Below are 128,531 nucleotides of genomic sequence, written 5' to 3' on the forward strand. Positions count from 1 at the left end.
GCATGAGAATTATGAGCAAGACAGCTCTTACTGCACTTTGGCCTCCAAAGAGGAGTTACCTGGTTACGTGAGAAGGTAAAGGCATGCTGTTGCCGTAAATCACTATTAAAATTCACATTAACAAAATTGCATTTAAAAAATTAGATGAGAAGAGGAAAAACTAATTGGATTCTGGTGTAGTCAAACTAATCAGTATTCTTTTCATAGTCAGAAGGTAGGATTTATACAGTAAAGCCACTGACACATTGATGGCCATTGGTGGACAGTACCAAGCGGTTTGGTGAAACTGCTAGAGATAAGTCAGCATCTTCATTCAACCTCCTAGACCTGAACCAAGAAAGATTATCTCCCAAGACACTAGCCAGAGTCTGGCCTTAACATAGCTCTAGGTTCCAAGCAAAAGAATTGAACATCTGTGAGCCTCAAACCACGGGTGGGTAGCCTAGGATGGAAATCCAATGACAGCATGTGAGTTGTTTGGGAGAAGTAACATATGGGTTCGGGGTATGAAAAGCAACTTCTATACTTGCAGGAAAATAAAAAACTAATCCTTCCTCTCCTTCTCCCCTAATCTGTCCCCATCGACACCAGAGTTTCTCTTTTATCCCTGTCCACTGTAGAGAAAGAAGAATAAATGTTTGGCATGTTACTTCAGCAAGCTTGCTGATGTCCACTCAAGATGTTTGCCTGGAGGCCTGGCTGGTTGTGGCTCAGGCGGTTGGAGGATCATCCTGTACAATGAAAGGCTGTAGGTTCAATTCCTGGTCAGGGCACATACCTAGGTTGCAGGTTCAGTCCCCAGTTGGGGTGCATGCAAGAGGCAACGGATTGATATTTCTCTCCACCATTGATTTTTTTTTCTCTCTCCCCCCATTCCTTTCTCTCTGTATAGTAATGAAAAAACAAAACAAAACAATATCCTTGGGTGAGGATAAAATATATCTCTCTCTCTCTCTCTCTCTCTCTCTCTATATATATATATATATATATATTTATTTGTTTGTTTGTTTATTTATTTATTTATTTATTTCAAAGATGTTTTACCTGGAGACTGGACTCCTGTTTCTAGCCAAAATTACACTCCCTCTTGGAACAAAAAAAAAACCTTAAAAATTTTTTTTTGTTTAAAAAGAAACAATGGTGTTCAAGACACTGATTAGAGAGCAAGAAAGGATAGTGAGCTATGTGAGATAGGAAAAAACCAAACTGAGTCCTGCAATTGTCCCAACTCACTGCCTTGAGGTCATTGATAGGCACAGAGCAGGGATGGGAAACCCAGAGCAAGTCCTGAGTTGACGAGATAGAGTTGAAAGATGGAAGAGACCAAGACCACTAGACTTCTCAGGACAGAATCTGGGGAGGAGAGAGAGCAATTCACAGAGAGAAAACTCCAGTGAGTAAGTATTTAGCTGATACGTATAAGTATGTGAGGACCTACTGGAGGCCAGAGAAAAAACCACGGACAGAAGAAGAGGTGACAATGTTCGGCTGCCACGTAAAGCCAGAAATCATGCCTCTGTTCACATTATAGTATGAACAACGCTACCATGATTCATGGGGACTGGGGTAGGGAACCTAGGTGACCCTTGCTTCAGTAGTGGGAAATAATGAGCCCTAATTATTGAACACAGAACACGGTTTCATTCCCACCTAGCAAAACTGAAAAGCATATCCAAAACGATCAAACTGTTTCTAAGTAACTTAACTCTGTTCCAAAATAAACTGTAAAATGTTTATAGGAATACAAGATATTCAGCATGCAACAAGGTATAAAATTCACATGTTTGGCATCCAATAAAAAAGTACCAAGAAGTAGGAAAATATGAGAAAAAAAAACAATCAGTTGGAATTGACACAGGTGTTAGAATCACAGCAAAGGACATTGAAGCAGTTACCGTAATTCTGTTATGTTCTAAAAGTTAAGCAAAGGTATGGAAGATATAATAAAGATCCAAATTTAACTTTTAAAGATGAAAGTATAATGTCTGAGATGAAAAATGCATGAGATTAGACTAATAGCTGATTAAACATTTTTAGAAGAAAACATTAATGAACTTGCAGACTTAGCAAAAGAAATGATCCAAAATGAAGTACAGAGAGAAAAATGAATTTAGAACATCGTAAACAGAGCATCAGAGCACTATGACAACATTAAGTAACCTTATACACATGTAACTGCAGTTGCCAAAGGAGGAGTGGAAGTGGCAGGCAGCCTCTAAGATGTCACACTCCAGCCATGATCCTTGGCTCCTGGTGTTTGTGATCTCCTTAAACCCCCACCTTGTGAATGTGGATGGAATCTATTGACTCACCTGTGAAGAAGAAAATATGGCTGGAGTGATGGGCTATAACCTCCCATATTAGATTACAGAAGGACTCTTCTTTCTATTTTGGGTGCTGTCTCTCTCACCCACAGCTCTCTTTTCTCTGGGGAAGCCGGATGCCATGCCACAAGGCAGTTCTATAGAGAGGTCTACCTGGCAAGGAACCACGTTTGCCAGCAAGCATGTGAGTCTATTGGAAATGGATCTTCTGAAATCTACCTGTAGCTATTGGCCAACACCTGAATTACTGACCCAGAGAAAGTGTGATATAATACACCTTTATTATTGTTCAGCCGCCAAGTTTTGGAGAAGTTTCGTGCATGGCCACAAATAACTAATACAGAAAGAATAGTTATAGAAAAAATGGGCAAAAGGTTTCCAAATTTGATGAGAACTATAAACCACAGATTCAAGAAATTCAAGGAACTCTAAGCACAGAAAATGATGAAAATCACAGTTAAAGCATATCATTCTCCAGTTGCTCTAAACAAGTGACAGTGAGAATACTGTATACGCAATGAGTAAGAAAAGCTTCACCCCCCAAAATACAGATGACGTCAAATTTCTTGTTAGAAAAATATATATAAGCAAGAAGACAGTGGAACAATACCTTAAAGTTCTGAAGGATAAAAGCTGCCAACAGCAAAACTGTGTTTCAAAGCAAAGGGGAAGTTAAGACGTTTTCAGACAGAAGACCAGAACGTCACTACAAGAGTGCTAACTCAAGTCCTCAAGGCAGCAGGAAAATGACACCAGATGGAAATGTGCATCTGCACAGAGAAGTGAAGAAAACTGCAAATTGTAACTACATGGGCAAAATTTCAAGATATTAAGAAATATTTAAATCATATAAAAAGATAATTTGCTATTTACACAAAAAATAACCTTTTAGTGTGAGGTTTATGATGTATGTAAAAGTAAAATGCATGACAACAAAAGCACAAGGGACAGGAGGGGAGAAATAAACTATTCAGGAAGTGGTATATATCTTTAGATTGGATTGTGAAAAATTAAAGATGCATACTATAAACCCTGAGGCAACCACTAAAATGAGAAAAATGTTAGCTGTTTGGCCAACAAGGGCGATAAGATGGAATAAAATGAAATGATAAAAAATACTCAATTCAAAAGAAGGCAGAATAAGGGGAAGGAAAAGCAAAGAGCAGATGGGACAAATAGAAAACAAATAATAACATGAATTATTTAAACCCATAAATATCAGTAATGGTATAAAATATAAATGGTCTAAACCCCTCGATTAAAAAGCAGAGATTATCAGATTGCATAAAAAATAAGATTTAACTATTTGTCATCTATAAGAAACCCACTTTAAATAGAAAATCACAAATTGATCAAAAGTAAAAGAATGGAGAAAGATATACCATGTCAATGTTAATCAAAAGGAAGCTGGGGTGAATATATTAATATCAGATGAAGCAGAATTAAAGCTAAGAATAGTACCTGGGACAGGGAGGGTCATTTCATAAATACGAAGATTCACCAAGAATATAACAATCCTAAAATTTTCTGCACCTAGTAAGTGAGCATCAAAATCCACGAAGCAAAAACTGATAGAAACACAAAGAGAAATAGATAAGTCCATAATTAGCAAAGACTTCAGTATCACTCTCTTAATAATTGTTAAAACAAGTAGACAGAAGACTCCAGGAAGACATGAATAACTCCATCAACCAACTTGCCCTAATTGTTATTTATAGAACACTCCAACTGACAACAGGACACACATTTTCTTAAGTGTACACAGAGCATTTACCCAAGATAGACCATATTCTGGGCCAAGAAACAAGTCACAGTATAATCGTGTATATTCTATGACCATAAACCCTGGCTGGTTTGGCTCAGTGGATTGAGCGTCGGCCTGCGAGCTAAGTGTCGCTGGTTCGATCTTCCAGTCAGGGCACATCAGAGAAGGAAAACTCTGATTCCAAAAAACCTCCGCTGCCTTGCGGTATACCTCTTCAGGGGAAAGGCTAAGGGAGTAAACCCCGACAGAAAATCCGGAGCCGGAGTCCCTAAGGCGGTTTGACGTTGTAGTCAACACCGGCAACTCCTGCGGCGCACCTGAAGCCAAGCTGTATTGACTCCGTCTTTCCCTTGGACCCTTCAGCTGCGAAGAGAGGGGGGGTCTGCTGCATGGGCAACAGCAGACCCTCCATATCACCCTGCCCAGGCTCTGTAGCTTCAGCTTCACTGGAGAGGACACTCCAGCGTCATCGCAAGATGTCGATTCAACACGGGAGGAGACAGATACCGTGTCACTCCCGAGTCGGACTGCACAGCCATTCTCAGCGGTGCAGATAGACTCTTAAGAAGCTACACCATCGTCTCTCGAGACGGACGGCTGCCGACGACGATCTATGACCATATTGGAATTAAATTAGTTTAAATTAAAAGTTAATAATAGAACACCTTGAAAGTTCCCCAGATATTTGGAAACTATATAACACATATCTAAATAACATATGGACAAAGAAGAAATCAAAAACATTAGAAAGTATTCATAAGTGAAAAACATTTTGAAATAGCTTATCAAAATATATGGAATACTACCTGTAAAACAGTACTTAGAGGATTTGTTATAGCACAAAAATCACCTGTATTAGAAGGAAAGAAAGGTTTCAAATCAATGCTGTCTTCTTCCATCTGAGACACTAGAAAAAGAAGAGCAAAATAAACCCCAAACCAAAATAACCTTGAAAAGGAACAAAATTGGAGAACTATCAGCTGATTTCAAGACTTGGTATAAGGCTTCAGTAATCAAGAGTATGGTGTTAGTGTAAAGATAGACCCACAGGTCAATGGAGTAGACTAGGAAATCTGAAATAGACCCTCAGCTCTATGGGCAAATGATTTTGGACAAAGGTAAAAAAGCAATTCACTAGAGAAAGGCCAGTCTTTTCAACAAATGGTATTGGAACAATGGGATAGTCATATGCAAAAAACAGTTTAATTATTGTAATCCATACCCCATACCACATACCAATGGATCAGAGACCTAAATAAAAAGACAAAACAATAACACTTCTCTAAGAAAATGTAGGAGAAATTCTTCATAAGCTTGGGTTTGGCATATTTCTTAGATACAACTCCAAAGCCATGATCAACAAAAGAAAAGATTGATACCTCAGACTTCATCAAAATTAAGAATTTCTCTTCTTCAAAAGATACTGTTAAGAGAATGAAAAGATAAGCCATAGACTTGGAGAAAATACTTATAAAGCATGTATCTGACTTGTATCCAGAATACGTGAAGAACTTTAAAGACTAAGTAAAAATGGTTGTACAAATATGTGTCCTTAGGGGTAGTTTATGAGAGTTCCTATTGCTCCACATTCTTACTAATACTTACAACACTAACACTTTGCAATTTCACATCGCAATTTCAGTGTTCATATCCCTAAATATTAATAAAATTAAGCAATCTTCCATAGGCTATTTAGTACTTGAATATCTTCTTTTGTAAAGTACCTGATAAAGTTTTTGCCCATTTTTCTTATTAGTCTGCTTTTAAAAAATTTATGTGTAGGCAGTTAAAAAAATATTCTAGCTATAAGTTGCATATATGCATAGTAAATGTCTTTTTCCAAATTAAAAAAGATTACCACCATAGAATTAGCTAACACCTCCTCCAGGTCACATAACTACCATTTCTTTTTTGGTGGTGAAAACATTCTAGTCTCTTCTCAACTTTCAAATCTCTCATGCAGTACTGTTAAGTAGAGTCACCATGTTGTATATCAGATTCCCAGAACATATTCATCGTCTATTTGGAAATGGGTGCCTTTGACCAATATCACCCCATTTTTCCCACCTCTGAGCTCTTGATAACCACCATTGTCCACTCTGTTTACACGAGTTCGGCTTTTTTGGATTCTGCACGTAAGTGATGTCATACAGTGTTTGCCTTTTTTCCATCTAACTCATTTCACTTAGCATAATATCCTACCTGCTGGCCTGTTTCCTGACATCGAGCAATTGAATTTGTATGCGTGCCTGCTACTTATAGACGGGGCCACGGGTGAAAGAAAAGATGCCATTTTCCATCTCCTCCCTTCTCAGAAGAGGTACCAGAACCACAAACCTGTAAACGCTCCTCTCAATGGAGGCCCTGAAGTTCATGTGTGTAGATCAAAGTCAGGACCAAACCAGTTTCACCAGTTTCTAGGGCCGCAGGGTTGGCACTGGCACAAGACAGGCTCAAGTCCAGTTCCTTGTATCGATCTGAGGTCATGTCTCCTGGTGATAATCCTGTTGGATCCTCAGGTACTTTAAAAATCACGCATCTGTCACCTCTGGGATTCAGGAGTGTGAGGGTCCGACTGTTACTCTCCTTGCTAAAACGTCATAAAGGCTAAGAATACCTATGTTTGAAGTTCATGTACAAGCACATGTCTGTATGTTTGAACCCAGGAAATTAATTTTTCTTTTTATGGATAGAATCTTAACTGTGCTTTATAGATGTGTGTAGAGAAACAAGCATGAGCGGTGATAGGAAAGTGGTCCAGGGACTCTGAAGACTGTTAACAAAATATGAGAAAATTCTGATTTTTTTAACAGATCTTTTTGGCCTCAGTTTGTAATGCGGGTGTCCTCAGTGTTCAAATTAGCCAGGTACGTAGCAAGTCTCCCTTCCCTTAGTGTCTACCAAGGAGCAACATTACATGTGTATTTGATCAAGTTTGGCCTTGACTTTCAGGATTTCCTTTCATCTGTGTGGAAGAACTATGCCATTTGAGCTAAGGAGATATTTCTTGTGTCTGGTTTGGTTTGTTTGGATATTTTTGGCAGTGACACTTGCATTTGTTTGCATGTTTATTAAGAGTCCTTTATTTCACCCTGTGTGAATTTGACCTTTCCCTTTTAATATAAATAAATTGCAAATAAAACGGTAGTCATTTAACCCTATGCCAACAAGGGCAGTTAAATACAAAACCCAAAAGTCTGGAAGCTTTCACAAAAGCAGACATGCCTGCTTTTGCTAGAATGACAACCTTCTTGGTTCACAATGACAGTCATCAAGCCACTTTGACGTCTTGGCTTTAAGTGAGCTTAATGATAGCAGCCCAAATGTTTCTGGTTCTGATGAATACGTGGGCAGTGACTTCTGGGCTCTTCTCTTCCTCCCTCTTTAGGACATAAATGTACTACTACCTGCGTGTGTGGTGCAAATAACCTTTTTGAGACTTGCTTTCACCTGTGAAATGTTGGTAATAATATTTCTCTCCCAGAGTTGTTCTGAAGATAAAATGAACTGTGAATGAGTTGCTCGTTGTCTGGAATATGATACGTGAGGACCCTGCCCCGGAGGTTTCTTCTGTCCCCGGGGCTGAGTTCATGGTGTGTGACCTGTGGAACCAAATTGGGCCCCCTGTTTTAAAGGGTCCTGGTTCTTGGTTTTATGCTTTGCTCTCATTATCTTGACATTTTTAATACTTTGTGAACCAGAGGCCCACCCCCATTTTCATTTTGCCCCAAGCCCTGCAAATTATACAGCCAGTCTGCCTATTCTTTTTTTAACTCTTTTTGACCTTTTTCAAAATTGTTGGGTTTGGAGAACTAAAGAAACTTAGTTGCCTGAGTGGTCCATTCTGTTGGTTGCCCGCAGGGTATTCTCATGGCCAGAGTGTTGCCCATGGCTCAGTTCTGCTTTCCTGGCCTTGACCTAGGCCTTGCCCTTCTCCCTTGCAGAGTGGCACCCATCTTCTTCGTAAGGCCCCTGTGAAGAGGCCAGGAAGTAGCTCTGAACAGGAAAGCTTTTCTTCAAAGAATATGTTTGCCCACAACTTCTAGTGGACCCAACTCAGGGGTAGCCTAAAAAGGCCTATCAGCAGCCACATTGTTAGGTCACTGGTGGTTTTTACTTGTATGTTCTGTTCCTTAATCTTCACCCCGGGAGGGCAGAGACAGATTTTGTGAGGCCTGAACTTATGGCATTTGGAGTCTCTCTAGAAAAAAAAAAAAAAGTACTAAACTACAAATCCACGATCATATCCAGGGCCTTGTAAGCGGCCTGCGCTAGAGAAGGAGGCTGCGGCTTACGTTTCCTTGGCATCCCAGAGCTCTGCCCCACCGCCTCCCCTGCGTATCAAGGCTGCCGTGGACGAATCTCGTTCACACCATGTCGGTTTGTACACAGGGGATACGGAGCTGTTAAAGGGACCTGGAACATAGCACGCTGTTCAGCTCCTGTGAATGTTACCCCCCTCAGGACAGGGCCCCCTCTCTTTTTAGTTCCAGGAGTGGCTTCATCTCTTCCTATCCTTGAATACCATGCAGTCACCAGAAGCTCGTTTAAGCTTGTGTGTGCAGGGGCTGTCTTGTCCCCTTCATATGTGTCCTCTCTTTTCCTCGCTCCCCACATCCACTACAATCTAAAATAAACCTCACATTCAGCCTTTCATTTTCTTTTTTTTTGCCTGTCCGCTGCCACCAGCCTGGGCACGTAACCTCAATCTCTCAGATGGTCTCCCCATAACCCCAAGTGTTCTGCACCAATACAGTCCCTGTTTACCACCCAGAGTAATTCTCTAGAACTTAAATAGATCATTGTCATCCCCAATTTAATATCCTTCATAGGCTTCTCGTTGGGTTTTGAATAAAATTCTTTATCATGGCCCACCAAGCCTGACCTGTCTCCAGCCTCACCTCCGCCACTCTCCTCTTTAACCGCAGCACCCAATTTAGGTCCCCAGACAGACCCCTCCCGCCCATTCCTGCCTCCCAGCCTTAGCCCATGCTGTGCCCCTGGCCGGGAGGGTAGGGGGGCGGGGCTCTCACCTCTGCTCTTTGCATGATGGGCTCTTCTGTTCTTCAGGTCTCAGCTGAGACACCGGAGAGACCTTCAAGAGTGTGGTCCCACCCCTTCCGTTCTCACTGTGCACCGTGTGTTTCCCTTCTAGAACTTAGTGTCTTTGGAAGTTCCCCACTGTTTTTGTTACTTGTCCACTTGTTTATTGTCTACTCTTCCGTTAATCTGCAGGTTACATAAAGTTAGAGACAGTGTCCATTTTTTCCCCTGTTTACTACACAATTTGGATAATGACCGGAGGAAATAAGCTCTAAATACATATTTGTTAAATGAATGAATGAATGAGCTCTCGCTGAGGTATTGAACAGGCCCTATTGTTGTCCATTTATCACAGTGTACTATAATTTAATTATTCCCATGTATCTTCCCCTGCTTGACTATAAACTATATATGCAAGTTATAAATAATAGTCACTCTCTGTATTGCCAGCATTTAACACAATGCTTGAGATGCACGTAACCTACCGAGTACTCAATCAACGCGTATTTAATTAAATTAGCTATCAAATTATTGATGACCACCAGCCCTCAAATTATTTAGAAACATTCCATGGAACACAGCAAAGGAGAGCCTCTCAGCTGGGGGTGCCAGTGAAAGGGAGGGAACATTAGAATTGCCCAAGAATAAGATAAACCAATGTTATTTCCATAGCAGTAAGTCAGGTACCTGAAAGCTACCTGAGATAGTAGGGACACCATGCTACCAACTGAAGTGTTAATGCAGTGTTTTACTGGAGCTTATGTGAGTGGAGAAAAGTCACAACTTTTCCCTAAACATATCAGTGCTATTTGTGATACTCGTTAGTTAGGATTTAATTCGTGCACTAGGTGTTCCATCAATGTTCACTGATTTAATGAAATACCAGTTGGCACTTCTGAATATTTGTATCTGACATAACTGTATCTCTCTCACTAAATTATAATCTTATTGATAGTAAAACCATGGAAATACTATTACTATTTCTTTGAATTCTCCATAGCAATGCCCCACATTTTTTGTTGAGAGTACTCTGTACGGTTTTGTTGATTGATATGTAGCGTGTTTCCACACTGAAAGCCAAGGCAATAACCCAGGCACTCGATTGTTATTTTAGGGTTGTCAAACTGGTAATCTGCCATTTTGCTAATTCAAACTTGTAATGATTTTACATATCACCTGGCGACGCCATAACACTCCCAACAAGCAGACAGTCTGGAGAAACTAAGTGACTTGCTGAAGTGGTACCAGGGCATGAACTAGACTCAGGCTCCTCAACTTGGGGTCCCGTGTTTACTCTGCTATAGAATGCTAAGTGCGTGGCTTCAGAAGAATTAAAAACAAAACAGGAAACAGAAATTTGATAGGATTTACTTCAGTTACGGATTATTTAATGAGATTCTTGAGCATTGAGAAGTATTTTTATTTTATCAGTTTCATTAGGGAAAGCAGAGTGATGATCCCAAGGTTAATGCTGGATTAATTTGTCTTATAAAGACTCCATTGTATCAAAACAGGAAGAATTAGACTGGTCATATTTCATAGAGACAACGTTTGTGATTTATGATACTATCTTATTTTTCATAAACCACAATTCATCTCAAAGCTTTAGTTTAGGGTTACTTTTTCTTTCTACAAGAGGATAAAAACATTTTTCCCCATGACAAATAAATAGCTAGCAGACAGTGCTTAATTAGGAAGATAAATTTTAACCTTTGATTTACCCTCATTTCATGATTTTAATAAATATTTAAAATTAGTGTAAGCCCCAGTTTGAGATATAGAGAGACTGAACAAAGACGCTCCAAAAATCTGAATTTTCCCAGATGACCCAGGCTGACCACACAGTTAGGAGACTTGCCTCCTCCTGGAAGGTTGGATGCCCTGCAGTACGACAGGGTCCCAGGTATAATTTCCTGCAGGTCTCTGGGCAGCTCAGATCTGCCCCGAGTGAACAGGGTGCCAGTCCTGGGCCTTAGTATCTCTGGCTGTGCAGAGTTATTATCTCGGGAGTTTCTAAAACATATCACCCGAACCCTGTCGCAGACCAATTTAATTTGAATTCGAAGTATCCGTATTCTAAATATTTGAAGTGGCATGAACGTGATGTGCAGTCAGGGTTGGAGCCACTGGTCTGGAAACCTTCTCTGCCCAGATGGAGCCCCTGCCCAGCCCCTGGCCGGCAGGAGAATGGCCTGCACAGGGAATGGGAAGGCTGGGTCTACAAGCTCCTGTTATTTCCTCCAGTCCTGAGCTGGAGAACAGACTTTGTTTTGTTTTTGTCTTTCTGCCGAAAGCACAAGAAGGGAATAAAGGCTCCCACTATTTCCTGCAGCCGGGTGTTTCTACCTCGGCTCTATTGGCATTTAGGGCTGGCTACTTCTTTGTTGTGAGGGGCTGTCCTGTCCAACGCAGGATGTTGGGCGGCGGCGCTGGCCTTTGCCTGCTAGATACTAACAGCACTACCCTCCACCCCCAGACGTGACACCCCAAAATTTTTTCCAGACATTGTGAAAGGGCCCCTGAGGGGAGCAAAATTGCCCAGGTGACATATCCTAGAGAGAGCAGCAGAAGTCCCGCAGGGGAGTTTGGTGGTGACCGGGACAGGTGGTCTTTGTAAATATATTGGCAAAGGAAGGCAAGTATGCCTGTGAAGGTGAAGACGCTGGTGGAGATGAGGACCTGGGACAAGGGAGCAAGCAGAACCCTCCCTGTGGTCCCAGTGACGAGCGCGGTGCGATGGGACGGACCTCCACTGGCTACTCTAAGGCTCCGGGTTAAGGGAGTGGTGTCAGGCAGCCAGGAGGTGGGAGCGGCTGCAGACTCCTCAGAAGAGGGACGGTGTCTCTTGAACCCGGACTGGGGCTCAGAGAAAGAAGAGGCATGTCGAAGGGTTTGGAGGGGACTGGAATGCCACTTTTGGAAGGCGAAAGTGTCACATTTGGATTGGACTGTTGAGGACAGCCAAGGAAAAGAAGCTCTGCTTAATAGGGTGGGACTCCTGGAGAGTGAGTTGATAGAGTGAAAAGAAGAATGGACTTTGCTTCGAGGTCTCCAAGATTTATTTAACACGGCAATTCATGTTTCATTAGCCATAAGCATTCCGTTAGGACTTTAAAAGGCGTATTTACCTACCTCACTCTCCCTCCTGAGGTCAAAGAGGAAGGGGGAGTTAGAGAGGATGAGAGGGAGTAATTTTCAGAGCCGAAGAGATTAGTTCTAACTTCACAATTTAAATTCTACCATCGACATTTGGAAGGGACCATCATTTCAAGTGCTTTTCTATGATGTCTCATACAGAAAGGTCACCAGTTCCGTCTACGCTGACCAAAGGAAGATGGCTTTGGCAAACAACGTGTAATGCAATGCCTTTTTTTTTTTTTTTTACAATTCAGAAATACTTTCCGGAGCTAGTTACGTAATTCACCAGGTTTTCCAGGTTTAGAGAACAAATGACTTGCTTTTATAGAGAATTATAAATTTTAAAGCAGAAAGTGATGTTAGTGGTTATCTGGTCCACGAAATATCAATCTTAATAAAAACTATAGACTGTTAGAACATTGTATTAAGCAATTCTAATCTTAAAAATGCATTTGGCTAAATGCAAGAATGTTAAATGGTGCCTACGTTTCAAAGTTTAAAAAAAAAAATCCATTAGCTCTCTAGCTCCCCTCTGATGTCTATAACTACCATTTTATCACTGCTTACTCACTAGTTTAGGAAATGTACTGTTGATTCAACATCTCTGAGTGTGTCGATGGAAATAAACCAATTGCCACTTGGAAAAAGTGTTGAAACGTGTTTAGAGAACCATACACCGGAGTTTAGCTGGTGGCAATCCAGGTCCCATATCATGTTGCAAACAGGCTGCTTTTAGACGAGCTCAGCTTGGGCTTACTTTAAAAAAAAAAAAAAAAAAAAAATAAGGTCATGGAAGCTGAAAGTTGAAGAAGCAAATGTGGGGGGAAAAAAGCAACACCCACATTTTTTTAAACTTAGAGATAAGCAGAGAACCCAAAGAACATGTTCTTAACAATAAGGCCTCAGTGACAATACTGAACAGAAATTCCACCAAGTGGCTCAGAGGGAAGCCCAGGCAGACATCCAGGGGACACTTGTGTGAGCTTCTGAGTCTCTCCTGGGCCTCCTTTTCCTCATCTGCACGTTGGGGGATATAAGCAAGGAAGCCTATAACACTGGGCAAGTCTCATCTCATTTGTATGTATATTTCAAATGTCTATAAATGCATAACTCATTTCTGAAAGAAACATCCTCTAGGGAGAGCGCTGTAGAGTTAATGCACAGTAAACAAGAAGATAAATACAAGCAGTCTCTGCATTTGTTTTTGAAATGCTGCCCAAGGTTTCGGGAATGGAGAAGGTGAAGGAGGAAAGAGGCTTGCTTTTTATGGTAGACTGTGAAAAATAAAAGGGCCATGTGCAAATGTAGCTCTTCTAATAAAAAATACTAATTAGTTCCAGACATATAGGTGGGCTAGAACATGAATTGTGTGATTTAAGGAGTTTATGAACCGCTTCCTGACCAGAGAGTCATGGAAGTACTGGGTAGCCTCACACCCAAACACCCCGTGGGAGAAAGTGTCACTTGGTGAGAAGGGCTTGGGATTTGGGGGTGAACCAGGCATGAATTTGAGGGCTGGCTCCATCACCTAAGTGGAGTTGCCCTGAGCAGGTCCACCTCTGAGCCTGTTTCCTCTAAAAACATGAAAATAATACCCACTTTGTAGGTTGTCAGGGCGATGGAATCAGACAACAGAAGTACTAGCTTTTACGCCTGCTTTTCACAGCAGGTGCGGGCACTGCAGATCATTTGCACTCTCTGGCCATGATCCATTGCCTTGTCTGGATCTGCCCCAACCTAGAAACTAATATTGATTGATTTTACAAACACATATAGCACTTGCTTGCAACATGCCAGGCCCTCTTCTCAGTCCCACATGTATTGTAACTCATTTCATCCTCATAAGAATCCAAGGAGGTAAGTGCTATGATTATTATCCCCACTTTACAGATGAGAAAAATGGAAGCACAGCGAGGTTACGTAATTTGTCCAAAGTCACAGAGGCAGCAAGTGGTGAAGCCAGGATGCCAGTCCAGGCACTGGCCACCCCGCTAACCCGAAACCCCTGTACGGCATCGCCTCTGTGCAAAGCTGGAAATAGAATTTGGTTTTTTTAAAACAACTGGCCTTCCTTGAGGGGTATGTGCAGGATATCAAAGTCAGAGATGCTCATGGGCCCTCTTCTTCCATCCGTGGGGGTGGGCATTAAGTAGGAACAAGTGAATTCACTGTCTTCTGGGTGGAAGGAAGGAAAAACATCTGCTCCCCTCAGCCTCAGGAGTTGCAGAAAATGCCCCCTAGGGCTTCGACCTCGACACTCTGGAGCTTAGGCTCAGTATCATCAGCCATCTTGTTTGTACTGCTACTGCCTCAATGCAAATAAGGGACAGGACATTATTCCTGCATTTGATAAACATTTGCTTGGTGCTGTGTTCTTGGGACTTGCAGAGTCCATGGGAGAATGAGGGTCTGCCTTGGGGAAGCCCAGAGTGTTGTAATTGGAGACCACCAGGCCATACACAGGAAAACATCAACAATAGGATAATAGATGCAAGGCCTTGAGGGAGTTGAGTTGAGGGGTGGGATTCAGCCTGAGGCGGGCCAGTTCATCGCTGAGTCTGACCACAGAAATGAATATGAGACCCGAACATCCTGGAAGGCTTGACTTTCTCTACATAGAACTCATCTGATGTTCACATTTAATCCTGAAGTTCAGGCTCTGGAAGTATTAGGGTACCGGAGAGTCTCCCTCCTGGGATTGAATTGCTGGCTACCCTAGTGTGAGTGATGGGGATCACTTCCTGCAGAAGTGCCGCCGCCCCTGAGGCAGGGCTAGCCCCCTCGCTGTTCCCCCAGGACGCCCTGCGCACATCCCCACTGGGGCCCTTTGCACGTGTGTTGTAAGGATCTGCTAAGGCTCTTCTAAGGGTCTTCCCCTGCCTGGAGGTTTGGAAAGGCTGAGTAAAACCAGGTCAGACGGGCTCCTGCCGAAAGACTTCCCTGAGTTCATCTGTATTGTCAGCCGACAGCTTTCCTCAAATATATTCAGACCATAGATTCTCATGTGAGAAATACCTTTTTAACAACTCTTGGGGCTAGAACTCCAAACATCACATCATTTTATAAGTGTTGTGCTAGCCGCAGAGGAGGGAGCAATCCTGAGGCAAGGCTCTGCCCTCCAGGACTTCAGATTTTAGGGGGGGGAGGTAAAAGCATAAACAAAAAGGAATTATAATTCAGTCCACTACGTGCTAGATTACAGGTATGTGTGCACAAGGGATGAGGTAGTGGAAAGGTCTAGGGGAAAAAAAACACAAGAAAATGTCAGAGAAGGCTTCAAAGAGAAGCTGATAAGGGACTGAATTTTCAGCAATGAGTTGGCCTTTGTTTCCATGGCTTGGCTATTGTAAATAATGCTACAGTGAACACAAAGTTGCATTAGGGTTTTGGATTTCTTTGGATAAATACCCAGAAGTGGGATTGCTTGGCCATATGATAGTTTTGTTTTTTTTTTAAATTTTTTGAGGACCCTCCATACTGCTTTCCACAGTGGCTGCACCAGTCTGCGTTCCCATCAATAGTGCAGTAGGGTTCCCCTTTCTCCACATCCTCACCAGCACTTGTTCTTTGTTGATTTGTTGACGATGGCCATTCTGAAAGGTGTGAGGTGATATCTTATTGTGGTTTTGATTTCCATTTCTCTCATAATTAATGATGTTGAGCATTGTTTCATATGTCTATTGGCCATTTGTGTGTCCGTCTTTGGAGAAATATATTTTCAAGTGTTCTGTCCATTTATTAATTAGTTTATTTTTTATTTTTTTAGTGTTAAGTTGTATGAGTTTTTTATATATTTTGATATTAACCCCTTATTGGATATATCATTGGCAAATATCTTCAATTCAGTAGGTTGTCTTTTTATTCTGTTGATGGTTTCCTTTGCCCTGTAATTTTTATTTTAGTTTGATGTAGTCCCATTTCTATTTTTTCCTTTTGTTTCCTTTGCCAAAGAGACATATCCAAAAAATACCTGAAATCCGTATATTGAATGTCAACTGTAATTTTTAAAAAATTTTTTAAAGAAGTAACTACCTTTAAAGTCCACAGTAAAAAATGTATTGTGCTTAAACAATGTCAGAAAAGAAAAGAAAGGGCATCCCAGCTGTGGGGACCCCTGCGCAGAGGCAGGGGTCAGGGGAGCTCAGCTGTCTGGGAGGGCGCCCCTGGCGGTGGATGAAGCAGGGGGCAGCCCTGGGAGAACGGCTGTAACTAAGCCCAGACGGAGGAGGGCGAATCAGGCAGGAGACTCTGTGCCAGGGATTGTGTTTAAATTTTATGTGAGGGTAGGCGATGAAAAGTCATTGAACCGTGGGGTAAGATCATCAACTTCCCACTTTTAAAAGAAAACTATAGAGAGGCCTGGACGGTGGTTTGGGGGCTTATAAAACTAGACACAAGTGCCTGGCTAGGAAGCTGCTGACCCAGCCAGGTGATGGGGTAACCGAGAAACTGGTAGTGGAGAAGGAAAAGCGAGACCAAGTGGCCAAATGACTGAGGCCCAGCTGACCTATGGAGGGAGGGAGATGAGTCATAGAAGGACCCCCAGTTTCTGGCTTGGAAGACCAAGCGGCTGCTTGTATCACTCTCGGGAGGAAAACTGCAGGCAGAGGAGCAGAGTCCGCCTGGAGGAGAAGGGGCTGGCTTCAGTTGGGGGAAGGCTGATGCTGAGCTTTCGGTGGAGTCTGCAGGTAGAGCTACAGGTCTGGAGTTTAGGCTGGAGCTATCTTCTGGGGAGCTGTCAACCTAAAAATAGCATCTCAAGTCATGGGAGTGGATGCAATCACCCAGCAAAGGGAAAAGGGAAATGAAACGAAGCTAGCCAAGCATCCAACATGGAGAACAGACGCCAGGTGAACGCGGAGAAAGCAGAGAGGAGGGCCCCATGGAGTGATGTGGCGAAGCCTCATGGAAGGGCGGTATGGAAACCTGTACTCGCATGTCGTTCCGGATCTCACGAGGAGGACACTAACCCGCAGAAGGGCTGGGCCCTGACCAGAACTCAGGGTCCCCGAGGGAAACCTTGAAGTGACCTCAGACCTGCTTGTACCTTGTGTCTCTCCCTCTTCCTATTTTTACCCCAGTCCTTCAAGTTTGTGTCCTGGTTGACTGCCCCACCCCCACCCCCTGGTACCCCCTCCCGGCCTTGTTCCCTGCTCTACCTCTGTTTTTGTCCACCCCATCAGACCAGTGTTGGCTTCCAGCATCCACCCTGGGCTGCTGGCCGCGTTGCGAGAAGCTGCACTCAGCTCTGTCTCTCAATCCCAGAGGACCAGGCCCTGAGTGATCAGAAAACACACAGGGCTCGAGTCTTACATTTGGAGGTCGCTGTCACAGAAGCCACGAGCAAGATTGTCAAGGCAGAGTGTGAAAAAAAGAGGAGAGAGACGAAAAAATAAAAGTGAGCCGTAATCTGCTTTCAGGGACCCAAGAGAGGAACAGGGCTAGTAAGGGCGGCTGAAGAGTAACAATCAAGAAGATTAAAAAACAAAAACAGGAAAATAAAGTAATATGGAAACCATGGGAGGTAACTGGGAAATGAAGGAGGGGCGTCCACAATGCTAAACCCTGCAGAGTTTGCAGGAGACTGGAGACTAAGCCAACGGATTTGACAGTGCGGAAGTGAGGCTGTTTGCTACAGAGACGTTCCAGTCCCGTGATGGTAGCAAAACTCAAATAGTTGAAAGTAAAGGGAGGCAAAAAGAAGGCTCTTTCCTGACATTTAATGATGGAGAAACCCTTTAATTCATTCACTTAATAGGCTTAATTCTTAAGCATGTACTCTGTTCAAACCACTAAAATGATTTTTTTTTTAAATTTTTAAGAGTCTACAGCTGCCCCTTACACCAAGAAAGCTTCAATAGAATTGGGAACAAGAGTGACCATAAATACAAGACGCTGGGGAATTGTTTGCCATTCCCCACGCTCAGCCCTCTTCTCACCCTTTGTAATTTCGTTCACCCCCAGAGCTTCAAAGACCACCTGTGAGCGTGGCCAGGGTGGCTTGGTTGGTTGGGCATCATCCTACAGACCGAAAGTTCGCAGATTTGATTCCTGGTCAGGGCACACGCAGGTTTGGTCCCAGTCAGGGCGCATGCAGGAGGCAACCAATCGGTGTTTCTCTCTCACATCAATGCTTCTCTCCCTCTCCTTCTCCCTCCCTTCCCCTCTCTCTGGAGTCAATTAAATATATATATTTTAAATATTACTTGTGACTAAGCCCTCTATACTGTGCCTTAGGTTCCAGCCTGCCCTCCAATCTCCAGATTCGTACTTCCGCTTGCAAACTGAGGGCTTCTGTCTCCACTAGTATTCTTACACCCCATGGATTTAGGAACGGGGCTGCTGACCCTTAGTATTGGTGCCAGAAGACTGAAAGTCCAATCTGGGGCCACTTTACAAAAATGCTTATCTTAGCATTAGGACTTTGAGGCAGTGGTTTCAGGCATGGCCCCTGGTTTATCTGTTAGAAAGGAGAGAGGAAAGGTCTTGTATTTGTAAAAACTTTTAGCCCTGACTCACTTTGTGTCCTTACTCTGTTTCCTTTTTTTCTGTGCCCCATTTCTAAGTAAGGCTGTTTCACCAGGAGGCCTGCTCATTCTCTCTTTCCTGGGTGAAGTTTAGGACCCAGAAGGGCTCTTGTAGGGGGCTGTTCTGTGCAAGGTATGGTGCTAGGCAGCATCCCCAGCCTCTGCCCCTAGAGGCAAGGAGCGCCTTCCTCCCCAGCTGTGACAACCAAAATGTTTCCAGGCATTGCCAGTGTCCCTTGACTGAGAACCACTTCCTTCATGCTTTCGCTGCTTGCTGGGTCTTCTGCTCCTGCACAGCAATATTTGCAGTGACGGTGACTAATTTTTCAGCCCAGGAGAGACAGCATCCCTGGGTCAGAAGGACCAGGAAGGGGAAGCCCTTGGCCCTTGCTTTGTAATCCTGTCGCCCTACAAACTGCTTCTCCATCTTTTCTTTATGCAACGCTGAACTCTCCAGCTCAGACCTCCAGGTCGTCCCTCGCTGATAATCTCATTACAACTAATCCTGTTTACAGCCGTTCTCTTGGCAGAACAATCTCGTCAGGCCTGATGGCTCTCGCGGCTCCATTGTTCCTGGGGACTGTGGCCTGGCCCCGTGTAAGCTCTCATTGATAGGGCTTATCCTGTTTACTGGGCATCTGCAGAAGGGCCTCGTCAAATACTTCCATCCCTTCCTTTAATAAATGGTTCTCTTTGATCTGTGCAAGGCAAAGTAGTGTTTATCAGAAGCTGGGCTTCCTTTAGCTAATGATGGGCACATCCTGTCCCAGAAAGCTCCCCAAAATAACACTTTCTGAATTTCAGACTATTTTCAGGTTTCTCTCTCTTTGTAAGCATTTCTTGCAGGGAATCTCCGTAAGGCAAGTGAAGAAAGGGGCTGATTTTAGTTTTTGAAGGTCAAGGTAACACAGAGTTGAGTGGTTTTCTGCCGGTCACCACCAAACGGGAGAAAAGGACAGGACTGATGATAATATAAACATTTGGAACCAGGACAAAATGCAAGACTAGGGCTGGCCAGGCAAGATCCCTGTTCATATTGCCAATTCAAAGCTCCAAGTTATTTAACCAGGTGAAAAAAAGGTCACGGGTGTTAGTCATCCGAATAACAGGGTGGTAGAAGGTAGTTCAATCCTGCAGATGAATGGGAAAGGGAATTTTAAATTTCTTGGCTTTTTAGAAACTTCCAGGTCAAGAGAGTCTCTGTCTGCAGCAGTGGTTCTCAAACGAGGGTTCCTGAGTCCAGCAGCCTCACCGGGGAACCTGTGACAAATGTACATAAACACATAGGCCCCACCCCAGACACGGAGTTGGCACCTCTGGAGGTGGGGCCAGCGGTCGGTGTGCCAAGAGGCCCTCCAGCTGTTCTGACACTCGCTGGAGTTTAAGAACCACTGATGTACATCAACACCCTCCAGACTGCAAGGTGCACAGAGAAACACTTAGAATGCTCATTGAAATGCAGATGTCTGATCCCGTCTCTAAAGACACAGATCAGAGATCGCTTGGTCTAGGGTGGGCCTGGAAGTCTGTCTGTTTTTTTGTCTGTGTTTTTGTTAAAATAGTTGACAGTTGAGAACAATATTGTATTCATTCATTTCAGGGTTTTTTTGTTTATTGAAGTATAATTGACAGCTGACAACAATATTATATTAGTTTCAGGTGTAAAACATAACGACTCTACATTTATATACCGTCCAACGTGACCTCCATGTCTAATCACTGTTCCCATACAAAGCTATTATGGAATTATTGGCCACATTCCTTCTGCTGGACATTATATCCCTGTTCCTCATTGATTTTTGCACCTCTTAATTGTCTTCACCTCTTCACCGCCCTCCCCTCTGGCAACAATCAGTTTGTTCTCTGTTTCTATTTCTATATTGAGTCTGTTTCTCTTTTGCTTGTTTGTATGTTTTTTTTGAGATTCCACATATAAATGAAATCATACGGTATTTGTCTTTCTCTGACTCATTTCACTTAGCAAATACCCTCTTAGGCTCGTCCGTGTTGTTACAAATGGCAGAACTGCATTTATTTTTATTGCTGAACAATATTCCATTGTATCCCACCTCTTCTTTATCCACTCGTCTAGCAATGGACACTGAGGCTGTTTCCGTATCTTGACTATTATAAATAATGCTGCAATGAACATAGGGGTGCAGATGTCTTTTTGATTGAGTGTTTATGTGTTCTTTGGATAAATGCCCTAAAGTGGAATTGCTGGGTCATGTGGCAGTGCTATTTTTAACGTTTTGTGGAACCGCCATACTTTTTTTCATAGAGGCTGCACCGATTTACAATCCGTCAACAGCATGTAAAAGGGTTGTCCTATCCTCACACCGTCACCAACACTTGTTATTTACTGACTTCTTGAGAGTAGCCATCCTGACAGGTGTGAGTTGATACCTCATTGTGGTTTTCATTTGCATTTCTCTGATGATAATGAGGCTGAGCATCTTTTCACACGTCCATGGGTCCTCTTTGAAGAAATGTCTATTCAGATGCTCTGCCCATTTTTTAATTGAACTGTGCTTTTTTAGTTTTGAGTTGTGTGAATTCTTTATATATTTTCAATATTAACCCCTTGTCAAATATGCCATTTGCAAATATCTGCTCCCGTTCAGTAGGTTGTCTTTTCATTTTATTAATGGTTTCCTTTACTGTGCTAAAGTTTTTAGGCTGATGTAGTCCCATTTCTTTAGTTTTGTTTTTGTTGCCATTGCCCAGGGAGACATATTTTATATATATATATATATATATATATATATATAAGACTGATGTCAAAGCATTTATTGCTTGCTTTCTTTTGGGCATTTTGTGGTTTCAAGTTCTATAGATAAGTCGTCGTCGTCGGCAGCCGTCCGTCTCGAGATATAGATAAGTGTTTAATCTATTTTGAGTATATTTTTTACATGGTATAAGAAAATAGTCACTATTTTTTTTTTTTTTTGCCTATATCTCTTCAGTCTTCCCAACGATACTTATCAAAGACACTGTCATTCCTCCCATTTCACATTCTTGCCACCTTTGTCATAGATTAATTGGCTACATAAAATGGCTTTATTTCTGGGCTTTTTTTCTGGTCCATTGACCTATGTATCTGTTTTTGTCTGGGTACCATACTGTTTTGATTACTATAGCTTTGCAATATAGTTTGAAATCAGGGGGGCATAATAACTCCAGCTTTGCTCTTCTTTCTAAAGACTGTTTTGCTGATGTGGGGTGTTTTGTGGTTCCATATGCATTTTAGGATTCTTTGCCTATTTCTGTGAAAAATGCCATTGGTATTTTCATAGGGATTGCATTAAATCTGTAGGTTGCTTTGGGTAGTATGAACATTTAAACAATGTTAATCCTTCCAACCCATAAGCACGGTATATCCTTTCAGTTATTGGTGTCATCTTTAATTTTTTTCATCAACGTCTTATCGTTTTCAGAATACAGGTTCTTCACCTCCTTGGTTAAATTTATTCCTATGTATTTTTTATTTTATTTTATTATGCAATTGGGATAATTTTCTTAATTTGTTTTCCCTGAAGATTCTGGAGTGGTCCTGCAGTTTCCCATTCATTTGGCAGTTGCCTTGGGATCGTACGGAATTTTTTTTTTCAAGTCCAGTCTTTATTTACTTTTTTCAAAGAACATAAGTTTATGTCTTTTAAAAAATATTTGTATTGTTCTATTACAATTGTCCCAATCCCCCCCCCCCCCATTGCTCTCACTGTGCTGTATAGCAGGCTTGTATGTCCCACAAGCCCCTCAGTGATATCCCTCCCACGGCAGGTCATCCCTTGGAAGGCGGGGTTCCCACAATTATTCTCTCTCTGCCTCTCCTGATCATTTTCTAAGTGGTCTGTCTCTTGTTGGTCGTGCCAAAGCTGTTCACTCAGCTCTCAATTGTTCTCAGGAGGAATTACTCCATACGAAAGTCTAGATTTGGGGTGTCCATGCAAGAGGTGAGTTCAGGGACTACCTTGTCACCGCCTTGGACAGGCCTCTGCCTTGTTCATAAGCATCCCAGGCTGATTTGGATGCAGGGGCCCGGGGAAACACTGACCTACGTACCCCAGGGCAGTAAACATTTTCCACAGGGCTCCCAGGCCTTCTGAAGAGATTCTCCGCTGGCTAAGAATGAGCAGGTATCACATTTCCGCTCTCCTCCCAGTCCTTCTGAAGCTGGCTGCTAGGATTGGTTACCTATTGTGGCGGTGGTTCTTGTCAGGCTTACTCTAATTCCAGGTTAGACTGGCCCTATCAGCTGCTTTCCTGCTGACATCTGAAGCACCTCGCTAACTCCTAACCTGGGCTGGGCTCTCACTGCTGGCCTGGAAGAAAAGCTTTTCATCCCATTACCAGTTCCTTGAACCAAAATCCGAGACACAGCTTGGTTTTCCCGGGACTTTTGTTTTGCACAGCTGATGCATCGCAGTCATTGTGGAGATGACGTTTCCTTCTCCTCCTTCCGTTGTCGGCCCCAACCCCTGGGGCTTTGTGATTTGTGCATATATAGCCTCCTGGTGGGAACATCCCCAAATCCTAACCCCATCTACCAAAAGCTGTCTCCCCCACCAGGGACTCAGCCCTCACTCTGCAGAACTGCGCTCAGCAAGACCACCACCACTTCCAAATCCCAGCTCAGCACGGAGGCTGTGCGGCTCCGATGTCAGCTTGCAGGCACAGTATTGCTGGGGTGGCCTCCCGCCCGCCTGGCCTTGTCTCCAGTCTCCCTTCATACTTCTCACCACCCCACCTTAATGTCAGCTCTGAGGGACTGTTGGGGGCTCTATCCTTAGTTCTCCAGTAATGAAAATAGCACTTCTCCTAAGGTTGACTGTGATCTGTTCTTAACGACTCTTTCTCCAATCGGTCCTTTGTACCCTACTGAGACGGCCATGCTTTGTCCCCAGCTGTATAACCGCACCAGCCCCTGTTGGGAGCCCCAGGGTAGTAATGAGTGGGGTTCCCGTAGTGCCCACCATATACACTCATACAGTCGGGCACTTGCACAGAGTCTTCTGAGGACAGGAACGAGTGTGGCCTAAAGTCCAGCTCCCGCTCCGCTCCCCGGGATGAGCGCCTGGCCCTGTGCTGTGGATACCTGGAGGGAGGTGCCTGGCTTATTTTACATGACAAATATTTATATACATAATTGCATTAGATTATCAGCTGAGACTAAATTCACGTTTTCTTGTCATCTCATTGTTTGCATGAAAGTGAAGGCTTTAGAGCCCTTGAAAATATTTAATGGGAAATAGTTAACTCATAGATTCTACTTAGACCACTTTTAGCTTTACAGATAAACTGAGCAGAAAGTACAGAGGGTCCCCGTGTACCCATACCCACCTCCTCCCACCACACCTCCACGTCCCCTGATTATTAACACCTTGCAAAAGGGTGGTGCATGTGTTACAGTTGATGAACCAGTACTGACAACACTATTATAAACTGATGTCCATGATCTAGATTAAGATACTCTCTTGTTTGTACATCCTGTAGCTTTTGACGCTATGATGGCGTGTAGTCACCATTTTTGGATCATACAGAATAGTTTCACTGCTCTGACATCTCCTGGGTTTCACCTCTTCACCCCTCCAGCCCTCTCCTTCCCTCCCCAGGCCCTGGAAGCCACTGGGCTTTTCACCATTTCACAGTTTTGCAGAAGGTACACTTCTTTTCTTTGAACAAAGGAATATGTGCCATCCCAAACCACAGGGACGTTTCTGCCCAGAGGCGCATCATTTTTAAAATTTAGCAAATGCCCAGAATCTAAGATCAAACCCAATCCAGGCTCTTCCCCTGGGTCACCTCTGTGTAGCCCATCTCCCTGTTTCTCTTCATCTGACACGCCCTCTTCTTGGCAAACATTTCGTCCTGCGCCCCCTTCTCCCGCCCGTCCACCCCTCCTCTCCTCCGATGCATCCTCTATGGCAGCGCCGTCCCAAAGAGCTCCCTGCAGTGGCAAACTCGCTCAACACCTGTGCGGCTGCTCTACAGTAGCCACCAGCTTCACGTGGCCGATGAGCACCTGAGATGCAGCTACTGTGATGGAGAGACTGAATTGTAAAATTCTATTTCGTTTTAATAATTTCAGCTTAGCCCCATGTGACTAGTGGCTGTCGTATTGGACTACACAGGCTTAGGTGTGTACCTAGCCCAGATCACTCACTCTGACAGCATTCATAAGCCCCCCCCCCTTACCTTCACACTTGAACTTCTTCCCTTCCTCCTGAGCCTTCCCCAACTAGTTAGAAAAGACACAGAATTCTGTCCGACCCCATTGCAGGAACACACAGCTCCCGTCTCTGTCACGTTTATCACCATCAAATGTGAACACACACGTTCTGCCACACATACGTTAAGATGTCTTGTAAAAGTTTTTTCACAAATGAGGTTCTTCCACGTTCCTTTTCTATCCGTTGTTACGTCTTCCTCTGTAACATGTTTTCTGTCCAAAACGCTATATTCCTAGAAAACACAGTAGAATGACATGACCAGTGCTTTCGCTGGCAATGAGGACAAGTACTTGTCCACAGGTTAATGACGCCACCAAAGCGGGTTAAGTGGCACACCATGGAAGGCGTGAAAAAGCACAAAGAGCAGAGACAGCACCATCAGAAGAAAGAAAGCGTTTCCATCCAGAAGTCAGCATGGGGTATAAGGAGCTGGGGACTGTGGCTCTCAGGAGGCCAGAGCTCTGAGCACGTTTGTCCCGCCGATCAGCAGGCCCACGACATGGGTCCTGTTACTTAATCGCTCCGCAGCTCAGCTTCCTCCTTCGTACAAGGCCAGGTTTTGACCAGATACTCCAATGGAAGGGATCTCTTAGATTAAAGTGCTCCTCGTGTCAAATGTAGCCTGGGAATAATTGGGGAAGTTGAAACAAAGTTTTGTCACCCAGCATGTTTCACACAACCCCACCCCCAGGGCCCCTTCCCCAACGTGCAGTGTTTGTGACGAACCCATCAACTTTGCTAAGGACAAGACCAAAACAGTATTTTAAGAGCCAACAGAACCCAGTGCAGAGTGAGTCATGGGTCCCACTATAGTGGCTAAACTTGACCACACCAGTTTATGAGTTGTCTATATGGTCTCCTTAAAACATCTGCACAAACCTTTTATTTCCAGTGCTTTGGACGGAAATAAACACAGTCATTAAGCCAAATCCAAATGCTACATTCCACCCAACAGATGGAAAGTTAGAGTATAAGTGTGGGCTCTCCGGCTGAGCATTTCTTGCATGCGTGCCCATATGCGTGAACAGTTAAATGCCTGGTCTCCGTTATGTAAGCAGTAGTAAATTTTTGCATAGAAAAACAGGGTGAGCTGGTGCTAGAGTAAAATCCATGGCCTGGAACTCCTAATGTGCTCATAATTACCACTTAGGCTTCCAAGCTAACTGACTTGCTAATGGCTACTAAAGTGTGACATGACGCAGAGTGAAATAATTGATTCATAACTTGGGAGGGTCTGACTAGACTGTCCGCAGCCAAGTGCCTAAGTATTTTCTCTGTCTCTCCTGAAACCTTGCTTCTGCTGCCTCGTGTGCGGGACACAAGCTGTGGCACCGTGGTGACTAAATGGAACTAGGGCACTGCATCGCGCACCCTTCCTTCAGAGTCTTTGGCACTGTGGCAGTTAGGCGTTTGTTGGCATCACCACTTGACTACTGTCTCCTAGACTGTAAGTTTCAGGAGGGCAGGGAGCATGTCAACTTTCGCTCAGAGCATGCAGTGGCAAGTCAACAGCCATCTTTTGAATGAAACATGTGAGCCATCAGCAGTCACTGGGGCCACATCTCCGAGTCTGGATCCTGTGTTGTTAGACAAGCAGCTGTCCTGCCTGTGTCTTACTTTCCTCTTTTGTGAGGATTCGAACAGTATCTGCTCGACTGAATAAGTTTGAAAATTAAGAGATAATGCATGCAAAGAGCTTAGAACAGTGGCACATGGGGAGGACTCAGTGAGTGTTAATGTTTTGGGACGATGTTGATGATGATGATGATGATGATGATGAAGAAAGTTAATGTGTAAGAAACTTTATAAATGACAGTTCATTTACATATACTATCATTATTGAAAGAGTATTTGCCCTTTGAAGTATGGGTATATGGCACTCCTCAGTTCCAAGCACTGTAATAGGACTTCTGCTTTCCCTTTATTTGCTATCTTAGGCTTAGAGGCAGAGACACTGTGTCACAGGAGATACCACAAAGATGTTTACAAGGTACATGGGTCTCTAGGGTCCAAGGAAAACTTACAACTGTTTTCCCACCTTCCTACATTCATCTCTCTCTTACCTCCTGGTACCCTCCTCTCGTCTCCGTTTGGCCAATTCTCCCAGAAAGTCCCCAGTTTGCAAATCAGCAACCCCTATAGAATCTGTCTCTACCATCACAGTTAAAGGATGCTTTTCAGCAACCTGCTCTCTTGTGGAAATAAGTTATTGCCAGAAGATAAGTGATAGAAGCCTATATTATTATATTTAGGCCAAGAAGGAAAAATAGCAGACTTAAGACCAATTCTAGATCCTGTGTTTACTAACTGAGTCACCTCTGGTAAGTTATTTGATCAACTGAGTCCAGAATAATATCAGTTAGGTGGGAATAATCAATGTGTGGGCTTATGAAAATTAAATGAGATAAATATGTAAAAGGACCTAGTTTCAGTTAAGATTAGAGGGTTTTTAACTTGTGATAAGTAGAAATTTTGCCACTTCCCACCCTTCTGACTCCAGCCATTCTGAGTTTCCAAACTGATCTAGGAGATTTAGGTAAGGGCTTTTTTCCTTTCTCAAGAGACTTTATTTTTAGTGGTGGGGCTACTTCCTATCTGAGGACACAGTGGTTCAGGAGGAAGGACACACACATGCACACATCCACGCAAGCACACTTTCTTCTTTGCCTTCTGACTCTTCTCTAATGGGTAAATGAAATTTGAATAATACTGTACTTCCATTCCCGTATTTTTCCTATACTGTTCTTCGATGGAATAAGGTTATCAAATCTTGTCCTCACCTTTCTCCTTCAATTTCCTGGACTTAATGACCAGATTTGAATTCTATCACATTTTCAGGAACCAGATTTTGTTCATATTTGGGATTTCATTTCATTTCATTGAGAACTAACAGTTGTTAAAATCAAATTATTTTTTAAAAGCAAAATCACACTGATTCACTTTATTTTCTTTTTTTCACACTTTAATATCCATTGGAATACGCATTATTAGTTCTTGATTTCACATTATCTGGCAAGATCAATCGTTACTTTATTCTTTAATGGGGGGTGGGGTTAGCACAACACTGAAAGAAGGCAGTATCCCAAAGAATATAATTGTGAAAAATGAGAACAGTATCATAAATCTCTTCTACATAAAAGTATAATAAATGCCAAGAAATACACGTGTAATCTGATCCATTTTACTCTGATGGGCGGAATACCTGAAAACATTGCTAACGTTGTAGACATCGCAATGGATGGTTTCCACAGGTGAGTGGGTAGATGAGCTGGGAAAGCAGAGCCTGCTTGGCTGTGTAGCTCTGTGAGTTTTATTTCCCAGAGAACAGAGGCTCATCTCCTAGTTCTGGAACATTCTACCTGTGCCACTTGAATGGTGGCTTAACCTTCTGAACCTCGGTCCCCTCATCTGTGACAGGGTTGCTGTCTTAATTGAGTCAGACAGGAGGGATTTCACTAGGAGGGAAATGGTTTTTCTCACAGCCGCCTGTCCCACTTACATTCTCTCTTTGATAAAATGTTACTCTCTGTCACAGATAAAGTGGGCCTTGGGATATTTGTAAATGGATGGGGTCAGAATACAGATTCCAAATTCTCCTGTAGCCACCAAGAAGGGACAGAAGGCAGGGCATAGGTCCTGGCCAGGGTCTTTGAATCCCTACACCTAACGTGGGCCCAGGTGCACAGTAAGCACTAAACACATGTGCTTTTAAATGGTCTTTTGGTGCATCTGATAGAGATCAGGTGCCCTGACTAGAATGAAACTGGAAAAACTAGAAGACATTAGAGAACAATGCGTTAAGAGCAAAGGGTGGGAGTCAAGCACCCTGGGCTCAAATTCCAGCTTTAGAATGGCTTTGGACAAAAGTGTTTAATTTCTTGGAATCTCAGCTTAAATCTGATCATTAGTTTCTCTGTCCACCCTCCTGCAACACACACACACACACACACACACACACACACACACACACACAAGCCCCAGTGACAACATCTATCACTTTGAATGCTGCCCTGAGGATGAAGCCCCAACCAGGACCACAAGACCTGGCCCCTGGCCATCTTTTCATTCTCTCTCCCATTCTATCCCGGTTCTCTTAGCTCCAGCAGCGGGGCCTTGTTTGCAGGCGCTCAGAAGTGCTCTTTGGCACTTTCTTGCCCCTCTGATATTAAACAACATCTTGTCTCTTCAGCCTGGAATGCTTTTCACCCTCAGCATCAGTATCTCTTCACTGATTACATGAATAACCACAAATATCTAGGCTTAAATATATCTCAGAAAGTTGTTCCCTCCCATCTGCATCTAGGCGAGAGCCCCTGTTGTAAGCTCCTTAGTTACCTCTTTCTCTACACGCCCTGCACTGTGAGTCTGTTTTCCACTTAGACTCCGATATCCGTGTATGTGTGGAGGGCACAGCCGGGGGGCAGGGGGCAGAGCATCGGGTCCACTTTTGTTACTGCGGCAGTCCTGTGTCTAGCCTAGTAGCTGCTCATAGTACTCACTGACGAGATGCACAAGGGGCCTAGCAGCAGGAGACTCATATCGACCCATGGACAGGTGAGGGCTGAGGGAGATGACGTATGTATAGATTTCAGTACCGCTCTGGGCGCACGGCCAATGGCTCTGTCAACGGTGAGTTCTGCCATCAATGAGAATGTTTAAGGGATGAATTGGTTTCATTTCTTTGGTGGGCACTTCTCCCCATGGGAGAGTTAAGGAAAGATAGGCACTCTGCCTTTTGGCATCCATTCTTTCAAATACCATTTGAGAGTTTTAGAGCAGAATGAGAGGAGACCATGGGCCCAACCGAAAACTGGAGCAGGACAGAAACTGGCTTTGCTATGATAGCTCTAGTGTTTTGCATGTTTGTATGGGTGTTGGGTCTGGCTATGCCCCAGGTGCAAACATCCATACCCAGTCCAGCAACCAGATGATACCAATTTGGGGAGTTATTGTTGTTTGGAAAGAAAAAGAGAAATATGACCTATACTTATAGAAACCTACATGTTAGTACTCAGAAAATGACTGCAGTGAATAGTGTATGAAAGCACAGTTTGCAAAAGGTAATTAGGGAATCCACCTGAATGTCAATACCTGAGTCTTATACCTGAGTCATAAAAGGTAAATACTGTATCTACAGCTGGAATTTTAAGGTAGGATTTTCATAATGGAGACCATATTATATAAAACTTGATGTGACAGAGTTGCATCTTCTTTGATTAAAAGATTATGAATAAGCGGGAGACTTCTTTTAATTTCAATTGACCAGGTCTCTTATATTACGAATTTTGCTGAAAATCAAATATGGGCAAGATAGAGGCTAATGATTCTAACTGTTGTAAGAAACGTCATGATTCAAAGGCATGAAGTCATAATGTTGGCTTGTCAAGTATCAGGACTGATGTTATAAAATGGGAACTCTAATTCCATCTTCTTCTCCTAAGACTGGCGCAAATTGCACAAGAAGGCAGGGGGGGGGTGGATATGAGGGGACATTTAGAGAAAGGAAGGAACACCTGACTAGCTTCTACCTCTTCTAAACTAGAATTCCTCCACTACTAGTAGCCCGAGACTAGCTTTTCTCTGAGCATCCCCGAATGAGCTTCTGTTAACAGACTCAGCGTATCAGTTAGGAATATATTTGGCTGCAGGTAACAGGAAACCCAAACAAGAGTGGTGTCTATGAATAGACGATTATTTTCCACACATTACTTAAATCCAGAGCTAGGTGGCTGCTGGCATTGTTTGTACCTCAGAAAGACCCTGGTCAATCTCTCTCTCTGCTCTGCTATCCTTAGACCCTCATGTTCTACGATGTTTGCTGCCCTCGTTCACATCTACTTTGAAAACAGGAAAAGAGTGATGTCTGTTTCCTTTTAATAAGAAATTAAAGGCTTTATCAGAATTCTCAGGCAAACATCTACTTGTGTTTGGTTGGCCGCAAAAAATGAGCATTTAGTCAGACAAGTGTTTTAGTGAGGAAGAGATGGAAGCGGATATTGGATAAATAGTCATCAGTGATACGACCCTTGGCCTAGTCTTCGTACTCTAGCGGTTGCCACCGGCTGGTGGGGATGGGGATCAACCAGCCTGGGTGATCAGTCACTCTCCTTGGTAGAGAGCGAGTGAGTAAGTGAAGATCTGACAGGCCGTTTCTGGTGGCTTGCAAAGCCAGAAGAGCTCAGCTCCCAAGGGACCTCCCTAATAGTATTTTGCTGTTAACTTACACTTTAAAAACGATGATGTCATTTAGAATAAGGTGGGGAGCCATTCTGAGCTGAGTTAGCTGCTTTGCCACACAGGAAAGAAGTGACTAAGTCATCATCCACAATGGCTCAGAGGTGACTCTGTATGACTGTGGGTCCCTGTGCTTTAGAAATGGCTGTGACTTTCTGATGTCCAGATTGGCACATAGCCTTTGTGCCAAGTTGGAAAGAGATCTGAAATTTCCCCCTCCATTCCATTTGCAAAAGCCACTGCAGCAATTCTTCTGACCCTAATGGGAAGCACATGGAGATCATTGAACGTTGGGAGCCCTTCGATGCTCAAATTCTGTTTTTCAAGCAAGGGCTGTGATAAACTAACCTCCAAACATGACCCTGGCAAAAGTCAGTAGCCTTGCTTATCCTGGCCACGTTCCTGGTGCAATCCAGGGTTCTGGGAAGATTCACTTTAATTACAACCTCTTTCGTCCTCTTTCTCTCTCCCCTACACTCATAATCCCTTACATAACATGTGTTACATGATCCTAAAACTGAACATTTCCTTCTTGAACTAATTAAGTGGATGTAATTTGCATTTAGCTGCTTTTCTTTTGGAAGATCTGGTCAAATTAACATGTTGTACTGTTTGTTTTTTCAAGGCCCACATAAATTAACTTTGTTTCATTTTTATGTCTTAGAGAAACTTTCATTTTTTTGTTTGACTTTTATATCTTAGTGAGACTTTCGTTTTTGTTTTCTGTGGCAAAGATAATTAATAAACAGACTTATGGTATCTTCTAAATTTTCTTTGGCTATATGATATCTTATGAAGACTATTTCTTCTAAAGAATTTATTTTTCTTTGTATACGAGTCCATTTTCAAGAGAACTGGCTCATTTACAAAGTGTGTTGCATGGTGCTTATGTATGAAAGTTAAAATGCACATTAATAAACTCAAAACATATTGGTTAATACTAGAAACACTACGTTCTCCATAAATCATGAAAATATTAGCTTATGTCAAAACACCAGATCAAAAAGCATTTTCAATTGTTTCATGTCACCACAAAACGCATGAGTCATATTTCTTTCTTCAGTTCAGCAGCGACCCAATGTAACAAACATTAATTGAGTGTCTTAAGTATGCACAAAGGCACTTTGCTCTGAGTACAGAGAGGAATTGGGCTTACCAGTACCTGCTCTCAAAAGGCTCTTAATCCATTAAGAGGAGACAAACATGAAAACAAGCAACTACAGTGCAACGCGATAAAACAACAGCAAGAACTTACAGAGCAGCAGGACTTAACTCTGGTCAAGGATGGTGGACAGAGGGCATTGGAGAGCATTCAGGAAGGAAGGCCATGCCTGATGAGACGTTCTTGACTGAAGGGCGGCTGAGAGTGGCAGGAGGGCATCCTGGGCAGAGCACAACCCCCGGGGGCTGTGCAGTCAAGGACAGGCGGGGCGTGAGGAGGACGTGAACTGAGCGCCGGTGGGGAGGTGACGAGGCTTTGCTACACTCAGGAGGTTAAGCTGAATGCCTCTGCAATTGGATTTAGAATCTCCTGAAAAGTCTACCATCCATGATACTTACTCATGGTTCATTAAGATGATTTTGCTGGTATCGTCTTTTCAACAGATAACCTGATTTGAGGCAAAGTTTTGACAAATACTACCTGGGCATAATCTGTCTTCATGTGAGTATTCAATTGTTTGTAAGTGCCCAAGGCTATACCCATAAACAGTATCTTTTCAAGTCATTTGTTCTGGGTACCTAGCAGTGGACAGAACAAAATAAGAAAGTGATTTCTGTATTTGGTGGGTGTGGAGAAAAAACCAAGCAGGCTTTCTCGCTGGTCTCGGAGTCTCCATTCTGCCTGCATGAAGGCATTGCTTGGCCACCTACCACTGTGTTTAGGCAGAGAAGGTTTCCCCACCTTCGCTAATAAGTGGCGAAGCAACAGACCACCACACTCATTCATTTTGTTGACGTGTTCTGCGTACTAGAATGCTTGGCACTGGGGATACACAGTCAAAAAATTGTAGTCCTTCGAGCCAAGTGTCGCTGGTTCGATTCCCAGTCAGGGCACATGACTAGGTTGCACGTCAGGTCCCCAGTTAGGGGCACGTGAGAGGCAACCACACAGTGATCTTTCTCTCCCTCTCTTTCTCCTTTCCCCTCTCTCTAAAAATAAGTAAATAAACAAATAAATTATTTTTAAAAAAATTGTAGTCCTTGCCCATGAGGCAAACAGAGATGTAAATAGATACTCTTCTTAGAAGTGGGGCCAGAGTCCTTAGGGAATGCAGAGAAGTGAGCTAAAACTTCACAAAAGGGATGATGTTAGAACTTTGAAGATTCTGAGGAATGGGGACAAAGGAGAGCATGCGGTAGAATTGCAAGTATAGGGAAACGGAGGGGATACTATTGTTTCCGATTATTTGCTCGATCTCCCTGTGAGAGGTTGATATTTCCCTGCCCCGGTTCCAACGTTACCGTTTTTCTCTGCCACATGGAAAAAAAAGTTTTTATAAAGGGGTTTCTCAGGGTAAAGAAGACTCTTGGAATAGAGCTGCAGGCAACATGTAAGTTGTTACAGCAGCAGGTTAGGAAAGCTGATCGCACAGAAGCGGTGCATGCAAAGGTGCAGAGCTGCGCATGGTTATGAAGTGTTTGAGGAGTGATGGGAAGTTTTGCCTGGCCCAGAGCGTAGGTTCAGTGTTTAGAGTCTCTGCAGCCAGAGATAAATCCAGAACGGTACCTTGGGAACAGATATTTAAAGGGTCTTCCGTGTCCTGCTAAGAACATTGACTTTTATTATTTAAATGGTAGAAAACCAGTAGAAGCTGAGAAGTGCCGTGAAATTTGTTTCTTAGGAAGATGACTCCAATGGGAGTAGAAGAGAGACTAGAACCAGCGAAGAGCTGTGTGATACCAATAACTAATATTTACTGTGCACTTACTATCTGCCAGGCATTTTGTATATATTTACCAAACTAATTCTCACAACCCCATTTGGTAGGAATTATAATGATCTTTTTTTAATACGTAAGAAAATGCAGGTACAGGTGGGTTAAATAAGTTGACTGGGTCACTCCACAGAAGGAGTGGAGTCAGAATTTGATCCCAAGCCACCTGGGTGCCAGAATCCACACTGTTGACCGCAATGCCACGCCCCGACACCTGGGCAATGGTCTTTAGCATCTGAGCCCAGGCCGTGCATGAGATGGAGAAGAAGCTCTCAGGCCTCCTATTCCTGAGCTTGCACAGGTGTGAGCAGAGTTGGAGTTTAGGGGTGAGAGGGTAGAAGGGCCAGAGAGGATGCCCCATTTTTTTAACTTCAGAGATGGAACAGGTGGTGAAACAATGAGTGAAAATACAAGTTTGGGGAGGAAAATAAAGAGTTTCGGAAAACGTGAATTTTGAGGCAAATATGCAATACCAGGTACAGATGACCTGGTGGCACTTAGAAGATGGTCCCAAGGCTCAGGAGCAATGTGGGGTGGGGACAGACCCAGGTGGGGCGGAAGGCTGGGGAGCAGATGTAGAGAGCGAGCTGAGAAGAAGAAGACCAGGGGCAGAAATCAGAAGAACCCCATTATTTAAGAAGGAGATGGAGAAGGAGGACCAGGGGAAGACGGAGAGGCAGTGACCAAGCAAGAAAGGTGTCAGAGACGCAGGATGGGTTTTCAGAAGTGTTCGCCACCAGAGACTTACAACGGGAAAAACCAGGAGGTGCCCACGGCCCCTTCCGTCTGGGGCATGCTCCAGCCACGTAATGACTCTGAGAAGCAAGAACCCCCACTTATAAAGGGGTGTAAGCAGTGTAGCTCACCACCTCCCCCATGGAGGTGCAAGGCTGCCTTGGGTGGAGGTAGAGAGTGTGAGCCTCTCCAATGATGGCTCTCAGAGAGCTGAGTCGTCGTCGTCGTCGTCGTCGGCAGCCGTCCGTCTCGAGAGACGATGGTGTAGCTTCTCAAGAGTCTATCTGCACCGCGGAGAATGGCTGTGCAGTCCAACTCGGGAGTGACACGGTATCTGTCTCCTCCCGTGTTGAATCAACATCTTGTGATGACGCTGGAGTGTCCTCTCCAGTGAAGCTGAAGCTGAGTACTTGTGTGCTTATTGGTAACAACAGAACTGCTTACAAACTTTTTAAATGACGGGTTCCCATAAATTGGGGGTGGGGGAGTGCATTACTTCAATTTACAGGAATTACCTAATTCCAAACATGGTAATGAGAAAGATTTAAGCATAAAATCTTTTCTGGAACACTCCCATACCTGGAAGAACCAGCTTATTAGATTCACTTCTTACGTGCTCTCCAGTAATCCTATTAAATTTCAACAGCCTGTAACTAATCAGAATAACATAAAGATATTTGCATAGAATTCCCTTAGTTTTTGATGACTTAGTAGGAAACCAGGATTTTTTTTTACGTACGAATAGCTTGAAGCTACACAGAATCTATTATGCAATATTCTACTAGGAATATCCCACAGTCATGCTTTGTAGCAGGGGAAAAAGAAAATATTATTTTGTCCACAAAATAAATGCTGTCTTTGTTCAGTGCACCTCAGATTGTTGAGGTGTGTTGAGATGCTGTTTGAAAAGGGTTCCATGGAAACAGAACTTAATATAAAAGGAAAATCATAGAGCATTAAAAAACAACTTAAAAACATGAGGTTAAACCACCTCAATTTTTTTTCCATTGCAGGGTTTCTAAGAGCCTTTAGTAGACTAGTTTACATTGTGTCGCTCCAGACATTACTATAATATAGAGAAGTCTTCTATCGTATGTGACCATGGCGTCCTCATTTTTTTCAAGAACATAATGACCGACTAACAAATGTCCTAGGTGGTAGAGTACATTTCTGTTCACAATATTTGCTGCCTCTCCCTGTCTGTTCTTTTCTCCAGGATCATCCTTCCCTACTCTACCCAACACAGAAGTGGTTATCTGGCCTTCTCTGGCCAATGTCATGGGGCTACAGGTCGAATGTGTCCCTTCTGAGAGGACATATTATGAGTCAGCCTGTAGCGCGCCCATCCCTCCTACCCCCTGCTACAAGACCAGCTATGTTTCTGAGAGATAATGCACTCATAACCCAGAGTTCTGGAGTGTCTTGTAATGAAAATGTAAATGTGTAAGAAATAAGCTATTAAAGACATAAGCCATTAATATTTTGGTTATTTGTTACCACAGCTAACTTAGCCTACACTGACTACATCCTACCTCTGAGCATTTCTAAATTACCTGAATGTTACTGGGTTTTTTGTTTTTGTTTTTGTTTTTTTTTGCAAGTACACACATTCAGTTTCAATTTTATAAATGATGATATCTTCTTAGAGTTATGTTTTAGGTTCAAGAAATTGCACAAACTAGAAAAATATATATGAAACAGGACTTAAAGTAATAATACACATACTTTTCTATGCCTAGAAAATTGCCTGATATTTGGACAAAATGAGTATTTCCAGGCCTAGTTCCCAGAGATTTTGATGAAATGGGCCTGGAGAGGGTCTAAGGAGTCTGAATTTTAAACCAGCCTCCCAAGACATTACCAATGTAGGTGCTCAGTCAGCTACATCTTGGAGACTATTTGGCTCTAAAGCCACTCATTTGATTGCCAATAATGTGATAACATATATTTAAATAAATGTCATTTCAATAGAAGGAGGTACCATGGATGGAGACTCCTCTTTTGAATTACTAGAGGCATGTATGAAATTAGTTTCACTACATTTTAGTTTATACTCATTATATTTCATTACAGTATAATGCAAAATGTTGTATGCACAAAATGGTACTCTCATGTGTAAAGACCTCTCTTATTCAAAAAGCCTGTCTCTAAGTGACTCTTGGCTCTTTTTACAAAAAAACCAATCTTCTCTAAAAAAGATTAACTTCTGTTACCTAGGGGTTATTTCTGTTGCAAGTGACAGAAACCTCATTCAGATGTTCTTAAGCAAAAAAAAAAAAAAAAAAAAAAAAAAATTGGGGTTTACAGAACCAAAATGTCCATGCTTTTGAGAGAATGAAGTTTAGTTGCTGGTTGAATGAGCAGGACATATTAGAACTGGACACTGGGTCTGCCTTTGGAGAGGTGTCTAGAATGGGAAGAGAGCAAGAGGAGATGGTGTGCAGGCTTTCCTGGAAAGAAGACCCAGCAGGCAAGGCGCTACCCGCAGAGCCTGGGGACAGTGATTTCCATCAGGGAAGGTGAGCAAGTTGGGACCAGGCAGAAGTCCTGGCAGCTGAGCAGGGAATGACCAGAGGTTAAGGAGCAGAGGGATAGACAGAGTAGGGGTGCCAGTCAACTATATTCATTTATAGTTGGATCTCAATGCTCAAAAGATGGCATCAAAGTTGTGCCTTTCCATCTCTCAGCTCTGCTTTGCTCCACGGGAGCTTCATTGTCAGGCAGCCCTCCCACAAGAAGCAAGATGGCAGCCACCAAGATGGTGATGCCCAAACTGGGTGTCCTTGGTCTCGTGTGGGAAAACCAATCTTTGATCCAGTTTCTATGGCCAGAAAAGCCCTGTTTGGACCATGTGCCCAGCTCTGCAGCCAGGGAGACATGACTGCTGCCTGAATCACAACTGTTCCCCCCAAAGAAGTCAGGACACTGTTCCCAGCAGCGAAGGGGAATGGAGCCTAAGCAGGGAAAATTCAGCTTCTCCACTGTAGACTTGATGACAGTTCTCCTGCTGTGAACCAGCAATCTGTTAGAGAAGGGAACTCACACGCTGGGGCTTTTACCCTCAACGGAGTTTTTTTCCTAAAATAAGTAAAGCAAGCGCTTTTATTCCAAGGTGTCTGAAGTAAGCAGATGGTGTCTATTCCTTTCTGCGACAATATCAGGGAGGCCTTCGATGTTACAGACCTCAGTGAGATCTGATTGCGGTCGTAGGCACCTCCGCCGTTTCCTTCAAGGCTGCCTGTTAATAACATGTTCCCCCTCGATATGTTCAAGCTGCATACTGACTAACCTTGCTTGAAATCCACAATTATTCAGTCTGCACGGAAGCCACATTTTCCACAGATGCACAAAGTTTAATGAGCAAAATGCTGGCAGCCTCTTGTCCCATTAGCCATTTGCTGCAGAGTTCTCAAACTATCACAGAGAAAAGCAGTTCCGTCTTCACTGCGACTTCTATTGATGCACTTGTGATTTTTAACCAAGATGCTACACATCGAGTCTCTGTAGTAAAAAAAAAAAAAAAAAAAAAAGGTTGGGATTCTGTGGTGCCTTCCTATTTATAGCTCATATTTTCACTTATTGTCATGGAACAATGTTAGGGTAAGGAAGTTTACAAGCAAAGATGCTTCTCCATTGACCTGCTCCTTTTATCTAAAGAAAGCTTCCTTTGCTTGTTCCCCTGATATAATAAGGCTCCCTTTCTCAAATTTTTGTTTATATAATATGTTAGGATGATGCCTTGTGTCCTAGGACTTTATAACTGTCACTAATTAATGACTCAGCACAGCACCCACATGATTTTGCATTATGCCACCATTTACTGAAGCACTGGGAGTCATTTCTGAGATAACTTGGAGTTTTGCCCAGATCTAGATATTTGGGTACTTTACCAGAAATTTGGGAAATTCCAAAAATAAAACATTTAAAAAGAAAATGTGGCTTAAAAAAAAAATCAAAACACAGCAGCTATGTTTATTTGTTCATGCTCAAAATATAAAGGACAACACAATTAATAAAATGAGGTTTATTTAGGGACACTATTAAACGCTTTCTAGTTGTTGACAGCTTCAGCCTCGAGATTTCAACATGGGACTGTGCAGAGAACTATCTCCGGATGTGCAGAGCCGTGTAAAACTTGTGTGGTCACGCAGATGGAGCACCTTCTGGCCTGTTTCATTGTACGTGTCCTCCTCTGCAGGGGCTGATGTAGTCGCAAGTGTATTCGTTGTTTCAGACAACCATAGAAAACGCAAAACCAGCCAGGAAGCCAGACTCTTGCCTCTGCAGCCTTCTGGCCATCGTGAACATGATCAATGGCCGCCATCCTACAGAGCCTTCGGGACCTGAAAGTAGTTCAGGTCCCTGGGGGGCTCCTCCGGGTCAGTCCCTTCTTTTGGTAGCTTGTAGAAAGACTGTTAGAAGTCAGAGGGGACAGAGAGAGGGTGGAGAGTGAGCTGCCTGGACACCATGGCCAGATGTTCAGAAACTGAGTCATAATAGTCTTTGTAACCTGTGTCCCTGAATTCCTTGAGCTCATCATGAAATTCTTGTAAGTTCAAATACCTGTGTATGTCCTTGGTGTCAGTTCACGTCATGGATTCCCAGACAGGTTGATAAATGCTCTTCTACTTTATCTCAAACAAATGCCTGGTGGTTCAAGCAATTGTTCTGCTCATATGAGCACTCTGGGATTTTGTCTACAGATCTATTTCAAGTTTAAACATTCATTTTCAGTGTGTGGTTTTACTGATTTTCACCAGTTTGTGCTTCGTATGTGTCTGGATTTTGCCCACACCTCTCCCCGCACCAGGCACACAGGCAGCCTTGAGGTAAAAATATCATGGGTTTGGTTACCTGATCTTTTCTTATCACAGGCGACGAACTACTGTATGTACGTAAGTCCCTGCTGACGTTCTTGGGAGGCCTGCCAGTGAAGTGGGCTAATGTCATGTCAAGGCAGTGAGAGGGATGAACAGCCCAACTGCAGGGCCTCCTCCACTCGAGCCTCTGAGGCTCTAACGGCATGTTGACTCTTGGCATTTACAGTTGTTTGCTTGTTGAACCGTGTCAGGTTTCTATGGCTCCCAGAGCTGGCTCACATTACAGTCAAGTGGGAGCAAGAAAAGTCAGGCAAGCCTTTCACGGAAAAATAGGCCTGCCGCAATTTCAGGTTTCTTGGTAAACGAACAGAGAAGAGGGAGATGTAATCTCCTTCGCGTTTTCCAGATTTTGACAGAAAGAACTTGTGGAGTTGGGGATGTGGGTAGATCGTGTTAGAACTGGAGAGCGGACCTGCCTCTGTCTCTTGGAAGAGGGCCGGTGGGGTGCTTCTTGGAGGAGGGGAGGAACACACTGCGCCCCCTACTGTGGGCACAGTAGGGGACACAGCACCTGGGGAGTCTAGGGACAGGAAGGTGGCACTCCAGACCAGTAATCTGTAGGAAGGTCAGGGGTGGTGTGAACAGGGGAGTGTGCTGTCAGATTTGGGCTAAGCCTGACCAGAAGTGGTGAGAAGAAATGAGGTAGTCAGGATCAAGAGCCCTAGTCAACCGAAGTCATGGCCCCCTCCGGAGCTAAGGGGTGGACCCTAATTTTGGGTGGTGGAGTTAACAAGGAGAACAGTAAAACAGGAGCAGAGGGATTACACCCTGGAGCAATCTGATTTGGTCATAAGAGAGTGAGGAAAAGGGAACTCATATTTATTGATTGTCTCCCATATACATGTCAGACTCTGAACTGGCCTATAGATTTCATTCATTTATTTATTCAACAAGTTTTAATTGGGTGCCTATTATGTGCCAGATACTGCTCAAGGCTCAGGAGATAAAGCAGTGAAGAAAAGAAAATTCTTGCCCTTTTGGATCTTATAGTGTCATAGGGGAGACATACAATAAACAAAAGAAACAAACTTTATACTAGATTCAAGGGTAATAAGTGCTCTGCAGAAAACCAAAGCAAGGAAGAGAGATGGGGGATATGGAGGATTAAAATTGTAAATGAATTCGGGGAAAGCCTTGACTGAAAAGATGAGCTTTGGGCTAACCCTTGAAAGAGGCAGAGGAAATACCAGGTGCAGAAGTCACGCGGTGTGAGTGTGCCTGCTGTTTTCCAAGAACAGCCAGGACCAGAATGGCCGGATCTGCACAAGTGAGGGGTAGAAGGAGCGGGCTAATGATGCAGGTGAGGATATCATCTAAGCCCTTTAGGCCAGTGGTTCTCAGCTGGGCTTAGTGTGTTTCCAGGGGGCATTTGGCAATGTCTGGAGACACTTCTGGTTGTCACAGTTGGGAGCTGCTTGTTCCCATTTAGACTTTAAACAGTTCCAAGTGGACTTTGTACACGCATAGGAATTCCCTTCTGGGCAAATGGTGACCAGCACATTGGACAGGGGCGTTAGATTTCAAACTGGTGTCTATAGGTTGAAGTAGTCAGAAGCAAATAGATATGAAGTTGTTTTGTAAAACCTATTATTAAAGCGTAATACACATAAAGAACAGTATACATCAACAGCACACACCAAGGAATTTTCACAAGCAGAACACCAATACTTCACTAGCACCAGATCAAGAAACGGAACCTTATCATCACCCCGACAGCCCCGTGCCCCCTTTTCCAATCTCTACTCTCCTAACAGTAGCCACTGTCTGACTTTCATATCGTAAAGGAGTTCTGCCAGTTTTCAAACTTACAAATGGAATCATATAGCATGTATTTGACTTCCTTCCCTCGACATCGTTAGTAGGATCCATCCATACTGTTCCGGCAAGTTGTAGACCCTTCATTCTTGTTATCAAGTAGTGGGCCATTGTGGGAATCTAGAGCAGCTGATCTAGCTTACTTGGATGGGCCTTTGCACAGTTTCCAGTTGGGAGGCACTTTGAGTAGTGCTGCTGTGACAATCCCAGGACAGGCCTTTTGTGATGACACGTACACATCCTGTTGGGTATATGTACATCTAGGAGTGGAGCTGCAGTGTTGTAGTTGATAACATGGACTATAGCATAACTAGGCCAGTGAAAAATTGATACAAATATAATAGGGAAGGTTTGGAAAGGCCCAGGAATGAAACAAAAAGTCCAGCCCTGGCTGGTGTGGCTCAGTGGAGTGAGTGCCAGACTGTGAACCAAAGGGTTGCCTGTTTGATTCCCACTCAGGGCACATGCCTGGGCTGTAGGCCACGTCCCTGGCTGGGGGCACGCAAGAGACAACCACACATTGATGTTTCTCTACCTCTTTTTCCCCCTCCCTTCCCTTCTCTCTAAAAATAAATATAAATCTTTTAAGAAAATGAAAAGTCCAGAGCTTGGGATAAGCTGGGAATGGAGCAGGAATGGTGACAGAATTGGGTGAATGCAAAAATATAGATTGATTTGTGAATTGGCATTTCAGGGTTCATGCATAAGTTCATTTACATGTAAGGGATGGGGGACTACAAAGTGATTCTGGTAATGTCTGAAATTACATGGGTATCACTAACTATTCAATCGATGAATGCACAAATAATAATTTATGGGGTCAAGACAACTTTGCTCTGATATTAACTTGGTTCTTTAAGTAGACTTCCATTCTAGGAAGGGTAGCCAGTATTCGTTGTGTTATTTATACACCAACTTCTCTCATTTACTCCTCGTCACAGCCTGGGGAGGTAGCTTAATGATGGGGAAGTAGACACCGAAAGGCTCGCTGATCCACTCGCCTGAGATCACCCAGTCCGTAAGCAGAGAGCCAGGCAGCGTTCACTCTCAGACGGCTTTCAATGACCACTCTTTGCAACCTCCAGAAAGAGGTTACAGACAAGTCAACAGAAACATCTGGTTGGGTCCGTTGTTCCACTTCCCATTGTAAATTAGTTAATTGGCATTGTGCACTGCACATTAATCTTGTGAGTTGATTTGCATGACTCGATTCTCTAGGGCTTCATCCCCTCATAGTGGACTAAGAAGACTGAGCTGCCAAGCCTGCAAATCCAGCTGCGGACCAATGACTGGAGTGCAGGAGATCGAGAGAATTGGAACTCGAGGAGGTGCACGGGGTCCAAATCGTGCAGGCCTTGTAGACCACGGAAGTGCTTTGGATTGTTTGTTGTTCCCTTGGGGCAGGGATCTGATTGGTTAGGAGGTGACTGCAATAGTCTGGGAGAGAGATGCTGGCCACTTAGACCAGGGTGAGAGCAGTAAAAATGGAGGTGAAATGAGAACTTCTAAGTAAAAGGCCTCACAAAATGCCTGGCCCATAGTGGGCCCACTGTACGGTGTGGCAGTGGTTCACAATGAGGGCAAGTTCACGTCAACCTGCCAGGCCAAGCTCATGGGTTGGGAACTGCTGCCTACCACATGGCGCTGAGAAAGATTCGGGCCTCCCCAGACCTGCAGTAAGAGTGCGTGTTGGACGAGAGACGTCTGCCATGAGCTTGGGACAAGTGGCCAGGATCACGCATGCTGAGAGGGGCCTTCATCCTGAGGTTCCAGTAAAGACAAGATTCTCATATAGATAATTTTGAGTTGGTTTTCTCAATAAAAAATATTTTAAATATCTGAAATATTATATAATATAAAAAGGCAGGTAGGCTTAGGCTATAAAAGGAATTTTCTAATTAGAAAAAAGCAATACTGGACAGATGGTGGACTGTGGAAATTTACTGACTTGACCTCGGTTTGGAAATAGTCATGGACAATGCACTGTAAACAGTGTTTTATAGGCAACTTAGTTTGGCTTCAGTCAAATACTTTACATCCCTTGGAGAGATCCATAATACAGATTACCGTGTTAAATGTTCAGAAAAGCTAGCACACTAAAGTCTTCCAAAATGATTTGACTGTGGAAAATTTTTACACCTAAAACTCATTAACAGCTCACGGGACAATGGGAACATCTGCGTTAATATTGTTATAATAATGTGACGCTGTGCTGTGAAGTTTGTAATGCCCTCTTTTTTGGTCCTGCCTTTTGTAGAGCTCAACCGGTGGGAGAAAGGGGGGTGGGGGAAGGGGCCAGTAACCAGTATTTGTTTTTAGAAAAACCATGCTCACTTAGTGATGATTGATTGTCTATATGGCAACTTTGCTCTGAATCCAGTCACCAGCTCTGTGACTGATAACGTTTAACCTTTGGTTGATGGAGATCAATCCCTAGCCTGAGCCCATGTTCTGAGGTTGCTCGAATTTGGACTATCCAGCAGACACACAGATCCCACAGATGTGGGCCAGTCCCAGAACACTATGGCTTATTCGTTTTTAAATGATTTAAAATTCATTTCCAATTTTCAGTTCACTGCTCGGTACATAAAAAACACTCCACCAATGTCTTTTGGGTAAATAAATGGAAACAAAACTGAATGAATGATTATGGTCAGTACTTGTCCTCACAGGAGAAGTTAATTATGAAACCAGTAGGCATTATGCCAAACCTTGGAGAAATTTTGAATAAAACAATAAGTCTGAGAAATAAACAAGATGTCTTTGTTGTTGTCCTGTGCAGATTTAGCAAATTAGATCTACTTTCGTCTGAATTATGCATACTGAAGAAAAAAGCACCCTTGGGGAAAAATCGTGAGGAACTTTGTCCTTTAATAAGTTGGGTAAGTTTGTATGCATTGGACAAGTCACATCGTCTCCTTGTGCTTTTGTCTCCTGGGCCAGGTGATCTCTGAAGTCCCTTTCAGTTCAAAAGCGTCCATTAACCTATTCACTTATGAATGTGATGCTTGTGCTTGATTTCTCTGTGCACCATTGGAAATGTGCATCACCTTCATCATAAAATCAATCTTAGTTCAGATGGCAGAGGCCCCAGGAAAGGAAAGAATTGCAGTGTTTTGCAAGAATATCCTTTCATTAAAGGGACGCTCATAAGAGGAAAACAAGAGGTCTATTAACAGATTTCCCTGTGCAGGAGATGTGTGAAGTCCCCTTCACTGAGGCTATGTGTTCAGTCTCCTCTGCAGCAGACTTGATGAGCGCGGGTGAACGCAGTTCAACAAGAGGACCGGTGACACGGGCAGGTCCCCTAATGACCTCTGTAAGCCGGTACTTATCTATGCTTATGAGGTGGTAGCCACTGTGCTAACCGAGCTAATGAATATGAATTCGTTTCATCCTGACAGCAACCCTGTGAAGTAGGTGATGTCATGACCCTTATTTTACAAACGGGCCAACTGAGACATAATAAGTAAAATCTGCCCACCATCATGGACCAAGTAAGTGGCGGAGCCATAGGGATCCAGAAGCCCTGCCCCTCTGCCCTACTGCCATCTCAGGATATCATCTAAGCCACCGATGGAAGCTGAAATAGACCAGTCACCCAACATTTATGGGGAGCCCACAACGCTAAATGCTGTTAGGGACTGGGGAGAGGAGCGAAATGCTGAGGACCTCACGGCTGCCCCTGCTCAGCTAACGAATAAGCAACTCACTCCAGGCGGAGTGAAATGAGTGCTGAGATAGAGGTTCTAGGGAGAGAGGGAGGAAGAATGTAAGCTAGCCTGTAGGAATAAGATTTGGAAAGACAGAGTTTTGGAGGAGAGCGTTTCAGGTTCAAGCAACAGCATGCATTTAAGGACACAGAGTAGATGCATGCACCCAGATTGTGAGGCCTGCAACGGAGAGATGATGCTTGGTGATTAGAATGTTCTGAATGTTATGCTAAGGAGCCTAAATGTCAATCTGTAGGCAATAAGGGGCAATTTGGCTTTTACTTTGGAGCATAATTCTGGAGGTAGCATGGTGGGGTGCAGTCTAAGCAGGAGGAATGAGAAATTAAATCAGGGCAGTCCCAGAGACAAAAGGAAAAAGGGATGGTGTGATGGATGCTGTAATATCGTGCTTAGGCCCTCTTCAAGAATAAAGGTCTCACTATCCAAGTCACTGGGAATGCTGCCAACAGAGCACTCCAGTCCCTTTACCCAAGGTCATGCCCTCTTCCCAGGGTGGTTGGCCCCCAATGACTGGTTATTGGGGGGTTGGGGATTAAAGACCCCTCCCTCTCAGCATAGCTCCAACAGCTCTGCAGAATCATCGCATGTGGAGGACAGACAGGCATAGGGAGATGTGGGAGACAGGCAGGCATGGTTTAAAAGACTTTGACTCCTGTGTGCCCCCCTCCCCGGGGGGGCCTTAACCTGCAGGTTTGTCTTTCATGCTTGCTATGAATACCACCCTCCCGGAGGTTTTAAAGATAGAATAGAAATACAAAGTGACTTTTAAGGAAGAGGGAACCTGCTCTGTTTTTCTCTGAATAGCCCCAAATTCTTGTCAGTAGGATGTGAAAACAGAACGATTGAGGAGGAGGAAATGTTTTGAACTTGTGTAAAATACCAGGATGTTTCAGCCCTGTATTGATCTGCATTTCCCTTTGTTATTACTCCCAACCATTTGGTGAAGGGCTGCATATTTTTCTTATGCATTTCCCATGTAGAAAGTAGATAAAAACCCTGGCTAATAAAGAAAGGAGGGCGATTTTCCACAAAGAAAACCCTCTCCCTTCCTTCCTCAGATGGTGAGTGTCTGAGTAGTTTCTTCATCCATTCCGAGGGACCCAGAGTCTCTCTCAATCACATATTTAGAACTCCCTGCATAGCCATGAACTCCTCTCTCTGCCAAAGCTTGCTCCTTCCCTTCTTTTCAACAGGCTGTTATCCCAAGAGGACTCCCTAATAAGCCTGCTCCATGCTTATGTCTTAGAATCTGCATCCTGAGAACTCAGCCTGTTTCCAACAACTATATGGTGCACAGCAGAAGTAAAACCTACCTCTGGACATCTACGCAGGCATGCAGCAAGTGAAAAAAAAGCGTAAGTCAAAGAAGATGCCCAACCAAGGCAGCTAGAAGGATGATGGCCTGAGCTAGCCTGATTTCTACCTGGAAAACTGGAATAGGCCCTTCGTCCGCCTTCCTGGCTCTCTTCTTGACTCCTATAAGCTACTGTTCACGCATAGGCCAGAGGGACCACATGCAGAAGAAAATCAAAAGCCCTCATCATCCTACAATGCTCCCCCTAGTCTGGTCCCAGATACCTCTCCTTGTTCCCCATGCTCCAGCCACTCTGGTCTCCGTGATGTTCTGGGACACATCAGCCACGTACCTGTGGGTCTCAAGATGTTCCCAAGTCTCCATTGCTCATTTCATTTAGGCCCCTCTGCTCAAAAACGTCTCAGGGAGGCCTCTCCAACTACCCCATAGAACAGCACCCCCTCTTATTCTCTACCCCTTAAACCTTTTATTTTTTTCCCAAAGCACTTGTTTCAAGTTGACATTGACACAATATTATTTGATTATTGGCTGATGTGTTTATCGTCTGTTTCTCTCTCTGCGATGAGAAGAACCGTGTGTTCTTCACTGTCCTACACCTACCCTGGGTCACGGGCATAATTTGGGCATAAATTAATGAAAATTTGGGACACAGGAAGAGTGTATTTCCGACAGCAAATAGGAATTTCATGTTGAAAATGATGAGTTTGAACAGCCCGTTCAGGTTTCCAGGTAAAGACAGAGTTCCCTGTAAAGTATGTCGGAGAGAATGAGCCAGAACCACAGTCCCCAGATTGCTCTGGGGAATATGAGTCCCATGAGAGGCACTTTGAAAAAAAAAAAAAGAATAGCATAGCCCTATCTATCAATGGAACAGAACCTAATTCAAACAGGTTTGATAAAGGAAAACTAAATAAATAAGCAAAGAAAGAAAGAACGACAGACATAGAGGTGAATGGGCAGATTGACAAATACCTGCAGAGAGAGAGAGAGGAAGGGCAAGGTGTGTTGACTCATGCTATGGCGAAGTCCAGAGGTCAGGCTGGACTGGATCCAATGTCTCTATCAGGGACACCAGAACTTGGTCACTCTTCATCTTTCGGCTTCGCTCTTTTCTGGGGCACCTGCTTTCTTAGTCAGGCTCTTTCAAAATGGGTCACATAGCAAGTAGACCAACAGGACTGTTGCCATTTTTTTCCTCCTGGCAAATCCAGCGTAAGACATGACTCTTCCACAACAGTTCTGAAAATCTTCAAGGAATTGAGCCGAACAAGCTGGTTTGTCTGGCCTCAGGTAGGCACCCAGAGAGATAAGCCACATGATGCACTGTGTCTGGGACATATCAGATATGATGAGCCGAATTCCTAGAAGCTGACTCTGTGTCTTTTCCCAGCTCCACATTCCATGATTTCACCATGGAAACTTGACATTGAGTGTGGTGGCAGCATTTACACCATGGAAATAGGCTATTTTTCTTAGGAGACTTGGTTGTTAAACATTAACCAGCACATCACTAGTCATATAACCATTTCTAAAGTCAGAGGATGGGGGACAAACCCATCAGAACTCAAGGACTAAGAAGGGGGAGGGGTGGATCCCCAAGGTGCAATCAGGATATTGTTACTGACAGAATGAATCCTGGGCAGTGTCCTCTAGGCTTCATCTGTTATATTATCCCATCCCATCCCATTATATTATAGTTGGAGATCCACAGTGAGCTAACAGCCCTAAAATGGCATATCACCTAAAAGCTGTTTGGGTTTATTTAACTCATGGTCACCCAGTTTCTATGATTATGGAGCCTCTTTTTTCATAAAGCTTGTTAACTTCCCAAAGTTTTTGGAAACTAGTTAACCAGAGTGCAGACACACAAGATAAGGGAGCAAAGAAGGAAAATATTGTTAATATGTAGATCTGTCGCTGTGTTAGTGGCTGGGGAAAAAAATGATTCTTTTATGTTCCCCTCTCCCTTGAATAGCAATTTAAAAATACCTAAAATGAAGAAAGTGTTGTTTTTAAACAACCAATAGAGCTGCATATTTTTATTTTCACTGTTAGCCACTAGATAGGTCTTAAAATCAAAGGAACAACCCATTTCCTGTACCCTTTAGGCTGAATATTATATGTTAATTTCTAATGCTTTCATAAGTTCTGATTAACTTTGGGTCTTTGACAAATCAAATGTTAAAATTTTAAACATTTATGTCTACAGCTTCATCTAGTGCCATGACAGGAAGAGAGAGAGAGAGAGAAAGAGAGAGAGAGAGAGAGAGAGGGAGAGAGAGAGAGAGAGAGAGAGAAGAAAGGGGAAAAAAAGGGAAAACAGAGCAAAGAGCAAAAAAAACCCTATTTTTAGTTAAGCAATAAGAAATTAATTTTAAAGCATGTTTTTGGTTTGTTTTTTTGCAACTTGAGCTAATAAAGTATATTCTTGACCATGTTTTGAAAGGGTCTTAAAATGTAAACTTTGTGAAGATAAAGTCTTTCTGTTTTGCTCACTGGTATATAGTAAGTACTCAGTAATTGTTTGTTTAATATGAATTTAAAAATCTGATGATGATAACAGAGGCACATTTTTTCTCCTGCTTCCTCATAGACCTGTCCTGGGAACTGACCTTTTCCCGCTCAGCCCAGAGCCCAAATCTACGCGGCCATCTGAAAGGTTCTGTGCTTATTCCTGCCCTCTCCCCGCCCCCTTTGGCCCTGCATTGCGAAATTGGTTAGGGTTGTGTTTCTACCTCTTGCAGGAATGGAATCGTCGTCAATCAATCATTCTTGCTATCTGTTATACTGAGAACCATATAGGATGCAAATATTCTTTGTTCTCTAATTGAATTTTTTTTTCTAAAAATAGACTAATGTATTGAAAATCCAGGGCTCAAAAACAGTATAATTATGTGTGTAAAATAAAGGTGCTGTAAGGCATAAGCAAAAAGAACACTCTCTGTAAATATCACTGTAAGTATCTGGGGGGGGGGGGCTCCTGCTATTGGGGGTTTTAAATATAAAGATATTTCCGTGCTGAAGGAAGAGCGCACCCCACAGAGATAAATTATAGTGGTTAAATATGATTATGGTGTTTCAATGCAGAGGAGAGAAGCTCGGGGACATGGGGGGCAGTCCTACAGGGACACTGTGCTATACAATATGGCAAAACTCAGATGATACCCACAAGAAACAACACATCACCGATCTCCTGAGTGAGAAAATCTGAAAAAGGGGTGTGCAAGAGAAAGAGTTAGATTCAAGCCAACGGAGGCAAAGCTGAGGAGCAAATCGGACTAACAAGAGACTGAAGAGCGTGCCTTTGGGCTGGAAAGGGCTTTGCATAGCTCTCGGTCAAAACTCATCTTTGTCAAAGCCCCATGTACAGTGACAGCACGTTGGAGAGATCCTAGTGAAGTTCCTGAAACTGGACGTGGCAAAACGTTGTGTGGCTGGTACCAAGGCGGAGTCCAGCCCCGGGAGTGGGGGGCTGGGAGCCGGAGTGCCGTGGTTTGCATCAGACTGGTGTCAATATCTGTGTGGCTTCCTTTAAAATGGGGGTGACCGCCCTCCCTGCGAGTCACAGCTGCTGAGAGAACAGGATGAGTGGGTACACAGTGCTGGGCATGCTGTCAGTACCCAGTGACTGTTCATTGCTGTTACCTACCAACGGGGTGTTCTGAACCCTGCTTCTCTCCACTGTCTTCCAAGCCATGCCAAGGACTTCGGAGCGCGACGGCTGGGTTTGACCTTTGTTGTTTTACTTCTCTGAGCTTTGATCTGTTCCTCTCTAAAGGGGGGCTAACACCTATAACACACACACACAAAAATGTGCCCAGCACTGAAACTATGTATGTTAATAACCAATTAGTATTAATTCCCCATCCAGAGGGTCTCTTTCCTAGAGTTAAGAAAAAAAAAAAATCTGAGGCCCTGCTGCTGTGGCTCAGTGGATTGAGGGTCGGCCTGTGAATCAAGTGTCGCTGGTTCGATTCCCAGTCAGGGCACATGACTAGGTTGCAAGTAAGGTCCCCAGTTGGGGGCACGTGAGAGGCAACCGCACATTGATGTTTCTCTCTCTCTCTTTATCCTGTCCCCTCTCTCTAAAAACAGATAAATAAAATAAAGTAACCTTGTTAAAAATAAAGATAAAAAAGAAAAAAACATCTGATGAGTTCAGGTTAACCAGTGTAGTCCAGGTTAGGCCTACCTAGGTGGGTACAATGAGGGTCTGGGAGAACTGAAGTTTGAATGGGATGATACCTTAAGTTAGGGAGTGTTAAGGTTTTTGTCAGCAATTTGAGCATAAGATTCTGTAATTAAACAAAATAGCCCAAGACCTAAGATTTCTTGGACTTGTCTCAGAAAGACTCTCAGAGCTGCTGACTTGCTCCTTGAGAGGAATGTCCTCAGTGACCTTCAGCTCCAGCAAGGAACAGAAATGTCCCTGCTGACCAGAGCTGCCTTAGTGACAGCCACGTGTCTTCCAATAGGAGCCTCAGGCAGTGTACCAGACTACCTACCCGAAGGAGACCATAGGGACATTGCTGGCTTTGAAATTATTTCACTGACTTGTTATTTTTCAGCTCCCCAGGGTTGAGACCTTGAATGACGCCTGTGAGCAAATGTGTAACCATTGAAAAGTCTTCACAGACAGAAACTGGGAACAGAAATTCACTCTCTTTTGGTTTTAGATTGTTGGGTGTTGTTCAAACCATTGCAGGCTGTGGGTAAAGTGCATTAGTTAAAATAATATATTCAAGGATGTAAGAAATTTGGGTCCAATTTGGAACCATTCCTCTACCTCTGGCTTGATCTCAGCTCAATTCCTTAATCTTCTGGTTTCTTCTTCCATCTGCTGAAGATGCCTCTGGCCACACACTGAGTGCCTTGGCTGGGGGAATAAATTAAATAATGGGCTTTATATCATCACTCAGAATGGAGTAAATGGCTCTTTTGTGGGATCCATTAGCTCAACTGAGAATATTAGCCCAGGATTCTGGGTCTATGGTGGCCTATAAGCAACAGAGTACCATCGATTCTAATGTCTTGCTTTGCTCCTAGATGACTCAACAACAGATAAAGTGTCCAGAGAAGAAAGAATAAGGCAAGGACAGAAGAGAGGGTTTGGGAAGTCAAAAGAAGAGACGAAATATGGAGGGATGGAGGACCCTAAGGAAAGAAGGGAGGTGTGAGTGGAGACTAGCAGAAAAGATGAGCGTGGTCAGAAGAAAAACAGGAAGAGCAGGATTTGAAATGAAGATCCTAATGAGACAGCAGTTCATTGGGACCCAAGGGGACATATGGAGAAGGGGGCAGAGTGGAGGGGCAGGTAGGTTTTTTCAGGAGAGAGGATTTGCCACTGTCCCCGGTCCTTTCAGGAGCCCTCTCCACATTCCTGGTTCTCCCCCTCCCACACCCTCGGCTTCTGGCTTGGTAAGTTAGTTTTAACACTGGGAGGCTTTTTACCTCTCGGATGTGTAGGAAATTTAGCAAGATCCTTCAGGTGAGAGGTCTTAAAGACGCAAGGAGTTAACTAGTGGTCTTTTGGGGGAAAGGGCCATGACTCGGTGCTCCTGAGTCAAACAATTAGTGCAGCCATGTAGGACAGGAGATGACAGGCAAATAAGAAAAGGAATAAATGAGAAGAAGAGGATTTTATGGGCATCTTAGTGATAGCTGTTTACTCCTCGGCCCTCTAAGCTTTACCCACTAAGGATGTCAGGGATTTATAATCACCCCATGACCTCACCTAGCCCCAAAGCCGGCTCATGTGTCTGCTTTGATCAATTTAGGAGTGGTAACGGAAAATCGTAGTAGTAATAGCTGCAGCTAACATTTATTGCTTACTCTGTATCAGGCTCCTACACCGTGCATTCTTCCCCAAAGGATTTGAGGTGGTTTACAATAAATTACAAGAGGAGAGGAAAAACTATACCTGCACACCTTGGCTGGGGAAAACTACAGCAAATTTAACACTTACAGTAGTAAGTGGTTTTAGATAAATTAACTTCTGTTCTCTCCACCATCCTACGAAATAGCTACTTTTAACGACCCCTTTTTATGGAGCAGGAAACTGGGAAAAACAAGATTTGACATTATGTTCTTGGCTTGCCTTCAAAGGCCAGTATGGAAGGAATGAAGAAAGGAAGGGAGGGAGGGAGGGAGGGAAGGAGGGAGGAAGAGAGGATGAGAGAGAGAAGGAAGAAAAGAAAGAAAAGAAAGAAAAGAAAAGAAAGAAAGAGAGAGAGAGAGAGCGAGAGAGAGAGAGAGAGAGAGAGAGAAAGAGAGAGAGAAAGAAAGAAAGAAAGAAAGAAAGAAAGAAAGAAAGAAAGAAAGAAAGAAAGAAAGAAAGAAAGAAAGAAAGAAAGAAAGAAAAAAAGTTTGGCTACCTACTTTCAACAATAGCAATTTCTAAGCTACTCCCCAGGAAAAATATATATAATCTGCCTGCTACCAAAAGATGGCCAAACCATTGTTGTAAAGTGTCTCTCTCAACATAGAGTTCTGAACATCCCTCTTATAAAGACCTTCATGACAAAGTCCTCTCAGAGCTTAGGCCAGGAAAGATTTTCTCCTGAACAAACTCTGTGATTCCTTCCATTTGGTAATGAGAATTAGGAAAATCTTCATTTTCCCTATTTCACTTGGCTGTGAGGAAGCTTGGAACTCACTGTTGTGCTCAAATGCTATTGTTAGTCTCAGAGTTTTTTCTTCTTATTATTATTTTTAAAATATTTGTATTTCATGGCAAACCACCTAAGTCTCTTTGGAAGAAAGCACAGTAAAAATAAACAAGAGATAAACAAAATACAATTCTGTTGGGGCCATGCTAGGGACATAATAATTTACCAAAATAGTTTACATAACACCCTGAAATCTCTTTATCCCAAAAAGAGTATTCTAAACAGAATCCTGGGCAGATACTATCGTTCGTGGTGTTTATCGCATTTTTTATGCGTCTCAAATAGCATTCCAAACCACTTTGGGTAAAGAACAGAACATCTAGGGAAAATCAGCTGATTGGTCTCATATGTCTTCTTGTTACAGGGATCTAATTAACGTTTTGAATCTTGTCCAAAACTGTGCTCTAAAATAACCCAATTTAAATCTACATTTATCAGTCAGGCTTAAGATGAAGAATAGTTTCACTCATTTCAACCACTCGCTGGTTAATGACTATGCTTAATTTGTAGATTTTTATTTGGTTCCAAAGTTTCTTCCAGGAACAAAGCCATATCTTGTCCCCCTGATTGATAAGCACTTTTCTCCTTGTTCCACCGCCCATCCGGGGAAGCCTGTGATAGCGCCAAGATGTGAACTGAATAACAAAACCTCCATCATCTCATGTTTGCTACTTTTGTGAGTGAGCAGTCCTTTCAAAGAACAGAGCCTTTCATTTCCAGAAGTTTCATTACAGGTGTGATTTCCTCTGCCTCAGCCGACTTGCTTTTAGTAATTTAGCAGCTTGACTCTAATGACTCCATTTTATTTCTTCATTCTAGTCCTCAGAAGCATTTATATTTTATGTTATTAAATGTGTTCGGGTGACGCTGGTTAATAAAATCATACAGGTTTCAGTGGGCAATTCTGTAATACACCATTTGTATATTGCATCCTGTGTTCACCACCCAAAGTCAAGTTTTCTGTCACCATGTATTTGACGACCCCTTTGACCCTGTACTGCTTCCCTCCTCCCTTCTTTCCCTCTAGCAACAAACAAAAACTCAGAGGGACAGTTAACAGGAGCATTTAGTTTTGGTGTTCAAAATGGGCAACTGGACAGAGTTGGTCATCAGGGCACTGGTAGGGAGCATGTGTGACTGGGAAACATTTTCGTCCCGGGAACCCACTTTGTAATCAACGTACTGGCAGGTGATTTTGTTGCTCATTTTAGTTCCATTATCAACAGGGAAAAAGTTATTTCAGAAAAGAAGCCTCATTTTGCCAATTTAGAAATTACGCTGGAATTTCATCCAAAGGTCTCTAAAAAAAACACACTGGCCTTGGTGACAGCGCATCAGATAAATTGCAAATGAAATAAACAAGCTGGCCTCTTACTGAAGGTGTGGTTGCACAGCCCTGTGACTCCGCGTGCCAGGGGCTCTATCCGGCAGTTTTGAACTTGGCAAAATTAATTGTGCTGAAGAGAACATCATCAAACGCGTCCGGCACACAGGGTAAACATCTTCAAACCAGGATTCTGCGCCATCAAACGCTCTCTAGCTAATTTCATTCGGTGACTTAACTCTGGAAGAAAATCGAGGCCAAGTGAAACTGCGGAAATGGGAACAATGCAGGGAGGAAAAATCTCACCCCATTAAGGGAGCCATTTCTTCTTCGCACAAATAAGCCCACCACGCCTTGGAGGCAAGACTGGATGGCTCCAGGATATTCTTAGAATGCCCCGCGGGCCCTGTCGTGCTGAGGGAGCCTTGCACCGGGGACGAGGAAGGTGGCCCGAGCGGCAGCGCCCCGGCCCTAGGGGCATTTTGGGTAACTCCTCAAATCTATGCATCGACCCCCTCCCCGCCCCCTCCAAGGCGCAGAGGCTGGTTTTCGTGTGTATTCCCAGAGGCAGGTAAAACAAGGCTCCACGTTTCCCTCCCGGTTATGCACTCTGCAAGGCGCAGTAACAGCGTTCGGGGAGCCGCTGTGCTTCCCGCAGGGCCTCCCCGCGCTAGGCCGGCCTTGCGCGAGGACTGCACCGGCTCGCCGCGCCGCTCTCTCCGGCGCTCCCGTGACCTTACGAGCTTGGTCTCGGGACCGGACACGCCGCGGAAGCACCACTCCCGGTGCTCCGGCCCGGCGCGCGCGCCCGCTGCGCTCCGACTCTCCGGGGCGGCCTAGCGGGCGAGCGCCGGACGCGCGCTGCCCGGCCTGGCGGTGCGGAGCGGGGTCGGCGGCGGCGGCGCGCGGGCCGCTTCCGGCGGGGGTGCGCGGGGCACGAGCGGCGGGGCGGGGCGGGGGGCGGGGCCAGGGCCGCTGCGCCCCCAGCCGAGTGGCGTGCAGGCACCGCCCCCGCGCGCCGCAGTCGGGGTTGGAGCGTCTCCTCCGTGGCCGTGGCCGTGACCGTTGCCTCCGCGCGGCTCCGGCGGCGGCGGCGGCTCCTGGGACTCGCAGAGGGCAGCGGCAGCCCCTCGCCCGTGGCCGCCTCCTGCAGCGAGCGCTGGGACAGCGGGGCGAGGAGGCGGCGGCGGGTAGTGTCCGGCCCTCCTCGTCTCCAGCCCCGGGCGACTGCGGACTCCGGGCAGTCCCCGGGCGGCGGCCAGAGCAGCGGAGCGGCCGGCGGGGGATGGCGAGATAGCGGCGCGGGAGCGGCCCCGTGAGTGCTGGGGGCGGGTGGGCGCGGCGCGGGCGGTGGGCGCCGCGAAGCCAGGAGCCCGGTCCCGTGGGCGCGTCGCCGCGAGCGCCTGGCGGCCCGGGCAGGGTTCGGGGCAGCGCTCCGGCCGGCTGTGGTCTCAGGTCTCGGGGAGCATCCGAGATGAGTGACCTGGGTGGGGGGAGGGGGACGCGCTCCGAGTCGCGAAGCTCTGCGGGCGCCCTTGGGCCACTCTCGGGTCCCGGAGGGCGCCGACTCCGCGGCTGCGAACTTCTGCCCCACGTAGGGCAGTGAGTTCTGAGATCAGAGCTTACCGGGACGGTGGGAAAGAGATTTAATTTTCGTTTTCCTTTGATTTCCCTGTGTTTTCCTGTGCTTACATCCCAAGGCGCTATGTATTGATTAAACCCAAAGTTAAAGTGTTAGCGATCACAGTGAGGCTTCATGACAAATGCCACTTCTGATGTGTGGTTTAGCAGGGCAGAGCTGGAATCCTGAGTTCTTACCGGCAGAAAACTGCGTATCAGTGGTGTGGGTTTACCTCGAGGCTTGAATAACGTGATTCTTTCTGGTCCTCACCTTTTGCTACCAAAAGTATAAGGAGTCTTTTATTTGCAGTTGGGTATCTGCGTTTCTTTTTATATGGGTGTGTTTAATGCAGTCAAATATTGATACCACCTGAGTGGCGTTTGTGTGGACATTATTATTATTATTATTGCATTTCTTTTTATGTGTTCCTTCAAGGTTACATTCAACAGAAAAGTTTGCTTAAAGTTTCCCTTCCTGTTGTTCATTTTCATTTTCAGAATTACCTTTAAATTTAAACAACTGCTTGAAGTAAAATTGATATGACTTAATGGTATCCGTCAGGGGTAGGAAAATGATCCCTAAACTACATTTAAAGCAATCTCCCCTCCTCCACAAATGACAACGCTTTAAAAGCGTTTGTTTAGTGCAAATGATGCTTGCCCCTCCCCTTAACTGATTATTTTGCCCCAGTTCTGAAATCATATTCCACTGATATCAGAGGGTTTCTTGTCTTAGCCTGGCAGAGGAAAGAAAACCTAAGGATCGTGTGCTTTTATTGTAAAAACAGGAGACTGTCCCCTTTCCGTTTTATGGCCAGGTGGAAACTATGTTGCTTTGTAGGCTTCATTAGGTAGTTACACACTCAATTTGAATATGGGGTATGTTTTTTAGGTGAACTGAGCAGCTATTTCTCTTTCAAGAATTGAATGGAAGCTTATTTGCTTTGTAATAGGTTAGATCACAAGCATGTCTTGTCTCATTTACGTGGAGACTTGGGTTTTCTTCTGGGAATGAAGGCTCAGGAACCGTACAGCCGAAGAGGGCAAACTTTTGTGATTTTTGAATGCTCTTGCTTTGTGATGGTCATCCCTGAATAATGAGTTGACAGTAATATGAAATACTCTAATATTTTAAATTAATTTGTGGAACAGACAGCCTGAGCACGCTGTGCAGCATTCAATGCTATAGGAAGGTATAGAATGGGAAGTATATAGCTCTCTTCCTGATACCCCACTGCACCCTGTTCTCCCCAGTACCCAGGGTTACTGACTCCTTGCTTATGTCCTTCTAGATGTAGCCTATGTTGGTATAAACATTTAGTATGTTTTCTTTTTATTTGTTTTTCCACAATAAGGACACATTGTATACTCTGTTCTTCCCCAGCTCCCCGCCTCCCCTTAGAGTACTAAATCTTGGCAGCCTCTCTCTCAGTACCTAAGAGAGCTGTCTCATTCCCGAACAGCTGCTGAGTACTCCATTAAGGAGAAACCATAATTGATTTAACCTCTTCTTTATTGAGATAGGTGTAGGTTGTTTCCAATATTTTGCTATAAAATTGTAAAACATTAGTTTTTGAGGTTTTTAAATGGATTTCAATTATTTCCAAAGGCCCACAGAAGGGATTTACTTCTTTGCAGCACATTCCAGGAAATAAAGGCCTCTCCACTGCAATGTACACCTTTTGCTTTTATATAGTTCCCAAGTGATCCATAAGGGTCTTTGGTGTCTTTGTGATGAAGTGATGATGGCCAATAGCTAAGGTCATATTCCCTGATTAACACCTTAGCTCTTTGTTTTAACACAAGAAGTAAAAGGATAGATATAACATTTTAAGAATAATCTGTAAGAAAAATTCTTAAGAGTTTAAATATTTTTGAACATGGAGAAACGGCTTATACCTTTGATTAAATTGAACATGACAGCAGTTTGTGTTTTATAAAACTTGTTTGCCACTAGACACTAAAATCCTTCCCTTCTGTACATTTTCACTAATATCTCAGATTTTAATGTTGCCGTAATAGGGTACAGATCGCACCATTTGGGAGGAGGTTATTAATGTCTTAAAGGGGAATATGCTTTTAGAAAATATTTGGCTCTTTCATTTTAAGTTAAAAATTGAAGTCTCAAAGTGCTTTCACAGCAGAATAAATTGTAGAAGTGGTGCTAATGCTAGAAATTGAACCTAATGCATTATAAAATTTGAGTATTAGCCAGTGTTGTTTCATATTTCCATTATGTTTATTTTTGAGAATGTTTCTAAGACTAGTTCAAGCAATAATGACCTTCTTGTTTTAACTGATCAAACAAATCTTTTAGCATGTAAGGTATTTTCCTTTCCTTTTATTACTTGGTACCTGTCATTGTGGTACAAAACTGCTAATCTTGCTTATATTTGCTCTTCCTAAGTATTGAGAATTTGTTATAGTATTTCAGGCAACTTTATAAGGACCAAGAATATAGCAGTGCTATAATGAGTTCACATTCTTAGTGGGGGAGACAAAAAGCAGAGAGGCAGCAAAAGACATAGTATCAGCTAGTGATAAGTACTGGAAAAGGAAAAAAATAGGGGTGCTATGGTAATGGGGGCAGGGTGGTGCTGCTGGTTTAGATTGAGTGCCCCTAGAAGCCTCCCTGAGATGGAGAGATTTGAGCAGAGAGTTGAAGGACAGAAAAGAAGCCTGTGGTTTTGGAGATCTGGAGGGAGACCGTCTCAGGCCAAGGGAACAGCAAGTGCAAAGGCCCTGGGGTGGGGCTGAGCCCCAGGTGCCTGGCGCAGGGGGCTGCCTGTGTGGCTGGGGTTTGTGATGCAGGGGAAGAGTGGCAGGCAGGACAGAGCAGGCGCCGGGATCCTGCCCTGTGTGTTTGCACATGTCAGAGAATGTTTACAGAAGTGGAAAAGCAGTGACCTTGGATGGTGGAGTTTCTCCACTAGCTATTAGCTCCAGGAGGGTAGACTCCCGAGCATAAGCCTCACTCACAGTAGGCTGTGAATATCTGTTGAATTAATGAATAATCAAAGAGTTTGAAAAATACTCTTGCTCGAGTTTGGTCAGAATGCTTAGATTCGGAAGTCTTTTATCTGAGCTTTTCACCTTGGCGCTGGCCTTTGACCTTACCAAATCTGTTACACTGTTAACACAGTCTCAAATTATTGCGGTAAGTCACTGGCATTTGATTGCTGTTCTCTAAAATCAAAGTATGACGCCTTAAAAACATACCTAATTTTCCAGGACATTATAGTGATTTCGAAGTCAGTCAGAATTTTACCTTGATTTCAGTGGCTTAGCCATTTGCTTAAGTGTAGAATTTTCGAAGATGCCCCTCCTTTTTTTGTACTGAAGGTTTTCATTCTTTTGGGCAGATGACAGACTGGTGAGCACATATATGTACTTTATGCGGGTACTTTTTTCCTCACAGGGGGAATGTGTGCATGTTCTATTTTAGGGAATATCAGGAACTGTGGTATTTCCTCTTCCCACTTCTAATCTGTTTGTCATTCTAAATATATGTTCCTTTATGTTAATTGGGAGCTCGGGAAATGAATTTCATGCCAAGCAATTGTTACAAACGTCTAATAAGAATCCGCTCTTTCCCTTGACTGTGACTTTGGGGCTCCTGTTCAACATCAGGGTTTCTGTGATCTGGCAGAATGAGGGTTTTTAATATTTTTATTCCCTGTTCTACTCGGTCGACACCAGAACCCACTAGGTTGTTTGCATGTAAGATGATTTTTATCCTCCATCCCTCTCTCAGAAGCTCTGTGCCAACACTGTGTCAGGGATGGATTCTCTGGCTCCGAAATCTGAAGTGAAGTATTTATCCTTGTCATTGAAGTGAAGGCTCTTGTGGCAAACAGCAGAAGCCTGTAAGTGTCTGTTGTATCCGGGACTGTCTGTGGCAAGTGTGGAGACCTAGGTGTTTGAGTTGGGGGACTCTGACTGCTTCCTTCGCATTTCCTTTGTGAACCAGAGAGATGTAGGACGTGCACCTTTGTCTTACGTGGTCTAAAATTATAGCATGCCTTCTCACTAGGCATTGCCGCTGCTGTTGCGCGTGGGAGCCGAGGTAGTGGTTTATGCTTTTATGTTGCAAGGTGAGGAACCACTTCTGGTGGGTAAATTTTTCATGTACTTTTGCACAGAGGTGAGACGCTCTTGGCGCTTGCTCATTCTTCTGGTTTGTAGGGCAGGTACAGAGGAAGACTTGGAGTTGTTCTACATGCCTCTTGGTGAGAACGCGTTATCTACATTAGTAAGTCGCAGTACCCTGCAAGACCACAAGGAGGCGATACTAATTCCTGAAAGTCTTCGTGTGGCTCTTCCCTACAGGGGGCTCTGGGTACCGAGGTCCCTTGCTGTGCCTGCCTCAGACCATTAGAAGAAGCAGACTTCTCCCTGGAGACCCTGGGCCCCAGCACCCTTGATGGGGTGGTGGCAGGAGAATCTGGTGGGAAGTAACAAGTGATGGCAGAAGGAGTGCTTCCCAGTTCTAATATTAGAAATGCTATTGGAGCAGTGAGTTGAGAGCGTTCTGTAGACAGAACTGTGTGTCTGTTGAGTTTGGGGTGGGGGGGAAGCTGCAGAGAAACAAGAATTCACCCCCAGAACTTCAGTGCTGCAGCCCCTGAGGGTGCCAGGTGTGCCCCCTTCAGGGTGCCCATGGTTCCTGCCCACCCACCGCCAGCTTGGAGACCCACTGCCATACCAGTGAGGTTCTGATGTGCATTTCATGCCTTAATATTTATAGTGCAGGAGGCCAGAGCATTTTAGAAATCTTTTCTAAGAAACAGTTAAAAGTTGGGAGCATAAATTTTCATCTAACTGGAACCTTAGCCCATGTTTATTCTTCAAAGATACCTGGATCATCAAAGTCTTACTGTAGATGTAAAAAATTTTTTTGTGAAAGGCTGGTTCTGATTTCATGGAAGAACAATATAGAGCTTGAAATGCACACCTCTTATGAGTAAGAGGAACTTCGACACTCACACAAAACCAAAGGATGTATAGAGTTTGAGAGCCAGAAGAGACCACAGATCATCTGGTCAACTTCTTAAGTTTTCTGAGGCAGAAACCAAGACCTGGAGGAGTAGGCATTCGGATGGTTGTTCAATAAGTGGATATGTAAAAGGATTTTGAGAACTGCAGATTGCACATTAGCTATAAGATTGTATTTATAAAACTTGAAGGAATATACAATTTCATGAGTTTCTTGTTAAAAAATAGAGCATGTTGCTATTAAAGCCCAAATTGTTAAGCATACTATTAGCCAGAAGTACAAGTGAAGGCCTGATGTTTTATTTGCTAGCTTGGGATCTTTCAGAGCCTGGTGTCACTGGATTTTCTGACATTTATTCCTTCAAGTTCAGTCTGCTGAGATAGGATGCCTTTATAAACTTTTATATGTTGTACTTGAAAGCATACATAATTTATTTAAAAACTAGCGTTTGTTGTCAAATTGTTTGTTGTTTTTCTAGATAGATTTTATTAGTAGTTTCACTGTTTCTTAAAACTTAGGGCCTTGGAGGGATTTGATGGTTTAAATGCAAATGTAGCCAACTGGGATGGTTCTGGAAATTGTCACTTCCAAATGCTTCTGGTAGGTGTTTCAATTGTTTCAACTTTCCAGGAGGGCAATTTTGTATTACTCATCGAAAGCCTCAAAAATGTGCCCTGTCCCTTAGTCAGGCATTTCCACCACTAGGAATTGAAGGAAAGAAAATAAAGCATGTGTACAGAGACCAGTCTAGAGCAGTGGTCTTCGCCTACACGGTGCTCATGGGCATGGGATTCCTGTCAGTAACCGCCCGCCCTCCCCCCTCCCCCGACACTGATTCTTAACTTGGTGGGAAGTCTGCTTAGTGGAATGTCTCAAAATCAGGAGGGGAGCCACTCTCTGAAAGTTTGGGAAAAACTCATCTCCAGAATCTGGTGACCTCCACAAAAAGTACATGCAAAAACACTACCTCTAATTTGCAAAAATGATTTTTGTCGCTCTGTTGTTTATGATATTATGACCATTACAATAAGGTAGAAACAGCTTAGGTGCTCAGTGATAGGGAGATTGATTACACAAATTATGGTATATACATATCATGGAAAACCCTTTCTTCATTAACCATGAGGTAGGGGAGCATTTATTGGTGTGGAAAGATACTCAATTTATAAACCGAAAAAGCAGATTACAAAACTGTGTGTGTAAGTTGATCATAAGGTTTTTGTTTTTGGAGGGTGAATGTCGGAGAGAGAAAGCCAGGGTGTGTGTGTGTGTGTGTGTGTGTGTGACAGAAAGAGAGAGAACGAATATGAATATGAATATGCCAGGAAGATTATATATCATATGTTAGATGAGATTATCTTTTATCTTTGTGTGTTGAAATTACAGATGACCATTATTCTTTTTATTTTCCTGATTTCCAGCGTATAAAGCATGTTATATCCTAAAGGGAATGAGATCAGATCCCATTCCCCCTTTACTGGCTGTGTGACCTTGGGCAAGTCCTGTGTCTGTTTCCTTACCTGGGAAATGGAGCCAGTATCTTCCAGCTCAAGGTGCTTGCGCTTAGAGGCTGATAACATGTTACCTTGGCCTCACTGGTCCGTTACGATGATTGAGGCCCATACTCTACAGGGCGGGAAAAGTGGGGTTGCAGTTGTGAACAAAACACAATTTGTTCTTGTATTATTATTTATTAATTATGGTATTATTTTCATACCAACGACTGTAAACCTTATTTTGTCCCACCTGCATTCCTGTTAATACAGGATTTCTAAGCAGAATAACTTTGTTTTATAACTTATATCAAACTCTTTTGAAAGGCATTTCAGGACATTCTGACAAAATATTCCATTACTTCTGGTCACTGGGAAATGTTTTGTTGACTTTTTATTTACTTTAAAACAAATGCTTTCTGCTGCCAAGAAATTTTATTTTGAATCGAAGCATTTTTCTTTTATTTTTGTCTTCAATAATCCTGTATGGTAAGTTCTTGAAGGTCACGGTCAGATCTTTTATAGAGGTGTTAAGAGTACTGTGTGACTCATTCATTCAGTAACTAGTAAGGGCCTTTTTTTTTTTTTTTGGCAGACAGTGGGTGGGCATCAGATACGGAGCCGTGCTCAGGACAGACACGCCTTGCCACTTGAATGACCCGGGAAGTGACCAGTATAGTTCAGGGCCAGGGAACACACACAAAAAAATGTGTTATCACAGTTGGCCATCAAGTAGGCCTCATTTCCTCTCCTGCAATTTTAAGAGAAACTTCGTTTGCCGGTATTACTTTCTGGGGAACACAAGCATTCCTCCTGCTTATTCCACAAATTACATGAGGAGTAGACCAGGTTATTTCTCCTTGCCATTCACCGGTGATTTAGTGATGACTTATATTATACATGTGTGAGAATATCCTAGGCTAATAGTCTTAAAATTGCTTCCATATATCTTCTGCGAGGGACTTGCCGTTTTGAGATTATCTTTTATAAAATTACTGAGGTGGGTTCCTACTAATAAATTTAGGATGAATAGAAATCACGGATATTCTATTAAGGAAATTCCCTCATATAATCTTACTGAGGACGAGGGCAGCAAAGCGTTCAGTTTAAAATAATGTTTCTGTCTGACACTCTCTGACATTAATTACATGATTTATTCCTCATGCAGGGACAGTTTTTTCTTGAGGTAGCAACAGTTGTAAATATTTTGATATTAAATAGACCCTCATTAGTCATGGAAGATGTCTTGGAACTTTCATGACAAATGCAGGCCTTGGGTTTTATTTCCCTTGTATGTACAGCATAATAAAAGGCGATGGTTTCACAGATCATTTTCTTGTTCCTGTGCAGAGTCCGTGGTGGGTTAAGTCACGTCACAGGTTCGAGCCACCGGCAAAGCCAGTGTTCTATTGTTTATTTTTGTCACCTTTCCCCTATGGCCCCCATTGCTTTTCATGGCCCACCTTGCTCCCCTGCCCTCATTGGAACCAGCAGTTAGCTTTCTTTTTTGTGGGGGTGGGTGGGGTCACTTTTCATGAAGAAACACTCTTTATCCCTCGTTATGAGACGTACTGAGTACGTCGTAGCAAACAGTGCAGCCAAGCTGTGTTGACATGCAGACATTAGACTGTTGGCTGGACAGAGATTTAGCCAGCTCGCCCTTTCTCAGTTGCCAGCATCAGTAAAGTTACAGATGACTCTGCTTTGGAACGTGACCGCCCTCTGACCAAGAGTCCGAGCCGTGACTGCGGTGCTCACGGTTCCGGGGGCTCTATTGCTGGAGTCAGAAGTTCAGCTGCTCGCAGGGGCCCTGGAGGGCTGGCGCATGGCCGAGTGGTCGGTCTGCCTTTTGTCCTGAGGTTTTTGATCGAGACAATAAGAAATATTTCACTTTCTCCTTAATTCTACTAAAAGACAGACAGCAGTGATCCTCTAGACGAGTGGTTCTCCACCTTCTTAATGCCGCGACCCTTTAATACAGTTCCTCCTGTTGTGGTGACCCCCAACCATAAAGTTATTCTCGTTGCTACTTCGTAACTGCAATTTTGCTACTGTTATGAATCGTAATGTAAATATCTGACATGCAGGATGTATTTTCATTGTTACAAATTGAACATAATCAAAGCATAGTGATTAATCACAAAAACAATATGTAATTATATGTGTGTTTTCCAATGATCTTAGGCGACCCCTGTGAAAGGGTTGTTCGACCCCCCAAAGGGGTTGCGACCCACAGGTTGAGAACCACTGTAGATGGTGAGGCAACTGAAATCTGTCTCAGTTTGGGGGACCAATAAGGAAAGACTGTGGGAAGGCACGATGTCACCTGAGTTTTGAAGGACGAGTTGCTGTGCGTGAAATGGACAAGGAAGAGTGGAGTGACAAGGACATTCTGGGTAGAGGGTGCAGGGTGTGCAGTGACCCAGGGGGCGACAGCCTGGGGCCGGCGCCTTTTCTGCTAGGCCAGGGGCAGCTGTGGAGGATCTCAGGCATGGGAGACCGACTTTTCAGAAAGGTGACCCCAGGTTGTGCCAGGGAGGGCTTGGGAGTCCAGAGGCAGGGAGGAGCGGAAATGCAGGTCTGGGGAGAGCCCTCAGCGAGCCTCAGCCAGGCTGGCCTGGAAGCTGGTCCGTGTTTTCTTAGTAAGGAGGCAGCGGCACAAGCCGGGGTGATGACTTCAAGCTCCTCGCTTCTGATTAAACTAACTGAAGAAGCATTAATGGGTTTAAAGCTCTCAGACACAGATCTCTGATGCCTTCCCATTAAGTTGCTAAGTGTTCAAGGAGTCCCTCAGCATGGGTGGTATCAGAAGAAGGGAGTGCCCTGGCCAGTGTGGCTCGGGTGGTTGGACTGTCGTCCTTAACCGAAAGGTTGGGGGTTCGATTCCTGGTCGGGGAACATTCCTAGGTTGCAGGTTCAATCCCCGGTCTGTGACCTTATGGGAGACAACTGATAAGTGCTTCTCTCTTGATGTTTCTCTCCCTTCTTCTCTCTCTAAAAGCAATGGAAAAAAAAAAAATGTCCTCAGGGGATGATTTAAAAAAGAAAGAAAAAAGAAAAAGGGAGCAGGTGAAGTCCGGAGTGACAGAGTAGCTGAGCTAAAGCCGCAGGTCTGAGGGTGTGAACTTGCATTTATAAGATGAGAAAATTCCGGGGGTCTAATGGACAGCGTAGCGACAAGTTAATAATGCTGTCTTGTATACTTGAAATTTGCCAGGAGAGTAGATCTGAAACTTTTCCACTAGGCACAGGAAAGGAGGTAACTGAAGTGACATATGTGTTAATTACTTTGTGTGGTGATCATTTCACAGTGTGTATGTGTATCAAATCATCAACACTGTACACTTTGAACACATAAAATTTTGTTTGTCAGTTACACCCCAGTAAAGCTGGGGAAAATGTAGGTCGCAACCCTGGAGAGATGGGCTAAGAATACCAAGAGTAAGATCTATATTGAAGTGGGAATTTATAATAATTTGGACAGTAATACAGACAGTAGCCTTTGTTTCATATTAATACCTTCATGTTGACTTACCTACTTAAGAATTTTTCAAATGAGAAATGTATCTAGTTATACGGACGTTCCCGGACAGGGTTTTAGACATGCTTTGCGGTACAGTGAGGAGCCTCTCTCCCTTTCTTTTTTTGTTTATCCTCACCCAAGGACATTTTCTCAGTGCCTCAGGGGGAGAGGAAGGGAGAGAGAGAAGAACATCAATATGAGAGAGAAGCATCGATTGGTTGCCGCCCAGATGCCCTTGGAGGGAAGATCGCACACACCAGCAGCAGGGATCGAACCCACAGCTTTGGGGGTACAGGACGATGCTCCAACCAGCTGAGCCACGCCCGCCAGTGCTTGCCCTCTTTCGCTTATTTTGGCAGTTACAGTGCCTTCTTGGTGCATTTCACTGACCAGCCTTTTGTCTGCTTCAACCTGTGTTTGTTCATTTTCTGCCCGTTATTGTTACTGTGATTGTTGTTTGATTTTGGATGCTGAAATTATTAATGCTAAATTAATCTTATTGGATTGGTTTGTTGGATTAGTTCACCAGAATCCTCATTATTACATCCAGTGTATTTGCTGTTTTTCCCATTTTTTTAATCTATAGATTTGATTAATGTGATTCCTGTATCTTCATCCAATTCATTAGTCAGGGTGCCAGAAACTCTGTCACATCTGTCTGTAACCTTTTTCCAGGTTGACAGCATTCATTAATTAGCAGACTTTTAGTCAGCTTGATCACGTGGTGAAAGAGCCCCTTCACTTCCTCCTTCCTTTTTTTTTTAAGATCTTATTTACTTTTTAGAAAGAGGGGAAGGGGGAGAGAGAGAGAGAGGGAGAGAAACATCAGTGTGCGAGATTGATCAGCTGCCTCTCACACGCCCCCAACCAGGGACCTGGCCTGCAACCCAGGCATGTGCTCTGACCGGGGATCGCAACCGCGACCCTTGGACGTACGGGACGGTGCCCAACCAATGGAGCCACCCCCGTCAGGGCACAGCCTGTATTTCTCCACCTTGTTCATAAACATTTTTCAGGCATTAGATAACACCTTGTTCAAACCAAGACACCGCCTGTCTGTTCCTGACCCTGGTGTCCCCAGGTCGGTAGCCTGGTCGAGTAAGGCGCTGAGGTGGGGCTGAGGTCCGCTTCTCTAGGGTCCCGTCCCTCGTACCTTCTGTAGCTGCGTCCAGGGTCAACGCAAGCTCGCCCCTCCCTGCACTCTGGAATCTGCTTTCTTGACAGAATGCCCCTTTCCCAAATAGTTTTGTCAGAGGCCGGTTATTTCAGGATCGCTTGTATTTTTCATTTTCTATGTCACTCTTATGTAGAAGACTGAAGAAAATGTAAGGGGATGTTTCTGTATTTTTTATTTTTATTTTTTGAGAGACATTTGTATTCTAAGGTTTGGGATTAAACCCTGCCATAAAGCGGGGGAAAAAAAAGACTATTCATGTTCTTTTGGAGAGGAGAGCTTTCAGATTCAGACCCCAAAGAGTGTTAAGAAAGGATGCAGGCACATTTTGGTCAAAAATCTGTGCACTGAAATAAAAGTCTTCAAGTAGTTTGTACTCTTAAGGTTATTTCAACAGCAAGACCAGAACTTTTTAATGCCAATACGTTTTGAAACAGGTTGTTAACTGGCGCCCTGAGAACTGTGTTTGGCCTGCATATGTGTTTTGTTTGGCCCGCATAAGGTTTCTGAAAAAAGAAATTTGAATTGGTTGCCAGCATTTAAAAATAAGGAGATTTTACATTTTAAACAACAACCCTGCATTTCGGGCCCTTTTGGAAAACCGTGAAGGTCTGTGACTACACTGGAGCCCTGCTGCTACTGGGGTGACCTAGCAGTGAGAGCAGACTGCCCACAACCTTCCGCTCCTCTCCGCACTGCCCGTGACCAGCTTCCTCGGGGGGTCGGGGGTCGGGGGTCGGCTGGCCCTCCATGCACGTGCGGGTTTGCACCTCTGCGCTCAGAGCGAAGCAGTTAAAGGCACACTTTGGAGTTGGAAGCAGAACAGGAAGGTGTTGGCCGAGAGTGGTTGTGTCCCCTGAACTGCCAGCCCTTTGCCATGACGTGGTGAATGGAAGTGCTTGCTGTAGCAGGTGCCATTTCCCCCAAGAACAGCACGCGGCTGGGGGCCGGGGGCGGGGGTGATCCGCTGTCCTGATCACATTCCCCATCTCCTCGTTCACTGGGATGACAAACAAGGTGTCGCCTCTAAAAATAACACAACTGTAACATATTTGTGACGTTGGAAGTAGGGCAAGGAGGCCCTGGGTCAGAGTTGCGTCATGTTGAAGCTCTTAGCAGATCTGTCCCAGGGGGCATTTGTGCCAGGTCACATACCTGCCCCTTAGTCATTGGTGGCATAGGGACTGGAGCCCAGGACTTCCGACTCTGGCACAGTGAGTTTTTGCCCCACATTTTCCAGTCGAGTGTCATGACCTGGGGGGAGGTTTGTAGTCAGACCTGGGTTCAAATCCAACGTCTGGCCCTGACTTGCTGAGTGATTTGAAGCAAGTGTCAAAACCTCCCTGTGTCTCATTTTCCTTGTGACCAAAAGGGGAGAATAATGATACGGACTTTATAGGGTTGCTGTGGGTTACATTTTAATATTGGATTTAAAGAATTTAAAACAGTGCCTGCTCACAATAAACCTAAATGATGCATGATATCTGAAAAAATAATATTTGAACTCGGTGATTATCACAGTTGACTTAGCTAACACCAGCACAAAACGATGACCTAATTACTGTTTTTCCCTCTTAGAATGTAGAAAGAGCTTCAGGGGACAGTTTTACTTTACATGTTACAGAAAAGTGTCTCCAGCAATTTGAGTTGAGAATGTCTTTTTTACTCAAATTTCTCAGTAGCAAACCAGTGCATTCAAAAGCATGCCATTCAGCTTTGTCTCCAGAATGGAAAGAAATGATTGGGTGTCATACAAGTATTTTAGGTCCTCACCAGAGACTTCATGGGCGTGGAGCTGTTCAGTTCACTAAATACTCACTGAATATCTAGCACATGCCAAGGCCCCTTAGATGCTCAGGGAGGTCATAACTAATGGGACAAAGGGTGGAGGAAAGGGGAAGAAGAACCTCTGTAATACCTGCTGTGATATTATAAATGCCCAAGTGGAAGTTAAAGCAGCGCAGTGGGAGCATGAAAAGAGCGCTGGGACCTGCAGGTGAAGGTCGGGACCTGCAGGTGATGGTTGGGACCTGCAGGTGAAGGCCGGGACCTGCGGGTGATGGTCGGGACCTGCGGGTGATGGTCGGGACCTGCGGGTGAAGGCCGGGACCTGCGGGTGATGGTCGGGACCTGCGGGTGATGGTCGGGACCTGCGGGTGAAGGCCGGGACCTGCGGGTGATGGTCGGGACCTGCGGGTGAAGGCCGGGACCTGCGGTTGAAGGCCGGGACCTGCGGGTGATGGTCGGGACCTGCGGGTGAAGGCCGGGACCTGCGGGTGATGGTCGGGACCTGCGGGTGAAGGCCGGGACCTGCGGTTGAAGGCCGGGACCTGCGGTTGAAGGCCGGGACCTGCGGGTGAAGGCCGGGACCTGCGGTTGAAGGCCGGGACCTGCGGTTGAAGGCCGGGACCTGCGGGTGATGGTCGGGACCTGCGGGTGAAGGCCGGGACCTGCGGGTGATGGTCGGGACCTGCGGGTGATGGTCGGGACCTGCGGGTGATGGTCGGGACCTGCGGGTGATGGTCGGGACCTGCAGGTGAGGCTGGGACCTGGAAGCGATGACCTGGGGGAGAGCCAAGTGCAGAGATGCCCCCAGATCGGGAGGAGGAAGAGCGGCCGGGCTGTGGAGTCCAGCTTTGAGGTGGAGTTTGTCCTGCCTGCATCGGAGCACTTGGTGGGAGAGCCTCGTGGCCTCTGGCCCGGAGCGGGAACGGATGGGGAGGGTTAAAGACAGAGGTGCGGTTTAAGGCCTGGCGAGTCTTGTGGAAGACGGCTGTCCCGGCCCTCGCTGGGGGCCCTGAGTCGACGGGAGGAGAGGTTGGGGGGTACCTGTGCAGAGGCCGGTGAGGGCCTGCGCGGAGCCCTGGACCCGGAGGCAGAGGCCAGGGGAGGAGTCAAGGCCTGTGGTGGTGGGAAAGCTGGTGGGTGCGGAGGGAGAGGACTCAAGGGCGACTCCTGCCCATAGAGCCAGTCCCAGAGGGAAGCGAGTTTCCTTTGGCACGTGGGGCGTTGCTGAGGAATCTCTGGAGTATCTAAGTGGGTCTGTCGTCCCAGGCGTTTTGTCATTTCCGGAGGACGTCATTCGGGGGAACCTGTGTAGAAAGGCGAGAAATTGTCCAGTCGACGGTGCCTCTGTACCTGGGAAGAAGCCGGTCCAGGAAGAACAGACTTCGCCGTCACTTGTGACGGGTGGCGGAGAAGTGGGAAGGCTGTTGGCGAGGGGACGCGCGCGAGGGGGCCGTGGGCTGTGCCGGGGTGAGAGGCGGCCGTTCTGGGGGGGAAGAGGAGGGGTGGACGAGTCCCTCACTCCTACTCTTCGCCAACATTAATGTCACAGGGATTAAAGCCTAAAATAGCAGAAGCCCTCAGTGTACCTGAAAACATAGGTAGCAATTTATATAATCTTGGCATGGCAGAGAAATTTTGGTTAGAAACCGTAAAGGACAAACTTGAGAAAATGACCTAATGAAAGTCAAACATAAACCTTGCTGGGAAATAGATCTGCAATGTACGTAACAGAGTTAATAGGAATCTTATGATACTTCATTTTTATCAAGCGGTGAGGAAGAGATTAATTTCTACTTAGAAAGAACTAGGGAAAAGGTAGAATAAGCAGTTTCTAAATACAACATGGCAGATTACCGGTAAACATATGAAAGGGTATTTTGCCTACACAATCAAGGATATGCAATTTTGGCCTAACAGTTGGAAGAGATTAGCATTTAAAAAAAATAAAAAGGGCATTCCGTGATCTTGGTGACAGGGCCAGTGCAGGGAAGCAGATACTGGGAAATGCTGCAGTTCCTGGTTCTTCTGGAAGGTTAGCTTTTATCGTGCCTTCAGCATTTTAAAAGTCATCGGGTATTTTCGAACACGAAGGGATGTTCTTTAGGTTGTCTATTCGCTGCGGTCAGAGTGTTTCGCCGTCTTGATAGAGGTGGGAACACACAGGTTTGTGTGTTTCATGGACATTTAGGAGCAGGTATGGAAGACCGTGGCATTCAGGTCACTCTCAAAGCCTGTCGGAGGGGAGGGACGAGGACAGCGGTCACTCTTCAGTGTGATCAAGGCTTCCAGTGGACCCTGAGGGATGGCAAGGGCTGCAGTGTGGCGCATGTCGGGAGAGGCATTCCGTCGAAGCGGCGGTTTGGGGGGAAAGGCCGAGACCAATGGCAGCGTGGAGCCTTAGGGGAGCTGCGGTGGCCGGCCCCTCTGCGGGGTGTGTGTGTGTGTGTGTGTCGGGGGGCATTTGGGGGCCCCGTGCAGGGCTCCATCTGCCCGGCTGGACAGGAGCTTGCCGTTTGGAGCAGCGGGAGCCTGGGAGGGATTCTAAGCCCTAGAGTGAGGCCCTCAAATGTGTCTAGATGTGCTCATGTTCATAATGAGCGGGCTCTTGTGTTGGCAGGGGCGTCCTCACTGGAGTGAAGGTTTCCACAACCGGTGTGAGGGTCCTGAGAAACGAAACGCCTGGATGATGGGGTGTAAAAACCTCCCAGGAGACACAGAAAAATGTAAAGATAACAACAGTACTCTATTTGAATTGCAGACCGAGGAATAACTGCAGTTCTTTTGGGGAAACAATATCCCTCAGAATCCACAAAGAGATATTCTTACCATAGAGCAAGAGTTAAATTTCAGTTTTCTGTTATTCTCCTGCCAGCAGAATGCACATGGAAGCATGGTCACGGAAGCCGCACGCAGCTGAGCCGTCCTCCTGCCGAGAGTCCCAAACTTCCTTGGTTCGCAGAGCCCTTAGTGTTTCATTAGTGTTTTTATGGTCCACCCCCCCGCACCCCCCCCCCCACGCTCTGCCCCTGCCACAGGTCAAAAGAAATAACTAACAATTCCTTTTATGAAGTAGTTAGATCCAAACAACTTAATGACTATTTATGACCTGACACATTAATAGCAGTTAAAAAATAATGCATGTCAACTCAACATAAGGGGAAAATATTTTTATTCTGTTCTGTAACAGCCACATGTGTGACCTTGCTGGGGACTGCATAGCTTCCCAAACTTGGAAAACAGACGGACGCTGCCACCCTCATTTCCATTTCTACACTAAGTTTTGGGTGGTACTTGTGTTCATGATCACAGTGACCAATAAGTACCCTTTCCCTCCTGTTCACAAAGACATGACGTCATTGAAAGGCCTGTAGCATGACCTGGCTTTGAAACCGAACTATCTTGAGCTAAAGGTTCTGACAGTGCTGAACACCTATCACTGTCCTGACTGCAGGAATGTAAAAATACACTGTCCTACCCACTTCGTTTGCTTCTGTGCCCTGGGGCTCCTCAGGGCCAGGTTGGGGAACCACAGCCCTCACTTCTGTTTCCACTGTTCGCAGTACCTGGGTCAGTGTGAAGCTTCATGATCAAAGCATACAGCACAGACGGATTCATTTCTGTCCTGCTGGTCATTTACCCATCAGCCAGTTTTCAGTGTCTGCGCGGTGCCAGACAAGGTGCTCGGACAGGGGAGGGGGGCGGGTGGCAGTGAAGAGTGGACTCCTCCCAAGGAGCTAGAGGCCGTAGGAGGAATTACAAAAGCCATTACAAAAGCTGGAAGTGATGCCTTTAGGGCGGGCCAGCAAACAGCTGGGGGCCACACAGCCTTTGCGGTGGCTACTCAGCCCTGACCCTGTCCTGGGAAAGCAGCCATGGGCTGTGCTTAACAGTGGACATGACTCCGTGGTAGTGAAGCTGTTTACCAAAGCACAGGTGCATGGGATTTGTCTCCTGGGTCCCAGCTTGTGCAACCCCTGCAGGAGGGGTGTGACTGCCGTGCCCTGGAGGGAGAGGGAGGAGCAGCTCACCTGCCAGATCCAGGAAGGTGCTGCAGAGGCTGTGTGTGTGTGTGCGGGGGGGTGTCCCAGGTGAATGGAGGAGGGTGGCAGAAAGCAGGAGAGAGGAAACTCCAGCCAGGAGTAAAAATATGTGCAAATATGGAGCCATGAAGGAGCCCGGCAGCTTGGAGAACGGCATCCGCTTTAGTGTGACCTGGAATAAGATTGGGGGCAGGGCACAAGCCTTTTCCCCTGGGTTAAAACTCCAGTTTCATGGATCAATTTTTTCTTTTTCTTTTTTGTTTCCTACCTCATTGGGGGGCTGAGTCGCATCCTCTCATAGCTTCCAGAGAACGGGTGCATGGCCAGGGGCTGCCACCTTCGGAGACTCAGTTTACTGCCTGTGTAGCTTGTTACCTGTCCTGCCCTCTAGGCTTTGTCCTGGTCACACTGCTGAAGCCACAAGGGGCAGCCCTCCTAGTTCTGAAAATCAGCTCCTGAAAGTCTGTAAAAACAGGTTCCCTGAGGATGAGATGTTGGTGGGGGAAGAGCAAATTCGGACCGTGTGGTGAATCACAAAGGGAGCAGACAGGTTTCACGTGTCTTTTTTTCTTCTCTTTTTTCTTTTCTTTTCTTTTCTTTTTTTTTTTCTTTTCTTTTCTTTTCTTTTCTTTTCTTTTCTTTTCTTTTCCTTCTCTTCTCTTCTCTTCTCTTCTCTTCTCTTCTCTTCTCTTCTCTTCTCTTCAAATACATTGGAAAGCTCTGTTTATGAACTGTTTTGGCCTCAGCTAAGTCCATTTGACATTTTTGCTTGGTAGAGAAACCAGGTCTATCACAAGCATAGTGTTCTATTGCCTTAATGTCTTGTTCACATTTTTCCCTGTAAATGTCAGGCCAAAGAAAGTCTCTTTTTAGCGTCCCGCCTCTTTTCGGGGACACGGGCAATGACAACTCTGCCTTTGCTGCTTCTCTGCCTGATGCTCACAGACCTCCTCAGAGGCGTCCCCAATCAGGGGCTCTTGCTGGCACTGACCCGTCTGCTTGCTGGTGGCCCGCCAGCAGGAGTGGAGCGGTCCAGCTACCTTCCGGAAGTTTCTCTGAGGACCCCTGGGCTGCACTGCTTGAGGCTGAAGCTGGAGGATTAAGTGATTTGCCCCCCAGTCCCAAGTTGATCCGTAGTGGAGCCAGGATGGCGGCCCAGAGCAGGGCCTCGGCAGCCCCACTCCCCCCACTCTCAGCCCCACCCGCCACTTCCTGGGACCACTTCTCTTTCCTAGAAGTATAAACTTGTACGAGGGACCGTCTTACGTCAAGGTAGTGGTTAGCCAGCTGGTGAATATGGCTTGTGATTATTTTTGTCTCCTTTATTCAGATATTCCTTTGCAAACACTATCTAATTCTACAGCATGAGCAACTGGCATTTTAGGCATTCCCTGAGTCCATTTTCATTGTGATAAGTGATTCCAATGACCCTAGAATTGACTAGGACGTTGCATCCAGAAAATAAGTGAGTGCTGTAACAATGTGTATGTTTTGGGTATAATTAGTTAAGCTCTTTGGGGTTCATGTCCTCGGTTTTTGGCAGTACTCAGCAGTAGCCAAGAAGAGTTTGGCCGTTTCCTTTCTCCAAGGAGAACATTTTTTGAATTCTCTTTTTAGGCTCCGCTTATTTAGATGTTGGATTTCCTTTGTGTTATCAAGTCCCCATTTCTCACAGCTCCCGTGACATTTTCTATTTTTGTCTTGTTTTTTTCTGAAAGATAGCTCAATGTTCTTATGTGCTTGGAAAACCTTTACTATCAGGCAGGGTGTTTAACTTGTAAGAGCTAACCTTATTTCCGATGATTCCTTTTGTTTTTGTGGCGGTGCTGTTTGCTGCGGGAACGCTGTTTAGAGGTGGTTGTCTGTTTTCTTTTTCCCTTTAGTCCTGTTTTTCCACGTTTTCCCCATTTCCTCTGGGAGTAATTTTTATTTTATTTTTCGGTTATCCAGTTTTCACTGAATCTCCTTAATGTTGTAGGCGCTGCCTATACAGGGGTGGGCAGAAGTAGGTTTATGGTTGTGCGTTTGCGAAACAACTCAGAACTATTTTTGCATTATTCTTTATTCATTATTTATTGCAATGTTTAGTTTAGTTTAATCTTCTGTAAACGATTTTTGTCCCCCGCTGTACGTTTTGTGATCCCTGGTTGTTCCAGGATAAAACTGAGCCACCCCTGGGCCTGACGAGGAGCGTTCAGTAGGCTTCATTCAACAAGAGCAGACGGGCGCACCCGGTGTCAGGGCAGCCCAGGGTCAGGGCGTTCCTCCGGCACCCGTGACTGCGGTCGCTGCTCCAGCTCCTCGGCTGGTCTTTGTGCCTTTGTGGAGCAGGGAGGAGGAGAAGCACAGCCAAGTTGACTTCTGTAAACAGGCCTTCGACTCCTTCAGTTTCAGCTCATAAGTCACGCCTCCTTCGTGCTCCCCGAGAGGCTTGAATGGCACTGCCTCTGCCATCGCTGCGTTTCCACCAAATCTCTCAGCTGCCCTTGCTTCTTACGGGGTCTCCCTGTACCTCCCACAATACACAGAATACACTTACAACACTTCCCATGTGCCTGGCGCGCTTCTGAGTGCTTTACATATATTTACTCATTTAATCTCCACAACAAACTTATGCATCATCCCCAGTTTACAGATGAGAAAGCCAAGGCACGGAGAGGTCAAGGTCACACAACAGGTGGCAAAGCTGGGGTTCAGACCCCATCTGTGTATAACGAGCCCACTGTCCTGCCTATCGTGCGTCGGTAAGACCCTCCCTCTCTGGAACAGAGCATGCATCTCCTCACCTCACGTCACCTCCTCTCTGGGAGCCTAGTCCTCCCCTCTGCTGTTCCCATCTGGGCTCCGTCCCCATGCCTCAGCTCCCCCACCCCCACCCCCGCCCCCCAAAAGCCTGTCCTCCCCACAGCAGTCAGAGAAGCCTTCCCAAAGTGCACCTCAGATCATGGATCGTCCCCGAGGAAAACACTCGGTGGCTTCTCATCTCAACCCCATTAAACTGCACATCTTTCCCGTGGCCCTGAGGCCCCTGTGGCCTGGCAGCCCATCTCCTGGGTTCGGCTCCCTCCTCTCGGCCCCGCCTCCTGGGAAGACGGTCCTTGTCTTAGGGTCTTTGTACGCGCTGCTGCTGCTGCTGCTGCTCTGTCCCCTCGTCTTGTCACAGTCATCTCCTTGTCAGTCAGATCTCAGCCCAGGTCACAGCATTCACGCACATGCGCACACAGACAGGACAAAGACTTCTAGTTTCCAAAGCACACATGAGGATCTTAAGTTTCTTATTTGTTTAGGGATGTGCCTCTTCCCACCAGAGTCTAAGGTCATCGAGGGCAGAGACTTCGGTCCAGTGTCGTGCCCCCAGTGCCTGGACGGGGACCTGGCACTTGGTAGGCGGCCGCAGCCCCTGCCTGCCGCCCGGCAGGACAGTCACCGCTCCTCCGCAGGCGTGCCGGGCCCCACTGCAGGGCGCGGAAAGCTCCTGGCTGCCGGGCCCCTCTCCCAGGACCGTTGCTGTAATGTGAGACCTCAGTCGTTTCTGTCATTATCAATATTTTCGTCATATCTGCAAACCACCTGTATTATATATTGCATTTTTTTTGCTCTTTAAACTATTTAAATATATATGATGGATGTCACAGTGTCAGTGGAAACCTGATATTACTTGTCATAAACAGGTGGCTACCAAAGTTAATAATTACTCATTAATTAAAGTGTCATTCCACGTGTCGCTTCAAGTTGTCACACTTCAGTATCAGGCGCTGCTCTGCTCTCCCCTCGGAGCATTCGTGTGGAGCACGGATCAGTGTGTCCCATCGTAATCTTAGGCTTGCAGCCTGCCGTTTGAACACTGACCCGATAAAGGACCAACAGCTGTGACTGACGGCTGGTGTCTCCCAGAGCCAAGGCAGCTTCAGCCTAGCGCCGCCAAAGTCACTAACGTGCCGCGTGTGTCAGCAGTTGCGTGGACCCCTTGCAGTGCTGGTGTGCAGGGCACGCGGCGTGGGCGTGGGGGGGGCCGGCACACCGTTGGAAATTCTCCTCCTCCTCCTGTAGGACTGACTGCGTCGTGCGGGATGGACATGGCCTTGTGTGTGAGACGACCGTCCCAGATGGGGGCCAGGGGAAGAACGAGGATGTCTTCGGCTTTCCGGTGGTTCTTAGCAACGCTTGTTCTTCTCTGTATGATGAATCCAGCAGATGGCCAGAAAAAGGGTAAGTGCGTCCGTCCTAGAGCATGAACCGACTGCGAGGCAGGCTTGAGTCTTCATCGAGGTTAAAATCTGCTTCTTGGCAAGCTTTCTTCTGTGTACTTTTGGTTGTATTTTTTCCTCATTTACAAAAACTAAGGTATAATTTGCATACACTAAAATCCACCCTTTTAGGATAAAGTTCTGTGAATTTTGACCACTGTATCCAGTTGTATAACCACCAGCACAGTGTAGATACAGAACAGTCATATGGCTCCAGGAAGCACCCCCCCCCCGTGACACCCCCCCTCCCCAGTTCCCCTCTGTGGTCAGCCCCTCCTAGCCCCCCCCCCCAGCCGCCCATGAGCAGTTCTGTCTGCAGCGCCTCTCAGAATGTCGTGTCACTGAAATCAGATCTCTCTTTCGTGTTAATCTGTTTTCATCTTATTTAACTATTTTAAGAATGTTTGTCAGTGTTACCCAGCTTATTTCTGTAAAACATTATCCTTCTGCCCCTGGGTTTAGTTTTTACATTATTTCCATAATTAAACATCTTCTCATTCCCATAGCATCACCATTAAGTAACGTTAGGATCATTACCCATCATTTCTCACGCGAGTGCTTCTCATGCCTTGCTTTTGTTGTCCACGAATAGCGTGATCATTTATCGCCGTAGTAAGCGTAGCGGCGTGCTGCAGGATTGGGGTGACGCGTTTGTGTGCCGCGGGACGGGAGGGCGGGAGTCACCGATACGGTCCGAGATGGGATGCCCCTTTCTACCCTGGAATTGCTTTTTTCTCCTCCTTCCCTCACTTCCTTCCCCTTTTCCTTTCACCTTCCCTCTTTCTCTGCTCTGGTACCCTCCTCCTTCCTCTCCCTTCATTCTCCTTTTGGAACGACACCTCTTTATTGTGTAGTGCTTACCTGTTCCCTGCCGTAATGCTCTTTTATAGATACGAGTAAGTACTATTAGATCGTCATCTTCTGAAGTACTTGTGACTTTTCAGTTGTTCAGGCCCCCATGAAATATATACTTTTCAGATACTTGTGTGAGCTCATTACTGTATAAATTTAATATGCTTCATAAAAATCTAAAGGTTGGTTATAGGGTTTCATGTAGGTGGCAGGCTGGTAGCCAGCAGCGAGGCAGGAGGGCCTGGGAGCGTCTAGAGCTGTGCTTGTGGGCGTGGGAAAGACAATCTTTACTTAGAGTTATGATACTTCCCCGTGTCCCCCCGCCCACATACACACAAATGGGGCCCCCTCTCCCTCCGCCCCCGCTCCCCCCGAATGAGGCTCTTGGAAATGAAAATTCTCCCAGGCCCTCTCTTGATCCCATCACTGGATCAACATAGGTGCGCCCCTGTATTTATCTTAATTGTCTGGAAGTGGGATTTTTGATAGAAGCCTAACCCGAAGCGGTTTAGCGGTTGGCCCACTTTATCAGGTTACCGTGGAGCTTTTTTAAGCCGCGACTACAAAAAGAAATAGGAAACCAGTCACCTCCTGTGACTGTAGGTTCATTTCAGCTTTACAAAGATCATGGCCCCTCTGCAGACGCACGTGCTTGTACTTAAGATTGAAAACAGTTTAACTTACTTCTTACCGTGCAGTTAAATTATTAAGTGGTGTGTGTGTGTGTGTCTGTGTGTCTGTGTGTGCTCGTGGCTTCTCCCTCTCCAGGGGCTCCTCAGGACTTCAAGTGTGTAACTAACAACTTGCAAGTGTGGGACTGTTCCTGGAAAGCACCCTCCGGAGCCGGCCGCGGCGCCCTTTATGAAGTCTGCATTGAAAACAGGTAACGGGAGTCCTTTGATTAATTTACGGCTGCAACCTAAAACTGTTCTCTTTAATTTCAGAGCATAAACCTTTCGTTCTGTGAATTCTTAAATGAAATTTGAAATCTTAGCTCTCTATTTCCTGAAAATTCTGAATCTTTCATCAGTCACGATGGAGGTAGACCTTTCTCCTGGGCACCACGGTGTTTTTATTCTATGAACAAGGAGCAGGTAACACACCTCTCTGGTGCTCTCGGTTCTGACCTATTTGCCCGTATCAGTGAGGTTGGAGTTTTGTCTGTACGTGACAGGAAATGTCAGTGATTACAGCTTCACAGATAGCCGTGTGCTCTCATGTAAAAGGCCTGGCGTAGGAGTTCAAGGCCGGCCTGGTGGGTTATGGCCACAGGAGGCCCCGGGTCCCCCACTCACACTCCTCTGCTGGCTCTGGCGTGTGATTTCATGGTTCAGGCTGCGGCTTGAGGAGCAACTCTCAGGTGCACATTCCAGAAAGCAGGAAGGGAAAGAAGGATGCTTTTCTTTTTTTTTTTTTAGTATTTTAACAAGGTTACTTTATTTTTATTTTGTTATTTTTATCATTTTATCTGTTTTTAGAGAGAGGGGAAAGGAGAAAAAGAGGGAGAGAAACATCAATGTGCAGTTGCCTCTCACATGCCCCCAACTGGGAACCTGGTGTGCAACCTAGTCATGTGCCCTGACTGGGAATCGGACCTGCAACACTTGGTTCGCAGGCCGCCGCTCAATCCACTGAGCCACAGCAGCCAGGGCCTAGGATGCTTTTCTTTAAGGAGACCTGTAAGAAGTCCCCCATAAACACCTCTGCTCACAGGTCGTTGGCAGAACTTAGGCAGATGTCTAAGCCTAGCAGTGTGGGGGCTGGGCCGCGCTTTCTCCTGGGGGTGGGGTGGGCAGCGGGCCCAGGTGGACGCTGGGGTGAGGTCAGTCAGGGGGAAGGGGAGGGTCCGTTGGGAGGCAAGTGGCAGCTTCTGTCACACTGCCTTCCCCTCTCAGGTAACATTGGAGTGGGCTGCCCGCTCTGAAGTCTGGAGGTGAGGCCTCTGGGCTGCCTGCAAGCCAGAGCAATTCCCATGCTTCCCCTGGGGCCAGAGGGCATGGCGTTGCCTAAATATAATAATTCCAGAGGATTCCGCACTCAGCTCCCAGCCCCAGTTTGCTGAGGAGCGGTCCTAATGGAAATGGACTGCATGTGTAGGGAGATGCACTCAGAGCTTTCCTCCTTCAATGTACTTCTGCTGAGCGTTGTTCTCATGGCTGGGGTGTAATCGAGCAGTATGGATGCGTTTGGCTGTGTTGCAGAAACAACTCGCAGTTCTTTCTTTCGTTCCTGCTGCAAAAAGAAAGGATCATTTTCTGCGTGGGTTCTGTGTGGTCTTGGGCCCGCTGGCATGCCTGCCCTGTCTCTTCTTCAGGGCCCCAGGTGGCTGGAGGGCGGGAGCAGAGCCTGGGGGGCTTTCACAGCTTCCTTCCTGGAGTGAGAGCTGTGACTTCCACTCAGATTTCCCTGCAAATTAAGTCATATCGCCATGCCTGGCTCCAGAGGAGCGGCGACGTGCGGTCCTACTGTGAGTCCAGGAGGGGAAAACCTCGAAGATGTGGCACACAGTCTCGCAGGCCACACTGAGAGGAAGTGCCTGCTGACGCCCCGGAGTGGCAGTGGACAGATCCGGCCACGGGGTCGGTGCTGACAGGATGCACTGGCCAAGGAGTGTGGGGCAGCCCCGAGGGACTTCTCGGAGGAAGTGTGCCTATGGAGGAGGAGTACTCAGTTTTCTCAGCAGGAAAAGGGCAAAAGGGCATTCTGGGCTGCAAGGATATTGGGCACAATGCATGAACGAAAGAAAGAGCCCAGTGTAGAGAATCAGGTGTTCTGATGCCGGAGTGGAGGTCCCTAGGGATCACTCCAGTCCCCCAGCCGAGGGGGTTTTCAGACGCCAGCCAGACCAGAGGTGGAGGTGAGAGAGTTTGTTAGTGAAGCGGTGGGACCGAGGGGGCTGCTCCACCGGCAGGGCTGCCCTCTCTCCTTACAGGTGAGGTGTGGGGGGACCCCAGCTGCTCTAGAGGCTGAGCTTGTGTCTGTTTGCAGTTTCTATGGGAAATTGCTGGTTTGGGGAAATAGAGCGTGGGGAAAAAAAACGCTGCGGTTAAGTCGAACCATTATGGGGTATATTTTGTAGAATTTTCTTTTGTGGTAGAAGTAAGCATTTGTGGTATGGGCAAGCTTTTGGTAGGACTCTTATCTCAGGCTCTGAGTCTGGCATGGCTTCACTCTGATGTGTTTCGTTCTTACGCCCCTTCCCTAGAGTAGTTCTGTGTTGCTGACACCAAAAGAAGCCTCACTCTTTGCACTGAGAGGAGGTGAGCGAGCCTTTCAGGTCCTCAGCCCCGAGTGAATACTGTGAACAGGCCCCTGGAAGGTGCTGGCGTGGGGCAGGGATGCAGGAGCCACCAGGAGTCCCTTTGCTCAAATTAAAAATTTCTTAGGACGCCCTGGCCAGTGTCACTCTGGTGGTTGGAGCGTCGTCCCATGACCAAAGGGTTGCAGGTTCGATTCCCGGCCAGGGCACGTGCCTAGGTTGTGGGTTTGATCCCTGGTCTGGCTGTGTCAGACCCAAGGGGCAGGCACGTGCAGGAGGCGATCAGTTGATGCTTCTCTCATATCCTCGGTGTTTCTCTCTCTCCCTTCCTCCTCCCTTCCGCTCTCTGGAGGCCATAAAAAAAATGTCCTCAGATGAGGATGAAAGAAAAAAAGTGTATGGGAAGTTAGAAATGTGCGTGAATTAATAGTAAAATGAATGTAAATGTCTTTCATAAGGGTCCACCGGCCCACGGAACCACAGAGGAAACCATCTCTTTTGTCTAAGAGACAGTGGGTGGGGAACTAGAAGCATTTTGAAAGCAGAGCTGACCAGAAAGGTTTGTTGAGCGAACCATGAGCCAAGACGAAGGAGCAGACAAGTTGAGGGCGTGTTTTTAGGGGCAACAAGTAGCCAGTGTCCTTTCTGTGGTCAGCATCTGTTAGAAGTGAGGGGTGTTTAGAGAGGGGTGTGTGTGCAGCGGGAGGGAAGCCTGCAGAGGGCACCTGGGCGGGGTTGGGAGCCGCGCTGCAACCCTTATTCGCAGAGAAAGCACCTGCGCTTCCTGCCCCAGCATTCTAGTGCGGTCTTCACACCTGCCCTGAGGCACTCGTCGTTAACCTCCTCCCTTTTTTCAGTCCTAAAATGCAGTATAACTATCATGTTTTTGAATACCAAAGAGCATGTTTTCCAGCGCATTTTGTGGTAGCCAAGTTTTAACGGAAATTGTACTGCTAATCTCATCTGCTGATTAACATTTGATTTCTTATATTGCAGGTCCCGTTTGTGTTACCGATCGGGGAAAACAAATACGAAAATCCCAGCTCTTTTACCTGGTGATCATGAAATAACGATAAGCCCTCTACGCGATTTTGGAAGTCCTATAAGTAAATTCATACTAAATGAAAAAAATGTTTGTAAGTATCTGAAAGGAAAATACGCTTGGGAATAACTCAGAACAGTGCCTTTGCTGGCTGTGTGGTGCTTCGTAACGGGCAGAGATTGACCATTCTTTGGAATTTCCGTTGGTATAGGAATGCTGTCATTTCCCGGCAGCTACCCTCTGCGTGAAGCACACTGTCCTCAAGGCCAGCGGTTTTCAGCTGATGTCCTGCAAGAAGCTTTTAAAACGTGCAGTCCTGATTCTTTAGTCAGGGACCTCTTTTCCTTTAGATTGTCCAGTTAAAAAATGACAACAGCCATCACAATAATAGCTGTGTAGTGCGAGTGAACCAAAATTATACCAATTTTTCTATTGTCAGATTGGCAAAAGTTATGTTTTCTGGTCTGTCGCAGCTTTTTGGTAATTAGTTTATTTCTGCCACAAGATGAAAAAGGTTGAAAATTGCCGCTCTAGTCCATTGAAATAGGTGCCCCTGAATTCAGGACTCTTCCCTCAGTTCTTCTCGGTCCCTTTGCTCCTTGCTCTAGGAAGTAACCTTGGACCATCCCCTCCCAGAGGAGGCCCCGTTCCTTTCCCCTTAGGCCATGTATTCTTCTCCTCTGGGACACTTCCCACTGTTGCATTAATAATCTGTCACGTAATCCTGTGCTCACCACGTGAGAGTAGGTTCCAACAGGCAGGACTTCGTCTGCCACGCCCAGCACCTCCCCCGGTGCCTTGCACTCAGCAGGCGTCTTTTGCAAATACGTTGATTGCATATCTCAGGACATGTGCTCCATGCTGAGGGGAAGCACGGAACAACCTGGCAGACAGAGAGGGGCGCTGCTCTGCCCTGAGACCCTAAACACGCCAGGGGTCTTGACTCTGAAGGGCAGGGCAGACGGGTTAATGGGTTCCTGACAACGTGAGGGCATGGGCATCATCATCGTATTATAATGAGTCCTCTGAGGATGACTGACTTTGAAGCAAAGGAAAGAAAATAAAATTAACCTGGTGATCTGTCCAATTTCACAGATGGATGCCTGTTTGGAGTGGTCTGTGTCTGGGATAGTTTGAAAGGGTAATAACAAAGCATGTTCCCCAGGAACTTCGTGTGAGGCTGTTTTATACAGATCAGCCGTGATCCCAGTGCTCCCAGAGAAATGCTGTGAACATTTCAGTATGTTTTCTGTGTACATAAATGTAAGCCATAAGGTTCCTCTATAAGCTGCTTAACAGAAGACATAGATGGATTTTCCAGTTGTTATCTAAGTATAAGCTGCATAGTGTTACATTGAATGAAGACACCGTAATTAGTTTTAAGTGATTGGTTAACATTGAGAATTTTTATTCCCAGTTTTTCAATATTATAACCAACATTTTAATGAACATCCTTTGCACATACATGTTTCTGAATTTGTGTGATGTTTTTCTTAGGTTAAACCCTTAGAATTGGGAATGCTGCATTAAAGAAGATTCCACTGTTTATGATTTTTAACATCCATTGCCACTTGTTCTCCAAAACCTTTGAATCTCTTTATATTCCCACAATCATCTTCCTGGAGGGGCTTGTTCTTCCCCACCCTGGCTGGGACTGGGTATTTATTGTCCCTCTTAGTTTTGCCATTTCAATCTCAAGGCCCCCAAATTATAGCACAGCTGTCTTTGCATTTCTGTGATTTTTTTTAAAAAGTATCGATCATTTTTACTTTTTTCTGAACAATTTGTATCCTTTGAAAATTTTCTTGTGCTAAAATTATGGTGTTTTATTAATTCTGTCATATTTGCTACAAATATTTTTCCAAGTTTAAAATGTTAACCTTGTGGTATATTCCACACCACAGGTTTTCATTTTATATAGAGTCCCTAGCTATTTTTCTAAATAAGTTTTTGGTTTTGTTTTCCATGCTTGATTTAAATCTTTTATTCATACGGAATTATTTTGTTGTAGGGTATGAGGAACCTAACTTAATTTTCTTCTAGATTTAAAAAAAATTCCCCAGGACTCTCTGTATTGTCTGTTCTTCCGTAGTGAGCAGAAGGCTCTGTCTGGGAAGCTACTTGGAGATGGCAGAGTTGGACAGAAAGCATCAGAAAGGCAAATTGAGAGACACTCTAGCGGACTTACTTAATAGTTAATTGTTCTTTGCATATTATGTAATTTATTGGTAGCATTTTTAATAATGGTTTGATTGTGATTTGAATATTAGATGAACAGTATCCCAGTACTAAGATATCACTACAACTAAGGTAGTACTGATAAGGAAATTGAAAAGCAAGTTGGGTGAATATCAGAGAGGGAGGTGGATGCCTCAGCAAACCTTTGGACACCTGCTGTGTGCAAGAGAAGCTGAGGAATGAGGAGTGGCGGTGCATTAGAGGGTCTGGGGTCTTTGGCAATTTGCCATTAAGTAAAAGTATGAGAAATTAAGTTTTCTCCCAATCTTAAGATGTCTTCAAAAGTGTATGTATAAAAAGCAAACAAAATGTTTAACGTGCGTGTGTGTCTGTGTGTGTGTTTAGTAAGTTTCTAATTGACAAGGACAGGCACAAAAATAATCCTTTCTAAGACTGTTAATGTCTGAGTTTCTTAAAATAACCTGAAAATTTGGACCTGAGGCCGCATAACTGCTGTGGATTCTATGAAAGAGCTGGAAAGGCTCCCACTTCTGATGTCTTAAGGCAAAAAGAACATGGAGGTTTGGGAGAAAAGATGGTCTAGCTTTAAAAAATAAACAAGGTTGGTGAGATTTTTTTCACAGCTGGAAAGTTCCTCATTTCTAGAAAGCAAGTTAACATTGTTCTCAAGTGTCTGTTTCAACTGGAAAGAGAAGCAGATGGCAGTTCCTGGGCGCGTCGGGGAACTTCCCACGCATGCTCTAAAGGAAGCGGGGAGGAGTGTGTGTGTGTTTAATCCCCCCATTTATAATGACTGCTTGTAGCCTGAAATCTTGGACAGGACTTACGTTTTAAAGAGTAGCCCCACCACTGTTTAGATAAAATGTAAATCATGTGGACCTTTCAGGGAGGAAAGCTTTTAAATGGCTGAATGTTGCCTTAGCAAAGTACTCCCATGTTTCATAATCTTAAAGTTACTACATCTCGGTAACTTGAAACATTTGAGAGAACCGCAGTCCTGGAATCCTCTGCCCCGTGTGGCCACACTGGTACCTTGAACTTTCCCTCTCTTGGCACTAAAACAACTCCTTTCTCCTCATTTGCTCCTTTTTTTTTTAGGAGCAGTGTCCCACCTGACGCTTCTCCTGTGAAGCGTCTTCCACGGTGCTTAGCGGAGTCACTGGCCTTCTGGGTACACGGATCCTGTGTCCTGTGCAGCCCTGAACTTGCCTCATCCTCCCTCACAGGGGACTGTGGTCAGCCCCTGTAGTTACATTTAGGCAGGGCTTATTTTTAGGTTCCAAGATGAATTTATTATATGGGTCTGTTTGGCCGTTTTTGTTGTTCAGCACATTCAGCTCCCCTCTTGCCAGGACGTCATTTCACTGGTCCTTGAGCTTCGTGGGAAAGCCACTCGGATGGATGTGAGGCCTGAGAACGTGTGTCTGTGGGGGTCTTAACTTCCCGTCACTCACTGTCATTGAAGGAGGGCACATGCAAAAGCGAGAGCCCCAAGTTTCTCTGCCACTCATACCAGCAAGCCTACATCCATAGAACGGAACAGGCTCCTACCTTGTGTGTTTTCCACTGGTCCCCCCAAAACTCAGTGACTTACCTGTCCCTTGTATATATATATATATATAGACTTGAAGATTTTGAAGGTTACCTTACTTTTTCTGCTACTTTCTCTCTATCTTCTGTAATGTATCCCCCAAAAGACCTTCTTTCTCCAGTACTGACGGTCGGTCCCCTCACAGTATCACCGGTCTTTCCTGTTCTCTGTGAACTCTGTTTTGTTTGCCTAGGTGACAGCCCATTTCTTTTGGTCTCAGTGATCCTGGATTTTCTTTCTGCTTCTGCGTCCTTCCATCCAGAGTCTCTGGTTTCTTGACCATGTAACTGTCTGCCTGTAGCCTGCAAACGCGCTTTGGCTGTTCTTTGTGTGTTCACGTCCATTTCTGCAGCTGCACTGAGCACATTGCTCCAGAATGTGTCCACGGTCCCACTCCGCCGTCTGCAGACGCCTCTGGCGATGGCCTCTTCTTCCTGGTACGTGGTCGCCTGCGTCTCTTCATTCACAGTGTTCCCTGAGTCCTTTTGCCTTCCTTGCTTTCCTAGGCTAGAAGCCTGAGGACATCTTAGATGTTTGCCTTTTTATTATACTAACTAACCCTTCATTTCTTGATACAGTCGCTTCTTTGAAATGCCCACCAGCTTCTGTCCCGTCTTTCCCATGTAAGGTATTGTGCGCCAGGCCTCCCTGCCCTGGCCCGCCCTGCTCCAGCGGTCCCTTGCTTGATCACCTTATCTCTGTCTCAGTCCCCTGCAGGCCGGGTTGCACACACACCGCTGCTCACCTAGCCCTTCAGAAGGACTTGTGGATTTGCACGTAACCCATTGGCTTCCTCCCTCAGTGTCTTGGCCTTTGCTGTCGTCCTCCTGCTGTTTACTGGTACCTGTAACCAGGTGGGAGTGACTCCCCCCAGCACAGGGGCTCTGACACTCTGAGCTGAGTGGGAGGGCCGCAGAGAAAACACACAGAAAATTGGAGCAAAGCAAGCTTTCCAGATTCCGTCGTTTTCTCTCTGCTGTGGCCTGCTTGCGGGTCCCAGGCCCGATGACACCAGAGTGTGGCCGTAGCCCAGTAGCCGTGAGAAGAGCTGTGGATTTGAAACAGCCAGCTGATAAATAATTTTCTCAGATGTAGCCAGTGAATCACTGGGAGGTGTTTATACAAATAAATCCATGTGTGCGTTCTCTATTTTTAGTAACAGATTCAAGAGTTTGCTTTTAATTTTTAATTTTTTATTTTTTGATCAGTATGGAAGGGAGCTTAAGAGGAGTTGACTGATGGAATTAGCAATATGAAAAATCATTACTTATTTTACCAAGTTTTATCTTTTTTTTTCTTTTTTAAGCCTTCATTCCAGACACTCCAGAGATCTTAACTTTGTCTGCTGACTTCCCAACTTCCACGTTACACCTGAAGTGGAAGGACAAGGGTGCTGCTTTCCCACACCACTCAGATGTCATTTGGGAAATTAAAATTCTACGTAAAGAGAACATGGAAGTCGTGAAATTAGTAAGTCTCAATAAAGTAGATTTTTTTCTATGGCATTAAAGAAACGTTTAAAATGATTTTTAACGTCGCATTAGTGAACCTTTGAATTATTAAGGAAGTAGAGCAGACATCTTTTCAGGGTTCATTAAAAACTATATGCGGTGACTCAGAAATCACTCAATGATTAAAATAATGTGCAGTCATTATAAGAAGGAAATTAAGGGAGGAATGAATGTGATTCTACTACTTGAACACAGTAAACATTGTCTGTGTATTCTGGTCTCGCCATTTTATATGCATAAAATAGAGGTGTACATATAATTTAGTTTGTTATTTTTGCCTTTGTCTAATATAATAAACATAAAAAGAAATGTTTTGAAACATATTTAGCCATAGTAATTGTTAGTAAAATTTGCTTAAATCTGTAAGTTTGAATATATCTTAGTCTGAAATAACGTTCTTATATTTAGTAATACACGCTTTTATTCCCTCTTATTTTTTAAAATCCAGTTTTGAATGGTCTCCTTATGATCTGGGTTCGTGATAATTTTCCCTTTTATCCTTTTACTCTTCCTTAATGGATTTGAAATATACTTCATTGTAGATTTAAGAATTAGAATATCATCTCATAATTTCACAGTTTATTTGCCTCAGTACATAGATAAGATAGTAAAGATGAACAGGATATTCTGTTTCATAGTTGTGTCTAATTTTTCCTTTTGACAACAACCTAAGTATTACATTTTCCTAAGTATTACATGCCTAAAATGATACGTCATAATTATTGTTAGCATGTATCTAAAGCTTCCAGAGTTCCTGACACTGTCGTAAAAGCTCTGTGTATGTTAATTCTTCGCATCCACACAATGGGCCCACAAGCGAGGCACTATTAGCATCATCCTCATTTTACAGATGAAGTTGCAGAGTCCCAGGAGTACATAACGTGGTAGAGCCAGGACTTGAACCCAGGCTGTTTGGTTCCAGAGTCTGTGCTCTTATCTACTACCATTTATTTTATGTAATAAGGATATATTTTTTCATCTGAGTTGCCCCCCCTTTCTTTTCACCTATCCAAAGTGAACCTACATTTCAAGACTCAAGGAAAATCCTACCCCTTATTTTAAAGCCCACGCTAATTCCCTCAGCCTGACATGCTCTTCCTTTTCTTGAATTTTAATGGCAATTCTTGCCTGTCCATCTAATTTACAGCTAAACAGGATATAGCTGTACACTGTTGTCTTAAAATTATTACTTAAAATTACATTGAGTAGCTTTGTATTATGGCTCAATATTTTGTATTCTGCATTCTTAGCTACTGGTGTTGGATAACTTCTTGAGACCTTTTCTCATCTGAAGTGGTGCTAATATTTGCTCTAGTTAATGGTAGGATATTTACAAAGCTGCTAAACAATTATTAGCTGTCATTACTTCCTTTGTGGGGTAGATTATTTTTAAAAGTAACTCAGGGATGCTAGAATAAGAGGAGTTCTCTTTGAAGTATGAGTGAAATCAAACATGAATGAACGGAAATATTAATTCTAAAGTTATATGACTCATTCATAACAACATGGCAAAGGAAAGATAGTAATTCTGTACTGTCAGGAATACGATCTTTGAAGAAAAACCTTTGGGGGGATACAGCAGGAGGTAAGAAAACAGGGATAAAACAAATTCATTTTACAAAGTGAAATAGAAGAGGGTAAGTGATCCAGGTCCATAAAAATATGACATTTTTATTTATAATTATACATTATTAATATTAGTATTTGTTAGATTTGCTTATGATCAGTCCCTTTGTGACAGGTCATAATTCTATTATTGTAAGTAGTTTAACAATCAAGAAGAATACTGTACCTTAGCGTTTTCTTAATAAGTTTCATTTACAGTCTTTTCATTTATAACTTGGCAGTTTCTGCCCATGGCCTCAAACGCAGCCGTAGAAGCTGTGTGTTGCTCAGACCAGGATGTGGACCACACCTGGAAATTAGGTGGCACCTTTTCTCCTCCCATTTTTCTCTTCCTTTTTGTTTTGAGCAATGTTTTATTACCGTTGCACGATGGAAGCTGAAAATTCAGTCGCCTGTCAACTCCCACCCTAGGCACAAACACCCACATGCTTGTGCTTGTGTGCTTGCTTGCTTGCGTGTGCTCTCCCTCCCTCCCTCTCTCTCTCTTTCACACACACACATTTTTAAAATCTTTTTTTCAAAATTGTTCTGTTATAATTTTTGGTAGACAAGTATTTATTGTCAGTATTACAGTTGTATAAACACTGTTTACAACTCAACCAAGCAGTGTATACTTTCCTCTTTCTTTCTTTTCTTTTCTTTTCTTTTCTTTCTTTCTTTCTTTCTTTCTTTCTTTCTTTCTTTCAATTTCTTGTGATGACTTAACATTTGTATTTTTATTTATTGCTTCCTTACTTTCAGTCCTAAGGTCTCCCCAGATTGTGTAAGTCTCCTGTTGAAATGTCCAAACATACTAGTATTTTATCAATTATATATTTGGGAATAGCTCTCTGAGGGTCTTCTGACTTACTTCCCAACCCTTTTCAAATAAGGGCTCGCACAGATACTGACAATAGTCATGTAGCACAGAGTATGATAAGTAGTTGAGGATTCTTGAGGCCAGAGGTTTCTCAGGAGTGCCAGTTCACCCAGCTCCTACCAGTCAACCCTAGGTGCATCCATAACCCGTTTAAGACAAACCCCAATGTCTTCCGGCACATTCGTCAGGACAGTGTGGTCCAAGGGGTCTCCAGTGTCTTCCAGGGGATTCCTTTTACGTTTTTCTTTCAATGGATTCTGTTATTCCTGAATCCCCTGTCCTCCTTTTATTTCTTTATTTTGGTAAAAGCATATATTCTAGTAGTTATTTGCTATTTATTACAGATAATCTCGGCTAGTTAGAATGGTAGCTTGCAGATAGATATTTTATTTTTTTTAATTTAAAAGACTATTGATTTCAACTATTGAAGATGTACAACAACTGGAACTTTCACACACTTCTGGTAGAAATGTAAAATGCTACTTGATGAATACATCGAGACTTGACATTCTTAAAAATGTCTTTATTCTGCACTTACTCATGCTTGCTAGTTTAGCTGGGTATAGAATTCTAAATTGTCTCAAGATTTTGAAGTCATTGTTCAATTTTTCTTGTCATGGATCTATCTTGACCTGTTGTGCTAGATGAACACTCATTTTGGATCCCTTTCAGTCTGAAAAAACATGTCTTATCAGCTCATGAAATTTTCTTTATGTCTTTGATTTTCTTATATCTGTTTTTTCTTTTTTTTTCCCTTAGAACTTCTGTTCTTTTAGAAATTTGACCTTCTATACTTTTTCTCTAATTGTCTTATCATTCCTGCTCTCCATCTGTATTTTGCTCTATTTTCTGAGCAATTTTTCTTAAGCTTTATCTTGCAGTCCTGCTATTGAATTTCTGTTTCTATTAATATATATTTTTAATTTACACAATATACCTTTTTTGTTCTCTGTTCTTTTTTATTAAAAAATGTATCCTAGCAATATCTCTTCTAATCTCTGAGGGTATCAGTGATTAAAAAAAATTTTATTTTTCCTTCTGAGCCTTCTGTTTCTTCAAGTTGCTTCTTTTTCTTCTTTTATTTTTAACATTTTGATCTTTGACATTTATATTGGAACTTTTTCTCCACTTTCTGGTCATCTTGGTTGCTGCATATTTAAGTTAGTGGCTCTTAAAATATAAGAAAAATCTAATTGGAACTTCTGTTTGCCTAGACGAGGCTTGTTGACTGAGGCTCATCATAAGTAATTAGGATGAGATATTTAATTATCAATATTATTATTTTAGTCAAAACCTTAATATTTTATTTTATTTTTTATCTTGACCTGTTCATATGTTCCTGAAAAGTTTGTTTAGACTCCTACCTGGGGAATATGAGCGTGGCCACCACTGTCGGGAGCTGAGTAGGGGAAGGAGACAGGAGTCTCACCCTAGCCTTCAGAATGCATAGGTTAGCAATCCCCCTATTGTTGGTGCATTATTCCTTGTTCTCAACTTTCCTTGAGGTTCTTCAATCCAGAAGTATTCTGTTTTACTTTTCTAGAGAATAAATGTACATTCCTCTGCCAAGGTCAAAAGGGTAGCACTTTGGTAGCATAGGATGTAAGAGGAGACCTGGGTGCCTGCCATCTCTTCAGACAACTTGGGAGCAGCCTTTCTGTTTGCCCCTCACCTTCACAGTGCACTTCCAGGGGAACGTGGTGCAGGGACTTCCTGAGCCCTCGGCATTTGTATAACAGAAGTCACGTTGTCTCTGGCTCTCCCATTGGACGCTTGAGATTCAGCTTCCTAAGGTCTTCTGAGCGAGTTATCTGCTTTCCATTTGCTCTCCAGCATCCAAATTTTATTGATGACATTTCTCCTATTTTTTGTCCTTGTGCATATGCACCTTAAAAAAATATATCTGTGTACTCATGCTTTAGAGAGATTTCAGGAAGACGGAGAAAAGGGAATACTTATTTAAAACCTGTTGTCTCTTTTGGTAGATCATCAATATCTGGTTTAAATCTTTTCCACTTTTCATAGCTGAGGTTAATATTTTATATTATTATGAATTGTTTATTTAAAAATAAAAATATATATGACACATAGAACAATAAAAACAAATTCAGTCTAAATCAGTATTTCTTTGAAATGCTGCTTCTTTTTACTTTGGAGGTATAAATCCATTCTTTTTCCTCCATGAAAAACGGAGATCATTTTAAGTGATGGTATATTTTATCGTGAACTGTATTGAATGTGTGGGAATACCAACATTTTATATACTAATGGACAACAGTAGGGCCTAAAGTTGAAGTAAATGTAAATGAATCATGCTTGTTGGTACTGTTACCTCTCCTGTTATGCCTTATAGGAAGCTGAGTTGGTTTTATAAAAGGACAAACCTTTAACTTCCTTAGCTGGTTATTACATGCAGTCTGTTATGTTTTCTCATCCTGAAGGGAAGCAGATCATGCCACTGCTGGGAAATGGAATTTTGTGTTTGTGTTGATGTTGTAGGTGACCTACAACACGACCCTCAATGGTGAAGATACTGTCCATCGCTGGAGCTGGGCCTCGGACATGCCGCTGGAGTGCGCCACCCACTATGTGGGACTCAGATGTTACATCGACGATCGTCACTTCTCTGGTCGCAAAGAGTGGAGTGACTGGAGCCCCCTGAAGAACATCTCTGGTAAACTTTCTACTTAAAGAATTTTTGTTTGAAGTGAATGAGATTAAGCTTGCTTTAGGGTAAGACGTAGTTTAAGCTTTGAATTCTCAAAACCCCGTTTGTCTGCATGAGGGTCACCTGGGGATCTTGCAAGCCCCCATCCAAATATTTTTCAAATTGATTTTGAGAGAGAGAGGGAGAGAGAAACATTGGCCTGTTTCACTTATCCACACATCTGTTGGTTGCTTCCTGTATGTCCTCTGCCCCGAGATTGAACCTGCAACCCTGGCGTATTGGGATGATGCCCTAACCAACTGAGGTACCCGGCCAGGGCCCATCCCAGTATGTTTTGATTTTAAAAGGCCTGAGATAGGCTTCAGGAATCAGTATTTTTAAAGAACTTCCTGAGTGACTGGATAAACAGCCAGGTTTGAAAATCAACGTGGTAGACACCCAAAGGCATTTAAAGTTGTTGTGTAGGTGGTAATGAGATCAAGTCTTTTTTTTTTTTTTTTTTTAAAGGCACCCAATTTCTCATCCACAGAGCAGACCCCCATAAGCTGCAGTTTTTTGCAGAGACACAGGAATCTGCAAATGTGCCCCAAACCATCCGTACATTGGCTAAAACTCGTTTGCAGACAGAACACTGGCAGTATGGGAGAGGCCAAGGCCTGACAGCAAAATGAAGTTCTTAAAAAGACTGCTGATCATTGTAGATTATTCACTTAAGTGGCTCTCTGGAGAAGTGGATCAGAGGAAGAAAGGGCTGGGAGCAGGTGAATAAATAAGGAGGATCTTATTGCAGTTCAGCAGAAGACAGGGAAGGCATGACTAGGTCACTTGGGTTTGGACGTGAAAAGAGGAAAAGGTGCAAAAGCGCTGAGGTGACAGAAAGGAAGAGAGAGAGCCCAAGACGACTATTGGTGTGGGCAGCGGGGAAGCTGGGGCGGTTTTCCGCCGAGACAGAGGATATGCGAACACATGAGGCAGGAAAGCTCAATTTCATTTTTAATACGTTGAGCTTGAGGGACGTGGGAAGTATCTGGATGGCGGTGTCTCACAGAGACCTGAAAATACAAGTTTGGCATCTAGGGGATTCGTTGGAGCTGGAGATACGTGTTTGAAAATCATTAGCATATATGTGATGTGAAAAATGTTCAGTCCTGGTGGTTGCCATGACTCCGGGAAAAGGGGGCGGGGACCATGGACCCATTCCTTAGAAGCCTGATGTCTAAGGGGAGGCTGGCAGAGAGACCAGCAGAGCAGACAGCCACCAGAGGGCTAGGAGAGGCCCCGGAGGGTGCCGTGAGGGAGCCCAGGAGAGAAGCGAGTTTCAAGAAGGATTTCAGGCAGCATGTTAAAGGCTGTGGAGGTCAAAGGGGGGAGGGTTACGCAAGCGGCCATTGGACTGCGCAGTTCGGCTGGCCACCCACTTGGGTAGGATGGTTGGGGCAGGGGCCGTGTTGCAGTCTGTGAAAGAGTGAACAGGTAGGACGGAGATTAGAGGTAATTTTAAAGATAGGCTATTTAGGAGAATAAAGACCGAAGGTAGGCTTTACGCTGCCGGGAGTTGGGATTAAAGAAGAAGACACGTTTTAGGTTACGGAGTACTCAAATGTATATTTAGGCTGATGGAAAGTAGGAAGTCTCCCTAAATACACAGAACCATTTCCGGGGAATGGAATTATTTATTGAGTGACTTTTTCTTGGTGTTGATTTTCACGTGTGGATATAAAACCATTTATGGAACTTTCAGAAGTTCTTAGACGTTGACTGTGACCTTAGACATTCGCCTACACTCCCCCACTGTCACTCCACCATAAGTAAATATAACCCTTTGAACTCTTCTGTATGTCTTGCTCCTTCGAAAGCTGGGGGCCATGCCCTATCTTTGGGCCACCTTTTTGTCACAAAGCCCCCGAAGTATGTTTTATATACACAGGGTTATTTTATGGTAAAAGATCTCTAAAGCATTTGTCATTTCTTTTGATCCTTCTAGGGTTCACCGATGCTGAGAATAGGGTTTTTCCTCAAGACAAAGTAATACCTGTGGGCTCAGATATAACGGTTTGCTGTCTGACTCAAGAAAAAGTGTCATCGGCACAGATCGGCTTAATGCAACGTCCTCTTATTCCTCTGGATGGGGAGAGCGTCGCAATCAGGATCCATAATATTTCCGTTTCTGAAAACAGTGGGACAAACGTGATTTTCACAACAAAAGAAGACATTTATGGAACAGTTATTTTTGCAGGATGTAAGTACGAGTTTTTTTTGTTTTTTGTTTTTTAAGTTTCTATTAATTATTTTTTGCCCTCTCTGAAAGCCTTAATGCTTTTTTTTGGGGGGGGGGTGATTCTATTTATTTCTTTATTCTTCAATATAAACTATATAAAAAGCACCAGAATTTTTAGTTGCTTAAAGGTGAGGCCTAAGCTTGTTTTGCACATGCATGTCTCTATATAACCTGCAGGTTTTATAAGACATGAAACATTCATCTGCTAACTTTTTGTTTAAATTCTTGGTTAACTGCTTTGTTGAGTCAGGGGTAGTTGGTATATAATATTTTCGAACCCTGCTTTCTTTAGAAATTATTTCACATAAATTAATTTCCCATTGAATTACACCTTTTTAAAAATAAGTAACCAAATAGAAGAAGTTGAGATGATTTAGTGTAAAACCTCCCAGTGGTGTAATACGTGTTCCTCCAACTTAAACACACCCGTTGGAGAAGCGGAGAGCCGGGGTGCCTGGGCGGGAACACGTCCTTGCGTGCCGTGCTGTGTGGACGCTGCCCCAGAGTGCAGGCGTCTTCATCAGGGTGGGCCTGGCTGCAGTTCTAACCAACCCCCCCGACACCCCCCCCCCCTGCAATCCGGGAGTTGCCGCAGGAGCCACCTGACCTCTGTGGCCTGTGATGAATGTGCGCAGATGCTATTGCTTATTGAGTTGTCCATCCCCTCCCCGGGGGTCGCTCTGATGGGGTGCAGAGATGACTGTGTCCCCAGCTTCCCATCCTCCTGCATTCTGCATGAAAAGGCTCATGAAATGGGGTGTGTGAAACATAGTGAGGGGGTTTTGTGATTTTTCTCTCGGAGGCTTAGTGACGCCCTTTCAGCTCTTAGGATTCTCAGCTCTGCTCCAGATCAGCAGCTCTCGGCCTCCTTTCCAGTCCTGCAGAAAGTTAGGATGAGTTACATTCGGTTGCTGATCTGCTCCCAGGGGGGTCCCCAGGACCGGTGCCTGTCTCAGCTGGTGGCTGTGCCCTGGCTCTGTACACTTTAGCCTCCCCAGTATCGTGCTGTGGGATTCCAGTGAGGGCGCGCTCACGGGCACATTCAAGCTTTAGAAAAAGAAATTCTCCTTCCTGGTGGTGTCTTAGGAAATGGCCTACAGTCCGAGTTGGGAGCCAGTGGTAGACAGAGCGAAGCTGTGTGGTTGGTGGGTGGTACCAGGTAGCGACCGAGCCACATGAGAGCAGGAAAGAACAAAATGGAAACTTAAAAGATGGGAATATTCACAGGTGTTACGATTTGAAACAGTGTTCCAACCTTGCTTCACCTGTAGGTTGAAATACGGCCCAAGGTTTGTGAACTCAGAAGCAGCTGTAGAATTTCCCTTCAGGGGAGCTCTCGGAGACTTACTACCAGGACAGCTGATGGAATTTGTGGGGATCGGGATTCATATATTTTCTTTGCCCTTCAGTCACCCTAGGAAATTTATTGAAAAGACTGAAAAGAATTTTAGAATCAGTTTTTTAGCTTTCTCCTATACACAAACATTCATAATCAAAACCTACCAAGATTTTGATTTGGATTACATTAATTTGATCAATTCAGGAAAAATTTCTTTCTTACAATAGCAAGTCACCCAAACCAAGAACACGGTACATCCCTCTATTTAGTTAGGTCTTACTTCATTTGTCTTAAGTATGTGAGGTCTTCAATATCTTCTAGTAAAATTTACTCCTGTGTGTTTGATGTTTATGCCCATAAAAATGGCTTTTTTTCTCTCCAGTTTATTCTTATAATTGAAAATAAATTTCAGTTATTCACTTACCAATACCTGTTAGTCGTCATGCATGACCTAATTTAGTCATAAGACAAATAGACAAATAGATCTTCTATGGACATTATTTCTTTAATAATCATTCATATAAGTTATTTTTAAATTTTTTTATTGTATTTTCTCCATTACCATTTAGTCCCCTATGATAGTGCTACTTCAGCATTCCGTATTGACCATAATGTTAATATTTCATCATATTTAAGGTATTTTAAAACAATACAGTGTGAATGTATTGTTCAGTGAAAATGTGGATATTTATATCACATGCCAAATGTTATGCTTTCTCATTTGAAAATGTTTTCACAAAATGGCTTTGATTTTTAAATTGCATTTTGTATTTGCTGTATTTGTTGGTACATAGAAATACAGGTAATTTTTACCTAGCTTGCCTACCTTCAGTCGATTCTTTTGTCAGTTAATTTCTTTGAAAAGAAAATCAGTACCTTTTAAATGTTGTTCCCTCATATTTTTTTCCTGTCTTTGCTTCCACTTCTTTCTAGTTTGCTCCTGTTATTTGGACTTTTAAGTATTCCAACTAAATGTATCTGCCAGATACTAAAACAATCAGCATTTTAAACACACTAAAAATTTTGGTATGACTGAAAGTTTGGCCTTAGATTTGAAACAGTTTTTAAAAACAAATATGTCAATATTAGTTTGATTATCCAATTGTTAGACTTTCATACGATATTCATTACTCCTCCTGGTATTACCTAAAATATCACTGCTGGACATTATTATTATCTCTGAAGAAGGTGTGTGAAATTTTCTAAGTCTTGGTTGATAAACTAAGAACTTTTAAAACTTTAGTTTTTTTTAAAATAAAGCTACAGAATTTTTCAACAAGTAGATAATTGTTTTTAAAAAAGCTTATCTTGAGTGACAGGTAGTTGAATAAATGTGACAGTAGGAAATACCAGTTTCTATATATGCTTGGTTAAACGTGATCACAAAAAATGTCAACTTCTGTAATCAGTGTCAGACTGCAGAATTTTCTCTTACCACTTTAAACATCACAGACACACACGCACGCACGCACACACGCATGCACACATTTTTTTTTTCTGGTCCTGCCTGAACAAAGTCAGAGAGAATAGTTCTTCTGAAGAATGAAAAGGGCAGAAGAGCAGGAATCCCTTTGAGTACAGGGAGGTGCAGAACTTGACCTAGTGTGACTCCTTTGTGAATAATAGTCCTGGCAGCTTATTTAAGGACTCAGAAAAGTTGTAACCTGACTTACCTGGACTTATAATATGATTTGGTACTTCTTTTCAAATATATATGGGTAATCACTAATAATCCTTCTGATTTGTAGATTTTTCTGACTTCACTTACTGGGCACACCTTCCTTTGAGAGATTTCTAGACTCAAGCAGTATTCAAGGGGAGAAAATGATAGTGTCTTTGGGTCGCTGTAGGGGAGTTTTCAAAAGGGCAGTTAGTCACTCTTCAGTGTATTTTAATCTATCATTTCTAAGGTAATATAAACTCCGGAAAACAAAAATTGCTATAGAAAGAATGGTAATTGCTGCATTGCTCAGTAAGTAAAATATAAATAATATGTTACTTCATTTTAGTGAAATTGTACCAAATATAATGAACATTTATGAAACAATATTTGCAGGGAAGATATATATTAACAGAAGTAACTCCATTTTTTTCCCCTTTGCCTTTGTAGATCCACCTGATATTCCCCAAAAACTGAACTGTGAGACATACAACCTAAAAGAGGTGATATGTACATGGGACCCAGGGAGACCAACCGCCCTGGTGGGCCCACGCAATACAAACTACACTTTGTTTGAAAGGTAAAGGGGACCAGGAAACGGTGTCACGTGGTCCAAGGGAACGGCTCCATAGCTTTTATATTAGGAGCAGGGTATAAAGCCTCACCTGTGGTATAAAAATGGGATATACTGGCAGTACTGCAACTTCGCGCATGCAGGCTTGATTTGTCTCCTTCTTTGCAAAGCCTGGAAGGAGGAACCCTGAGATACAAAGACTTGTTTTATAGCTGATTATTTTTCTTCCCTGAGTACATAGTACATCTGTAATTAGGAAGGCAAACACTTGGAAAACATTAATTATCGGAAGTTTCCCCATTTATTTTTCCCTGCACTGTTTATCTCCTGCCATTTTGATACTGTTTTAATATTCTTCATTCCTCTCTTAATTTGCAGTTTTTCAGGAAAATATGTTGAATTTGAAAGAGATGAAGCACCCGTAAATCAAAGCTACCAGCTACTCTTCCAAATCCTTCCAAATCAAGAAGTATATGATTTTACTTTGAAGGCTGTCAATCATCTGGGTCAGTCGGAAGCAACGATTTTAGTTAATGTGACTGAACGAGGTAAGCGGCTGCATAAACCAGTGTCTTAAAAGTTACCTGTGAGGCGGCGAATGTCTTGAGATTAATGAAAAGTGTGCCTAGGGATTAGTTTTTCTTGATTATTTTCTTTATAACTGGCTCATATTAATCTTGTGAATTTTATTTTCAAAGCTTTGAAATGTGTAATTTCAGGTTTCACCATTTTATTGAATTCAAGTAAATTTTTGAAATAGTCACTTGATTTACATAGAAAGTGTCAGTGACTTTATCTAATAGTTTTTTATTTCTGAGAAAACTTTGCTTAATTTCTGAAGACTTTTAATTTTCAAATAATTGTAGGCGGTTGCACAAAATAATAAACAGGAGCCCTGTGACCCCTTCACCTGGCTTTTGCCAGGGGTACCATCTTAAGTTACTGTCGTGCGGCATCCTGACTAGGCCATTGACCTTGGACAGTGCTGTGAACTGCCCTGCTGACTGAGCTCAGTGTTCCCCATTTCCATGTGCATTCAGTGGTGTGTGTGTGTGTGTGTGTTGTGTACATGTATGTGTGTGTATAGATGTATGCAACCGACACAGTCAAGACACGGACCTGTTCTCTCGCCACACCTCCCCCTCCCCCCAAACACACCTTCACATCCCTGTCCCCGGACACCAGCAGGTCTGTTCTTCATCTCTTCTGTCATTTTGAGAACGTTATGTAAATGGAATCACACGTCTGTAACCTTTGGATGTTGGCATATTCTACTAAAGGTAATAACATTTAGCTCCGTCCACGTTGTTGTATGAATCAATAAGTAGTTCAGTCCTTTTGATTGCTGATGACTTCTGAGTTTTACCAATCTTATTAACATATAGCTCAAAATAGAAATACAGCATGGTGCACCATTCTGGCATTCCTTCCTGTGGTCATTCCACATGTGCCAGCTCCACGCCAGGCTGGGCCACGCAGGAGACTCACGGTCGGGGGAGAAACCAAACGCACTCTGATACGGTCTGGCCGTCTTTGTTCAACATAAGTCACTTTTATCTGTTGCTCCCTCGCAGCATCTTGGTTATGTCCTTGTTTTACTCAAGGATGGAGCGGGTCCATTTTACACTTGAGTGGTGGTGTTTGTGTGGGTTTGTCTGCCCCCTGCCACGTCAGCCTTATTTACTGCAGGATTCGTCCCTCCCGTCCCCCCTCCCCCAACCCCAGGTAGGTCTGTGCATTAGGGCCAGTGTGATGTGCACTTTGCCTGACTGCTCCCAACCCCGACCGGAAATGCTTCCTGTGTTCATTTTGCCAACTTTAGTCTGATTCTTCTTTCAGAGCTCATCCTAAGTTCCAGCTTCACTATAGGATTCTCCTTACCATGTTTACATCTAAATTCCTACAGCATTTAATATGTGTGCCACACAGTTTGAACTTAGCATGTATACTGTTGTTGATTTTCTTTCTCTCTGTGATTCCCCAGCAAACCAGGGGTTCCTTGCAGGTAGAAACTATGCTCGAACTGCCTTTCAGTTAGTATTCCTGGTACTGGGTGAGGAACCTGGAGTGTGATTGATCCTTGAAAACTGTTGGCCTGCTGGCAGCAGTAAAGGGAGGTTTATGTATTTCACAAATACTGAGAAGAATATTGTTGATCGGTACCAACAATACCTCTCTTGTTTTTAATTTTCTTTGATTCTCATTTGTCATATTAGAAAATAGCTTTTAAAGTAATTTATAAAAACTATATTTACAGTTTACCCCCGTACTCCTACTTCAATCAAAGTGAAAGATATCAATGCAACTGCTGTTACACTTTCCTGGCATTTACCGGGCAACTTCGCAAAGATTAAACTATTGTGTCAAATTGAAATTAAAAAAGTGAATTCAGTACAAGAATTGGTGAGTAAGAGTCTTCTGTAAACTTCCTTAGAGGTTAGTTTGGATAAAACACTTAGTTTTCAAAATAACTAAGTAAATTTATATGCACAAGCTCTGGTTATTTATCGTAAGAACCAAGATATTATCTGTGAACATGATAACAGCATTGTGTTTAGCACTTAGAGACACTTATCATACTGGCTATCATAGAACATAAGTTTGACTTTTACTACTCAGATTGTTTCCAGGTCTGGTGTAGTACCTGGCCTGTAGCTGGTACTCAATATAAGTTGTGAATTAATGAGTAGTTCTGCTGTAACCTTTAGCATTAGATAATGGACCCGTTGGCACCGGAGAGAAGATGTCATTTTTAGAACCACTAAGCACAGCTACAGGAGCAAGTTATAATTGGTTATTATAAGTCAAAACATGACTTTCAATACATTGTAAGTACTTAGGTTGACTTTTATCCTGCACCATCGTATAATTTGTGTCAAGTCCAAAATGATCCCACACTTAAATAGTCATTTGGAAACTTCATGATGATTTCTGGAATATCAGTCACACCTTCAAAGGCAACTTCCCAAGCTCCTTCATAATAAGTAATCGGGAGCTCGGGAGCTGCCCTGAGGTGTCCAGATCCTCAGATTTGTTTTGAATTGCTTCATTTTTCATTTTATTTAGTTTTAAGTATTTGTTAAGTAGCCTGCATGTTCGGCACCATATTGGCATCCCTGAGTGCCATGTCGCAAACAGGGCTACGAGGATGCTGCCTTCGGTGAGCTTCCAGGTCCTCTCCGAATGACCCGTGCGCTCCTCAGGGTCGTCCGGGTGACTCAGCCGTACTCAGGCTCACTGCATCACCACCAGCCACTGCCTGAGAACCGAATTTACAGCGTCCGCTCTGCATAATTCAAATGGCCGTTATTAATTAGATTCAGTAGTTGGATTAAAAAGACACCTGAGTTTTGCTTATTGCTATTGCAGAGTGTCATGTCCCTGACTTGGCATTTATGTAAGATTTAAAATACAGGGATGAATTGTCTTTGATCTTTATAGAGGTAAACCCATGGGGACATCCAGTCAATTTATGTTACAAATTTGGGAGGCCTTTTTTATTTTAAACAAGTATGTGTGTATATACGTGTATTCATACACTCATGGCATTTCCTATGCACGTATTGTTTTCTAACAGCGAAATGTCACAGTCAAAGGAGCAGACAGTTCAAATTATTTCACAGCTGTGGACAAGTTAAATCCGTACACTGGGTATACTTTCCGGATTCGCTGTTCCAGTGAAACTTTCTGGAAATGGAGCAGGTGGAGCATTGAAAAACAATACGTAACCACAGAAGCCAGTAAGTTAACTCAGTGTTTTATGGTTAATTATTACTGTGGATCCTGGAATTTTACAACTTTTTGAAGAAAATGTCACTAGAGTCACTAAAAGTAGGATAATGCTTAGATAAATTGTGTAATTATACAAGATACGCTAGTAAAATATTATACAGACATTTTAAATGATGGCTTTTCAAGTTTTGTGAGAATATGGGAAATGCTTCGCATGTGTGTGTGTGAGGACCAGACTGCCCTGTGTGTCGCAGGACCACATCTATGTTAAAATGATATTGGAAACTGAACTGGGAACCATGGTAAGGTTATGGGATGGTTTTTCTCACACTCTTTCCTCCTTTTCCTGGACTTTTCATAGTCCATTTAGATTGCCTTTTCATTAAAAATGAATTTGTTGGAATTTTTATTTCTGACCTAAGGCGGAGACATGGATAGGACTAAGGTTTTAAACTTTAGTTTCTACAGTACACCTAGATCAGAATAACCATACAATCGGGTAACTGGTTTCCTGAGTATCATTTCCAAAGATAGAATTAAGATTCTGTCCTTGATGAATCAGATGTCAGCTTTATAACAAAATAGAAATAGGTGAGATTTTCAGAAATCATTCATCAAAACATAGCAGATTCTTCATTGCGCTATATAATATAGGGAATATAAAACTTCACCCCCCCCAGATTTAACAAACAGCAAAATAAAAAGTGGTGATACATGTTAATCTGGATTTTGTCTCTCCACACGCAGTATGTGTAAGAATTATTTGGATTATCAAACAGGAATCCTATACATGAGTCCAGAGAAAGAGAGTATTAGTTCTCTAATGCTACATGACAAGTTACCCCAAAACTCAGTGCTTTAAAACAGCAAACATTTATTATTTCACAGTGTCTGTGGGTCAGAGACCTGGGAGCATCTTAGCAGAGTGGCTCTGGCTTAGTCACCCTCAGGAGGCCCGTCACCATGTGGGTGGGACTGCAGGCTTGCCTGGGGCGGAGGGCCTGCGTTCCCCCAAGTTCAGTCGCGCGACTGCTAGAGTGTTCTCAGAACATGGCAGCCAGTTCCCCCTGGACTTGGTGATCGGAGAGAGAGGGAGGCCTCCACAATGTCTTTATGACGTATCCTCAGGAGGGACCTACCTTCATGTCTGACATTCCCGACTGGTCACACAGCCAACCCTGGTACGGTGTGGGAGAGACCACACGAGGGCAGGAGCATCAGGAGGCATGGCCAGTGTCCTTGGTCATTTTGGAGACTTGCCGCCACCAGCACGTGGCTTTCATTGATGAGCTATTGTAGCCGAAAGGAAAGGAGCGTTTTGTTTATACGTTATTAACATGAAGGCATTAATCACTTAACAAGTCACTATGTGTCGGACGTTGCTCTGGTTACCAGGGACATAGCAGTGAATAAAATGGCCGTCTCTGCCCATGGAATTTATAGGGGAGAGAATTGGAAATTATCATTTTTATTATATCCAGGTATGTCGGGTGGTAGTGAGTGCCACAGAGAAAAAATAAACCCCAGAAAGGAGGCTGGTGGATGCAGGCCGGTGGTGGGGGAGGGGAGTTGCCATTTTAATTAGGGTGGCTGGGCAAGACCTCACTAATAAGGTAAAACGTGAGCTGGGGAATCAGGGAGGCAAGGAGGTGCGCCAGGAGGTTTATGCAGGGGAGAGCGTTCTGGGTAGAGGAAGTGCAGAGAGCGGGCAGGTGTCCTGTGCACCTGTGAGGAAGAGCCAGCAGCCAGTGTGTGGTCAGGGCTGACTCAGGTAAGGAGGACGGGAGGATGGGAGACGGAGAGGGACCCTGGGACCCACCGCTTACAGCCTTGAGGGTGATCCTAACCCATTCTAAGGGGCCTGTGTCTTGCAGACATTGAGAGCTTTTCCTTACGTCATTTTTTAGGTCGAAGTCACTACGTGCTTCACAGTCTTATTGAGAATTCCAAAAACGTAGCAAAAAATTTCAAGCACCACCATCTCAGTAACTGACGTTATCAACTAACACAGGGCACATCTTCAAAGACTTAACTTTTACCTCTCTTTCCTAGTTCCTTCAAAGGGACCAGACACATGGAGGGAGTGGCGTTCTGATGGAAAAAACTTAATAATATATTGGAAGGTAAATATCTAATGCCTCCTTGAATATTGAGGTAACTTTACCTTGGTACACTACCTAGCTTTCAGATGGTCCTTGGGTCACCGAGCAGCGAGGGTTTCGGAGACGTGCAGAATTGTTGAGAACGTGTTCCAGACACCCCCAGGTTCCTTGTTAGTGAGGACCGTCTCAGGCCTCGGCGTTCTGTGCTTTGGTTTTATGAGGCTGAGAAGGACCGAAGGGTTTCACGAACACAGTCCTGCTCGCTGTAGTCAGAAACACAGCCAGAAGCTGCGAGGAGGTGGAATCCTGACTGTTTATGTTGCTTTTTTTCCCCTTGGATGAATAAGAAACCAACTCTTTATATATTTTATGTGTAATTTGTTCCCCTTAAATAAATTGTATCATATAAGGCAATGATAGTTTTGTAAAACTCTAGATAATGCCTGAATCTCATTTCCCTAGTAGAGCAAACACTTCTGTTGCCACATTTTTCATCTGATTTGTGAACATTAAAACACACAAACACTTGTTTTCTACGTCAGGTTTCATAAGAGCGGTCATAATCAGATTCCTTTAAATGGTGAATTTTGTCATTGACAGTAAACAATATTATTTTTAGAAAGATTTGACATCAGTACAGCTTTGAGTCCAGTGAAGTCTTAAGTGCACGTTCTGGAGAAGTCCCCTTGCTTCGAGATCGTCTGCCTGGGACGGTTGCATCCCCTCTTACTCCTGAGTAGGAATTCGCCCCGCTACCCTCAGCTGTCTGTCAGGTTTCACAGAAGCGTAGTAATGATTATACAGACTACCTCAGTGTGGGAGAAGTTTGGAATCTTGTTCAGACTAGATGACTGTTTAACACAAGGATTAAAAATACTGAAGTGATTCAGAGTCTTAACTGCAGTCACAAGGTTAATTGGTTTTGCCATGTTTGGGTAGAAAATTAAGTTGTTTTGGACATGTTGAGGTTTTTCGCATGTGTCACCGGGACCGCTGAGCAGAGGCCAGTGGTTGGTGGCTTGAATAATGAGTCTGGGAGCTCAGGAGAGTGATCAGAGCCAAAGACAAAGCTTTGAGTAGCCTGCATGGTGAGACAGAAGTAGGTTTACAGTTGTTTGTGTGGAAAATAATGCAGTAATTAATTAACAATAATACAGGAATGAACTCTTGTGTTTTGTGTACAGTAGCCCCTCTCTATCTCGCGGTTCACTTATCGTGGCCTCACTGTATCGCGGGATTTTAAAAAATATTATAGTTAATTATTTAACACGGATTTTTTGCTATATCGCGGGATTTTGCGGTACTGTATACATACTCACAACTGTGACCCTACTTTTGCTGGCCTCTGTAAATGGATGCCCTCGGGACGTGTGTGCAGGTAGGAGGCGGGGCAGGGGGCGGGGCCAGCAAAGGAGGAGGAGCCAGCGGACAAGATTGGAAAGGTCCCGGGGCCCAAAGACCAGAAGAAAATAACACAGATCCTCTGTAATGAGCATGTAGTACTTTAATATGAGAAAACAGTTAAGTGTTTTAAAAAACGAGGATGCCATACCTTTTATGTTTTTATGTTCTGTTTGTCTTTATATGGAGCAGTGCTTCCCGTAACTTTTTTTGTTTTGCTTCTGGAAAACGTGAGGCTAAATGATTTTTTAATTTACCGAATGCTTATGTTTTCGTGAGCGTGTGCTGCTCACGGCACGTGGTGTTCTTCCTGGGTGTCGCTGTGCCAACTGGCCCGGGTCTCGGAGGGTTTCCTCCTGTTTGTGAACAGCTCCATCCCTTCCGATGTTCTCTTGTGATGACTGGCTTGCTGTCCGGTTTAGACTGGACGCCGTTGCCTCATCACGTAGTCACTTCTGCAGGTTTTCCTAACAGAATTTATCTTTCCGTTTTTCGTAGCCTTTGCCCATTAATGAAGCTAATGGAAAAATACTCTTCTATAACGTGTCCTGTTCCTCCGACGAGAAAACACGGTCCCTTTCTGAGATCCCCGACCCTCAACACAAGGCGGAGATACAACTTGATAAAAACGACTACATCATCAGCGTGGTGGCCAAAAACTCTGCTGGCTCGTCACCCCCGTCTAAAATCGCTAGCATGGAGATTCCCAACGGTGAGTGTTTCAGGCGATAGAATCCGGGAGAACGGGGCAGCGGAGCGAAAAGTTTTGAGGGTGTTGCGTGCGCTCATACCCCTCGGCTTCTTTCTCTTGTGGTCCTGCTGCTGCTGCTCTGTGAGGAGGAGCGGACGGTGAATGCCAGCTGCTCGCTGAGACGGCAGCCCCTGCTCTTGGCCCGCAGCGTCTGCCCCGGTGGCTGAGACAGTTACTTCCCCCATGACTGAAGGCATGATGCTGTGGGGCTCTGGTGGTGGGTGTTACTCTTGGGAAGAAGTTTTAACAGGTGATTCAGACCACATTTTCATGTGCCTCCCCAGCATCACGAGAGCCGATTCCCAGGTCAGTCAGGCTGTTTTCAAACTGTCAGGCAGGAACAGACACTTGGGTTAAATGGCGGCTCTTTTGATAGGACATTCTCTTAATAGGAATCCTTTGTGGATCAGAAATTCTTATTTAAGGCTGATTCCCTGTTAACTCCTCTTCTGAGTTCCTCTCTCCCTGCCGGCTGCTCTGCCCCAGTATGGGGCCCCTCTCTCTGACCACCTGCTTTTGGAGGAGGACAGATTGGTCCACATAGGGCCCTCTAAGTGTCTTTCCAGTTCCTGCTTGAGGCTGTCTTATTGCTTGTTACTCACCTGGTTCTTGGTCTCTGTGGGATGTGGCGGGATCAGAAGGAGGGAATGGGGAGTGCAGCACATTTCAGCGAGACAGAACTTGGACCAGGGCCCCCATCAGTGCCCCCCTGGCTGTGCACACGGATCAGAGCCCATATCAGTGCCCCCCTGGCTGTGCACATGAACCAGAGCCCATATCAGTGCCCACCTGGCTGTGCACACGGACCAGAGCCCCATATCAGTGCACATTTTGCTGTACATACCAGAGAGGGTGCAGACAAAAAAAAAAAAACTGACCAGCCCCTAAGCACATAACCACTGACTTACTCGGTTGGCCAAAAAGTTTGTTTGGTTTTTTCCATAAGATGGTTCTAATAGCGCTAAATTGTCTTTAACTCCATTCAAAACAATTTTGTTAGAGTGTATTGTGACAGCAGTCACATCGGGGTGCGTTTTTAAAATCTTATCAAAATTGATGAATTTTTGTATAGCCATTTAAATATTAAATGTGGAAGAAAATAGGCAACATTTCAGCATATTATGCTTTATTATTTCAAGAAAATTAAAAATGCAACTGAGGACAACTGTAACAGCATAATCAATAAAGCATATTTTTAAAAAAAAAACGCAACTGAAATGCGAAAAAAGAAAGATTTCTCCAGTGTGTGGAGAAGGTGCTGTGGCTGATCGGACGGGCCAGAAGTGGTGCGCGAGGTTTGTGCTGGAGATTTCTCACTGGGTGATGCTCTGCAGCCTAGTAGACCAGTGGAGTTGATAGCGACCAAATCAAGACATTAATTGAGAACAATCAACATCATACCATGTAGGAAATAGCTGACATACTCAAAATATCCAAATCAATAAAGTTACTGGTGAAAATGAAAAAATGTGGGTTTTATTTTATGGAAAAAACTAAACAGCTATTTGGACGACCCAATAGAGACTTCATTGTGCTCAGTGAGAGATGATAGCTGTGTTATCTTATTCCTCTTTTTTTTTTTTTAAGACTTTATTTTAGGGAGAGGGGAAGGGAGGGAGAAAGAGAGTAAGAGGAACATCGATGGGCTGCCTCCGGCACATGCCCGTCGCCAACAGGCTGAGCAGCCCTGGTCAGGGAAGCTGAGTGGTGTTACCTTTTCACTCAAGACTTTTTTTTTTTACCTTTTCCACAGAAGATCGTAATTTACAGAACTCCCAACAGCCAGGTCATCCGCTTTTATTACTGAAGTCCCAGAACAAGTCATTGTTCCTGGACGGTCTTCTGAGGTGGAGGCCTTGCCGGCTCAGCCCATGTTTACATCGTGGGTTTTTGCCCACGTTGGGCCAGAAAACTGTTATATCCCAAGTCGTCTTTATTCGTAGCCCAGCTGTTGTCTTCCGTTCAGTAGTGGTTGCTCTATGAATGCAAATTTTGTTCAAAAAGTCTCGGTGTGGCTCTCGACTCGACTCGTAAGCAGACATCTGTTATAGAGCTGCCCGTCATTCCTCAGTGTGCGTGGGGACCGGCTCGGGGACACCCAAGCCCGCGGTGCCCCCTCTCTCATCGACGGCGGCCCTGCGCTGCGGCAGTGCCGGGCCGCTGGCCGCAAGTGCTGCTCCACGGTTGGCGGAGGCAGCAGATCAGACGCGCGGACGCGGCGGGCCGACCGCCTCTCTGCCTGCTTCCGTGCTGCCCTGACTCGTGCTGATGTCTCAGCCCTGCCCCCCTCGGGCCTCCCCCGTCACCTAGGCCGAGCCCCGCCATGACCTCACACGGGCCCCCTCCCCACCAGCCTCTGCACCCGCCCCCCTTCAGTCCCCCATGGGCCCTGTTCAGGCCTTTCCCTGTCGCGCCCACACTGGCCATCCTGACCCACGGCTTTTCATTCCAAACTGAATCCCCCGCAGCCCACGTGGGGGGGGGGGCAGCACTCCAGAAATGGAGGAGGGGCTCCCGCAGGCACCTCAGCCACGGTGGTCCTGCTCCACGCACCCCGCTGGGTAGGGCTGCAGGCTCGGCCCCTGCTCCAGCGGGGCTCACGCCCACAGTGGTGACGGGAGGAGGGACCAGCCTGTCCTCTGGTCCTCTGTGCGCCTCCGGGCTGCCACATGCCCTCTGGTGCCCTTACTCCCTCTGCCCAAGCCTTCCTGTCCCTGATCTTCCGTCCTGGCCCCACTAAGTCACCGCCCGATCCTGCGTGCTTTTTTATCGCTTTGTTTGCAGCGGTTGAGTTGATCTGTATGTATAGGTAGTTGCCGTAGTTACAGCAAAAATAACAGCAACACTTCTAAACTTCACTAAAGGTTTATCTCATTTGAACAGTACTGTAACCTTTCTGTACAGTGAAGTAATTCCTGTAACTCTTGCCCATTTTCATGAGGTTTCCCTTACCTTACTATTCTTCTAATCAGAGTGTCCTTCTTTCTTGTTGAAGATGATCTCAAAACAGAGCAGGCCATTGGAATGGGGAAGGGGGTTCTCCTCACGTGGAATTACAACCCCAACATGACCTGCGACTATGTTGTTAAGTGGTGTAACCAGTCCCAGCAAGTGCCCTGCCTCATGGACTGGAAGAAGGTCCCTGCGAACAGCACCGAGACCGTAATAGAGTCCGGTAAGTGTTTCTCAGAGCGCCTCCAAAGTGTCCTTAACACGTTGCGTACCCGGGGTATTTAAATGCCTTTTAATCCTCCATTTTGGCAGGTTTTTTAAACCTCACTCTTCGAACATGCATAGGTTAAAATGCTATAACTTACTCAAAAATGAAAAAGTTTTAATGAAACTTTAAATGTAATACTCACCAATAACGTTAGTATCTCTTCTTCATGTGACAGTCCATGAAACATTCTCCTTTGCGGGGTGGAACGCCACAAGGAGAGCGCATATACCTCATCTCTTTCCTAATTTTCCTGGAAGCGCACACTTTGCATCTTCTGGTGTGGTGTTTTTTCTTTCCCATCCCCATGATAGGAACGAGATGGTGCTTACTAGGGTCTCTTGAGAGACGCTGTGAGTGATCTTTTGAAAGAGCACACTCCGCCGGCTTATCTTCGCAGTCTTCGTTCGAGGATGACCTCTGGCCCCTTGCTTCTCGCTGCCCGCTCTCTGGCGATCTGGAGCAGAAAGCCTTTGAATCAAATGCTACTTGATTCATTTAGTATTTTATAAACTCTAATAAAAGCATTAAATAGAGCACAGTTGATAAGCCACAGCACTACTTTCTTCCTTCGACCATTTCATTGTCTTTCTCGTGATGGTATAATACGAAAAATACATACCTGCCTGTCTACGCCTTCTCATGCACTCATTGTATTTCAAGATGCAGACAGGTGTTTTGAGGACCAGTCCTGGGACCCTATCTGTTAGCTTTGAGTTTTCCATTCTAGCACTGTGAGTAGTCCTAATCATCCTTACCTCCCTTTTGTCTTTCCACACCACGAGTAGCACTTCACCTTTACGAGAGACGGTGCACGGTCCCCTTTTCGAAGTTTTCGCTTCACCCTTCAATGTGGCAGGGAGCCCTCTATTTGGCCGTATGGTCCCACAAACTCTTACTTTATTATCCAAGAGTAATTCTGCTACTTTCACGCTGTTATAATAGTTATCCTGACATACATGATTCCAAACATTGAGGTGAGGCTTCAGAGGAGAAAGGGTGGTTTGTTCTAATTTGTTACCTTCGGCCGAATTTATTTCTAAATTACTTATGTAGCCGGAATCACCCTCACAAACCATATGAACTAGTGACCCATATTTTACAATTTCCGCTGGATTATAGGTCTTGATTTTCAATCTTCCTCTCCATGGGATCATTGCTTCATCAAGTGATAACTCCTGCTTGGGTTTTTATATACATTTTGAAATTTTTCTACGAAGTATTCTAGAACGGGTCTTATTTTATATAGCCTGTCTGTTGTCTCCAGAATTTCCTCATTATCACTGAAGTGCCACGCTTTCCATATCTGCTCAGATCGGTTTCTGATCAGCAGTTCCCTAAGTATGTTGGTTGCAATAAAAGGATCAGTGCCCCGGTGCTCCTTCAGTGTATCTTTCCTCACTTGACCCATTAGAATCAAAATGGCAAAGAATTTTTCCATTTCAGCAATAGTTATGTCTGACCACTTCCCTGTTTGGGGGGAATTCTTTGTATTTATGTTTGTTTTGATTGTAGTAAAGATTGGATCGAATGCACATCATTTCGAAAAAAATCCTCTCCAACAAAGCGTGAGACTACGTCAAGGATACTGGTAGAATTTTCTGGTACTTGCTTCACTCCAGGCTGGCCTAAAAATTGCTCTCGATCTCTCTCCAAATCTTCTTTTTTCCATGAAGCAGATGAAGTGTTGTCCTTGTTTGCACTATTATTCGAATCACTTGTCACTTATCACAAAAGGAGTGGGTTTTTTTTTTTTTTTACCTTCACTACAAAATCGGAATCTCATTTACTCTTGTCACTCTCCTCATTATACTCAAATGGCACATCCGACAGATCATCAGCACTCAGATCTAATAAAATTTCTTCTTCACACAAAGCACTGTCTTTCCTATGCGGTGCCATTCTGTGGGGTATTCAGTTGAATATTTCCTAAAATCGGGATTTGAGCAATTCCTCTCACAAGACACCAAGTTCACAATTCAGTAGGACTCAAGGAAACGAACTCTGAAGGCACCTCAACAGAAGAAACTAACCGCAGCCCGTAACAGGACCGTGAGTGCATAGTACAGACTCCGGCAGAGCGCCAGTCCCCCTCGTCCCTCTCATTATCTTTGCTTACGTTGACGGGAAGTAGCTGAGAGTTGACTTTGAAGACGAGGCGATACAGATACGGCTCCTCACAGATGGCTGAGCTAGGACCATGTGGATAAACACTCCCATATAATTAGGCAAGGGTGCGGGGTAACCTGAGGAAGTCAGGGATAAAATTTTACATCCACAATGAACAGGACGACGCATAACTACTGAGATGTTGAAATTGCAGTTATGAGCCATCACAGAAAGGTTTAACATTTAAATATGGTTATATGGCTAATATTAATGAAATGACTTCACGAAATTAACAGTTAAACTACTACTCTCCTTGATCAAAAAAAGCAAATGAAAAATTACTACTGAATGTCTAAATAACCTTATTTAATTGTTTAAAATTACGCGATCAGAGGACGAGAATTCTCGTCATCCGTCCGGAACAGTTGGGATAGAAATGACAAGAATTCTCGCCATCCGTACACCACGTGTTAAAAAGAGCAGCCTGGGGGTGACTGGGTGCAGTGAAGTGACAGTTCGTGGCTACCACTGGGCCAAGTGGGGGTTGGTCTAGCTGTTCTGGAAAGTGGTTTGGGGCAGTATTTATGTGAAGGCATTGAGATCCCTTGATCCCAGTTACTTGTCCAGGAACTTATTCCAAGAAATAACGAGACAGCAACACAGTCACATCTAAGAATGTTCATTCACCACAGCCTTCGTTATAGTAGTAAATGTTGAAAACCGCCACAGCAGCAAATGGGGGAATGAGCTGGGTGGGGCGTTTCCGTGGCGGGGAGAGCTAAGTAGCCCTTGCGTGGGAGGTTTTACAGCGCGGGGCAGTGCCTGCGGGGAGGCTACGGGACTGGGGGGGGGGGGGGCGGCCTCCCCCGGCGTTTCGTGGCCTGCGGTGGCCCAGGGCCCCGTTACGGAGGTTAGGGAGAGGCTGAGCGCAGGGGCCCTGCACCCTTGTCAGCGCTTTGCCCCGTGCGCAGGTCCGGGGGCGTCGCCCGACCGCGCGCAGCTCCCTGGTTGCTGACCAGCCCTGGGCGTCTTTGGTCAGGCGCCTGCGACCGAATGCAGCCCCAGGGGCGCTCGGTAGCCAGCGGGTTACCATCGTGCCTCGTGCTGGGAGTCACTGCCCTCTCCCCTCGCTCTGTCCCTTCCGAGCGAGCGGCTGACTGGGTGCTTCCGCACGGGGATTCTGGAACCGGCAGCCCGCGGGTGGTGACGTCCTTCCCCTCCCGCGGCAGTGAGGTTCAGCAGAGCAGGCGGTGCTGACTCTCCTCTCCGCGCTTCCTTTTTCACTGTCCCACCCACAGTGAGGACCAGTCCCCTTCGTTAGATGACCACACGTGGGGTCTCGGCGTTCCCGTCCTACGTAGAATACAGCCAGGCTGCTTCCCACGCAGGGTCGGCCCAGGCGGTGGGGACACTTCCCTTCACCCCCCCCCCCCCCCCCCCCGCTCACCCCCTTCACAGCACCTCCCCTTGCGTTGTCCCTGCAGGTCCTCCCCTTGCGTTGTCCCCACAGGTCGCTCCCCCGGCCTCACGCTGGTCTAGTGCCTGTGCTGTGTATGCGTCCTGCCCCCGCCCACCGCCACCGCCCCCCACCCCGCGCGCACCCTGGGCCGTGAGCGCCGTGCGGCGGGGCTGGGGCAGGTGCCGCGATGCAGACGCAGGGCGCTGCCTTCCGTACAGTGTGGGTGCGGCTTGAGCCGACAGGTGAGGTGGGGAGGGGAAGGTTCCACCCACAGGCAGGTGGGCAGCGGCCCTACAGGGTGGAGGGGGGTTGGGTAACTTGGCCAGGGTCACGAAACTAGTGTGTGACGGCGCCAGGCTTCAAAGTCAGAGCTGCCGCTTTCGGTTTCCTGCTGCTGGGACGGGGTGTGGCGGTGGCAGGGACCTCCCCCGCTTCGGCCTGTCCTCTCGTTTGCCACCTCAAAACGCGCGCCTGGCGCTCTGACCCACTCAGGCGCTTTTTCTCTTCAGGCGTCAGAATCCGAGCAAGGCACAGGTTTACTGACGTACGTGCAGGTTAAAGTCATAACCTCGCCCTGGGCAGGTGGCTCAGTCGGTCAGAGCATCGTCTTGTCACCATTAGGCTGTGGGTTCGATTCCCAGTCACGGAACGTGCAGGATCAGTGTGTCTGCCTGCCTGCCTGTACCTCTCTCTCTCCACAGCCCCCTCCCTTCCTCTCTCTCAAATCAATAAGCATGTTCTTGGGTGAGGATGAAAAAACAAAAATGAAAATACAATGTAAAAAAGTCATAACTTTGAGCGTACCTGTCTCCCAAGAGAAAAGGTATGAAATGGCATTAGAGGGTGACCGTCTCCCTGGGGGCCTGTGGCCCCCTGCTGTGCTGGGCACAGAGCAGGGGCGCTAGTGCTTTACGCACCGGGGACAAGTGGCTGCGTTCCACAGCTTAAACGCAAACCTGTCCACTGACGTCCCCCACCAAGCAGAATCTTCTTCCGGGACCACCACCGGTGGTGCCCTAATTGCCTGTCACGTGTCACTTCTTGGTGGCTTTGCCCCTCCTTGAAGGTGCCCCAGCCCATGATAGGTCCCTCCAGTCGTGGACATTGTGTTAGGATCCCCCCTGTACCTGTCCCCCGACCCACCTCCTGCTCCCCCAGGCCCTGGCCCTTGTTCTGTCCGCCTCTGGGTCCCCGCCTTTCCCACGTGGCATGGCATTTTAAAGGGGCTTCTTGAAGTGAAGGTGCTTTTCTTGTTTGGAAGTTGCTCAGGGGCACCGAGCGGTGATGCCATAAAGAGGAACAGACTCTAAAGCCCGGTTCCTCTCCCACTGAAGTGTCAGAATAGAGTGAAAATCGCAGTGTCTGCTGCCGGGGGTGGTGGGGTGGGGGCCAGAGCTGATTCTAGTCAGGGGGCTTTTCAGAGCACGACGCAGCCCTGGCCCTGGAGCAGAACCGGGACAGAGATGTCATTGCTTGGTTTTAAGGGACAAAATCAAAGCCTCGGTCATTATTTTTAACTCTCTTCAAGGTAATACCATATTATAATGCTAAACTTCTCATACAGTAAAAGTGAGTTTGGTTTCATCACGTTTCACTCAAATATTTACCAAGTTTGACAAGATAACGTGTGTGTTTTATAAGAAAACGTCTGTTTAAATTTAGCTTTGACAGTTTCTGAGTAAGTTATTATAAATTTGATATTTCGAAAATGGATACTCCTGGTAACGTGCACTTACGAAAAGTTTACTGATTGTGTCCATCCTATAGATCAATTCCGACCAGGCGTAAGATACAGTTTCTTCCTATATGGGTGCAGAAATCAAGGATACCAACTGTTACGTTCCGTAATTGGATACATAGAAGAATTGGGTAAGTTCAATGGGTGAGTTTTCTTAGAGTTCAAGGTAGGATGAGAAATTTAATTATAAACTGACAGCACTGGATTCTAAGAATACATTAAATTGGGATGTTTGGTTCAAGGAAGGAAAAATTGTATGATAAATTTAAAATTATTTATGATTACTTTTATTTCATTGTTTAATGTTTCTATTTCACAATTATATTGTCCTTGAAAAAACTCTTGATTTGGATGTCAAAAATACTTAATTTGCACTTACACAAATTTAAAGAACTGTTAACTTATTCCAGACTGTCCATAAAGAGGGGAAATACAAATGGATAGCCACGTAAAGGTTTTGCATAGGTGTGGTGAGTTCTGCCTTTGTGTGTCTGGTTACTAGCTTCACGGCAAAAGTGTTCACAGTAATATCTGTGACAGTTTATGATTAAACAGAAAGTAAAGTTCTAATTCCAAGTTTAGCCATTCTTGTGAGGCTGGAGAGCTCGTTAACTGTTGACGTCCTGCTCTGGGGTAATAAACTCCTTCAGCCGTTGGCTTTTTCCTTTGACAGCTCCCGTCGTTGCACCCAATTTTACTGTTGAGGATACGTCTGCAGATTCGATCTTAGTGAAATGGGAAGATATTCCTGTGGAAGAGCTTAGAGGCTTTTTAAGAGGCTATTTATTTTACTTTGAAAAAGGAGAGAGAGACACATCTAAGACGCGGGGCTTGGAATCGGGTAAGTTAATTAAAGTGAATGTAGTGCTGATTAACGAAAGGAAGGGAGGAAGGAAGAGCTGCTCATTGCTTTATAATACTGGTTTCCAAAACTGTCTGAAAAATGGGGAAATGAACATGCAGTCATTTTATGAATATGAGAATTTTAAAATGTTAAGTCCATGATAAACTAAGGACAGTCTTTCAGAAGTTCTTTGAATTATTTATTCTGAAGTCCCACAGAACAGAGACCATCTCTTACTAGTCTGGCATGGTCCATAATAACATAGCATCTCGTTAAGGCTAATCTTTAAACAAAGTCTCCCCATAAACCTTTAATTATGGAGGAGAAAAACTCAGGAACCTGGAGAAAGGCTTCAGAGCCTCCTTTGTCACCTGACAAAACGCCATCTGCACAGTGACCCACGGCCTTAAGGAGCCGAGAAACTGACTCACCTGGGCACAGGTGTATCCATTAGATCTTAGAAAGTACAGCCCATCCTTGACGACTGGTAAGTATATGCCCAAAGCGTTCAGAGAATTCTCAAATTTACAAATACAGAAATATTTATGCAGACTTCTGGCTTTCCCCTAAATTATATTTCTGTTGAAGTCAGATGTTTTTTATTCATAGTCACATAACACAAACATATCATCTTATCAATTCGAGAGCTTTTATTTCCCTTAACAACTTCTCCCCGGAAAGAAGCCATTTTAATGACTTCATGCCAGTCTGACACGCAAAGAACACATTCACTGTGTGGCGATGCTGACGAGCATGATCTGCTTCACTTTCCGGAAGCACTGCTTTAAATGTGTGCCTCCCCCAGATCAATACGTCTACATTTCCAGAATCTGCAAAGTGTCCTGGGAAGGAGGGAATCCCTAAATATCCAATTCTGCAACCATCCAGAGTCTAGTGTAATTTTTCTCAAATGCTCGGAAACGTTACACTTGGCCCAGTTAAAATTCCAGCACCTAGACTTCTTCAGTGAGACGTGGTGGCTTGGTCACTCAGATTAGAGTACGGTCAGAAAACCACAGAAAACCTGTGAGAGAAGGTTCTGATGTTCTAGTGCGTAATAGTTGGAGACACCGAAGTTCAGGGGGCGTTAAATAAAAGGTCCAGCTCACAATGCTCCACACTGGCAGAGGTGGCCCTTGACCACAGCACTGGTTGCTCCCATGGGTCTCAGGGACACGGGTGTGTGTGACAGCTATGAGTAACCGTGTGTTTCAGTCGCTGAGGACAGCAGTAAGAATGACGTTCCTCGCTTGAAAAACAGGTCGTTCCGACGTGAAAGTGAAGAACATCACTGACATATCCCAGAAGACGCTGAGAATCGCTGACCTCCAAGGCAAAACGAGTTATCACCTGGTCTTGCAAGCCTACACGAGTGGGGGCCTGGGCCCGGAGAAGAGCATGTTCGTGGTGACGAAGGAAAACTGTGAGTTGGGTGCTCTCCACCCTGATGCTTCCCATGGTGCAGGGCACAGTGCTTCTGGCCGTGTTAGTTTATGTAGGAGCCCCCTTTTCCAAATCTCACATTGTGTTGTGTTTTTATAGTGGGTATAAGGCAGTGCTAAAAGGGCATGAGTTGATTTCTTATTTATTCTTGTTAGTTATTAGAAGCTATTTTCTAAAGAGTACCTGAGAAATCAATGAATTAAATGGCTACACCTGAAGTCTAGAGTTCTAAATTCATGTTGAATTTATATAATGGCCAACTAGTTTAAAGCTTTTTGCCCTAGTTTGTGACTTTTAACATACAGAGAAGAGTGAAAGAAATAGTCTAAAAACAAAATGTGTTGAGCACAGCTTGTAAGTTTGAGGTGGAAAGTAGAGAACGATGGACTTGCCTCTCATCAGCCGCGAAGAACTGTAATTTGTTACCTCCGAGTTGGAGTTCATGTGCACGCTTACGTAAATGGCCCAGAGGATGTGGCTCCGGGCTGGGGGTGATGCTGCCCCCCTTGGGGACGCTTGGAAATGTCTGGTGATACTTTTGGGTGTCATAATAACTGGCTGGTGCTGCTGGGATCTAATGGTTAGGACCCCAGGGATGCTGCTAAACTCCAGTGCGCACGACAGTCTCCCCCCCCAACACAGACAGACACACGGACACTGGTGGAATACCTGGCCTCCAGTGTCAGTAGTGCCAAGGTGGAGAAACTGGCCCTAACGTATAAAAATTGTTTAAATACTTGAAGGGTTTATTTTACTACTTTTTTCAGTGTCCCTGGGGCAGTTAGGATGTTTTTCTTCTCATCCACCAATTTAAATATTTCCTAATATACACTTATTCTAGACTTCATACTAAAAACGGCGGTTTCAATCTTTGTGACATTCTCCTTTCAGCCGTGGGATTAATCATCGCCATCCTCATCCCCGTGGCCGTGGCTGTCCTTGTTGGAGTGGTGACGAGCATCCTGTGTTACCGGAAGCGAGAATGGTAGTGGTACCTGTGCTTGCCCTCTGTTGTGTTCTGACGGGAATGGTGGTTTAGCTTATGTTTAACAAACATGTACATTTTTCTGGTCGAAGCTAGTTAGTAAAAAACAGTATTTGTTCTAGTCAGAATTAGTGTTGGATTTAATGTTAGGCGAGAACATGGAGTATTATTTAAAAGTTCAAAAATTAATCAGTAAAAGTATAAATATTTTCCTGACTGTATTTCCTTATAATTTAAAGTAATAGCATTTGTACTCAAAAAAATACTTGCAGGCTTCGATATGACGATAGCTGTGTGCAGGGTTAAGTGCGGCGTAACGGTTAAGGTCTCGCTCGTCTTACTGCCTTATTTAGAAAGTCGGGTCTTTTGCTCATTTAGTTAGCAGATGTGCAGGACCCCTCCCCTGGGAAGGGGGATGTATGTGTAGACATCTGGGGGTGTGCTGAGCAGGCCTGGTTCATACACACTCACGACGTGGCGGTGGCTGAACAGTAGGCCCACAGCCGTCCAGGGGGTAGGTGCTCACACAGTGGGAGCAGGCACCAGGTGGGTCCCGGGCGCTGTGACAGCCAAGGCCCCCCTAGGGGGCCAGGGGCAGAGTCCCACAGGGTAACGAGAGGCCCAAGGAAGGTCCAGGGAGAGCAGATGACTTTTGTAAAGACCGAGAACTGGGGAAGAAGTTGATCTTCTGCAGGAAGTGAGAAGCACTGTGTGTCCGGGTGAATGGCGGTAGGTGGTGAGGGGAGGGGAGGGGAGGCTGGACAGTGTCTCGCGGTCAGCCTGCGGGGTCTGCCGTGGCTGGGCTGGGGGCTGCGTTCACGCACAGACAGTCCTCGCGGCCTTACATGTACCATCCTTCATGACCAAGACAAGAACGGATTCTAGAGTCCAGACTTATATAAATCAAAACAGTAATAATTTAGAGCTATAGAATTCCATCTTGGTAACCATATTCTCATTACCAGAAGTCACATGTTAAAACTGATTTAATTATATATAAAAATATATATGTGATAAATGTATTATATATATGTAAGGAGAGAGTTTTAAGTTAGAGCATTTCAGACTTACATTAACAAAGCACTTTTCCTGCCTGAGTGTTGAACAATAATGTTCATTTGAATAGCTGTAAATGAGCAAATCTCGTTTCTGACTGTTTAGTTTTTGCTCACGGTGAATGGCCTCTCTTCTCCCACTAGCCCGGTGCCTGTTACGAGCAGGAGAGAACTGCCTCATGCACGTGTGTTCTCTCAAGTTTCCCATCATGCCGAGTGCCGTTTGCAGAGCAAACACTTTGCTTACATGAGCAAAGCCTGTGTTTGACTTTTGATCTGGTAGCCCATTGCCATTTTAATTCTTCCTTTCCATTTACATAAGATGCATAAGATACTGTAGTTCTAGAAATAATAATGTTTATAGTGTTCAAATTGGAACCCCTCGACAGTTTGTAGAACGTTCTGGTGAATGATCACACTCAAAACGATCTTGCGTTTTTATCTCCTTCCTTTCAGTGTTCTTAAGAAATGCCAACGTAAGCCTCATGATTTTTTAACTATTTGTTGTCTAATTGCTGGTCTCATAATGATTCAATGTACTTATTTTTATTTAAAGGATAAAAGAAACCTTCTACCCTGATATTCCAAACCCAGAAAATTGCAAAGCATTACAGTTTCAGAAGGATATCTGTGAGGTAACCCTTTATTTTGTTTACATTTATCTTTGAAGTACTGGCTTGCTTTCTTTGTGTGTGTGAGTGTGTGTGTTTTGTGAAACAGTTTTAACATGCAAATTCATCCTAAGTAAAATATATTGAAAAAATAAAAGCGCTCTAATATCTGAATTTCTGAAATTATTCATTTTAATTATTTGTGTCGTGCCCTGTCCCCCACTACTCTTTGGAGCAAGAATAATACTGATACGTAGGAAAACGGCTTTGCCCTCGTGCGCCCTACGGCGCAGTGGCAGTTCCACACGCAGACGTGGAAGAATGGGGCAAGGGGCGCCCCCTGGTGTGCGAGGGGCGCTGTGGCGGCCTGCGCTTTCGTAACCTCTGTCTTCCGATGGCTTTCTAGGGGAGCAGCGCTCTTAAAACACTGGAAATGAATCCGTGTACCCCAAATAACGTTGAGGTTCTGGAAACTCGAGCGACATTTCCCAAAATAGAAGACACGGAGATAACGTCTCCAGTAGCCGAGCAGCTGGAAGAGACCGCTGGGCCGGAGCCTGAGAACCCCGGGGCCGTGTCCTACTGCCCCCCGGTCATCGAGGAGGAGGTGCCGAGCCCTGGAGGGGAGGAGGCCGGCGGCGCCTCCCAGGTCATTTACATCGATGTGCAGTCCATGTACCAGCCGCAAGCGAAGCCGGAGGAAGAGCCGGAGACCGACCCTGGGGCGGGGGCGGGCTACAAGCCCCAGATGCACCTGCCCGTCACTCCCGCTGCGGAGGACGCGGCTGCAGAAGGGGACTTGGACAAAACCGAGGGTTACAGACCGCAGGCCAGTGTGCACGCGTGGACCTTAGTGTCCCCAGACTCTCCCCGGTCCACAGACAGCAACAGCGAAATCGTGTCTTTTGGAAGCCCGTGTTCCATCAACTCCCGACAGTTTCTGATTCCTCCTAAGGACGACGACTCTCCGAAATCTAATGGCGGAGTGTGGTCCTTTACAAACTTCTTTCAAAACAAACCGAATGATTAACAGCGCCCCTCCTGTCTGCCATCTCAGTAAGCTGTCCCTGCCGCTGTTGTCACGTGAGCCCCAGGCGTCTGGGGGGGGGGGGGGGCAGGATCCTGCGACATTGTCAGTGAGGTGGGCTTCACTCTGCAAGTTACACGAAAAATGCTCATGTGCTTTTAACATAGTCTAAAAGCCAAAGTACAGTCACGCAGAAATTCAGTCCACGCAGCTCAAGACTTGGAGCTCTTTGTGATTCGAGCCAAAGAATTCCCACGTGCTCCACCTTCAAGGAGCACTGGGAGCCTGATATGGTCTGGCCTGTACATGGACAACAGACCCCGCGGGCTCCGTGTCCTGCCGTGTCACAGTGGTTTTCTCCCGTGTGTCCTTTATGGAATTGCGAGCCAATTTGCAGGCAAGGGAGAAAAATGTCAAAGCAACAGGTGGCGCAGGTTTGCCTGACATTTGCTCCATTCTGGACGAAAACCAAGCACAGATCTGAAAACTTCCGACATCGTTCTCCTCAATCCACAGCATTTACAAAAACTAATATAATGTGTAATGTAGCAACAGCTATTTCGTGTTTTGTTTGATAAAGTGTGCTGACTTCTGTGCCTACTGTATAATGGGTATCACACAGTTTTCTCAGGGGTACAAACTTGGAAAACGAGCGTCACTCTGAGCAGCTACGATCAGAATCATCTTCTCTGCCTTTGGTAGGCTTTCCAGGCCTCTCCACTGTTTTTGTAACTTGTATGCTAGCTTCCCACATCGCAGCCGATTGACCTAATATTTCAAACTTCAATTCCTACGACTGCAGATCTAAGGGTTATTTTTCCTTTTAATTTGGGTCAGTTTCTTGCTCCACAGTGTCAGTTATATAAATGTATGAGCAAATTCAGTAGAATTCATCAACACTCAATTCTAGGGACTGTTTGAGACGACTACTGAGCACTATCCCTGTGCAGTTCTGACGACTTCACCTGCCCCTGAGAGGACGGTGCTGTTGAGCCGCCCGCTCCCCGCTCCCCGCTCCCAGGCAGTGGCTGGGACATCTTGTAGCAGGTGTTCCTTCTGATCGTTCCTCTCTCTCATAGGAACATCAGTCCAGGCTCTTCAATCCAGTCCTCATTTGTTGTTTTTTTTTTCAATATATAAACTAAAAAGAAAATACTTCGTATAGGAACAGTTATTCAAGGGCTATTTTATGTGAAACATCACAGAATCCATTGGAATCAGTGGACCTACCTGCATCACAGCGGCTTGGTAATCTGTCCGGAGTCTTACGTCTGGGCCGCATTCTCTGCCCACCCCTGGTGTCTCCATAAGTGATGTCTGGATTGAATGTGGTTCTTAGAAAAGCAGACGAAAAACTACAGAGTGTATCTTACAATGTTCCCACCCTCAGGTTGTCTCCATATTTTGTCTTTTGATACTTAAGGTAAAAGTACTTAAAATTTTGAAATATCTGAGTAAGTCAAGATATGCCTGTTTTTTGTTTTTAATCATCTGAGGTCCTCTAATGTATTTGTATGTAATGGGTCAGGGTTTTTCCCCCACTAGCTTATAATGTATCTATAAAAACCATGTTGCGGGAAAAAGCCACAGGGTGACAAAGGACAAAATCCGTACAGGTACTCTGCTAATGAACCTGAATTTCAACTGCTTAGAAGTCAGCTAAATTCCCAGGCTTCATGATATATGGACATGTGAAATGAAATAGAGTTAATTATGTGCACACGTAGTATAGTAAAACTATATAATAGTTCATAGAGATTGTCAGCAATGAAACAGGTGTCAAACCAGAGCCGCCTCTAACACAGTGTGCTCTCTTAGCTTCCTTCTCCCCCTGGGCTCCTTCCCTTAGCTCTTGCCTGAGACCCGCAGGCCTCGGGCTGCCTTCCGTCCCTGCTGAAGCTTGTCATCACGACACCGCTTGTCCCCAACTCATGCCTCATTCCCCATTGAAACCTGTGGGCCCTTGGCTTTATCTCTTTAACATAGAATAAGTGCTGACTAAGGTAGGAGTTTATTGGTGTAAATGACACTAAACTGTGATGATGGGAAAACACCGCAAGCGATTGACTGATCTCCGTCATCAGCGTTTATGGATTTCAGCTGTGACCATTTGACTCCAGTGCCTGTCTACTTAGCGATTCATCTGTTTGGCTAATGGTGACCTCACCGGGGCTCTTGAACCCTTTCGCTCTGTCCACGAATTATGTCCCACTGTGTGTGTTGCCTAGTGTTAAACATAGAACACATTCTCGCACCTCTTACAGCTGATGTCAAGCGTCTCTTGTGATGAAGAGACGTCCTGGCGGTCATTAACGACTATTTCTCTTGTGAGTGGCCCTCTTAAATAAACACTACTTAATACAAAAATATCTGAGAAGATTTAGGCAGGCTTTTAACATTAGATAGACCTTGTACGTTATGTATTGCATGGAGTAGGCCCGTACACAACTGAAATGTTCAGTGCGTTGAGCCTGGGGAAGCCTGGATTCAAGATTGTGGCCCCGAGTACCTGGGCAGTTGAGCCGTGTGTTTATGGGCTCAGGTGATGTGTTCCTGCAGCCGAGACCCAGAAGCAGTCATTCACGGGGACGTTCAACGGCGGAAGTATCAGCCTCGTTTTACCTGCCAGCATCAGTTGCGCGGCTCATGGATCTGAAGAGTTGCATTGAGAACATCTAGTCCTAAACACTGAGGCCAAACTAACATTCTTAGAACGTCTACGCAGCTTGTCTTCTTGCGGGAAATTGGTCCTGTAATTCCTTACCTGTCTTCATACTGTCCGTATGTAAAGAACATTACTGTCCTTTCTGTATTTGAGTAATTAGATGTAGTTTAGGAAAGGAGACTAAGGAATATTTTCTTCCAGAAGAAATTTGAAGTCAATTTTATGGTGGTTTGAAACTCAAGTGCTCCCGAACATGTCAATATGCAGAAAATGTTATCTCAGAATTTTCTACTGCTCAGGCACATAATCTGGGAAGACCTTTTGCTTGTTTATCGAAAGTAATTTTTGCTGTTTTCTGTCAAAATCTGTGTATCTTTTATGAAATCCTTTTTATTTTGAAAGTGTAAAACTGGGCATCTCAAGAGTACTATGTAGGATCATTAACTGATTACAAAGACTAGGCACATCATGCAAGTTCCGTGAGTGATTTTTTTATTGACTGAGTCCCATCCAGACTGCACATTCAGCAAAGTTTTCCCGAAGGGTCGAATATGTCAAGGTGTAACTTGTGTAGATCTGAGACTTCTGGCTTCAAGAGGCATTATTCTGGCAGTGGCTCCACAGGCTGAGGAAAAACCGGGAAAGGACTCCCGCAAAAGCACCGCTGGGTATCTTGTTTCTGCCTCGTTTTAAGCGTTCACAGTTTCTTTGTATATGATGGGTATGCCGCTTGGGACATGTCTATACCCACCAGCGTGTGTGAGCATAACTGACGAATATAAGCACTCTTTTCTCTGAAGCGTTTATTTTAAACTGGTATTTTCTGCTGAAACAGAGTTTCGTGGTACCATGCCCACCTTTTTTATGGCCAAGAGAAAATTTTCCACACAAGGGAAGGAGTTGTGGCCAGCCTTGCTGGAAATGCATCTTTTAGACACGACCATAGAATATCATTGGAAATTACTTGGTTTCATTTTGGTCTGTTTCTGTTTTCATGGATTATGTACCAGGGCTGTGATCAATGGCAGTATGGAGGATTAAGGGCAACATTCAACTCACATGTCAGGCATCATGGTGGTCAGGTTTTAGGGGATGTGATTTGATGTCAAATATATCCAAATCTGTATAATTACTATATTGAGTTATGACTGGATTCTATTATTTTTAACCATAAGTAATGCTTGTTTTTCCCTATATTAAGAATGTAATATTTTGGATTGTTAAGTGTCCTAGTTATATAAACAGTTTACCTATGCAAGACCAGCTCTTAACTGTGCAACATTTTAATGAAAATTAAAGTAGTATTTTAAGAGGAAAACCCTCTGAATGTTTTTATGTGTAAGTGCCTAGCTGAAGAGCTATAGAAACAAAAACTTCAGAACCTCTTAATTAAACTGTAACAGATTAAATGTCAACCAAATACAAACCAGTAGTGATTTACATTACTTTTTGGTTTCAGTAATTCACCCTAAAAACTTAAGAGATGTGAATGGGAAAAAAATCAGTATTTAATTAAAAAGGAGATTGGTTTTATTACATTTACTTATATCTCCTAAGATTGCCTTTGCAGTAGCCAATTGGAACTTTTAAAAATAAAATAATAACAACATAGACCTTATGCAGCACTGAAGCCAGAAATACTTTGTACCCCTGATTGAATGTCTCACTTAAAAGCATTGAATTCCCTTATAGACATTAAAAATGTACTTCCTTTAGGATTATTCCATTTTAAATTAATAACTTTCAATTTCTGAACTTACTGTTTTTCCTCAGCATTCCAGTGGTATATAATTTAAAAAAAAAATCAAAAGACTTCTCGATGGTAATACAATTATTATTAAAACCTGGGCAAACTAGCTGTTGGATTTGACATGGCATTTTTGCATTTGATCATAGAACACAATACTGAATAATGATTTTCATACATTTTTTTCAAACATTCTGCCCCCAATTTGGTTCCAAATGCTGCTCCCTGTTACTGTGATATATCCTTTTATTTACCTTTTTTCTTCCAACATAATGTTTAGGAAAAAGTATGAACACAGCCTTTTAAAAAAAAATCAATTCAGAATTGCTTGAAAAGTTTGACCTGGATAGAAAGACATCCTAAATTTGAGATGGTACCACTTTACAAAGGTATGTCCAAAGCCAAATCATTTTAAAATACTCAATTTTTTTTAGTAGGAATTTATTACTTTTTATTCTTTTGCATTAGCTGGCCATAAATTCTTATAATGCTAGGAAATCAGCATTTTTATTTTCAAAATTGCATTATAGTGAATTACTGTTTACAAAATACACATACTGTGAACAGATATAAGTTTTTGTTTTTTTATAAGGTTGTTTGTAGAATGATTGTTCTTTCAAAGGGGATGTTATATGTTAAATATTTTCACTCTTTAAATAAATATTAGCAACCATTTACTAATTTTTGTTTGGTCAGGCGTGTGCAAATGCAGCTGAAAGAGAGGGAGAAACTCCAGATTCAAAACTGTTCCCTTTCTCATTTCTTGAACTGTTACCACTGCATACCTCTTTTTTTGACCCAAGTGATCAGTTGTGATGTTCTGTATCTAAAAATCATGTTTAATCATATAAGGAAACATTTAAATACATATACAGGAAGCAAATCATCATAGGTTGTAGGATATGGATATTTGTGTGATTCAGTCTGATTCGCAGAATTCTGAGTTTAATATGGGATGAAACAACTCCATTTACACGGATGACAAGTATTTTCTGCCCTGTAAAAATTTGGAGGGTATGTTGCATTAGAATGGAAAATTTGGTCATTTTATATCATTGTATAATTTCAGGATTTAGTTTCAATATCTTTTGGAAAACATGGGTATAGCTAGAACATAGAATATAAGTAACCTATTACTAAGAGACCGTAAATGTAAAACTAGTATGCTTGGCTGTTAACTCTTAAAGTTGTTACTTATGTCTGTTTTTAAAACATGCATGTATTTAACAATTTTATCATAGTATTGTCATGGAAAAAATAAATATATTTTCTTACAACTTACACTGATAGATATGGGCATTATTGTTTTTCTTCTTCCTGTTTTAGCACTTAGGAAAAGTGACTTCTGCTTTGTTGTTAGTACTTTTGGTTTCATCCCATGAAAATTACAATGGTTATGAAGCAGTCACATAGGGGCTATACCTACATTTTTAATATTTTAAGACATTGCTATGCCACTTACATAACCTTTCCTATGTTCCATTAAGTGTCTATTCTATTTACCAGAAAGGTCGGCATAAAAATGATCAAATAGTGGGAATCTAACATTATAAAATAAATACTGGCCCCTAAACCATGGCTTTTAATTTATTTCCTATGAAGATAACCTCAACATTTCTGGAGACTCTAGGACTATATCAGAATTCCATTGCAAGTTGTTGAATTTGGAAATAGTCATTCAGGAAAACCTCAGAAATTGTAAAGTACGAATTGACCTTAAATAGAAATTACTTAAGATAAGGGGAGAAAATAAGTATTCATACGTTACAGCTGAAGTAGGAGTGGACCTGGACTTAACTCAAAGAACCTGTAGACCAATTTTAAATTAATTGTGACACGTGTTAGTATTTAAGTATCAGCAGAGCTCATGCATGTGGTCTGTCCTTTGGAGAGGTCCCGTTGCACCTCCCATTTCCCAGGTTGCGAATTCTTGTGCCGAAACATCACCATCAAGTCCAAGAACGTTGAAAAGCTCAGAAAGAGAAGAACAAAGTCATAATTAGGGGAAAGAGAATTAGTGATGTATGAATAACCTTTTTAATGGATGGTATTCTCTATGACACTAAAATGTTAGCTTACAAATTCAAGTTCTTTACAAAAGAGCTGTATAAGAATTCACTTTGGCCTATAAATTCGATCCATTACCTTTCCCCTGGAGAGACAGTACAATTGAATTAAAAGTATTTATTCAGTCTGGGAGAACCAGAGAAGTTGAAGTAACAAGAGATGTCTTGAACTGATTTGGGATTAAATTGGAGCTAATTTTATCCCAGAGTGATTAGTCTCAGATTAAAGAGACAAGAAAAGCTTTGGAGGGTGACTGATCCATCAAGACAGTTACGTGGGGATCATGTTACAGTGAGTGCAGGGCAGGAGAATTTCAAGTCTCAGCTCAAATGTAGTCTCTTCTCCCCTCACGCCCCGAGCCAAGTAGAACCATCTTCAGTCTAGACTGAGTCTCTGGAGGCAGGGACCAGTCGGTCCGTGTCCCCATCAGTGGGGCTTGCACAGCCCTCACGTTTTCCTCCAAGCTGCTTGGGTGAGCCAGGAAGCCGTGAAGAAGCAGAGTGTTAACACATGGACCCTCCTGGTCCCAAATGACCCAATAACCAGGGCCGACAACCTACACGGTTCA

The 128,531-nt window shown here is 44.4% G+C and overlaps 1 protein-coding gene across 1 annotated transcript; it reads left to right on the plus strand.

The window, feature by feature from the left end:
- The first annotated feature begins 55,711 nt into the window (after window positions 1–55,711).
- LIFR (LIF receptor subunit alpha) lies at window positions 55,712–121,566 on the plus strand. Its single transcript, XM_090276162.1, has 20 exons — window positions 55,712–55,986; window positions 77,356–77,514; window positions 79,167–79,287; window positions 82,660–82,799; window positions 87,802–87,965; window positions 92,991–93,165; window positions 95,144–95,398; window positions 98,887–99,016; window positions 99,389–99,558; window positions 101,268–101,413; window positions 102,588–102,750; window positions 104,795–104,865; window positions 106,744–106,957; window positions 109,992–110,171; window positions 115,549–115,650; window positions 116,193–116,360; window positions 117,625–117,786; window positions 118,698–118,791; window positions 120,403–120,481; window positions 120,864–121,566. The coding sequence occupies exons 2-20, from the start codon at window positions 77,376–77,378 to the stop codon at window positions 121,485–121,487; spliced, it is 3,297 nt and encodes a 1,098-aa protein (XP_090132288.1). The 5' UTR covers window positions 55,712–55,986; window positions 77,356–77,375; the 3' UTR covers window positions 121,488–121,566.
- Window positions 121,567–128,531: the final 6,965 nt, after the last annotated feature.

Source organism: Furipterus horrens, unplaced genomic scaffold, assembly GCF_987537825.1.
Source record: "Furipterus horrens unplaced genomic scaffold, mFurHor1.1.pri manual_scaffold_5, whole genome shotgun sequence".
In the NCBI taxonomy this organism is placed as follows: Eukaryota; Metazoa; Chordata; class Mammalia; order Chiroptera; family Furipteridae; genus Furipterus; species Furipterus horrens.

Bases quoted from the DNA above. Each gene is read 5' to 3' on its own strand.
- LIFR (XM_090276162.1), top strand. From the start codon at position 77,376: ATGGACATGGCCTTGTGTGTGAGACGACCGTCCCAGATGGGGGCCAGG. The intron at 77,515-79,166 runs GTAAGTGCGTCC...TGGCTTCTCCCT, and splicing joins AGCAGATGGCCAGAAAAAGG to CTCCAGGGGCTCCTCAGGAC. The intron at 116,361-117,624 runs GTAAGTTAATTA...CTTGAAAAACAG, and splicing joins GACGCGGGGCTTGGAATCGG to GTCGTTCCGACGTGAAAGTG.